Raw genomic sequence first — 116,881 nt, 5'->3', positions numbered from 1 at the left:
CAATGAAACTCTTTAACTTCTACATAGTAGAAAAAAGGCTTGTAAATGACTGGAATTATACATTTTTAATTGTTTACACTGTCCTAAATCAAACTTGGATACAAACACAGTGCAGCAACTTAAAATGCTGCGATAACAACAATAAGGAGATATTTTGACATTTGGCAGAATGATTTAACAGTGACACAATTCCAGTTATTATCAACATACTTCAGGAAAATGTCTTGTAATGACAATGTCTGGCTAAGTATGAGACTGTTTGTCAAGTGTTGCTGTAAAGTGTGAGGCTGCTGCGCTGCCAGAGAAAACCAAACCTCACACATGTCATTAAGACATACAGATTACACTGCTGGTGTCACTTGTTGTTATAAAGGAGCACTACACAAACATCACAGAATAAAAAATGCTCATCTGCATCCTATTAGTGATATCATGTGTAATGTAAAACAAACACTTAAGCGTCCGGTGGAGACAAATGTTTTTGGAGTAGCATCATTGTTTAGACGGTGGTAACAGAGGGCTCCTGAGTCATCCCAGGGGAAGTTAGCAGCTAGGGGGATTTTTGCTGCTATTTTAAAATGTCACGACAAACACATACACACATACACAAACACAGACATACATGGAAACATACACATTACTTTGTTTGGCCCACTTGCTGTAGTCAAAAATAAAAATCATGTTGTGTGACCCCTATGGTCGTGGCAGGTTGGAAAACTCACCTGTGAGCCACAGATGGCACACTGTTTGATACTCCTGTTATGGAAATTAGAACATTACTTCAGGTTGCTGAGGTTAGCAGCATTGCCAGTTTTTAATAAGAGGTGTTCTTACATGTCTCAAAGCAACAGTCTACAGCCATGCTAGACGTCCCATACGACTTTAATGCTCATTACACTGCAAAGAAATTGAATTGTTACCACTAAAGGGGCAAAATGTTTTAAATAATGTTGGGAAACTCATGTTTGTCCTCTATAACGAGTGTGGATGGGCATTTCAGACTCAGCTTCTAAGGCTTGGCTTTATGTTGTCAGACTTTCAATAACAGCCACCATGCCTGGATGAATCTGTGAAATTATCTGCCTCGTAATGGTTTGGCTCTGTCCCCTCGTTCCTTTGTGTCTCCATGTGTTTCCAGCACCTCTCTGTCTGTCTTTGTTTTTCTGTCTGTCAGATTGTTGTCTCTGCTACCTGTCAGCTCACCTGCATTTATCCTGGTTGCTTGTTGCCTGTTATCCCCTGCCTAACTGTCTCCTGCATTTCCGTCTGCCCTGGCTCCAGTCCATGTCTCCTGTCCATTGTTTCGTCAGCCCTAGCCCCGGCCTTTAAGCGTCCTTTGTTTGGGTCCAACCTCACTGCATCAAAACATGTTCTTAGATATCATATTATGCTTGGTTGAGCTGTGTAACACATCCAGTGTTAAGGTGGCTAGTTTGATATGCTAGATGTTTGTAGACAGCTCTGTGGTTCTGCCTTTATTTGCAGGTATTGCGGTATTGTTCTCATGTCATGGTTGTTTGCATGTAACTGTATCAGATTAAGTGTTTTATGAAGACAGGAAACCAAAGATTGGGATTATGAGCTGCTCTTCCAAGTTTGCAACGGAGCATTACGAAAGATGACAAAGTTGCCAGCGAGATACGTTTATTTGCAGCATAGCCTAATCGCCCAGGCAATTCATCATAACATCACAAAATAACCCAGCTGACACGCATACTCATATCATAAAGGTCACTGACATCACAAAGTCATACTCATATACCAGGAAGACAGGGACAGACCATCTTCTCCCTCCTCTCCCATCTGGTCCCTCATCATCCTGCATCATCCTTTCTGTGACACAACAGGAAGTGGCCACTGTACCTCATATCATTCATCGGCTTTGGCTGCATGACTGTGTTATTTATTGGTTTGTTGCCTTTATTTTCTTTTAAGATCCACTTTGCTGTATCTCAGGATAGATCCACACTTTGTTAACATCCAACCCAAAGCCTTTTAGGTTTTGTTATTGCTAATTCCAGTGCCTGGAATTGGTGTAAATGGACTAGCCCACTGCTTTTGCAACTTTGCCCTCATCGTGTCAGAGGAACTGACTGTGAATCATGGATTTATTCAATAAATTAACCACTTCCCTGCTGCGTCAGACGAAAGATGATGTATGAGCTCAAACGGACGGATGTGCCGTGATAAACATGGAACATGGAACTGGTTGCTTTCGCATAACACCCTGGTTTTGATTTCAATTGGGTGTTTCTATTAGTTTCATCATAGTTTCATTGTTGTGTTAAGATCTGATCCTTTTTTAAAAGTTGATTTTAAATTTGTTTTGCAGCATGTTACAGTTACACTTATCTTTTAGGGTGTACACCTGCTCTCTTTTCATATATATTCACACATTTTTATGCAGTTTTTTCAGTTTGTCCTTACCCATGCAAGGGTTAATGAATCACTTGCCTCACTCTAGACAGTGAGTCATGAAATGAAATTTGCATTTACATTTTGCTGATTCTACAGCCGACGGTGTACATTTCAAAGGAAGTAGAAGACAGCCTCATTTATGGAGCTGTAGTGGAACCTCTTCCCTTTGTTCCACATTCAACATCATCATTAATGTGCAAGTCTACATTTTAATAATGTTTTTGGTGTAAATATTCATTTGGTGACTAAACAACTGAGTGTTTGTTGTGTGCCTGTAGCTGCTTCAAACAAACTTCAAACACGCTCTGTCAGAGAAGCACCTCAGTGTTTTTTTAATTTTTTTTTTTGCTAATTTGTTTTGCTCATTTTGATTCAGATTTTAGGTTTCAATATGACGTACTACCCTTGCAAAAAAAAAGATTACCTAAGTAAGTGTGGAATACATCACCACAAACTCAATGACAATCAACTTTTTTGTTGTCTGAAACTGTATACTGCTTCTTTTGTAACATTATATCTGCATTTATCTTGAATGCGCATGTAATGTGGGTTAGATTATGGCAATGGGCTTGGTCTGTGAGCCACAATATGAATCAGCTACAGTTTACAGTAAAGAGAGGATTTAGATTACACAGATGCTAAAGATGTACCAGAAATGATATAGTACTCGGTTGAAACTGTAATTTCATCTTCGCACATTGCAAGTCCACAAATAAAACACCAAAAAGGCTTCAATTAAAATGCTGAGTAACTGCAATTTCTGAGCAGCCGCTGACATTCAAACCACAATGACGGCTGCAGTGTAAGGTCAGACCCACTCAGCAAAATTTATAAGCTACATACTGGAGAGGAACCTCAGGAGGGCAGCAGAGACTCTAGCAGGAGGCTGTGATGGAGTGGAAGCCCACAAACTCATGGCTCTTGTCCCTCTGGTCTCCTGCATGCCTCTCGTCATGCCCCGGCATTACCACAACCTCATGCTGAAGTGCTAAATTTGAATAAATAGAGCACAAACAACTTTGATGTCAGATTAGTTCTGTCATCCAAAAAAAGCCTGTAAAAATACATTTGTTTATGTTTTCTGGGAAGAAACCAAAAATATCCATGTCACTACAAAATGATTTGCTATCTAGTCTCGGTTGTTGCTTTTGGATCATTCCTTATGTTACTTTTGTGAAAGTGCATTACATCCAACATGTTTTTAAAGCCACTGTGAATAGAACATTTATGTGATTACAGATTACTTAATCTTCTCAAAGGTTTTCTTGTGGAAAAATGAGACAGTCAGAGTTATAATTAGTGCAGTCTAAAGGCCTTTGCACACCAAGTCTACATTTTTCACTGGTTATGTGTTTCATTAATCCATCATCCAATAAGAATTATTATGCACAGAAACTTGCACAGAGTCTGATGCTTTTTATTGTTCTATTTGTGTGAAGAAAAGTATTTGCACATCCAACTCCAACTTGTCTCAGATGCAGGTGCATTGAACACCATTATTTCCAACATGCTATAATGGTTTTGGGATCTCAAAAAGACCAATTTATGACACGTGGCATAAGAATATACAATGTTGGAAATTTTGAGTGGTTTATGAAAGCTGCAAGGCCGATGTGTTCATTCATTAGATCCGCATTTTTTGTGAATAATTTTGTAAATAGCCTTTATTGTGTACGTGCACAGGCTGTTGTCAGTTATTGAGAAACACACCCACAGCTGATGAGTTCCCTCACACCTGTGCATACCTGTGAAATGTGTGGGGCAGTTTTTTAAGCTCAGTGTTGGAAACAATAGTGTTGAACACTCAATGTGTAAAAGTTTTGACACAACCTTAAGTCGTATTTATTTTTGAACATATCAGACAAAAAATACAAACTTGGTGTGCAAATGCATTCAATGGTCTGTGTGTAAGATTTAGGGAGATTTAGTGGCATCTAGTGGTGAGGATTGGAGAGTGCAACCAGCTGAGATTTCACCTGGTGAGACTTCTTCAGTGTTCATTGTTCAGGTGTTTTTAACAGGAGGCCAAATTATCTGCAGGTCTCTTCTACAACAAACGGACTAGGTAGTTGAAAACACTAAAAACACTGATTAAAGTAGTTTCACGTAACAAATCAGCGCTTCCCTGACGTGTGGCATGTTAGAATTCGGTGGCTCATCCACAGCAGGTGAATTTTCACCCAAGCTTTTCTCTGTTAACTAAATTCATGCTCACCTTATTTGTGATACAGACGTTCAGTGGGTTTTACTGGGAGCTAAATAGTCTGTCTCTTCCACACATCCTGATTTTGCCAAGTGGTTGTAGTCCTGTGAACATTTTGTATGATAGTCCTGGGACAGAACTGTGTCCAGCCAATCAACGTTTGTGATGTCATCAAAGAGCGCCATGCTGCTGGTGGGTGCCCTGCTGTGCAAAGAGGCGCAAATTACAAGATGAGACCTTACCAGAGAGTTTTACTTTGGTTTACGCTAGTCTGCTGCTACAATCATTAAAATATATATATATATGTGTTTTTTAGATTAATTGTTAGTATTTTGCCACCATGGAAATAAGCTCACATTAGCTTGCAAAGGTGAGCTAACAGATAGCCAGCTAGGGCGCTAGCTGCTTAGAATTAACTACTACAGTAACACTAACTTTCATTCCTGCTCTTTTTAGAAAGGCCACTACAAAAAAAAAGTGTTATGGTTTGGGTCGACAAAGAGTCATTGAGTCATAGATATTATTTCTGGCTGCCAGAGTTAGTGGGCTAGCTGTAGCACGCTAACGCTAGCATGCTAATATATGCATGCTAGCGTTAGCGCGCTAGCCCGTTAACTGTGGCCTAAACTTTTTCCAGGATTGTGCCCGCTGATAGAAAGTATTGCATAATTAAAGGGAGGCTTATGAGGAACCAATCTTTCACGTGATAAACCAAGAGCATCTCTTTGTGGTGGCCTTTTTAAATTAGCAGTGGGGGGAGTTATTAACGTAAATTATCAAGCAGTTGGTACGTAGAAAGCATTAACTAGCTAGCTAGCATGCTGGCTATGTTAAATTGTTGACTTAAACTTTACCACTTTTCAAATTTAAAAGGCACATGCAAAAATATTGAGGGATACTCTAGGCAATTTTTTGGCAATATTGCAACGGTAGATATGTCAACACTCTAGCATTTTTATGTTACCACTGCTTGTTGCACATATACACTATATGGTGTATATATTCCCTACAACTCACTTTAATTTCTGCTAGCAGGTATGTTGCTATGCCATGTTGCCCTAAAAAGTAGCCCAACCTCATAAATGTTCTCAAGTCACCTTTGTGACCTTTGCAAGCTAATGTGAGCTTATTTCCATGGTGGCTAAACATTAACAATTAATCTACACATCACATATTTTAATGCCTGTAGCAGTAGACTAGTGTAAACTAAAGTGAAACTTTCATAAGGGTCTCATCTTGTAATTTGCGCCTCTTTGCACAGCAGGACACTAGGCTCCTTCGAGATGAACTGCGCCTCACCTGAAAAGTAGACGAGAGCAGGCGGCCACAGTCTGTTTTTGATCACACAAAAGCAACAATAGAGCCATTCGGGAACTTTTTATGAATGAAATCTCAACGAAACCTTATATCACCACCTACTGGGCTAAATTTAACATCAATATACCTTGGACCAAGGTTTGGTTGTTACCACACAAATATATGATCACTAACAAAGTCAAAGAAGTGTCTTATAAAATATTACATAAAATTTACCCAGTAAAGCATTTCATGCAGAAATTTAAGAATGATATTGATGTCAATTGTTCCTTTTGCTCGGTACAACCCAAAACAGTTAACCACATATTCTGGCATTGTAACTACACAAAAAGGTTATGGAAAGATATAGCAAAATGTATCTCTGACAAGTTGTATATGAACTTCTATCTGCATTTTGAACATGTTATCTTTGGCTTTCATTCTGATACTACAGAAGACCTGGATAAGGCTTTTGTTATTAACCTGGTACTACTTTATGCAAAGTTCCACATCCACAGAGCTAAATTTGCTGGAGATAAACCCATTTTCACTGTTTTCTACAAGTGTTTTGAATTATATTTACAGTCCCTCACCCCACTAGGAAATAAGAAAGCCATAAAAACAAAGAACATTTGTGAAAAGTTTAATATTGGTAGGTAATTAGCTGTTATTATGTTGGTATTATTTTCACAGTTACTATTTATTTATTTATTTATTCACTTATTCATTTATTTATTTATTTATTTCTCTCTCTCTCTCTTCTTTCTTTCTCTCTTTATTTTCTTCTTGTTTGATTGTTAATGTTTATTTACATTGGCTTTCTGTTCTTCCATGAAATGTATTGTCATTTTTTGTGAATGTAAGACTTTTCTATTTTCATTAAAAAAATAAAAATAAAAAAAAAATAAAAAAAATCTATGAAGTCGGGATGAAGTCGGACACAAAACTAACCGGCATGCATTGTGCGCCGATCGTCGGTAATCGAATCTGCACAGGACTGGCTCATCTCGAACGAACCTACTGGCAGCAGGTCGCTCTTTGATGACATCACAAATGTTGATTGAGTGAGGCAGTTGTTGTCCCAGGGCTCAGGACTACAACCACTTGGCAAAATCAGAATGTGTGTCTCCTCCTCTCTAAAACAAATCGTTGCTATGATTTAAACCAGTGAAAACAATGAATGAAGCAGTTTCACATTAGAAATCAGTATTTTTCTGAGGCCACTGGCGACAGGCAGCTCGCCCAGCACCTGCCAATGCGTGCTTACCTTTTTTCTTTGATAGCTTAAAATCCAGATGTTTCCGTAGGCTTAGTTTTCACCGAAAGCCAAATTATCTGCAGAGGTTTCCTCATCTCCAAAACGAACAGACCTGGTGAAAAAGTCAATACACTGAATATGAATAAAGCAAACACTTAAGCAATTTCAAGTTAAATAAATGGGTGTTTTTCTGATGCTTCTGATGTTTGTCCGTTCTGGTCTACTGTAGAAACATGGTGGTGCAACATTGCGATCTCTGTAAATGGGGACCTGCTCCCTGTTTGGATATAAACAGCTAACAAAAACAGTATGATTCTTATTTTCAGGTGATTATACACCAAAGAAAACATACTTATTTTATTATATTCAATTTCTGCCAATATATCCTCCCAAATCCCACAGTGGACCTGTAAATATTGCTTTCACCAGTTCATCTCAGTTTGGATGTGACGTTTCTTGATACTGCCACTAGGGGGAGCCAAAGTCAGATATTTTCAAATGCTACACAGAGGCACAGAGGCTTTAAAGACACCAGCATTTGTTTCAGTTTAGTTTAATTCATTGTTTGTTCGAGTGCCTATATCTCATGGTGGATATACCATTTTAAAACAACTACATTTGCATGCTTGCAAAATAAATATTGGAGTGATACGTTTTAAAAGACCACAGAAATCTGAAGCAGGGAAGAAAAATCTGGAGCGTGTTCACAGTTTGGCGTGGTTTTGAGGGACAAGGAGACATGAAAGAATACATTTTCAGTTTATGATGCTGATGTTGAATATTATTCATTGGTGTTTGCATTATTAATGCATTCATCTGTCATGTGAATCTGACTCTCAGTCACCCCTTCAGTACTTTTTGTACTTTGATGATAAATGGTGTCTTGAAGCACTGCATAAAGTATTACTTATAATTACAGACAGAAAAGAAGTCGCTTTCCAAGACAAATATTACTCATCTCAGCTATTTGTTCTGAAATGAACCATCTCTGGCACCAAGTCTGTGAGAAAGTGTTGGGGCAAAACAGAGATGTTTCCACTGGTTTCATTACCACTGCGGTCTCTCCCAGCTTGTAACCTTGCAGCTCCAAGCTACACTTTCAATCATCACTCCTCCTTAAAATGACTTCATTACCCCGTCTGTACTCAGACCATAAAACCAGAGTGACACAAATTTTTCAAGTCCTTCTGCGAAAGAGCGCGGCGTATTATGGAAAACTCAGCTCCTGTTGCCCCGCAGAGGAATGCTGTCGGTCGCATAAAGCTCCACAATGACCAATCAACCGTAATTGTAGCCTGAATGTACCACTCGGCACCACCCTTGCCAGTCAGGCGGCCTGGCTGGCGGCCATTTTTCTTTTTCGAAGGCCTTAAATCCACCCCTGCAATTTAGGCTCCCTCTCCGCGAACTCTCTGATTGGAAGGTCTTACATGCACTTGCTGCTAAAACGGGTCAAGAATAGGCTTTGACAGGGTTATTTCGAGAGAGCTTGCAGAATGCGTGGGATTGAGCGCTGCCACCCAGTCCATTGTGTTGCATCAGTCTGCAGGGAGTTTAGCTGAGGTTCCCTGCAGAGGAAATAATTTACTCAATATCAGAGCTGTTGATGGTGGAAATATCAACATGTTTATGCATAACATACTTACAGTTACAATTATAAGAACATGATTGCAGAAAGAATCATTGACTGTGCTGTGTGTTGCCTCATGTTGCAGTTTCACCATTTGTTTGGGATTATCAGTGAGTCAGGACACTGCACATTCTTAAAATCCCTGTGTAAATTTTGTATCTTAATCTTATTTACATTGCTTTGATCATTATGGAAACACAATCTTTCCTAAATTTGCATTGGATTGAAGATCTTGAAATTGAAGCCAGATGAGATCAGATCATCATTGGAGCAAAAATGTCACATGACCAAAACTGTTCAACTGTCATTTCTTTCTTTTCTCGTTTCACTGTCCTTGGCTCTCTGCAAACCCCTCCCAATTCCATCGTGAGGCTTCCCTTGGATTTGCAAGTGGCATGAGTCACAATAACCATTTAAAAGGCTTTCTCATTAACCAGAACTTCCATCTTCATGTGCTTAAACTAGGCCACTACAATTCATGTAGTAGTGTAAGTCTGTGAAATGCATGTCATGCTACTTTCCTGCTGTCTCTTGGTCTTACTCATGCCCGGTCCGTGTTTTACGGCACCCACATTTATGCCGGAGACAGAGAGCACTCCTTCCACAGAACCACAGATTGACCTGAAGCTGGCCACAGTAAGTGCATAATTGCATGAGCTGCATTACAAAAGTTTGAGATTGAACTGCATGTGACTTAATCTCTTGTACAATGCCAGAAACATGCCAATTTGGAGGTATTTCTATTGGGAAATTGTGAGGATCCATTCACAGCTGTGTGTGGGATACTGAGATTATGTATTTATTTCTTCTGTTTTTGTGTGGGTGGGGGGCGGAGGTAAGTAACTGCTCTGCCCTCGGAGTCCTCGTAGCTGTTATACTGCATGCATCCTTCAGTATCCTCATTTTATTCTCTCCTTAATTTGCTTTCATAATTGTACTCTTGTTTTTCTATGGAAGGAAATGTTGGGAAAGGCGATCTGCATGGGAAATGCTCACTAATCTTGCTTGCAAAGTCTTAATTCAATTTATTGTTGTGAAGGATTTAAGTTGTAAGATAGTGTGATTTACAGCTGATGCTGTAAATCCAGTCACCCAAGGGTGTGGATTTATATCTTTAAATAGATGTTGTGAATGAAAGCAATGTGCAGGATGCTACAAAGTATGACAAAAATGTGTAATCTACTAGAATGCATGCTGCAAAACAAAAGGATCCACAAAGGGAATACAACTTTCTACTTTTGCATTAATTGAGTTGCACGGGACAAGTTAATATGCCTGGCTCTTCAGTGCAACATGATGTCTGATTTGGACCTCGAATCTACTCACAGGAATACCTCCAGCAGTACTACAACCTGGAAAAAGAAACCATGGGGCGCATGAAGCGGAGCGGGCCCTCCTTCACTTCCAAGGTGAAAGACATGCAGATATTCTTTGGGCTCAATGCAACAGGCGTGCTGGACTCAGACACGCTGGAGTTAATGAGGAGCCCTCGGTGTGGCGTTCCAGATGTGGAGGATTACAGCCACATCCAGGGGACACGATGGAACAAGAATGTCATCACCTACAGGTATCTATGTGGTCTTTAATGATGTTTAATGGTCAACATGCTATCACTCTTTTTACTTGTAAAGTCCAGTAGAATTACTGTCTAAAAGATACATCTGTAGTGAAACATTTGCATGTTTGACCTAGACTGAACTTGCCAAAAATATAACAGTATGGTTGTCCCTAAAGCGCAAACACCGCCAATACGTGGGAAACATTTTACGGCAGCTGTCACAAATCATCATGGCTAAAAGATTTTTGGGTTTGGGACTCCTGCCTTTGGGAGCTATTATGGGCTTGTTAGTGTGCCAAGTTCGCCATACATGCCTGAACTTATGTAACACTGTCTGGAACATCCTCATCCATTCTTGTGCTCGTTCTGTTAGAGTCACGCCAGCTGGTTTTCATACAGAATACATCCATAATTAAAGAGAAGCTAAGATAAGCAGCTATTGTCGAAAGCCGTGTAACCTATAGTACATGTTATGTCATCTGTGGACTTTGGGTAGCTCTTATTCCTCAAAAAGTCTGAAGAATTTACGACCAATTTATGAGACTTATGTTCAAGGGATACTGTGTCTTGATCCTTGTGTTCATCAGCAACATGCCATGTACTCATTTGTGTTACAGCATTGGCAGGTACACCAGAGATTTGCCTCGCAACACTGTCGACTCGCTGATTGAGTCAGCTTTCAGTGTTTGGGCCAGAGCCAGCAGTCTGACGTTTGTCAGGTCGCACACCCGCAACGCTGACATCATGGTGGAGTTTGTGACCCACGGTGGGTTTGTCTTTTTGCTTCACATAGGACAAGTAGAGACGATATTTTGAAGTGCATTCAACATGTTAACTCATGCTTACAGAAATACGCCTTTCAGCGATAAATCATGTGTTGTATAAAACACAATCCCTTGGATATACTGTACACACAGGGATCTTCGGTTGTAATCTAATTGCTAACCAGCACAGCATCATCATGCTGTGGCTGCTGAACTTCACAGACTCATTTAGACGATGTGAACAGAAGCCTGTAATTTTCTTTTGGCATGAAAGAAAATTGTGTTCTCTGTGGTTTCGATTTCATGTTTGGCCCGGATTATATCATAAAGAACATGGTGACTTGTACCCATTCGACGGACCCAGAGGCACACTGGCTCATGCCTTTGGTCCAGGGCTGGGCGTTGGAGGGGACACACACTTTGATGACGATGAGCACTGGACAGCAGGACAGACAGGTGCTGAAATGAATTACACTGGCACTCAATGATGATACTGAAGGAATTTATTAGACAATATCATTCATTTGGATGTATTTGTTGTGCTGTTGCAGGTTTTAATCTGTTTGTTGTCGCTGCACATGAATTTGGCCACGCTTTGGGCCTGAAGCACTCCAGAAACCAACAGTCTCTGATGTACCCGACGTACAAATCCTCTCACTCAGCCAACTTATTATCCAACGAGGATATAGCAAATATCAACGCACTTTACAGTAAACAATTTTTATTTATTTTGTATTATGAATGTATTGCACTTGAAAACAGTAACATTGCAGTAATAGTTGTATTGAAGTAGAATCTGACCTTTGAGTGTGTTCTGATTAGGTCCAGTTAGAGGTCGTCCGAATTACTTTCCAAGGCACGGCTGGAGCTCTCAGAATAGCGCCTGGCTGTCGGGATCGCTGTTCCCTCAACTCATGGAGAACAAATGCGCCAAAGACCTGACCTTTGACGCCGTGTCCACTGTCGGGGATGCCACCTTCTTTTTCAGAGAAAAGCAAGTTGATGATTTTTCTTTCTTTCTTTAATTCACATCTTTTATTCATAAGAAGATATATTTACTCTTCGGAAAAGCAAAGAGGTCAAAGGTCATTTTTTTGTATCTGTAAATGAGTGAGTCTCATGTTCTTCAGATCTGATGGTTTAATATGTAAAAGTTATTATTTTACCACTTAATACAAACTGAATACCATCTTCTTCTTGTCATGTAAAAGTAGCAATACATTTATAAGGTTTTGCTTTGTTCCAAGTAGATGAATATGTGATTGTTTATGTCATAATCATGAATGTTTTGACCTAACCAACATGTTCTCCCACAAGGTATCTCTGGATTAAACACAACGAGCAATATGACATCAAAGAAGGTCCCATCACCAACTTTATGCCCAAAATTGAAACCAGCATCGACGCTGCCTTCTGGGTGCCTCGCAGATCCACTGCTTACCTCATTCATGGTACGTTTAGTCATCTTTAATAATTCAGTGTTTCAAATAAAGTGCAACATACAGTAGGTTTTCTTATGATTAAATCTAACCCTAGTTTCTATACACAATCAACCAATAATCACCCCAGAACTCTACACACACAAACATTCAGTGTAACAGATTCAAAGATATTATGATTCTGACAATCACCAAATTAGTGAAAGCCCTCTGATATACATGAATATCAAAACATAGATTTTTTTCCCCCACTTTGTTTTGATAGAATCCATGTTCTGGACAGTGAAAGGCTCTCTTGTGAAGGGAAAGCCCCGAGCACTCACACACTTTGGATTTCCAGCCTGGGTGCAGGATGTTGATGCAGCAGTGCATGTAGTGAAAACAGGACGCACCCTCTTTTTTATGCATGATATTTACTGGAGGTAAGACAACAAATGACCATGACAACTATTGCACTCATTTAAAGGACCATCCCTATGATTGTTTTAAGTTCATTTTAAGTCCCCCTCTACCAAAATAAGTGTTTCTCATATTTCTGTACCCTAAAATGTTTAACCTTGAGTATTATGATTAGTATCTGTGCAAAGTTTGTCACTAGATAGGTGTTTTCACATTCCCTCTATGGAGAGGGGTGATGTCTGTGCACTTCCCTAAAATCTGAGGTTCTGAGTCTGGGTTGAGGCTGAAACATTTATGGCTGTTACGTCCTCCATACAAACAGTAACAAAACCCGGCTCAATAGGGGCAGGAGGCTGCAACATATAAAAAGAGGACGCCACACCAAAGGTAACAGTTTACCCACCAGCTTTACTGTATACCCCAAAACATTAAGCAAGAGCACAAACAAACTAAAGGAAAACAAAAAGGGACTGAGACCTCGGCCAAAAGGAACAAAAGGAGGCAAGACGCTGGGCCAACCACGCAGTGGGCCGTCGCTCCCAGCGTCTCCCCCTAAACTAATTAAACCCAAAGAAACAAAAGAGACGAATAACGTGACTACCTGCAATCTCCAGCCCAAACTAACACAACAAACTAAAACAACAAAACCCCAGCACCTAAAAGAGCATGAGGGAAAAGAACCAGTTTGGGGAGAGGAAAAACAAGGGAGGAAGAAAAAGATTCCTCCCTACCTGATCGGCTGTCGGTGTGCCACGTGCCATGCCTCTCCTGTCTCTACACTCCCTGTCCCTCTTATCACCTCCTCCTCTCTCTACCTGAGTACATATCGCACCTGATTGCACTCAGGTGCGCAGCAGGCAGAGGGAGGAGGGAGACCAGGCTGACAGAGAGAGAGAGAGGGAACAGGCTGCTGCACATAACAATGGCTAATTCACGCCAATGTTTCCTCTAATGCTAACGCTGGCCACCTTGATGCTCAAAGCTCTTTCACCAGTTTAGCCCCTGTAGCACTGTGTCAGAGCTGGGGAAAGCCGGAAGTTGCTACACGCAGTGTTGGTGTGTGGGGCGTAAGCCAGATCCAGAATTTGTGAATGAGGGAGAGAGAGTAGATCTGCTCCAGCTCCCTTTCAGAGTATCTTTTTATGTGGGAAAACCATGTTAAACAAAGTACTAGTTTAAGTACTGGACGGGGACTTTAACCAATTTAAGCCGTGCACTGCAGGAATGAGAATACTCATGTCTGGCACTGTAAAACGTAATTTTTCCTCTATAAAGACAGGCATTAGCAAAAGCATCAAAACAAATCCATGTATGTGTGTACTACAGACTGAATTAAATTAAATGACACAGTACTTTTTTTTACCCTAAGCGCCTTTATTACATCATATTAAATGAAAATGTGGTGGCATAACCGAGGCAAATCACAAAGCACCGGTAGGTAGGGACTTGCACATTAAAAAAGTTGACTCAGATCTGACCTGCAGATTTTGTTTGTCATTCAGACCTCACACAGAGAACAGAGGGCTCAATTTGGACTTTGATGACATGACCGTAACAGTAACAGCCAGGAACGAATGTTTTGTCTTTGATGATCATGAGTCGTGCCTTCTCAATTTGTTTATATCGTGTCTCTTCGCAGTTACAATGAAAACCGAAGGGTTATGGATTTTGGTTACCCAAAGTACATCAGTGAGGACTTTCCTGGAGTCAACACAACGATAAATGCAGCTTTTTATAAAGAGGGTGAGACAGTGTTAATGTTGCTCGTTCATTTAAATCTTACTCAAATGTAAAAATGTTCCACAAGAAAAAAAATACATAATACACATTCAACAGTGTAAAGTTTGGAGGTGGTATACTTCTGTCTGTAGCTTGAGGGGGCAAGTTGCACTGTTATAAGTAGCACATATCAGCTCAGTGTAGAGGTGTTTTTACTGAGCATATGGTTCCCCTCTATGATTTAAACTGTATGATTTACCCACTTTACCACTTAAAGATGTACATTTGTGAGCAAAAGTGGATATTCAAGTTCAGATGCTCATCATAATCATCACCAACAGCACCAAACGGCAAAAACATTCCAGACAACACAGCACGATAAAGGCTAAATATGTGAATCACTTTGTTTGCTCCTTTAACATTTCATTTTTCTTCTCAGGTTTCATCTACTTCTTCATTGGACCACAAGTCCACAAATACGACTACACCCAAAAACAAGTTGTTGAAGTTGAGAAAGCAAATTCCTGGCTTGGATGTTGAAATACTGTAAATCCATAAACACGCAGCAAGGAAATTACCTGAATACATTGATTAAATTAAACGATGAAAAGCAAAAACACTGTAATTCCTCACTTTTGAGTGGAGATTTATTTATCAGTCACATTTTGTCGAAATAAAAGAATGACTGTTTAAACCTTATAATATATGTATGTGTGTGTTTTTGTGTGTGTCTCACAGTCAAATTCTCCTTGCATCAGCTTTTATGATCAAGACTGATACACAGATATGAGGGCAGATGAGTGTAATGGCTGCAGGTTTTGACTTGACTGACTACAATATACAGAATTCACAAACAACACTTTCAGCTTCTGGTTTCTACACTACAAAACACACTGCACACACGTCTTTCCCCATTACAGACAGAAAGCCCAGACGTGTTATACAGACATTTCATTGGGAGGTTTTAACCACAAAACCTCCAGAAAACTGGGGCAGGTAGACCCAGCTGTGATTGCCCAACAACCCTGACAACACTCCCATATAAAAAGTAAAGCCTGGTGGAAATATGCATTTAAGTCATGGAGTTGCTGTTGCTGTGGATACCAGTTTTGGGCTCTCTGATGTTAGTGGAAGTCTTGTGGACTCTACCCATTGATCAGGATCTGTTGCCGAAGCCTGAGGATGTGGAGCTGGCTGAGGTTTGTGGGTGGATGGCTATCTTTAAAGGTTATATTAGACACAGATATCCTAATGGTGGCGTTGCACACATTAACTTCCATGAATAAGAATGTGACCTTTGCTGTACAGAAACATGATAGGAAGAACTATTTCAAACTGTAACCAGGCAATGCTTTGTTACTTAGTTGCATTTATTTAAAAAATTGCACTTATTTGATTTGTTTTATAGCTGCAACATAATGCAGATAGTTAAACCCTATTACAAATATCCATCTATATTTATGCATTTCTTTTATCTAAACCAAATGAAGAAATATGTTTTTCACTTTACAAGCGCTTACTTTGAAAATATAGACGTTATTTTAAAAAAGAAAAGCCAAACTACTTTGCAGTGGCGGCACTAATGGGTGGCCGCTGGAGAGCCATGGCCACCCTGATAAAATCTCTGCCCTACCAATAATCAAAAGTAAATGGAGGTCTCTGTGTGTTTTTTAAAAAAATAAAAACAAAAAAAAAAACTTGGGTGTGTTTTTTTCCCAGGTAATGTTTTGTTCCTTACAACCAATGCACTTCTTGAAATTAAAGCTTGTGTAGTATGACTTTTCAAGAAGAAGAGAATCAGCTTATTTAAAAAACAAGGAATCACCTAAAATCAAAACAGGATTGTTGTGAGACTCAAAATATGAACTGTTCTACTATCAGTCTGTGCATATCAGATAATTAGAAACAACACATGCAAAATAAGAAACCAAAGTTTATTAAGATGCGATTCTGGCCCCCATCTTAGATATACTTTATAGATCCCTGAGGGGAAATTCAGTTTTTTCATATACTGAATTGATTTGTTGTCATATACACACAGGCCCGAATACACACACATGCACAAACAGGACTATACACATGTTAAATGCAGAGATATCAGACTGAGGGGGCTGCCCATGGACAGGCACCTTAGCAGTTGGGGGTTCAGTGCCTTACTCAAGGGCACCTCAGCAGTGAACTGGCACTTCTCCAGCCACCAGTCCACACTCCATATTTGGTCCAGACAGAGACCAGAGCTGGTGAGCCTCCGGTTCCCAACCCAAGTCCACTGCTACTTTCTGAAAGTCACAAAGAGGTAACTGACTGTCAATGAGTTTGCCCATTGTAGTTTTACCCACATGGAACCAGAACACATTTGGTGCCTTTTAAATTATGGATTAGTGATGGACAGAGAATAGTGAAATAAAAATAAAAATCATCTCTTTGGTTTTAAATTGCAGTGTCTCTCAAAATCCTGATCCAACTTCTTCGCTCCTTATCTCGCTCTATGCAAACGATGCAGCGTACATTTAATAAGTAGAATCAATATGAGATAATCCTGACAAACAAACAAACAAAAATTCTTTAATGGCAACACTTAAATTGTTTTAATTTAGAGTAAAAGGACAAAAAAAATCAGCTTTAACTTCATCAAATATAGACTACACCCTGAGGAAGGCGCAAGCCAACACGCGTTGGTGTTTTTAATGACTCTTGCCCATTAAATAAAGGCTTTTTAATTTTTCCAAACCGACCTGAGTGCCTGGACTTTGATTCTTTATGCCTTATAGACTACATCATATTTGAATACTGTAACATACCAGGGAAAAACACAGAACACCATCTGCAGATACATTTTACACATCTCGTCATGATAACCTATACCTAAACCTCCAGACCCAAATGTCTTTCATCAACAGGGCTACCTCAGGAGATTTTACAACCTGAACCCCAGAAGCAGAGGCAAAATGTCAGAGAGAAGGATCAGGTCCACGTCGGCCATGGAGGAGAAGATCAGAGAAATGCAAAACTTCTTTGGTCTGAGAGAAACAGGTCGTCTGGACCGTCACACCCTGGATGTGATGAAGGAGCCCAGGTGTGGCGTTCCAGATGTGGAAAGCTTCAGTTTTTACCCTGAAAAGCCTAAATGGAAGAACCACACCATCACATACATGTAAGACATTGTATTTATAATATAATTTTCTGGATGGAATGTTTTATTTTAGTGAACATGTTACTGTAGCTGCAGCTGTGGAGTTTGGTGGTCCCACACTCTGACGTCTGTGTGTCCATCTATGATATGCAGGATTGCCAAATACACTCCGGACATGAAAAGAGAGGATGTGGAAAAGTCCTTTCGTTCAGCCCTGAAGATGTGGAGTGATGCAGCACCACTGAGGTTCATCAAAGACAACCATGGCAAAGCTGATATACTCTTCTCCTTTGCCCGCAGAAGTAAATCTGCCAACCACTTCTGAAGAGTTGTTCAAGATAAACTGAAAACAGAGTTCCCAATTATGGTCAAGAATGCCTAGAAAGAAAAAGAAACATACAAAAACAGCATACTAGATTTTGAAGTCCCATCTGATTCAGAGTGTGAAGATGCTTGTCTTTTCTGTTGCAGCTCATGGAGATTTCTTCCCCTTTGATGGACCCGGGGGTGTGCTGGCTCATGCCTTTCAACCAGGAGAGGGGATGGGAGGAGATGTGCACTTTGATGAGGATGAAACATGGACGACGGGGTGGAAAGGTTTGTCAGAATGAAACAGTAAAGATTATCCTGGAATAGGAAACCTTTTGCAGATTGTCAAGAGTGCAATCGTTGTCCTTTAGGCTTGTTGTTCAGGTAAATCAATATTTTCTTGCAAAGTAGGAGAATAGCTAATATATGTTAAGGTACTAAGAGGTTTATTTGACAATATCCTCTTTATGCTACTTTATATCTCTGCTCCACTACATTTTAGAGGGAATCATTATACTTTATACTATTTATTTTACAGTTTTAGTAACATTATATATTAGGATTATACCTAAAAACTGGGGTTGGCATTGTTGCCTCACAGCAAGACAACTCCAGGTTCAAATCCAGGGTCGGGATTCGAAACTCTGTGATGGGGGAGCCCTCCTGTGCGAAGTTTGCATGTTCTTCCTGTGTCAGCCTGGGTTTTCTCTGGGTACCACAGTGCAAAGACATGCAGGTTAATTGGTGACTCTAAATTGCAGAATGAGAGTGTGAATGGTCTGTCTGTATGTGTCAGCCCTGTGATAGTCTGGTGACCTGTCCAGGCTGTACCCCGCCTCTCACCCAATGTCAGCTGGGATAGGCCCCAGCCCACCCGTGGCCCCCAACAGGATAAGCAGCTATGGAAAATGGATGAATGAATGAATTATATAATAATATAACTCTGAGTTGAAACATTAAGCACCAGCGACAGACTCCAGTCCTGCTGTGACATCATCATTGGGGTGTAGCCAGAATTGCAAAAAAACCCCTGAAAGTTTCAAACCCACAGACAGTTTTCAGTGCGACTTATAAGGCTTATCTGTTGCTGTATTTCAGGTTACAGCCTGTTCAGTGTTGCAGCTCATGAGCTCGGCCACTCGCTGGGTCTGAGTCACTCAAGAGACCCCTCTGCTATCATGTACCCCAATTACAGGTCTCAGAGCAGTACCCAGTACTCCCTGTCCAAAGATGATGTGCTTGGGATCCAAACACTGTATGGTAAGAAGCAAATTAAGAAACTGGAAATGATCAGGGGGTAGTGCATCATAATGAGCAATGTCATATTTAATGCATTCTGTTATAATGTGTCTTAGGAAAATCTACAATAAAAGTGGAAACAGCAGCCCCCAAAAAGTGTGACCCCAACTTCTCTTTCGATGCAGCAGTTCTGATTGGAAATGAGATTGTTTTCTTTAAAAACAGGTAAATGTAAAATATTCTTCATATTATGATTGCACAAGAGCTTCAGTGTGTTTGAGCTGCAGCTACGACTGCTCATTTGTTTCAACATAAGGTACATGTGGATGAGAACAACATGGACAACTTATTGGAATCGCCTACGAGAGAGCCACAGCAGCACATATTTACCGAGCATCAGTTCTCACGTGGACGCCGCTTATGACATCCCTGCCAAAGGCGTGGCGTACATATTCACTGGTAGAGTAATGGGCAGTCTGCAAAGCATCACTTAAGCCTTGTCAGCATGACATGGCTGGATTTCCAGTTGGTGGGGGGAAACACAAAGTCGCACCCAAATTACAGCCTTGTGCAACTTAAGTGTTGCAGTTCATGCAAGAGGCTCATTGAGTTTGGCAGTGCTTGTGGTATGTTGCTGTTTTTCATAGTGTCCCAAAATGCAGTGACACGGCTGTGTTTTTCCAGGTCATAAGTACTGGGTGGTTCAACAGCTTAAGACGAAAAGTCATGCTGGCTCCATCCATGAGTACGGCTTCTCCTCCAGCGTCAGGCAGGTTGACGCTGCCGTGCATGTCAGTGAATATGGGAAAACAGTCTTCTTCGTAGGGGAGTTTTATTACAGGTAATTTTTTCAAATGTTAATTTGCTTCACATTTTTTTCCATTTTGATTGTATATTTCTTGAAAAGTCAAAACTTACCCGTTAAAATGAGCTGATGAATACATTATCAGAGTCTACATTGAACCAAAATGCACATTCAAAGGCATCAGATCAGTTTGTATGACTGCTGACATACTAGCCATTTGACTAAAGGAAGTTTACACTGTAGCTGAACAGCTGAAATTGTAATCAGAAAGCACAATATTTACTGAGTTATGCAATTATTGATATTATTGAAGAGGGTGAACAACATTATACTTGAACGTACTGACATTCCCACACTGAAAAGGGCACTAAAAATTAATCTACTGAATGATCCAACCTCAGGTATGACGAGCGCAGGAGAAGGATGGACCCTGGCTTCCCCAGACTCATCCAAACAGACTGGCCCGGAATCCCAAGAAAGGTCGATGCTGCCTTTAAGTTAGATGGTAAACAAAACGAGAAAAACTGTCACACTTTATGGTCATGAACTTTGTATAACGTGGACGTAAACGGCAGGATACAAATAGGACATAACCGAAATAGAAGTTGTAATTTCATGTTTTTACCGTGTTTAGGTGGTAGACGGGTGGGGTTCACCGCACTGGGCACACTTTTATACGGAAAACTCCATTTGCCCCAGTTTTAGAACAACATGTTACCCAAGTAGAAGCCTTGTGTTTACAGCCAAACTTTGTCGTTTACATTTCACCTCATTTGTCTTGAAACACCACGAGGAGATAACACACTCTTTGTATGACATTCTGTTGACAGGAAGCATCTTCCTCTTCGGTGGGACAAAATCCTACCAGTACGACTTCAGACAGAACCGGATGGTGAAGATCATTTCAGCAAATTCTTGGCTAGGATGTTGATACAGTCGATATAGTGGTTACTGAGAATTCATCCTTTATATAGCTGAGAAGAACTAGATAGGTTGTAGTTGTTAAGCTGAGATGATGCGTACGTAACATTATTTATCTGACTGAATTGTTATACGGTTTAGATCTTGGTTGTCCCTTTTGATACAGTGGTATTAATGCTTCTTATGTGTAAGGATGTACAGCGCTGAGGACATGTAATGTGAATATCAAGTGCAAAGTGTCACTTTTTCAAATATTGTGGACTTTTTTCAGAATGTTTGTCCTGAAAAAAATGCATTTAAAACAGAATACTACTAAAAAAAATGTTGGTATTAACGTAGCTTTGACTACAATCTGAATATGTAAAAACAGGATGTGTCTTATTATACTGAACTCAATAAAATGTATTTTTTGTTCCTAAATGTCAGATGCATTGTGCACCACATTGTTTGCTCTTCATGGCAGTGGTGGAAGATTCAGTAAAACCAGAAATACAAGTAAAAGTCTTGCATTCAAAATTCACCTTACATAAAAGTACATGAACAGGTACACAGGGAAAAACTATGGGTCTATTTTAACCCATATTTGCGTCAACCATGGTATGCAGTACTGGGTAAATCTGGCACTGACCCAGTACTGGGTTAAGTTTACCCTGTATCCATGAGTACAAAAACCACTGGGTCACCAATCATGCCAAAAACCCTTGTTATTTGACCCGGTTCTAAAACAAACTAGCCACCTATGGGGTCAAAAATGTCATACAGTACTAATATTTGGTTCATTATTCCTTCTGCATCAGAAAAAAACCCAACAGAAAGCCAATACCCTGAACCTGGGTTAGTGACTTGATCCAGTATTTTTTAAGGTGCATTATAACAACATGTATTATAAGAATTAAAGTTAAAGAACTCATAATGCAGATGATGATATACAAGATATGATATGATATACAACAGTAGCTACAGCAAATAAATGTAGACCTAGTGGAATATAATGTACAATATTTCTGTCAAGATGAAGTACAAGTATAAAGTACCTCAGAATTGTATTACAGCAAGTACAATACTTAGATAAAACCCCCTTCCACCACTGCTCCAGAGTCCTATTTTTTTTATTTTATTAGACATAAAAATAAATAGACAGGTAGGTAAAAATAAGCAGCCTCTGTCCTCTCAGTCAGCTACAACACTCAGTGCCTCTGTTGATGACTTCTGTGGAAGGCAACTTAAGCAACACTGGCGTCCCCAGATGGCAGTAAGAGGTAGTTCCAGCCTCAGTCAGTGGACTTGAAAAAATGTCATGTGACCTAAGTTGACTGCACACATGTTTACCCGCCAAACTGGACTGTGGTCACTGTACATCAGAGGTTATCAGAGAGTACAAGAGAACACTGACAAAAACAAAATGTTGGCAATGTTTTTTTTTCTTGACAGAGTGTGTGTTTGTTAATGTTAGAGTGACACCAAAATTTATAGTGGATAAGTGACACAAATCAGTCTTATTCATTTGGGATTTTTATTTGTAGTGCAGTGTTTGATTTGGGATGATGAAACGCATGTGTCTGCAGTATATTTACTCAATGCTCTTACCTAGTTCACTGCACTTTGCACATGTGACAAATAACACATCAGAAGGTAAATGAAAACTGTGGGATGAAACGTTGGAAGAGGTGTATGAAGCATATCAATAAAAGAAAACACTAAGGTTCCAACAGAGCATAACAGATATAAGTACTTTCCAAACACACACATTTTCGCTAAAACCGTACTATTTAAAACACTTCCCCACAAACACTCTCAGGCGTGGACGAGTTGTGCATAGGGTGGTTTTAGCAAAAATGCATGTTTGGGAAGTACTGATCATACGACTGGATAAATGAGACTTGGATTTAGCTGCACGAGTTGTGTGAGAGTTTGCAAACAGATGTTTTGATATAGTTTTGCTGTTGTTTGTTTTTTACTTCAATTGATCAAGAATTGTCCCCGTTTTTGGATCCTTCGTTCATCGTGGAAGCATGCTAGAAAACCTAGGGTTTCTTCAAGAATTCAAGGTAGCACAGGGTGAGTGGGGCAGAAGTATTCCTTTAAACTGCTTCACAGATGTTTCATAAGTGAAGTTACACTGATCATATCATCTCCTCCCACTGTGTTATCAGAGGGGCCACTATTTACTCTCTACCCCCTCAGATACAGGGGTTTGTTTTAATATCAACTGGAATGCACAAAGGGTGACTGTGCACGATTACTCAGCCTATATCAGAACCAAACACGTCTCAGGACTGCCTTTATAAGAGCACAGTGGATGGAGAGAAGAAGACATTTTCACAAGATGTCTCTTGCTGGTTTTTGGATCGTGCTGCTGGGCTGTTTAGCCCTGTGTCATGCAGCACCTACCATCGCTCCGACAGTTTCACCAGAGGAGCAAGACCTGGCGGAGGTACTGCAGTTTATATTATGCATGAATATTAGCAACTAGGAACTTTCTGGACTAACCAGGTGATTACAGGGAAACTTCTTGCATTTAAAAATGTCAGAGGTGAGGCAGGTTGCAAACAGTCTTCAGATTTAGATGGTGTTGACAGGAAATAAGCGCTGCCATAGTCAGGTGAAATTAAAACATGAATCAGTTGCAATAAAACTGTCTTCCTTCTCCTGGAATCAGGCATACCTGTCCAACTTCTATGGAGATGTTGGCGTGACAAACTCTTCAGTGCGAAGACTTGCTAAGAGCTCCTTCAACCTGGATCTACAGGCCATGCAGGCTTTCTTTGGCCTGGAGGTAATTATAATGAATGAAAGGTTTGATTTAGGTTTGCCTTATTGCAACCAAAGCAACTGTGACTTCTAATAACTTCAGTGTTGAGTCCATTAAAAAAGATAAGCTTCAAACACATCATTTCCAGCATTTTTGTGAATTTTGATGCACCAATTTGTGCCAGTTCTGCATCGATTTACGGTGTAAATGTCTTAATTTTTTTTAAATAAAAAATATATGACAAACCTCACTTTAAAACTCTCTTTGATTTTGCTACCTCACATGATCACCTGACAATCAGGTAACTGGTGTGTTGAATAACGAGACTGTGGAGGTGATGAAGGCACCCAGGTGTGGTGTGTCAGACATCAGCCGATATGGACATTTTCATGGGAAACCCAGATGGCGCAAAACCCTGATTACATACAGGTAACAAGAAGTTACATACTGTAGGTGGAGATTATTATTAGTATTTTTTTTAGTATTAATTAATACTTGTATAACATGACTTTAACAGGATCACTAACTACACTCCAGATCTGACCCAGAGTCAGGTGGATACAGCCATTGGCCAGGCCTTCCAGCTCTACAGCGATGTCACCCCTCTGAACTTTAAACAGGTCTCCAGTGGTACCGCGGACATCATGATCCTCTTTAAGGGCGGATGTGAGTCTGAATTGAACAAGAGGGTCTTAAACAGCCAGCTGATCTTTATGAGAATCTTTTCTTAACATGCAAATATATTTAATTATCTTCTTTGTCCTGTTGCAGCTCATGGGGACTTTTACCCTTTTGATGGGCGTGGCGGAGTCTTGGCTCATGCTAACTCTCCTGGACAGGGGCAGGGAGGGGACACACACTTTGATGATGATGAAACCTGGACTCTTACCCAGAGAAGTAAATGCTCTCTGCATTTTAGTAAAACTGAAGCTGCCACATCCACCTGGGAGGAAGTGTAATCTGTGCAGTTCTCTGTATATCCAAAAAGTTAACTGTTTGGTGTGGGGGAAAAAATAAAACCTGTATGTTCAGCAGGATTTTCCCAACAATTCGATTTATATGTCCTTAAAAATAAGCACACCATTAAATATGAATCAGCACTGTATATCAGGTAAATGATGTCTGACTTGCTTCTCTGTAATTTGTTTTGTTGAGGTGTGAATCTGCTGCTGGTGGCGGCCCACGAGTTTGGCCATGCACTGGGCCTGGATCACTCCAGGGACAGACGCGCACTGATGTACCCTACTTATCAATATGTCAACACAAACGGATACAAGCTGCCAGATGATGACAGGCGTGGGGTACAAGCCCTTTACGGTGAGCAAAAACATCAGAATCAATATACTGATTGCAGAGGTGGGTAGTAACTAGTTACATTTACTCAGTTACATTTACTTGAGTAACTTTTTGGATAAATTGTACTTTTCAGAGTGGTTTTAATGCAAAATACATTTTACTTTTACTTGAGTTATATTGTTTTAAAGCAACAGTACTCTTACTTGAGTACAATATTTGGCTACTCTACCCACCTCTGAGTACATAATTACATATATACAGTACAGGCCAAAAGTTTGGACACACCTTCTCATTCAATGCGTTTTCTTTATTTTCATGACTATTTACATTGTAGATTCTCACTGAAGGCATCAAAACTATGAATGAACACATGTGGAGTTATGTGCTTAACAAAAAAAGGTGAAATAACTGAAAACATGTTTTATATTCTAGTTTCTTCAAAATAGCCACCCTTTGCTCTGATTACTGCTTTGCACACTCTTGGCATTCTCTCCATGAGCTTCAAGAGGTAGTCACCTGAAATGGTTTCCACTTCACAGGTGTGCCTTATCAGGGATAATTAGTGGAATTTCTTGCTTTATCAATGGGGTTGGGACCATCAGTTGTGTTGTGCAGAAGTCAGGTTAATACACAGCCGACAGCCCTATTGGACAACTGTTAAAATTCATATTATGGCAAGAACCAATCAGCTAACTAAAGAAAAACGAGTGGCCATCATTACTTTAAGAAATGAAGGTCAGTCAGTCCGGAAAATTGCAAAAACTTTAAATGTGTCCCCAAGTGGAGTCGCAAAAACCATCAAGCGCTACAACCAAACTGGCACACATGAGGACCGACCCAGGAAAGGAAGACCAAGAGTCACCTCTGCTTCTGAGGTTAAGTTCATCCGAGTCACCAGCCTCAGAAATGGCAAGTTAACAGCAGCTCAGATCAGAGACCAGATGAATGCCACACAGAGTTCTAGCAGCAGACCCATCTCTAGAACAACTGTTAAGAGGAGACTGCGCCAATCAGGCCTTCATGGTCAAATAGCTGCTAGGAAACCACTGCTAAGGAGAGGCAACAAGCAGAAGAGATTTGTTTGGGCCAAGAAACACAAGGAATGGACATTAGACCAGTGGAAATCTGTGCTTTGGTCTGATGAGTCCAAATTTGAGATCTTTGGTTCCAACCGCCGTGTCTTTGTGAGACGCAGAAAAGGTGAACGGATGGATTCCACATGCCTGGTTCCCACTGTGAAGCATGGAGGAGGAGGTGTGATGGTGTGGGGGTGTTTTGCTGGTGACACTGTTGGGGATTTATTCAAAATTGAAGGCACACTGAACCAGCATGGCTACCACAGCATCCTGCAGCGACATGCCATCCCATCCGGTTTGCGTTTAGTTGGACGATCATTTATTTTTCAACAGGACAATGACCCCAAACACACCTCCAGGCTGTGTAAGGGCTATTTGACCAAGAAGGAGAGTGATGGAGTGCTGCGGCAGATGACCTGGCCTCCACAGTCACCGGACCTGAACCCAATCCAGATGGTTTGGGGTGAGCTGGACCGCAGAGTGAAGGCAAAGGGGCCAACAAGTGCTAAACACCTCTGGGAACTCCTTCAAGACTGTTGGAAAACCATTTCAGGTGACTACCTCTTGAAGCTTATGGAGAGAATGCCAAGAGTGTGCAAAGCAGTAATCAGAGCAAAGGGTGGCTATTTTGAAGAAACTAGAATATAAAACATGTTTTCAGTTATTTCACCTTTTTTTGTTAAGTACATAACTCCACATGTGTTCATTCATAGTTTTGATGCCTTCAGTGAGAATCTACAATGTAAATAGTCATGAAAATAAAGAAAACGCATTGAATGAGAAGGTGTGTCCAAACTTTTGGCCTGTACTGTGGAGTTATGTACTTAACAAAAAAAGGTGAAATAACTGAAAACATGTTTTATATTCTAGTTTCTTCAAAATAGCCACCCTTTGCTCTGATTACTGCTTTGCACACTCTTGGCATTCTCTCCATGAGCTTCAAGAGGTAGTCACCTGAAATGGTTTTCCAACAGTCTTGAAGGAGTTCCCAGAGGTGTTTAGTACTTGTTGGCCCCTTTGCCTTCACTCCGCGGTCCAGCTCACCCCAAACCATCTGGATTGGGTTCAGGTCCGGTGACTGTGGAGGCCAGGTCATCTGCCGCAGCACTCCATCACTCTCCTTCTTGGTCAAATAGCCCTTACACAGCCTGGAGGTGCGTTTGGGGTCATTGTCCTGTTGAAAAATAAATGATCGTCCAACTAAACGCAAACCGGATGGGATGGCATGTCGCTGCAGGATGCTGTGGTAGCCATGCTGGTTCAGTGTGCCTTCAATTTTGAATAAATCCCTAACAGTGTCACCAGCAAAACACCCCCACACCATCACACCTCCTCCTCCATGCTTCACAGTGGGAACCAGGCATGTGGAATCCATCCGTTCACCTTTTCTGCGTCTCACAAAGACACGGCGGTTGGAACCAAAGATCTCAAATTTGGACTCATCAGACCAAAGCACAGATTTCCACTGGTCTAATGTCCATTCCTTGTGTTTCTTGGCCCAAACAAATCTCTTCTGCTTGTTGCCTCTCCTTAGCAGTGGTTTCCTAGCAGCTATTTGACCATGAAGGCCTGATTGGCGCAGTCTCCTCTTAACAGTTGTTCTAGAGATGGGTCTGCTGCTAGAACTCTGTGTGGCATTCATCTGGTCTCTGATCTGAGCTGCTGTTAACTTGCGATTTCTGAGGCTGGTGACTCGGATGAACTTATCCTCAGAAGCAGAGGTGACTCTTGGTCTTCCTTTCCTGGGTCGGTCCTCATGTGTGCCAGTTTGGTTGTAGCGCTTGATGGTTTTTGCGACTCCACTTGGGGACACATTTAAAGTTTTTGCAATTTTCCGGACTGACTGACCTTCATTTCTTAAAGTAATGATGGCCACTCGTTTTTCTTTAGTTAGCTGATTGGTTCTTGCCATAATATGAATTTTAACAATTGTCCAATAGGGCTGTCGGCTGTGTATTAACCTGACTTCTGCACAACACAACTGATGGTCCCAACCCCATTGATAAAGCAAGAAATTCCACTAATTAACCCTGATAAGGCACACCTGTGAAGTGGAAACCATTTCAGGTGACTACCTCTTGAAGCTCATGGAGAGAATGCCAAGAGTGTGCAAAGCAGTAATCAGAGCAAAGGGTGGCTATTTTGAAGAAACTAGAATATAAAACATGTTTTCAGTTATTTCACCTTTTTTTGTTAAGTACATAACTCCACATGTGTTCATTCATAGTTTTGATGCCTTCAGTGAGAATCTACAATGTAAATAGTCATGAAAATAAAGAAAACACATTGAATGAGAAGGTGTGTCCAAACTTTTGGCCTGTACTGTATATGTACAGTATATATAAGAATATATTTGTGTTTCTTGTGCCCTGATTTATGTTATGTTTGTAAAGATTTAATTTATTTTGTTTTAGTTAAAGGGGTATCGTTTAAAATACATGAATTTGCAGATTATTATTTTTGATTGATTGATTACATTCATGTTCTTATTTTACAAATAAATCAGACGTTACTCAACAGTTACTCAGTACTTGAGTAGTTTTTTCACCAAATACTCTTTTACTCTTACTCAAGTAATTATTTGGATGACTACTTTTTACTTTTACTTGAGTAATATTGTTCTAAAATATCGGTACTCTTACTTGAGTACAATATTTGGCTACTCTACCCACCTCTGACTGACTGACATTAAAATTACATTAAGTTGAGACAATCTTCTGTTAGAATGGTCAGTTTGCAGATTTCAAATTGAAAGCTATGCTGAGGTTTAGACCTTTGGCTCTAGCTGAGCTACATGACTTCTTCTATTCAACCAGTAAACAACTGACCTATGAATGAATTGTGCTGCAGTTTGCAATTTTCTGCAACTGGATGCATTTATTATTCATTGTGCTTTATATCCTTGACAGTCAGACTGATTTTAAACATAAGCTCAAGGCACAAGCATAAATGAAAGTTCCCTAAAAGTACATCTTCTTGTTATCTATGTAGATAGTCATTTGCTTTATGATGCCTGAAGGTCACAGATTTTGCTGATTCATCTCTCAGGCAGCCGTACACCAGTGCCCACAGCAGCACCAACTCCTACCCCGGATCCTGATCCAGAGGACCCAACAGATAAACCAGATCCTTTGCCCAACCCCAGAGATGAGCAGTGCAGCCGCGATCTGGTGTTTGACGCTGCTACCTCCATTAGGAGAGACCTGTACTTCTTCAAAAATGGGTGATGATGATTATGAGATGAATTTCTTGTTTATGTGGGGTAACACATCAGTGCATCTTTTTACTTTTCAATTTACAACCTTTACTAGATACTATTGGAGGAAGAATGCCAGGGGAATACGTTTAACTAAAGTGAGCACAATATGGCCACAAATCAACATTGTGGACGCTGCCTTGGAAGTCCCCAGGGAACGCACGGTGTATCTTTTTGAAGGTAATGTTAATAGGGTTTTCTCAGCTTTGAATACTGTGCACTGATTCCTGTGAAGCTGTACAGATACATGATATAACAACCTCCAACTGTTTCTCTGCAGGTCGTCAATACTGGGGCATAAGCTCTTACACAAAGAGAATGATGTCAGGTTATCCAAAGTCCATCACTAGTCTCGGCCTCCCCTCCTCTGTCAGTAAGGTGGATGCAGCAGTTTATGTTGCATTTACTGGAAAAACCCTTATTTTTGTCAACAACCAGTATTGGAGGTGAGTGTTGGTCATGACTGAGTCTTTACTTTGACATGTAGGTCTTTAGTAAATAAAAATAAATATAAAATCGGATCACTGAGATATTTATCGGATGTGGCTACATACTGACAAAGCCAAATTGTCTCTCTTATCTCTCATGCAGCTATGATGAGTCCAGAAGCCGAATGGACTCTGGATACCCACGATTCATCACTCAGGATTTCCCGGGCATAGGCTCCAAAGTAGATGCAGCTTTTGAGAATTATGGTGAGAAATGTCATTCGTTTTTCTTATTTAAACTATATCATACAAGTCAAGACCCACATTTGGTTAGAATGACTGAAAATGATTATCATAATCAGTATTCTTATATTAGAAAGTTAGCTTAGCATTAAGCTTTGAAGCAGGGGGAAACAGCTTCCTCTTCCTAATATGTGTGTTTACAACTTATTTTGTTGCCCCTAATTAGCCAGAAAATCTGTTAGGCTACAAATGGTGCAGTGTGTAGGCTTTGTGAAATCTAACTGAAATATAATGTGCATCATATTTTAATTAGAGTAACCTATAATCACCTGAAACTAAGAATCATTGTATTTTCATTAGCTTAGAATGAGCCCTTTATATCTATAGTGGGAGAAGGTCCTCTTCCACAGAGTCCACCATGTTGCACTACAATGTTTCTACAGTAGCCCAGAACAGACAAACCAAACACAGGCTCTACAAAGGGCCTTTTGCATTTTTTCATTACCAGAAAGTCATCGTAGGTTAAACTGAACTGCTCCTTTAAGTCCAATATTTGTATATGAACTAAATCTCCCCCCCCCCACAGGATATCTGTATTTCTCAGACGGCTCCAGACAGACTGAGTACTATCTGCAGTACAAGAGAGTGAATCGTGTACTGCTCAACTACGGCTGGCTCGACTGTTACTGAGAACCCACAGAGGCAACAACTCAGATGTCTGTGTTGAAGATGTAAATGCAATTAAAATAAGGAAAAAAATAAACACGTGAATAACAGTATTACATATCTTTATGGTGTGGGGAACAGTTCACAGAGAAAATCTATCTACTGCTTAGCTGTTCACGTGTAGCAAATAACAGGATCAAACTGAAGCAAAGATCAAGTCTACAAATGATCTTTGACCTACTTTAAAATAGTTGTTTATGTTTCTTCTTTTTTCTTGTATGGAATTTGCAAAGGAATGTACTGATGGTGAATGTATTTGCTCGAAGATGTTTACTTATTTCAGTGATGGTAAATTGCACAATTTTGGGTGTAAAATAAAGGGTTTTAAGTTACGTTCTGAACACATCTCTGGGTTACAAATAAAGAGCTCCCATGCAATTCAATTGCCCCCTCTGGCCATAACAGGGCCCAGCTTGCAGAGCATTCATGCTGAGATAGCCTACATCAACTTGGATTACACAGAAACAAAATTAACAAACAGTTTAAGCCATTAGTTGTTATGTCCAAATGGTTATACTGTGAAATACATCTGTCTTTTGCCTGGATGCTTTGATTTTAGAATTAGGACCACAAGGCTTGTTTTGTGCAACTTAAAGCCACATGAGAGGAGATCCAATATAGAAAGAGAGCTGAGTCACTGCTGTTTTCATGAACATGGATAAATTAAGGATTTTATAGTGTGAGGATCCTGGTGGAGGCACAAAACAAACCAAGGAGGTGATCAAATTCAGAATATAGGCTACAATCAGCAAGAATTTTAGGAGCTTTAAAGCAAGGGTTCATCAAAGTCACAACAAAATGCATTTTCTGTAATTGCCTCTGATGGTATCCAGACATGACTGTTTTACGTTTATTTTCTGAGGTACTGAGATATCTATCAGTGATCATTCTGCTTCCACTCCAGTATAATGGATATGAATGGAACCCTGTGACATCTTCACAGCACACATTCACACAATCTCTCTCCAGACACAATGGGTCCCCATGCTCCAGATAATTCCTATCTATATCGCCCCACAAGAAAGCTAAAAAATAGTTAAGTATTGGAGTCTGGCTTTGTGGAAAGCATAGGCCTAGATACATTTCACATTCAGTTCAATTTTAAATAGCCTACTATGTTGTTAGCAAAAGAAAGCTTGTCTTTAGAAATTGGATTATACTGCACAAGTTGTGTGTGAGATTGTAAACAGATGATTTGATATGAATTTGCTGTTGTTAAATGCAGTCCCCAATCAATCATTGTTATTTTCTGTGGAGGCATGGGAGAAAAACAAAGTTTTCCTCACAGATTCACCACACGACATAACTATATAAAAGGTAAATTTGTGGGTGAAGTATTCCTCTAAGAAAACACTGATATAAAGTAAAGTAGCTTAAATTAAATTTCAGGAAAGGCTAATGACCTGCTACCATGCCAGAAAGACAGAAAACATGCAATGTAAACATGCGGAGGGTTGCCTGTTCAAGTCCCCGTCCGGACCAAAATATGGCGCGTGGACTGGTAGCTGGAGAGGTGCCAGTTCACCTCCTGGGCACTGCCGAGGTGCCCCTGAGCAAGGCACCGAACCCCCCAACTGCTCAGAGCGCCTGTCATGGGCAGCCCACTCTGACATCTCTCCACTTAGTGCATGTATAGGTCCAGTTTGTGCATGTGTGTGTTCGGACCTGTGTAATTGACAACAGAGTGAAAAATTGGAAAAATTGAATTTCCCCTCAGGGATTAATAAAGTATATAAAATTAAATTAAATTAAAAATTAAATTAAATTTCTGACAGCCACCCATGAATTCAAATGACTTTAATCCTTCTTGGTTGAAGGTGTGGCATATTTGCTCTGTGAGATGACCCTGTAATCTGCTTTGTTCTCTGCATGTAAAACAACCAGCAACCAACAAGCATTTAGGACTGTGCCACATAGGCTACTGTAGGTCATTTCGCAATGATGACAGATATGGGATATATCATTTGAAAACAACAAGGTACCAGAAGAGGAAATCTGAGTATCAAATTAAAGAGAATTTGTTTTGGAGAGTCTTGGCCATAAAGTAAACTCTATTGATGTATAGTGTATGGAGGTCAGCTATGACAGGGCCCTGCATAGAACAAAAAACATTAAAGCCTGGATGGAGAAATGTGATCCATGCCAGGTATCTTAAGATGAGGAAAGATTATAGGCTACTGCCAATTGAACAATGACTGGGTTTAGTTAGGCAGGCTCCATTTTACTTCAATGAACACTTCAACCGTAATTACAGAGAAAATGTAGAATTTTTTTCCATTGTAATTTGATGTAACACAGACAACTGCTTCTCCAAATTGTAATTAAGCCTATAAATCCCTTCTTGTGCTAATTACATCATCTTGTGCCATTGTTTTCCTCACTGATGTGAATGGCTTTATTATCATGGTACACGTGCATTTGAATCAGAAAATGTCTAAAACTCCTGGAAAAATCATGCTCAGTTTCAATGTTCAAGTTTCCGCTCTCAAAGTTTCCATGTGGTGTGAGACAAAGAGAGATGCACTGACACACCAGGGTGAAGTGTTAGTCTGGCACAAATTAAAGTAATTTTTAACACCAACAAACTTAATTTTTTTTTTTTTTTGACAGGTTAAAAAATGTTATACATCCACAGGCTTAGAAATAATTTAATCTGAACATCATTTCACAAACTCTGCATATTATTGATCTTTATTTAAGCCATAATGTTTATTTCAATGTCAAAGGCGTCATTTACATTTACAACACGATTTACATCCTTAACGTCTCACTGTCGTCGTAATTGAACACGTAAAACTGCCATTTAATCACCTTTCAAACTTTGTTTTATGACCTTCTAAACCATAGACTGTAAGCAAACCGGATATCCGCTACAAATGCTCCCGTGAATAGTGTCCGGTGTCAGCCACGCACTTTAGTTCCTCTATCTACGTATATTTTTTTTTTTTCGTCAATACCACTCGCGTTTTCAACTAGATTAGTGGAGTATTTCTTCAGTACGCAGCTCCGTAATGTCATTTTATTTCGACGAAGGTTGTTATTTGCTGGTTAGCGTTAGCGTTTAGCTACTCCGTATGTAAACGATGCGATGACGACGACCGAAGGTTCCGGCAGACGCACGGAAACAAACAAACCGGAGCACAAATTAAAAGAAGTGGGTTTGCTGGTTTGCTGCAGTTTCACAGAGGTGTGTATGTGTTTGTCTCCAGCTAACCGCTTCTCCTGTATATCATGTTATCATCTGTTGTGGGCAGCTATTAAGTCTTAGCTACTCTAAAGCAGAATATGCAGATACCTGTGTGTTCTCTTGCTCACAGTCGCAACGTTGCTAATGTTATTTTGGATGAGTGTATGAGGTACGTTACGGATAAACAGACAAATACAGTAAATGTATTGTCTCTGTGTCTTCTCTGTGCAGTTTCCTGTCTCCTATGGAGTCACTCAACACTTTTGAATCAGAGATGGAGGCTGATGGACAGGGGAACTACTCTCTGTTTCCTGCCCTGGACAGCATTGCAAGTCTGTCTGGGACCACTGAGACCCTGGAGAGGTTGTTGTAAATAATATGATGTTAAAACATGTTGTTACAGTGTCATGCCTTTGTAACATCCACCGTAGACTCATTGCTTATAGATAAAGAATATATGCCCTGTATGATGTAATGCATCCATTTAGATTGGAAAGTGAGGTTGCTCCAGAGAGGAGTATCACATCTGTGTAGGTTTGTGCTCACAGGAAATCAAATCATAATACAAGTCAGAATCAGTGCTGTGATGCAATACCAAACTCCAGTGGGGAAGTGCTTTGTGATTCTGAACTCTTTCATTCAAGATATTTTCTCTTTTTTTCCACATCATTTGGTATCAATAGATCTCACATGTTGGGATCAAAATGTATCAACAGGACCTGTCTTGGGTTATTTGCAGTTGCTGGCATGTTCAGTTCAGTGGTGCAGTTTTATTATGTACCAAAATATGGATGAATATGTGCCTAAAAATATAATTAGTAATGGTGGCGGCATGGTAGTTCAGTGGTTAGCATTGTCCCCTCAGAGCAAGAGGGTTCCTGGTTCGTACCCTGGGGTGGGGGAGTCCTACTGTGCGGAGTTTGCGTGTTCTCCCCATGTCAGCGTGGGTTTTCTCAGTCCAAAGACATGCAAGCTAGGTTAATTAGTGACTCTAAATTGGCCGTAAGTTTTAAAGTGTGAATGGTTGTCTGTCTCTATGTGTCAGCCCTGTCATAGTCTGGTGACTTGTCCAGGGTGTACCTCGCCTCTGCCTACTATCAGCTGGGATAGGCTCCAGCCCCCCTGTGACCCCTACCAGAATAAGCGGTTATGGAAAATGAATGAATAAGTGATGATTTTGAAAATGCCAACAAATTAAATAATGGTACACTGGATAATTTTAACTTTTTCTATTTGCAGCGAACCACCAAGTGAAATTGCAGAGAAGCCAAACCTCACATGGCTTGATGCTGCACAGGTATTTTCCTTTTATTCATCATATTTTAGTTTGTTGTTATTGATAACAGTTTACCAAAAGTTAAAGGGATAGTGCACCCAAAAAATGAAAATTCAGCCATTATCTACTCACCCATATGCCGAGGGAGCCTCAGGTGAAGTTTCAGAGTCCTCACATCCCTTGCAGAGATACAAGGAGAGAGGGGGTAGCAACACAACTCCACCTAATGGAGGCTTACGGCGCCCCAGATTCAAACGTCTAAAAACACATGATTGAAACCACAAAATATCTCCATACTGCTCGTCCGTAGTGATCCAAGTGTCCTGAAGCCCCAACACAAAGAGTTGTTTGGAAGAACGTCATTTGAACTCTGTTTTTAGCCTCATTGTAGCCTGTAGCTGTAACTGCCTTTCTGTGCACTGCGCTCACGTGTGCGTGCTTGTGCGAGACCGTGGGACATGGGCACCGCCTTCATCTGTGTTCACCTGCTTTCGCTGGTCTCGTGCGCAAGCGAGCACACATGAGCACAGTGCACAGAGAGGCAGTTACAGCTACAGGCTACAATGAGGCTAAAAACAGAGTTCAAATGACATGATTTTCATTTTTGGGTGCACTATCCCTTTAAGTGTTTTTGTTTCTCCTTTTCCTTCATGTAGATTGTCTTGGAAGAAGCTGGACGTCCCATGCACATAAAGGAGATTAAACAGAGAATCATCGACAGGGGGCTTGTTCAATCCAAGTACAGCAGTCCTCTCAATTAACTGCACACCTTGTTGCCCTTGTTTTCACATGTTAAGCCAAATTATGAATGATAAGTTTCTTGAGTAGAATGTAAACTTGTTGCTGAGTCTACATTTAGACTCTGCTTATGTGTTTGTTCTCTCCTTGGCAGTGCAAAATCAAGCCTGGAGGCTGTCATGTACCGTGAGGTAAGGAGGATGTTTAAGATGCAGTCTGACAGCAACCTCTGCTGTTGAGTGTAATAACTTGCACCTCCATTTAACATTTGTGTCAATTCTGTTAACACACTACATGCATCATCTGTATTTCTGTTGCTGTTTTTTTCTTTCTCCATGTTTTTCCATCCTGCTTCTTTGGCCTTATTTCACAACTTTAAAAAGAGACAGACATTTCTTCACTGTTACCAGAACAAAGGATGTTCTGCGCTCAAACGCAGAGGCCTTGAACCTGCTGTATCTAATAATGGTGGAATGAGTCTATATTGACTCCCAGCTTTTGGCAATCAGATTTGGCTTTTCCAGCCCCGTGCATCGGCCTCAGTCTCACATTATGTTTCAGACACAAAAAGGCAGCAGGAGATTCAAGAGGATTGAGAACAGAAACGGAGTCTTTGCACTGCTGGTGAGTTATATGGGACACTAATGCCAATTTCACACAAAATTCAAATATGTAATGTACTGTAAGTGAATTTGACCTTTAATGTCATTGGCTATTGGTCATTGATAAATTCTGTGGCGTTGCTGCTCACAAAAGATCTTCGTCCTGAACTGCAGTTTGATACACGTCACTGCCTGATTTAATTCTATCACATGGCACCATGTATTTATGTTGAAAATTATATGGGTACACACAGTGTTTTCCAGTGGATATTTAATGCTATCGGGTAATCTGAATATCTGCTATGTATTTTCTTACTTAAACTGATGAGACGACATGATGGTAATGCTCATTCATCTGCACGCTACAGACAATTTTAAAGCAGAGATAGCGAGAAGTCCCACCTAATATCTAATTATAGATGCAGTACTCCACAGCACTCATAAGCTCTTAATAATCCTTAAACTGCTAAGGCCCAAAACAATAGAAGAGGGAAAATTTGCCTGGAGAAGTTCTGAAATAAATTACAGTAGAAATCTCCATTTTTATTTTAATTTGAAGATGTTGTGCACGGTTGATGTTCAGTAACTTCTGTTGTGTGTCAAACAGCGGTTTAAGTGTGAGCTCCATCAGTGTTATTTTATCCTTTACATTTATGTCTGTATTTTCATCCATCCTGAAGGCCACACAAGTATTATTCTCAGGTACTCCTGGTGCACATGAACAGATCTCCATCTCCCTCTCCCCCCTCTGTTTCCTCACAGACTGATGAGGAGAGGCAGCAGGCCCTGCAGGCCTTCACTGCACAGTCTTTCCTCGGCTCTCCGCAGCAGAATACCATCTCCAGTTCGGGCTCAGGAGCCTCGGTGCCCGTCTTTCCATCCCCCACCAGTTCCTCAGAGCATCAGACCAAGATGAAGAGAGGTCCACGAAAAAACCATAATGAAAAGTACAGACTCAAGTACCTTAGACTGCGTAAAGCTGCCCGTGCCATGATATTTGTGAGTAAGCTATTAAGTCAGACTTGCTCTGTTTTCTGCCACATTGTGCATATATGGTATGACAGTTTAGATACACAGCTTTGTAATTATGAGTGATGGAATACTGTTTTACCCACAGGAAAATGCGGCTCTCTGTGATGAAGTTGCCCACTTAGAGGAGAAGTTTCTGAGGGCAAAGGAGGAGCGGAGGTGAGAGGACGTGCTTTAGCTATCCCTATATTTCCCATGACCTTCCCGAGGGCCTTCGTCTTCCTCTCACTTTATCCTTTTTTTTTTTTTTTTTTACTTTTGTTCATAATGGATGTGGCTGTGCTGTTGTTAAAAAGTGAAGCTCCATGATAGTCAAGTGCCATTTTTTTGCTCATTTCACATCATTTCATCTTTAAAAAGAAACAATGATTCATTCACATTTGTACTTCTCATTTCCAGGTTTTTACTGAAGTCGTTGTTGCAGTATCAGTCTTTGTCAGAAGGAGAGCTACTGCCAACACCAAACTCAAGCTCTCATCCCCCTGTGCCGCCTGCAGCATTAACCTCAGGTCCTGCAGGGGCTTCAGGCCTGTCTGGGGGGCATAACCTGACATCAGTGGTGTCAACAGGGGAAGAGGTACCTCTTAAAAAACCCAAGAAGGAAAGGAAAGAGCGAGGCAGAGAAAATGGAAAGGAGGAATGTGAGTGCCAGGGTATTGCCAAGTATTAATGTAGATGCATATTGAAAATACATGTGATTTGATTTACATCCACCTTTAAAGACAGTTGGTCCATTATTTTACCCTCAAATGTTTCTTCAGTTCCGAAGAAGATGACCAAGAAGAGAAAGCTTGCAGACGGGTCTCGGAAACTGGTGCAGCCCATTCCTTTGGACTCATCTGGTCGTCCTGTCTTTCCCATTGTACTGGGAGGTTTAACAGTCTACAGCCTGGGAGAGGTCAGTGTCTGGCTTGAGTCACATGTCACAGCTTTATTATCACCATGGTATAATCATGGAAAGCCTGTGATATCCAGCCTCATGTTATATCCTATTTATAGTTCAGAATTAAAAAAAAGATAAGCTAGTCAGTCAATTATTAATCATACATGTTCTCTAATCCGTCCATCAGATGCTGGTTTAATAAATAAATATGAAGTCTGTAACACAACAAAATGTTGATCATGTGAAAGCCTTTCTAAAAGCTAACACTAACCACTGAATGCAATTTAACGAATACAAACTTTTGACTGCTCTCCAGATCATCACAGACAGAATGTTGTTCCATGATGAGTGTGCCATCTACCCAGTGGGCTTCTGCAGCACTCGAGTCTTTGCCAGTATGAAAAACCCTGACCAGCAGTGCCTCTACACCTGCCAAATCAAGGATGGGGGAGCAGGTCCACAGGTACACACACACACAGTTGTTACTGAAGTCAGTCAAAGGTACTGTATACTGCCTTGTTGATTAAGTTTTGTTCATTTGAAATGGAATGAATAAAATGGTTTTGATGAAACTTAACTGACACATGCAATCCAATATTTTCCCCCAAGTTTGAGATTGTGCCTGAAGAAGATCCTCAGAATGCCATTGTGGCCTCTTCGGCCCTGACATGCCACTCCAATCTTCTGAAGACCATCGCGTCTGTCAGGTACCAAAGTTCAACTCAAGGCTTGCATTGTGATTGCAATGACTTGTGTCAGTCAAGAAAAACTCCACCATATGTCTAAGGCAAATATTTTTAGAAAGCCATGTCTTAGAGCTTTATTTTAAAACTTACTGTTTCAATTATGAACTCTTTCAACATGTTTCTTAGTTCCAAGGCTGTGGCGCCCATCGTGCCATCAGGAGCTGACTTCTTTGGCTTCTCACACCCCACCATCCAGAATCTCATCCAGAGTTGTCCTGGAGCACGCAAATGTAGCAAGTAAGAAAGCAAGTCTTGTGTTTAATAATGTTCTCATTAGTAAAACAAGCACTTACTGTAGGTTGTGTGGTATCGTTGGGAAAACCATTAAATGTGGGGACTTGCCTCCCAGACAAGGACTATAAGTGGATTTTACAGATGGGTCATTTAATTAGTGTAATTAATATAAACTGAAACATATTTTCCAACCTGTTTTCCCAGATGTAAAACATTAAGATGATAATATATCTGGATGAGGTGTAAACCACAATATTAAATCATTCAAACCTTTACTTAATAGGAAAACACAACAGGAGTAACATTTCCAAGTCACAGAAACATGCTGAATTCATATTTATCTAACATTTTATGTCAATACACTCGCCATACATGGGTTCAGCCAGTTTACAGCCACTGTGACTATAGATTTCTTAATTAATAGATGTCTTATTGCACTTTGTTTATTAAGCTACCGCTGGATACGTTTTGAGGTGTGTCGCCCTGGTGATGGCCAGGTTCCTCACAGCCTGTCAGAGGACGATGCTTCAGTCAACTTTGAGGCCTACCAGAGACACCAGGGCTTTGATGAAAACATCAAGACAGAGCACATTACAGGTTAATTATCAGTTTTCTAAACTGGTGATGTTCATAGCTTGGCTGTAGTGTAGATGACCTCATGTTTTGTTGTGCATGTTACATTTAGAGGATGTTGATTATTGCATGCAGGCTACCCTGGTTCCAATGCGTCCATCAAACATACTAAATATGAACCAGGGTAGCCTTTAGGTATAACAGCTGGGCTTGTGGCTCAGGGGTCACAGGTAAGAGTCCCCTGGTGGGGTTACAAATAAAAACTGTCCTCTTTCTCGACAACTGCTGTCAGAATGTCTGAGCAAAGCAGTGAACGACTCAGTTTCACTTTGCTCTGCTAGAGTTTGTGTGAATAACTGTCCTCACCCCACCAACTGCTCCTTCCAGCCTCTGCTGTAAAAATCATACATGTAAGTGGCACGGGCAGCAGAAACATAAAAGTGTACTCCTATACAGGAGTTGCAGTATGTAAGTTTTAGGATTTCAAAGTAAAAGTATATCCAAAGGGCAAGTATTTTAAAGAAATTGTGGTTTTGTTTTCATTTGCTAATGCTGACATGATGATCACACAGCATTGACAGTAACTCTTTCTCTACTATTTATCTATCTGTCTTTACCCAGGACAGGCACCGCAGTCTCCTAGCTCCTCTCATCAGCACCACCTGACTTCCTCCAACATGAAGCCCTCTACCTCGTACTTCAGCTCCTGATTCTGAAAGCCTGACATCACACAATCCTCGTGACCTTTGATTCTTACTTGCAAACATCACTTATTGACAATGTTTTCTTTTATACTCCTTCCTGAGTTAGTGATTCAGTAAACAGAGGCATACAGTAACTCAAACGATGCTATTTATTGTATGTCATAATCTTGTAAGTCTCAATGTTGGGGATGTGTGCCAGCATGTTAATATACTGCTGGTGAGTTAGCTTTGTACTTAGGTGCCAATAGTAACCATAAACCCAACACCTCTGTACTGGCATATGAATTTTTGTGTGGATAAAAATGTGCTGAATTTTAGAAACTGAGCCGCAGTTGAAATAAAGTAGTTTACTAAAAAGGTTTATTCTTTCCCATACACCATCACTTTGGTACATGGCACACTGTTGCATTGGTATGAACTGTTAGAGCTGCAACTTAAAGTATGATACCAACACATTACAGATTGTTTCCCCCAATTCAAACAACAGACCATGTTTGATAAATCAATGATTTTATTGTGAATCCATCCATTTTACTCTTAAGCAAAAGCATCAGGTTTGAAAGTAACACAACACCCACCAAAAGTCGCTAAGTTGTCATTTATTTGTTCAAATTGTAAAATCATAAAGATTCATTTCTGTTGTAAACTTAAAAAATTCCAGAGTTTTGTTCAAATAAAATGTCATGCTTTTCTATTTTTACAGCAATTATTGGCAGTGGTTGTACCAGCATACACTTCAAACAGGATAAACGATGAAACCAAAATAATATATAACCATCTGCCACAAGCGTTTATAAGCTTCAATAAATCTATAAAAAATAAATCTATAAAATGGAAGGTGAGTCTCCAGCCAGACTAACTACTAAAACTGCCAGACATTACAACCTAAGACTAGTGGTATTCTCCGCTCTGATGAGACACACTGGATGCTGTACAAAACCTGACTACTGTGGTAAAAAAGAAAGTAAAATAAACGTTAAGATAAGTTTGGTATCCAGATGCCATGAATTGTAAGTGTAGCTTACTGCTTGACGATTCATAGGATCTGGCACTGCCCCACTCTACCTATAACTCACCCATACTGATTGTAAAGAGAAAAAAAACTTGACAGTCAAGTCTAAAAAAAACAAAAAAACATTCCCTTTAAGATTGTATGGCAAAGTTTTGACCTAAAGAAACAAAAAAGCACTTTATCACTACATCACTTTGTCATCTTACAGTTTCCTTCTCTCCTTTCCTTAGGGTGAACAGCGGTTGAAAATAAAAGGAGGCGCAGGCAAACTCTTATCAGCGCTGTAGATTGGACAGGCTTTGAAGTGGCAGGGCCAGGCTCTCCATGCGTAACGGACGGCACCCACTTCTTGAGAAGGCTTACAATGCCTCGACAACTTGACAGAGGTCTTATTACTCCACGCGATGGGAGCCGGAACCCAGTGAGACTTAGACCCACATGGAACTGGAGTCTCTGTGCAACAGATCTTGATAGAAGGAAAAAGAAAATGTTCTTATTTATTTATTTAGCAAGAATTAAGCTTGTTAAAAAATGATCAGAGCAAACATCAAGTATCTTAATACTCATTAAAATTGAGTTTGTGTTGGCATTGTCATAGCCAGCAGGTGAATGTGGGACTTGACTCACACCAGAGCCAGATGATACCAAGAAAACTGCTACATCCACATCGCTAATGTGGAGACTGTGACTAACTGGGTAAAAGGCAAATAATAGAACAGCTAGATCAGCCTGATAAGTTCATTAAATGAAATCACTTTACTGTAACACAGTCTCTAAAACCAGGAAACGGCAACACTTACAATATTACGGTACCCAGAATCTAGCCTTAACTCACACTGACTGGTCTTACCTCAAAGATGCGATCAGACTTTTTGACAGAGATCTTCTGGTCATAGTTAACGGTGACATGCGTTCCTTTATACAGAATTTGTTTGGGGAAAGGTCCTTGGAAGGCCACGCCCTTCTCATTATAAGCCACTGCCCTTGCTCCCAGTGTCAGTCTGTAGGCTACATCCTGCTTGTCTCTGGGATGGATCCTGAAACAAACCACACAAAAAAACACTAATCATTTTAACAAACATAGTGGGTGAGCCAGTTGGCAAGACCGGAGAGGGAGGTTGAAAGTCAATACAGTACTCATACTCATCACACGACATACAAAAGCAGGTCACATCATCATATGTATACTTTAGATGAAGACAAACACAGGTGAAAGCTGTCTCCCTGTTGGTTTTCCAGTCTTCAGTACATTACAAAAGTCTGTTGATGTGAGAATAATGCCAGGGACTTGCTGGGTTTTGGCAGCATATCAGGGACAAGTCCATGAAATGTTTTATAGATGTTTGCAAGGATCTTAAATCTATCCAAAGACTAACTGGAAGCCGGAGCAGAGACATTTCAATAGGTGTAATTTATGCCATTTGCTCTAATAAAAATCATTAAAATAAATATAGCCTAAGAAGTTAAACAATAGCACCACACAGTATCTCCCAAATTTAGAGTTGGTTTTACCTGGAATTCTAAAAAGGTAGAATTCCTAAAGATTTATTTTCCTGGAGAATATTGTTTTCAATAATGTGATTTGTTGTCATGTTTTGTAGGATAATGTGCAACCTGCATAGTGCAAAGTGCACAGTGCTACACATTTCAGCAGCATTTTAAAATATAATTTAGTTAATGGAAAATGTGATTAACGATTTCAAATGGCTCTTATACTCAATATTCTTTCCAACAATACTTAATTTTAAATTAAATGTCATGATTTACTTACTTTTTGACTCCTCCAACAGTCTAAATATAATCTGTTTAAATGTCAAAAAAATGAGCCATTAGGACATCTAGTGGTACAAGTTAAGAAATACCTCCATGAGCAAAGTGTAATGCTCCTCGGTGGTGCACAGATTTCATATGCTATAAGAACACGTAAACACAATCCTTACGGGCGAAGGGGTGAATCTGGATCTGGTAAATCCAAAGCTACGGCCATGAAGGTATTCGGCATCCGTTCATTTGGGACATAGCCGAAGTTTGCCGTTTGGTGCCAGCGGACATTCGGAAAGAATTTACTGGCGGAGTTTTTAACGTCTGTGGACAGCTGCAAATACAGATAGAAAGTGGAACAGTTTGACAGTATTGCAAAAGATGTTCACAAAAGCATTAATGGTTTATTTTACCCACTTAGTTTCAAATAGCAGCACACATTGTCTCCTCTTTTATACAACCACAAGGGGGCACCACCGTCAGAAATTTACTAAATATATGAAGTAGTTTTCAAAAACTTGACAATCATTTTCAAATGTGTTGTTTCTATAATGCAAATTAAACTAAAACACTAATACTAACATACCTGGACAAATCCAAAAGGGAAGTCTTTCGCCGTTTGTCCCCCTGAGCCCTTGTGAAACGACATCCTCCAGTCATCGATCATAGCAGGGAAGGTGCAGGCGTACTTGTCTTCATGATAGTACGTATTTGCCTCACCTGAAATCAACACAAATATTACAGATGCATGACATAATCAGGCTCGACCCTACATGAACCCACAGTTCAGACAGTCCAAGTCTGGCTCGAGCCTGAACCGCAACAGCAGGATTGGGCCTGAGCCAGATTAAAAACTCTAATTTTCCATTGTTAAAAAAAAGATTAAGTCAACTAACGTCTTTTCAGCGTGGTTACAGACATTTGTGAGAGGGGGTGCATTAGTAAATAGTCACTTCGAGCGCCAAAACACACTCTGGCACAAACTGGATTGATCGTAAATTCTGAGCGCTGTTGGAATATACTGTTCAGTTATTGAGAGCACCAAACTCTCAGGAGCAGCAGAGTGTAGGCTACTCAGAGGAGGTGGAGCAACAGAAAGCCAAGCGCACTTAAACCTAACAAATCGTCAGTTCCTAAAGAAATAGGCATAAACCCCACCTGATCTCTGCCTGGCCGAATGTTGAGAAATTACTGCCCAGCCCAAACCAAGCATTGGGGCCAGTCTAATTTGGGCAGAGAATGAAAGCCCCACTACACATGGCTATACTGACCGTCTGATACCTGTGCAGGTAGTCTTACCTTGGTACCAGATGGCTCCTTTGATGGTCATTTTGAGCAGCGGATGGATCATTGAATTCCACAAGACAGAATTCTTTTTAGGACTGAGAGATTTCAATGTGGGAAAAAGCAACAACAGTGTTGTTAGTGCAAGCTCACTTTTCTTGGTTCTTACAAAAGAACAATGTGTCACATGGTAAAATTCGATATCCTTCCTAATTCAGTTACCATACACATCAGGTGGTAGGTTAGCTGAATTATGTTTTGTTTTTTAATAACTTTACCCGGCGCTCTCTAGTCCACACTGCTGCAGTGCTCTTGCAGATGACCAGACTTCGACAGGTGTGCCTTCCCAGCACGACTCCACCAGTCCTATGGGGTACTGAAGCGTGTCGTACAAGTAACGTCCATAGAGCCAGCAGACTGCAGAGAAACCTTTCAGATCTGAAAATACACCTGCCTGTTAATGAGTCCATCACACCTGTCCCCTCCGGGACGTTTTTCGTCCTTGTTGAAAAACACCCATAAAAATACTAAATATTAATATTTTTTTCTACTTTTTTTGCTTAAATCTTTTAACCAACTCCTACTCAGATTATACATATCAAATATTCATTCATTTTGAGGATTTTTAACCCTTTATATGCCATTTTCTTTACATGAAGTCACTGTTACTTAAAATACTAATTATGATTTACCTTCTATATAATAAATGTTAAATGGATTTTTTTTTCTAATTATCACAGTCTGGGATATGTGACTGATTGATAACAACACCAATTTTGATGCATTATTATTTTTTTGTGCAGTTTCAATTTTTCAATAAACACCGACACCTTTCCCCTTCGGGGCGTTTTTTGTCCTTGTTGAAAAACAACCAGAAAAATATTAAATATTAAGAGAGAGAGAGAGAGAGAGAGAACAGTAATGTAACCTTGCAGCAACCTGCACCTCATAATTTGCAATTTTTAACTACAATTACACACATGCACACACCCACACACACACACACACACACACACACACACTATTTTTTTTTACACAGCCCCCAGACATCCATATCAACACTAATCTAGCATTTATTTTAATTTCTTTTTGCAACAATGGCTCGCAAACCTCAATGATGAAAAAATAGGAGAAAAATACAAGCAGTTGTACTGCTTATTATTTAGTGTGTGTTTGCTCTGCTGGGGAAGCAGGAGAAAATGTATGATTCAGCTGGATTTTAGTAAAAACTTCCATTTTGATTCCCTAACTCTGGAATGCATGATACCATCAAATTCATGTTTCTGAGTTGCCATGAGGATGTGATGAACAAATACGGAATTTATGGTTTTACATTGAGCTATATTTTCACATAGGGATTTGACATTGGGTATTTTGAGTCCATGTACACACACACACACACACACACACACACACAAACTAATATTGCAATATTTTTATGCAGACCACACTGTCACATCCTTATGAGCACAGCAAGACCATTTTTTGATCTACTCTGCATTTGCCCTCCCTGTTTGGGGCCTATAGTGCTTCAAGTGGCCAAACCAGGAATTGCATTGAAAAGACAGCAGGGCCCCAAAAATGGAAATTGGCCTCATCTGTTTTTTTGTTTGTTTGTTTGTTTGTTTGTTTGTTTTACCATTACTGGGTCTCTTGAACCAACCTGACTGCCAGAGATAGAAAAAAATCATGTTTTTTATGTGAATGGAAGGGGAATCAAAAAATGTCGTTTTAATGGGTTTCAATGGGGACGTTTTTCGTCCGAGGTGTCGTAAAAGGTTGCCATTTGTGTATATTAGGCCTGATTTAGGAGCGGCTTTAAAATTTCAAAATATTACCAAAAATAAGGTTTCTGACCAAATGTCATGCTATATGCATGAACACAGCCAAGGTTATCAAAAAATAAAAACTGAAAAATGACTGAAAAGGACATTTTCCGTCCGAGGGGAACCGGAGGGTTAATATATCAAATTTGATTTCAGTATACAGAACTATGGAGTCCTGTGCTGTCACCATAACAAAAGACTAGCTTGGATTTATGACCTTGTGCAATGGATGCATGTTTACATTACACAGCAAATAGAAATGGCTCAGTTCAAGTTCAATATCTCTAACCTTCATCTTTGGCTGCAAACACATCTTAACAACCCTATGAGTTAATAAATACATTTTTGACGTACTTCTTGGGGCCACAGACCAGGGAATTTCCACGGCAGTCAAATCAAGCTGCTCAGCTTTACTCTGCTTCAAAGCCGCCATAAAAAACCTCACTTTACGATACTTCGCTGAGAGTGTCAGCTCCTCTGATGCATTGAAAACCTATTGGAGAATGAATAATGAAGAGATCATTTAACAACAAAATATGAATACATACATACATACATATTAATTGAAAGTCCTTTATGACACCTATGTGAAATCTTTCTGACAATTACAGCTATCTGAAACCAAATCTGTTGCACCACTTTAATACTTACTCCTATGCTGTGCATGTAATATAAGTGAAAGTGTTTTCTTTTGAGATTTGACCCTATAGACAGACTTCTGTTGCACATTTTTGTTACAGTGAATGAGCTAATCAGAAGACAGATGTTCACCTGACTCGACCTACCATAGACATGTTAAACCACATGTTGCTCTGCCCCCCACACAGCCATATATCTCCAAACAGCACATCTTTCAGAGTGGCATTGCTGCACTTGGTGACTGCTGTCACACTGTAGGGACCACCAGCTTCAACAGGGTCGAGGGTGACTCGCCAGATTCCTGAAAAACAGCCATAGATACATGGACTGCAGTCAAAAAAAGTCTCCTTTCCAAACCACTTTTTCTTGAAAGATGTGGAGGAGAATTCATAAGGACTTCGAAAAAGACAACTGCAGTGATAAAAGAATCTATAAAAACATGGAGAACCTGATGAAATATATTACTTCTTTATCAAGGTTGGAATTAAAATGAAAAAAGGAATATAGACTGCCATGCACAGAAGTGAAACAAAATGGTTGTCATGTTGACAATGGTGCCTCACGCTCACCCTCCTGTCCACTCAGATTTATTGACATGAATCCCTGTTAGCATGACTGTATGAAAGTAATTGTTAAACTTATGCAAGATGAATATAACTTGTTTGGCCTATAAATCTACTACTGTACTTATCATTTAGTTTCAAAAATGTTAAATTAAAAACATCATCTGGCTGAAAACGTCCCTTATTCTTGAAAGACAGACTTCTGTGTTATGATTAATACCTTTATACTGATCAAGAGTTCAAAACCTTTATACTGATCTTGTACATTTGTTTGTTCTCACTCCAGTTACACAAGAACTGTGTGAAATTTTTTTAGCTGAGAGGCTCCAAACAAAGTAAATACTAAATATAAAAATACATGAAAAGCAATATAATAACAGAATAAGCATATAAAATCTACTGTGTTGAACAGAGTACATTTATAAGAAGCAACACAAATACATAAAACATACATTCAAGGCATAGATCTGACTATAAGACTATGCATATAATAACTTAAAGACCACCACACAACTCAGTGAACACCATTCATGTTGACTTGATTGTGCTTTAATGTTAAATTGTGGGACGTTATTAGCTCCTTCAGTCTTGTAAAGGCTCTTTCTAATGAGCCCTATGCTGAAGGAGATAAGGAAGGAGGCAGTGAAGCACCTCTGTTTAGCATTCAGAAAATTCTACCATCTTTGCTTTATTAGAACATTTTAACCAAGATACAACCAGCTTTCAATAATCATCTCAAACAAACAAAAACAGTGACATAATTCTTAACCTGTGAAGAAACATTTTCCTTTTTGCTCAAATATAACTTCAGGTACAGTATTAAAATAAATAAGTAAAAAAGGCATACATAAATAGAAACATGGATGAATAAAATAATAATTCTTGGTGTATACCATTTGTGGATAATTTCTTGAATAGACAAAAAAGTAAAAATATCTCCTGTGGAATAATCACACAGGTCTTCAGGACGCGCCCGCCAGTAAGTGCGCGGACACGCGCATCTTCGGCATGTGGGCACACGCGTTGTCAGTTTCAAGTGGCACAGTGCAGCAGTGAGAGCTCCGCAGTTCAGTTTAACACGGACATTTAACAACTTTCTTCTTCTCTCTGTTGATGTGTGTGTGTGAATGATTAATGTGAGAAGCCGCCCATGTTTCACTTCCTCACATCGCCAGTTGCACATGTGCGTGCGCTGCTGATGTTACACGATGCACAGGGAATTTGACCGATTGGCCCGATTCCGAGCACTGCCGATAAGACTCCGATAAGACTGCGATTTATGGGCAGTGCTCGGAATCAGGCCGGTTTTCACATGATTGGCCATGACCCGCGACCGGCCGGACAGTCTAAAATATGCCGATTTAAAACGCCGCATGATTGACATCGCGTAACATCAGCAGTGAACACACACGCACATGTGCAACTCACAGCTTGGGCGATGTGAGGAAGTGAAACATGGGCGGCTTCTCACCTTAATCATTCACGCACACACATCAAAAGAGAGAAGAAGAAAGTTGTTAACTGTCCATGTTAAACTGAACTGCGGAGCTCTCACTGCTGCACTCTGCCGCTTGAAACTGATAAGGCGCGTGTCCACGCACTTACTGGCGGGCGCGTCCTAAAGACCTGTGTGATTATTCCACAGGAGATATTTTTACTTTTTTGTCTATTTAAGAAATTACCCACAGATGCTATACACCAAGAATTATTATTTTATTTATCCATGTATTTATTTATGTATGCCTTTTTTACTTATTTATTTTAATACTGTACCTGAAGTTATATTTGAGCAAAAAGGAAAATGTTTCTTAACAGGTTAAGAATTATGTCACTGTTTTTGTTTGTTTGTTTGAGATGATTATTGAAAAGCTGGTTGTATCTTGGTTAAAATGTTCTAATAAAGCAAAGATAGAAAATATTGCAATATCTTGTGTGCTGTAAAGTGGTTTGAAAAAAATGAAATCGGAATCAGCCATCCAAACGCTCTGCAAATAAGAAATCGGTATCGACCCAAAAAATTGTAATCGGTGCAAGTCTAACAGTAACCAAATGAATAAGTGAAAGCTGTACACTTTGACCCTTTTTTCGAGGGTCCAAAGAAGAGACGTGTGCAACTGTGACACATCTTAATAAATAAATTTGACTGACTTGACTTCTAGCTCATATTCTCCAACATTAGGGGCTGTATGTTGAGACAGATTCAAAAAACATTTCTGTACTTTAGACACCTGACCTGAGACATGTACTTAGGATGTTAGATGGAAGTCAATATATAAAGAGCAATCCTGGTTACATGTTGTGGCTGTACTCACCATTTGTCACAGTGACTGGTGAGGTTTTCTGTTTTGTTGGTCCTGACAGGATGAGGGTCACCTGTGCCCCATCATAGCTATAGCCCCACAACACAGCTCTATCTGGAGACTTCTGCAGCACCATGTGGTCCCCATAGTAGGAGGCAAAGCTCAGGTCCCCCTCTGCACATATACACACAAACAATTCAGTGCTCAAAAACAATGCAAAGAGAACAATATTTAGAGAATGAAGACAGATTTAAAACACATTAAAGGAGATTAGTCAGAAATAAAAACACAAATAGAGCTGGCTTATGGTTTTGGCAAACTAAAATATTCAGCTAGCTTATATTTTAGTGAGCTGTGATGTTACCATTAAACCTCAGTGCACAGCAGTTAAACGCCGACAAACAGTTTGGCACCCGGTACTCACCACATCTGTGAATGGCAGCTACAAATATCAAAACAACACACAGAGTTATCGCCATGACAGGAAGAAGAAGACAACACACGTAAACGAAAAGGTGGAAACAACTCTGTCAGAAACTATTAAGTTAGTTGGTTGATATGTTAAGCGGTATATCGTGTAACAGACAGAAAACTCTGTCACTAACTGACACTTCAATGTTTGCGAGCCAGTCTTTTATTTGTTGTATTACGTCACAATCTGGCTGTGCATCTTCAAAATAAAAGCACAACGGCTCAAAATTGCAAACATGGTAGAAATCAACTTAACACAGACAATTAACAACTTTCTTCTTCTCTCTTTTGATGTATGTGCGTGTGCGAGAAGCCGCCCATGTTTCACTTTCTCACATCGCCCAAGCTGTGAGTTGCACATGTGCGTGTGTGTGCGCTGCTGATGTTACACGATGTCAATCATGCGGCGCGCCAGGCCGATCACGTGAAAACCGGCCCGATTCCGAGCACTGCCGATAAATCGGTGCAAGTCTATTTTAACGCGAAATATGTTCAACTGCTTCTGTGTTAGAAGCTGTTTCACAGGTGCTGTAAGAAGGCTGTGGTAGGATTTGACGGCTGTGTCAATGAGCAGTCAATCTGACGGGGGATAGGCAAGACTTTAGGAAACAAATTAAAAGTAAATCCATGGAAAAGAAAAGAACAAAGCATTCACTACAGAGTATTTGTCTCACATATATCTATTGTGTGAGATGTGAGTAGCAGCACACAGAGGCTGTGCGTACTACCCTGAGTCTTGGGCTTACATCAAGATAAATGTCCTATTTCAAATTTCAAATGTTATCACTGGCCTTTGAAGGGGTTTGTAATTAACACGGTAGGTGAACATGGAAAGCTGCAGGGTAAGGGGATATAATTTCATGTCTCACTCATGTAGGCCTATGTCGTTCCTCTACATCTTACTATAAATATACCCCATGAGCGCATTTCTGTACTCTTCCCTCACTGCTTCACGCCCCGACCAGCAGCTTTCCTGTTCTCCGGCCTATATCCATCACTTATATCTAAGTGTTGAGGTTTTGTGTTAAATATCATGCCAACAGAACACAGCCTGTTCATTTGTCTTTACTACAGGCAAACGCATAAAACGCTTGGGTAAATAAACACCTGGCTGGTAAACTGCTGGATAATGAATGTTACACCTGCTTTTCATTTTTCATGCTGTTATTTTAGTCTATGGATGTTAATTACTTTGGCCTTCATAGAGATTCACCTCACAGTAGTATGCTGTGTTGGGCATCTAAAGGGGAAGATGTGAAAAACTATGCAATTATGTTAGTTTTTAAAGTTTCACAAGTAGTTGCTGCACTGAGGGTGTAGGCTAGAGGATGTGGGTGTCATCTATAGATGTGATCTGTCATTTCCAGCTGTGTTTGTGTTTTTTTGTTTTGTTTATCTTGTTGTTGGTGTTACCCAAGTTTGAGTCATTATGCAACTGGCAGCATGATGCTGGCTGAGCAGTGATCTGGTGTCTACATTTGGAAAGTTTGTCCAATGTGAGTTTCATTTATTCAAAAACATTTCAGAAAGTGTGTAAACATCTCAAGTTGTCTATGTTTGAGAAGATGACTCACTCAAAAAAAAATAAAAGATAGGCACAAAAGACAAACAAGAAAACAGCACACTGGTTTACTACAATAGATTGATGTCAACTCTTGAATAGCCGTTGCCATAGCAACCACAAGACATTAATGTCTTGTGTACTTTTTAGGCCCATAGATGGCAACAGGCACGCTGATAATAAAGAGATTTAATTAAAAGGTGTGTTTAACTATCTGACTATACCATTTGTTGTTCTGTTGGTGGTGTATGAATTATTATATGATTTATAAGGTCCAGTGTGTCGTATTTAGCGGGACATATTGGCAGAAATGGAATCTAATGTTTTCTTCAATTTGTAATAACCTGAAAATAAGAATACTAGTGTTTTTGTTATCTTAGAATGACCAATTTATATCTACATAGGGAGCGGGCCCTCAACAGTGGAGTCCGCCATGTTGCACCGCCATGTTTCAACAGTAGCTCAAAATGGAAAAACCAAACATTTTCAGGTTTTTGGCCACCATAGTTATCAGCCCCTCGACTTCTAACAGCAGTGGAAAATCACTGACTTTTTTTTACTGTTATAAATCATCAGGGCCCGTATTCACAAAGAATCCTAAGACTAAAAGTAGCTCTTAGTGACGTCATTCTAAGAAAGGTAAGATAAAAGTTATTCACAAAGCATTTTGGGCCTTAAGAGAGCTCCTAAGGTGACAAACTGTAAAGAGGAGGAAGGAGGACTTTTAAGAAGCCTAAGAGTGTCTTAAACAGAGAAGATGGCGGAAAGACAGAGAGGAAGGAGAGATATTCTCCGTATATTGAACGACAGTGATTTAATAAGACGCTTGATCGTGCAGGGATAATGTTTGTGGTTGACCTGGGGATGAGCTTATTTTTCCCACCCAGCATAGCAACGCAATACCACCTGCTTTGGATTGCAGCACGTACCAGCGCTTCTCACACTCATCGCTTGCGTAAAAGGAGAGGGAACGATGCATTGATTTGTCGGGCAATGCGCTCCCAAGTCTGCCTCTTCCCTTGTGCCGTGATCCCGGGACCGAATTTCCCTCTTAAAACTCCCTTGTTCTCCTCCACGAGCTGTGCCAACAGCAGGCACTGCTCTTCCGTCCAGTTAGGCTTTCTCGTTCTGTTTTTCTCCATTTCATTCATTGTTTTGGTCATTCTGTCAAATCAAACCGCTTTTTACAAGGAGGCCAACAATCACAGTAATTGCTGACAGCTGAGTCTGCGTCCACCATTACTATCAAATAGATTGAGTAGTAAAATTACCAGCATGGCGAGTAAACATAACAATAAGCAAATCAATATAATAATCGGCATGTGAATGAGGTGCGTTCAAACATTCTGAAGCTGTGTAACAATTAATTTAATTTTGCTGAGTTTCATCATCATGACATAAAAATATTTTCATGATTACACATTTCTTAATACAGTCTAAGCTGTATGATCGGTTGATTTCACTGTCCATTCATTACTAGGAGCGCATTTGATTTTCTTTTTTTTTTCTTTTTTGTAACAACCAATCACAGCTTTTAGAAGACTCCGTCATACCTAGCAACGGGGTCAACCACACCTCCTCACTAAGACAAAAGTTTCTGTCTCCTCCTTGCCCAGAGTTGCTCTCAGAAACTTCCTGAATCACTTTTAAGCTAAGATTCCTTGCTAGGAATTTTTAGGCTAAGTTAGGAGCTCTCTGAGAGGACTCTGAGAATCTTTGTGAATACGGGCCCAGGTCTGTTTGTTTAGGCCAGAAAGACACCTCTGCAGATAATTTGGCTCAAAACACCTGAACATCTTGATATTAAGTTGTCTGAGAAAAAGGTGTGCACACATTAGCACATGCTAGGGCAGCGGCCCATCTGCGATGAGCCAAACAAGTGTCAGAGAAATAGCGATTTGTAACGTGAAACTGCCTTATTCAGTGTTTTTACTGGTTTTAATCACCGAGTCCGTTTGTTTTGGAGAGGAAGAGACTTGTGGATAATTTCGCTCCTGGTAAAGCTTCCTGACCATCTGGATAAAAAAAGGTTAGCACACATCAAGTTATCAGAGATAAAAAGTGAGCACACAATGGCAGGCGCTGGGCTAGTGGACTGTCTGCAACAAACTGAACAGCGGAGATGTCTACAGATATTTTGACTCCTGGTAAAAATCTCCTTAACAATGAACACTCAAGAAATCCTAAACTAACAGTTCATGCTTGGCACATGGATGAAATCTTAGCTGGTTGCAATGTGCAATCCTCATTGCTAGTCCACTGAATCCAACATACTCTTCCAGAGATCACTGTCTAGCCTCCTGGAGGTGTCGTGGGACCAACTAGACGAAACACTGGTGAAAAGAGGTTCCCACCTGATGACCTCAAAGACATGTTAGTTATCACTGCTCACTGGTCTGTATAGTTAAGCCTTGCCATAATAGCTTATCATAGGGCTTAGGAAGTTATTTACTGAGTGCTGATCCTTTCTCTAGAGCACAAACTTCTTGTGTTTATTTGAATTCATAACTAGCCCAGCTAGTGACTGCTGTTAATAGGGCAGCTGACAACAAGGGAAAGACCATGTGACCGCTTGGAAAGACAGCTGACAGGAGGGAAAAGACCCCAAAGGTGCTGGCACGGGCTAGCAACCCATGGTAGCAGTGGTGAGGCCTAGCAGCTTTACTACAACCAAAATTAGCTACAGCCAACATAGGGAAAATACCCCCAAGAGTCAGCGAAAGCTGGGGTGGAAAATGACTCACAGGTGGATTACACGGTAACAGACATTGGAACAAACAGGACTATGCATTGGATCTGTGACTCAGTGAAGGATAGGGGCACGGACCTATCCACCAGGGCTAGAATTAGCAGCACTCAGGGCAAGGCGAGCGCATCTGTAGCACAGTCGAGAACAAGATGCTTCAGGTTTGTCCTTGCGGCTGGCAGGAAGTAACATCAATAAAAGGCCTCAGAACTCATCAAGGAAAGAAGAAGTGTGTGGCAAAGAACGGGCGGAGTAGCCGCATTGATCAGTACTTCCTAAGAAGTCAGTCGGATGAAGTCCAGTGGCAGGTAGAAAACTACAGTTCGCAGGATATCAGTAACACTGCCACTGAGGAGGAGGAGGAGGGGGTAGTAAGAGAGGATGCAGGTGACACTGAGGTCAGTATACCAGTCAGAGAGAGACCCATGGAGCAAAAGGTTAGAGTTAGATGGCCTAGGGCAAATGACAGTAAAGAATGGGAGATGGTTAATAGAGATTTGTCAGTAATCTCAAGTAGGCTGAGAGGAAATGCAATCGAAAGGTTAGAAAAGATGGGAGATATAATTTACTCATATGGTGCAGAGAGGTTTGGGGTGCATGAGAGAAAGTGGGGTGAGAGGGCACAGTCAGGTAAGTCTAGGCGGCAAAGAGAAATAGAGAAGTTAGTTAAGGAAAGGAGGCAGTTAAGAAAGCAGTGGAAAAGGGCTACAGAAGAAGAAAGGGAGGGAATTAATGTGTTGCAACAGGAGTTGAGAAGCAGGCTAGCAGTTCTTAGAAGGGCAGAGCATCTCAGGAAAAAGAGGAGGAAGAAGGAGCATGTAAGGACAGGTTTTTTCAGGGACCCTTTTAAGTTTGTTAAAGGATTGTTCAGCCAGGAAAAGGGAGGGCAGCTCAAAGCAGAAAGGTTAGAGGTTGAAGAATATTTGAGAAATACATATTCAGATTTAGAGAAGAATAGGACAGTAGGTTTTCCACCCGATATTACTCCATTAGGAGGGATAGAGCATGAGATGGATGCCAAGTTCAGGAGGTGGTCAGGCGTGCAAAGGCTTCTTTGGCCCCAGGGCCTAATGGAGTCCCCTACCGCGTTTATAAAAGTGCACCTGATATCCTTAAATTTTTGTGGAAACAGCTAAGAATAGTTTGGGAGAAACAAATTATCCCAAGAGCATGGCATAGGGCAGGGGGTGTCCTCATTCCTGAGGAGAAGGAGTCTGTGGATCTTAGCCAGTTCCGGATGATTTCTCTCTTGAATGTAGAGAGGAAGAGTTTCTTTAGTGTAGTAGCGCATTAGCTAGCAACTTAGAAAGGAATAGCTTAATAGATACTATGGCGCAGAAGGCAGGAATACTAGGTTTTACAGGGTGTTTAGAGCATACTAGCATGATCTAGCACCAGATTCAGGCAGCGAAGACTAAAAAAAGGGACCTGCATGTAATATTTTAGATCTTGCAAATGCGTTTCAGGACCACATAGCCTCATTTGGAGTGCGTTTGACTACTTCAAAGTGCCACAGGTTGTTGTTAACTTAGTGAAAGCATTTCAGGATATTAGGTTGTGTCTAAGTACGGCAGGTTTCACAACAGGTTGGCAGAGGCTAGAAATGAGGCATCATGGCAGGATTGGTAGGTTGGCAGGTTGCATCTTCCACCAGTTAGAGCTTACATGGATGACATGACACTGGTGACCACAACAATGCCATGTACAAAGAGGCTACTAGAGAAGGTAAATAAGAACCTCAAGTGGGCCAGCATGAAGATCAAGCCTAGTAAGTCTAGAAGCATCTCGATACGTAGAGGGAAGTTAAGTGATAGGAAGTTTGTCATAGATGATGAGGAAATCCCAACAATTATGGAAAAGTCAGTAAAGAGCTTAGGTAGGTGGTACAATGTGGAGTTGAATGATGAGGAACAGGTGGTGAAATTTAGAAAGGATGTGGCTGAAGGATTGGATAGAATAGATGAATCAGAACTTCCAGGAAAGTTGAAGTTGTGGTGTTTGCAGTTTGGGCCATATCCTAGGTTAATGTGGCCATTGTCAATTTATGAAATTCCAATATCCGTAGTGGAGAGAATTGAAAGGTCGGTTAGCTCCTATATTAGGAAGTGGTTGGGCGCTCCTAGGTGCCTAAGTAGTGTTGCATTGTGTGGAAAAGGGATACTTCAGCTGCCAGTATCTAGTTTAACAGAGGAATTTAAATGTACCAAAGGTCAGGACAGAGCTCTTGTTATCTGGGAGTAAGGACGTGGTAGTTAGGAGTGTGGTTCCAAATTAGACTTGCACCGATTACAATTTTTGGGCTGATACCAATTTCCGATTTGCAGAGTGTTTGGATGGCGGATTCCGATTTTGGCTGATTCCGATTTCATTTTTTTCAAACCACTTTACAGCACACAAGATATTGCAATATTCTCTATCTTTGCTTTATTAGAACATTTTAACCAAGATACAACCAGCTTTTCAATAATCATCTCAAACAAACAAACAAAAACAGTGACATGTTTCTTAAACTGTTAAGAAACATTTTCCTTTTTGCTCAAATAGCCTATAACTTCAGGTACAGTATTAAAATAGGCCTAAATAAATAAAAAAAGGCATACATAAATAAATACATGGATAAATAAAATAATTCTTGGTGTATAGCATTTGTGGGTAATTTCTTGAATAGACAAAAAAGTAAAAATATCTCCAAATATCGCCCGCCAGTAAGCGCTCGGACACGCGCATCTTCGGCACGCGGGCACGCGCCTTGTCAGTTTCAAGCGGCACAGTGCAACATTGAGAGCTCCGCAGTTCAGTTTAACACGGACAATTAACAACTTTTTTTCTCTCTTTTGATGTGTGTGTGTGAATGATTAAGGTGAGAAGCCGCCCATGTTTCACTTCTTCACATCGCCCAAGCTGTGAGTTGCGCATGTGCGTGTGTGTGTGTGTGTGTGTGTGTGCGCTGCTGATGTTACACGATGTCAATGTGTGAATGGTTGTTTGTCTCTATGTGTCAGCCCTGTCATAGTCCGGTGACTTGTCCAGGGTGTACCTCGCCTCTGCCTAATATCAGCTGGGATAGGCTCCAGCCCCCCTGCGACCCCTACCAGAATAAGCGGTTATGGAAAATTAATGAATAAGTGATGATTTTGAAAATGCCAACAAATTAAATAATGGTCCAATGGATAATTTTAACTTTTTCTATTTACAGCAACCACCAAGTGAAATTGCAGAGAAGCCAAACCTCACATGGCTTGATGCTGCACAGGTATTTGCCTTTTATTCGTCATAACAGTTTACCAAAAGTTAAGTATTTTTTGTTTCTCCTTTTCCCTCATGTAGATTGTCTTGGAAGAAGCTGGACGTCCCATACACATAAAGGAGATTAAACAGAGAATCATCGACAGGGGGCTTGTTCAATCCAAGTACAGCAGTCCTCTCAATTAATTGCACACCTTGTTGCCCTTGTTTTCACATGTTAAGCCAAATTATGAATGATAAGTTTCTTGAGTAGAATGTAAACTTGTTGCTGAGTCTACATTTAGTCTCTGCTTATATGTTTGTTCTCTCCTTGGCAGTGCAAAGTCAAGCCTGGAGGCTGTCACATACGGTGAGGTAAGGAGGATGTTTAAGATGCAGTCTGACAGCAACCTCTGCTGTTGAGTGTAATAACTTGCACCTTCATTTAACATTTGTGTCAATTCTGTTAACACACTACATGCATCATCTGTATTTCTGTTGCTGCTTTTTTCTTTCTCCATGTTTTTCCATCCTGCTTCTTTGGCCTTATTTCACAACTTTAAAAAGAGACAGACATTTCTTCACTGTTAGCAGAACAAAGGATGTTCTGCGCTCAAACGCAGAGGCCTTGAACCTGCTGTATCTAATAATGGTGGAATGAGTCTATATTGACTCCCAGCTTTTGGCAGTCAGATTTGGCTTTTCCAGCCCCGTGCATCGGCCTCAGTCTCACATTATGTTTCAGACACAAAAAGGCAGCAGGAGATTCAAGAGGATTGAGAACAGAAACGGAGTCTTTGCATTGCTGGTGAGTTATATGGAACACTAATGCCAATTTCACACAAAATTCAAATATGTAATGTACTGTAAGTGAATTTGACCTTTAATGTCATTGGCTATTGGTCATTGATAAATTCTGAGGCGTTGCTGCTCACAAAAGATCTTCGTCCTGAACTGCAGTTTGATACACGTCACTGCCTGATTTAATTCTATCACATGGCACCATGTATTTATGTTGAAAATTATATGGGTACACACAGTGTTTTCCAGTGGATATTTAATGCTATCGGGTAATCTGAATATCTGCTATGTATTTTCTTACTTAAACTGATGAGACGACATGATGGTAATGCTCATTCATCTGCACGCTACAGACAATTTTAAAGCAGAGATAGCGAGAAGTCCCACCTAATATCTAATTATAGATGCAGTACTCCACAGTACTCATAAGCCCTTAATAATCCTTAAACTGCTAAGGCCCAAAACAATAGAAGAGGGAAAATTTGCCTGGAGAAGTTCTGAAATACATTACAGTAGAAATCTCCATTTTTATTTTAATTTGAAGATCTTGTGCACGGTCAATGTTCAGTAACTTCTGTTGTGTGTCAAACAGCGGTTTAAGTGTGAGCTCCATCAGTGTTATTTTATCCTTTACATTTATGTCTGTATTTTCATCCATCCTGAAGGCCATACAAGCGTTATTCTCAGGTACTCCTGGTGCACATGAACACATCTCCGTCTCCCTCTCCCCCCTCTGTTTCTTCACAGACTGATGAGGAGAGGCAGCAGGCCCTGCAGGCCTTCACTGCACAGTCTTTCCTCGGCTCTCCGCAGCAGAATACCATCTCCAGTTCGGGCTCAGGATATAAACTGAAACATATTTTCCAACCTGTTTTCCCAGATGTAAAACATTAAGATGATAATATGTCTGGATGAGGTGTAAACCACAATATTAAATCATTCAAACCTTTACTTAATAGGAAAACACAACAGGAGTAACATTTCCAAGTCACAGAAACATGCTGAATTTATATTTATCTAATATTTTATGTCAATACACTCTACATACATGGGTTCAGCCAGTTTACAGCCACTGTGACGATAGATTTCTTAATTAATAGATGTCTTATTTCACTTTGTTTATTAAGCTACCGCTGGATACGTTTTGAGGTGTGTCGCCCTGGTGATGGCCAGGTTCCTCACAGCCTGTCAGAGGACGATGCTTCAGTCAACTTTGAGGCCTACCAGAGACACCAGGGCTTTGATGAAAACATCAAGACAGAGCACATAACAGGTTAATTATCAGTTTTCTAAACTGGTGATGTTCATAGCTTGGCTGTAGTGTAGATGACCTCATGTTTTGTTGTGCATGTTACATTTAGAGGATGTTGATTATTGCATGCAGGCTACCCTGGTTCCAATGCGTCCATCAAACATACTAAATATGAACCAGGGTAGCCTTTAGGTATAACAGCTGGGCTTGTGGCTCAGGGGTCACAGGTAAGAGTCCCCTGGTGGGGTTACAAATAAAAACTGTCCACTTTCATGACAACTGCTGTCAGAATGTCTGAGCAAAGCAGTGAACAACTCAGTTTCACTTTGCTCTGCTAGAGTTTGTGTGAATAACTGTCCTCACCCCACCAACTGCTCCTTCCAGCCTCTGCTGTAAAAATCATACATGTAAGTGGCACGGGCAGCAGAAACATAAAAGTGTACTCCTATACAGGAGTTGCAGTATGTAAGTTTTAGGATTTCAAAGTAAAAGTATGTCCAAACGGCAAGTATTTTAAAGAAATTGTGGTTTTGTTTTCATTTGCTAATGCTGACATGATGATCACACAGCATTAACAGTAACTCTTTCTCTACTATTTATCTATCTGTCTTTACCCAGGACAGGCACCGCAGTCTCCTAGCTCCTCTCATCAGCACCACCTGACCTCCTCCAACATGAAGCCCTCTACCTCATACTTCAGCTCCTGATTCTGAAAGCCTGACATCACACAATCCTCATGACCTTTGATTCTTACTTGCAAACATCATTTATCGACAATGTTTTCTTTTATACTCCTTCCTGAGTTAGTGATTCAGTAAACAGAGGCATACAGTAACTGAAAACGATGCTCAAACGTTTGATAAATCAATGATTTTATTGTGAATCCATCCATTTTACTCTTAAGTAAAAGCATCAGGTTTGAAAGTAACACAACACCCAGCAAAAGTCGCTGAGTTGTCATTTATTTGTGCAAATTGTAAAATCATAAAGATTCATTTCTGTTGTAAACTTAAAAAAATCCAGAGTTTTGTTCAAATAAAATGTTTGTCATGCTTTTCTATTTACAGCAATTATTGGCAGTGGTTGTACCAGCATACACTTCAAACAGGATAAACGATGAAACCAAAATAATATATAACCATCTGCCACAAGCGTTCATAAGCTTCAATAAATCTATAAAAAATAAATCTATAAAATGGAAGGTGAGTCTCCAGCCAGACTAACTACTAAAACTGCCAGACATTACAATCTAAGACTAGTGGTATTCTCTGCTCTGATGAGACACACTGGATGCTGTACAAAACCTGACTACTGTGGTAAAAAAGAAGGTAAAATAAACATTAAGATAAGTTTGGTATCCAGATGCCATGAATTGTAAGTGTTGCTTGCTGCTTGACGATTGTAAAGAGAAAAAAACACTTGACAGCCAAGTCTAAAAAAAACAAAAAAAACAAAAACATTCCCTTTAAGATTGTATGGCAAAGTTTTGACATAAAGAAACAAAAAGGCACTTTATCACTACATCACTTTGTCATCTTACAGTTTCCTTCTCTCCTTTCCTTAGGGTGAACAGCGGTGGAAATAAAAGGAGGCGCAGGCAAACTCTTATCAGCGCTGTAGATTGGACAGGCTTTGAAGTCGCAGGGCCGGCTCTCCATGCGTAACGGACGGCACCCACTTCTTGAGAAGGCTTACAATGCCTCGACAACTTGACAGAGGTCTTATTACTCCACATGATGGGAGCCGGAACCCAGTGAGACTTAGACCCACGTGAAACTGGAGTCTCTGTGCAACAGATCTTGATAGAAGGAAAAAGAAAATGTTTTATTTATTTATTTATTTAGCAAGAATTAAGCTTGTTAAAAAATGATCAGAGCAAACATCAAGTATATTAATACTCATTAAAATTGAGTTTGTGTTGGCATTGTCATAGCCAGCAGGGGTCCGTTTCACAAAGCAGGTTTAGTGAAAACTCAGAGTCTGTTAACCCTGAAATGAGGGAAACTCTGAGTTTTCCGTTTCAAAAAGGGAGGTAACTCAAACCAGAGAAAGAGGGGTAACTCTAGCCTGTTTCAGAGAGAGAGGTAAGCTTAAGCTCTCGGTCAGTTACCGTAGTAACAGACTCTATGAACCTAACCTGGTCGGGACCAGGTTTTTCTCAATGAACCTCGAGTGTCTCTGTCTCCGCCCTCTTTCAGAGCCACACACTCCATTTGATTTCCTCATTCATTCAGTCAGCAAGCGAGTTTTGGCGTAGCCTAGTTCTGCCGTCTGTCATTTAAAAAAAATCATTTAAAAAAATCAGAGTAAGTATATTAGAAGTCCATTAGGCACAGTAGGTGGCGACTTTTTTCACTAACATGGCATGTCCTTTTGATAACGATCCCGTGGATGAAGGTGCAGCATTACTGCGCAGAGAATTAAATATTCGTCAGGAGATGGTTATCAGACCGCGCATAGATGTTTTAGCATTTCCACACAATTATCTTTTTGAGCGGTACCGTTTCACGTCACAGTCCATCATCTACACAACCTAATCCGTCCTTATTTGCAACATTACCAATCGTAGTCATGCTCTCACATCCCAGCAGATATTGTGTGTTGCGCTCATACTGTTTAAAAATGCGCTGTGTTTCTTTGCAAATGGAAGTTTTTTGTACAATGTCGGAGACGCTGAGCACTTGAGTAAGGCAACTGTATGCAGGGCGGTCAGAAAAGTGTGCTCGTTTTACGGGCATCTGCCTTCTTTCTGTTGGCTGAGTAGAAGTCTGTTAGTTTAAATGGGCTTAATTATTTAACAGAACATGACATAGATGAGAAGACATTTATGTGTGTGAAAACAGCATTATGTTGGGGATAAAACAACTGCACAGCCAAACAGCTACTTAATATTTACTTTACAATGTAAAATATTATCAAAATGAAGTACCCCCATGAGATTATGCCGAGGTCTTACCTGTTTGAACAATGTTTATATATTTCATCCTAAACTGCTGCCAAGTACGCTTCTCCTCCGCGGGATTGCACCTAAATGAAATAAATTAATAGGCTACCATTCAAGCAGTTTTCCCCTGTAATATTATTGTGATTGCAAAGGACTACATTTAAACTTATGCATTCTCCCACGCCGTCTCCCTCTCTTTTGCAGCTGCAGCGGTGTTGCACTTCTTTTTGAAAACGTGTTCAAACTCGCAGTATGAGCGCATTAAGATTTCTAATTCTAGTGGGGTGAAAAACGCCCTCCCCGTCCCCGCTGCCATGGTGACTCGTCGAATCGGGGCTCCATTGATGCTGGCTTTTTGTAGTTGTGGTGCACGCGCTTAACTCCAGGTGAAACTACTCTGAGTTGATTAAACTGATTCAAATCAGCTGTTCTGGAACCGGAAACTCAGAGTTTCCTATCTCAGAGTAGATCAACTCAGAGTTCAGAATTAGACTCAGAGTTTGTTGAACCTGCTTTGTGAAACGGACCCCAGGTGAATGTGGGACTTGACTCACACCAGAGCCAGATGATACCAAGAAAACTGCTACATCCACATCGCGAATGTGGAGACTGTGACTAAGTGGGTAAAGGCAAATAATAGAACAGCTAGATCAGCCTGATAAGTTCATTAAATGAAATCACTTTACTCTAACACAGTCTCTAAAACCAGGAAACGGCAACACTTACAATATTACGGTACCCAGAATCTAGCCTTAACTCACACTGACTGGTCTTACCTCAAAGATTTGATCAGACTTGTTGACAGAGATCTTCTGGTCATAGTTAACGGTGACATGCGTTCTGTTATCCAGAATTTGTTTGGGGAAAGGTCCTTGGAAGGCCACGCTCTCATTATAAGCCACTGCCCTTGCTCCCAGTGTCAGTCTGTAGGCTACATCCTGCTTGTCTCTGGGATGGATCCTGAAGAAACCACACAAAAAAACACTAACCATTTTAACAAACATAGTGGGTGAGCCAGTTGGCAAGACCGCATAGGGAGGTTGAAAGTCAATACAGTACTCATACTCATCACACGACATACAAAAGCAGGTCACATCATCATATGTATACTTTAGATGAAGACAAACAGGTGAAAGCTGTCTCCCTGTTGGTTTTCCAGTCTTCAGTACATTACAAAAGTCTGTTGATGTGAGAATAATGCCAGGGACTTGCTGGGTCTTGGCAGCATATCAGGGACAAGTCCATGAAATGTTTTATAGATGTTTGCAAGGATCTTAAATCTATCCAAAGACTAACTGGAAGCCGGAGCAGAGACATTTCAATAGGTGTGATTTATGCCATTTGCTCTAATAAAACTCATTAAAATAAATATAGCCTAAGAAGTTAAACAATAGCACCACACAGTATCTCCCAACTTTAGAGTTGGTTTTACCTGGAATTCTAAAAAGGTAGAATTCCTAAAGATTTATTTTCCTGGAGAATATTGTTTTCAATAATGTGATTTGTTGTCATGTTTTGTAGGATAATGTGCAACCTGCATCCAACAATGCTTAATTTTAAATTAAATGTCATGATTTTCTGAGGATTTCCTTACTTCTGGACTCATCTAACAGTCTAAATATAATCTGTCTAAATGTCAAAAAAATGAGTCGTTAGGACATCTAGTGGTACAAGTTAAGAAATACCTCCATGAGCAAAGTGTAATGCTCCTCGGTGGTGCACAGATTTCATATGCTATAAGAACATGGAAACACAATCCTTACGGGCGAAGGGGTGAATGTAGATCTGGTAAATCCAAAGCTACAGCCATGAAGGTATTCGGCATCCGATCATTCGGGACATAGCCGAAGTCTGCCGTTTGGTGCCAGCGGACATTCGGAATGAATTTACTGACGGAGTTTTTAACGTCTGTGGACAGCTGCAAATACAGATAGAAAGTGGAACAGATTGACAGTATTGCAAAAGATGTTCACAAAAGCATTAATGGTTTATTTTACCCACTTAGTTTCAAATGGCAGCACACACTGTCTCCTCTTTAATACAACCACAAAGGGGGCACCACCGTCAGAAATTTACTAATTCTATGAAGTAGTTTTCAAAAACTTGACTCTCATTTTTAAATGTGTTGTTTCTATTATGCAAATTAAACTAAAACACTAATACTAACATACCTGGACAAATCCAAAAGGGAAGTCTTTCGCCGTTTGTCCCCCTGAGCCATTGTTAAACGACATCCTCCAGTCATCAAACATAGCAGGGAAGGTGCAGGCGTACTTGTCTTCATGATAGTACGTATTTGCCTCACCTGAAATCAACACAAATATTACAGATGCATGACATAATCAGGCTCGACCCTACATGAACCCACAGTTTCTGTCCAAGTCTGGCTCGAGCCTGAACCGCAACAGCAGAATTGGGCCTGAGCCAGATTAAAACCCCTAATTTTCCAATGTTAAAAAAAGCTTAAGTCAACTAACGTCTTTTCAGCGTGGTTACAGACATTTGTGAGAGGGGATGCATTAATAAATAGTGACTTCGAGCACCAAAACACACTCTGGCACAAACTGGATTGATCGTAAATTCTGAGCGCTGTTGGAATATACTGTTCAGTTATTGAGAGCACCAAACTCTCAGGAGCAGCAGAGTGTAGGCTACTCAGAGGAGGTGGAGCAACAGAAAGCCAAGCGCACTTAAACCTAACAAATCGTCAGTTCCTAAAGAAATAGGCATAAACCCCACCTGATCTCTGCCTGGCGGAATGTTGAGAAATTACTGCCCAGCCCAAACCAAGCATTGGGGCCAGTCTAATTTGGGCAGAGAATGAAAGCCCCCACTACACATGGCTATACTGACCGTCTGATACCTGTGCAGGTAGTCTTACCTTGGTACCAGATGGCTCCTTTGATGGTCATGTTGAGCAGCGGGTGGATCATTGAATTCCACAAGACAGAATTATTTTTAGGACTGAGAGATTTCAATGTGGGAAAAAGCAACAACAGTGTTGTTAGTGCAAGCTCACTTTTCTTGGTTCTTACACAAGAACAATGTGTCACATGGTAAAATTCGATATCCTTCCTAATTCAGTTACCATACACATCAGGTGGTAGGTTAGCTGAATTGTTGTTTTTTTTTTTTTTTTTTTAATAACTTTACCCGGCGTTGTCTAGTCCACACTGCTGCAGTGCTCTTGCAGATGACCAGACTTCGACAGGTGTGCCTTCCCAGCACGACTCCACCAGTCCTATGGGGTACTGAAGCGTGTCGTACAAGTAACGTCCATAGAGCCAGCAGACTGCAGAGAAACCTTTCAGATCTGAAAATACACCTGCCTGTTAATGAGTCCATTAGCACAAAGCAAGTGGGTGGTTGTACGCCCACAAACAAACAGCAACATGGTTGATATCTGTTGTTTAATATATCAAATTTGATTACAATATACAGAACTATGGAGTCCTGTGCTGTCACCATTACAAAAAACTAGCTTGGATTTACGACCTTGTGCAATGGATGCATGTTTACATTACACAGCAAATAGAAGTGGCTCAATTCAAGTTCAATATCTCTAACCTACATCTTTAGCTGCAAACACGTCTCAACAACCCTATGAGTTAATAAATACATTTTTGACGTACTTGTTGGGGCCACAGACCAGGGAATTTCCACGCCAATCAAATCAAGCAGCTCAGTTTTACTCTGCTTCAAAGCCGCCATAAAAAACCTCACTTTAGGATACTTCTCTGAGAGTTTCAGCTCCTCTGATGCATTGAAAACCTATTGGAGAATGAATAATGAAGAGATCATTTAACAACAAAATATGAATACATACATACATACATACATATTACATTGAAAGTCCTTTATGCCACCTATGTGAAATCTTTGACAATTACAGCTATCTGAAACCAAATCTGTTGCACCACTTTAATACTTACTCCTATGCTGTGTATGTAATATAAGTGAAAGTGTTTTCTTTCGAGATTTGACCCTACAGACAGCCTTCTATTGCACGTTTTTGTTACAGTGAATGAGCTAATCAGAAGACAGATGTTCACCTGACTCGACCTACCATAGACATGTTAAACCACATGTTGCTCTGCCCCCCACACAGCCAAATATCTCCAAACAGCACATCTTTCAGAGTGGCACTGCTGTCGTTGGTGACTGCTGTCACACTGTAGGGACCACCAGCTTCAACAGGGTCGAGGGTGACTCGCCAGATTCCTGAAAAACAGCCATAGATACATGGGCTGCAGTCAAAAAAAAGTCTCCTTTCCAAACCACTTTTTCTTGACCTTGATTAAAACCATTGTGGAGTTAAGGAAAGATGTGGAGGAGAATTCAAAAGGACTTCGAAAAAGACAACTGCAGTGATAAAAGAATCTATAAAAACATGGAGAACCTGATGAAATATATTACTTCTTTATCAAGGTTGGAATTAAAATGAAAAAAGGAATATAGGCTGCCATGCACAGAAGTGAAACAAAATGGTTGTCATGTTGACAATGGTGCCTCACGCTCACCCTCCTGTCCACTCAGATTTATTGACATGAATCCTTGTTAGCATGACTGTATGGAAGTAATTGTTAAATTTATGCAAGATGAATATAACTTTGGCCTACAAATCTACTACTGTACTTATCATTTATTTTCAAACATGCTGAATTAAAAACATCATCTGCCTGAAAACGTCCCTTATTCTTGAAAGACAGACTTCTGTATTATGATTAATACCTTTATACTGATCTTGTACATTTGTTTGTTCTCACTCCAGTTACACAAGAACAATTGTGTGAAATATTTTTTGCTGAAAGGCTCCAAACACAGTAAATACTAAATATAAAAATACGTGAAAAGTAATATAATAACAGAGTAAGCATATAAAATCTACTGTGTTGAACAGTACGTTTATAAGAAGCAACACAAATACATTATGTGTAAAGACCACCACACAACTCAGTGAACACCATTCATGTTGACTTGATTGTGCTTTAATGTTAAATTATGTTATTTAACATTATTTTTGCATGATGAAGACCCGATAGGGTTGAAAGCTTGCAGCTTTGAGCTAAATAAAAGCGGGAGCATAAACTCAGTGTGCGGACACTTTACTTTTATCTTGATTTCACCTGTTTGTCCTGCACCTGGTACCTAAATCGGTTTTTGGATGTGCGCACAGCCCTTCTTCTTTGACGTTATTACCTCCTTCAGTCTTGTAAAGGCTCTTTCTAATGAACCCTATGCTGAAGGAGATAAGGAAGGAGGCAGTGAAGCACCTCTGTTTAGCATTCAGAAAATTCTACCAGCTCTTATCACGACTTCCGAATATTCCACAGGAGATAGTTTTACTTTTTTGTCTATTCAAGAAATTACCCACAAATGCTATACACCAAGAATTGTTATTTTATTTCTCCATGTTTTTATTTATGTATGCCATTTTTACTTATTTATTTTAATACTGTACCTGAAGTTATATTTGTGCAAAAAGGAAAATGTTTCTTAACAGGTTAAGAATTATGTCACTGTTTTTGTTTGTTTGAGATGATTATTGAAAGCTGGTTGTATCTTGGTTAAAATGTTCTAATAAAGCAAAGATGGAAAATATTGCAATATCATGTGTGCTGTAAAGTGGTTTGAAAAAAAATGAAATCGGCCATCCAAACACTCTGCAAATCGAAAATCGGTATCGACCCAAAAAACTGTAATCGGTACAAGTCTAACAGTAACCAAATGAATAAGTGAAAGCTGTACACTTTGGCCATTTTTTCAAGGGTCTAAGAACAGAGACGTGTGCAACTGTGACACATCTTAATAAATAAAATTGACCTGACTTGACTTCTAGCTCATATTCTCCAACATTAGGGGCTGTATGTTGAGACAGATTCAAAAAACATTTCTGTACTTTAGACACCTGACCTGAGACATGTACTTGGGATGTTGGATGAAAGTCAATATATAAAGAGCAATCTTGGTTGCATGTTGTACAAAAAATGTAACCTGAAGCAATTTCAGAAACCTCCTCTTCGACTTTTTATCAGGCCGCAGGTGAACTGGCCTGACAGTGGTTTAACGACAAAAATGCAGTCTCTGCCATATCTGTCAGGTCAGGTTCAATCAGCTTGCCCAAAAGACGATGTATAATTGACAGTCTTTGCTTTGACCTCTTCAATACTCTGTGGTTGTCACTGCAAGCCCCCCACCTGGCTGTACTCACCATTTGTCACATTGACCGAGATATTCTGTGTTGTTGGTCCTGACAGGATGAGGGTCACCTGTGCTCCATCAGAGCCATTGCCCCACAGCACAGCACTCTCTGGAGACTTCTGCAGCACCATGTGGTCCCCATAGTAGGAGGCAAAGCGCAGGTCCCCCTCTGCACATATACACACAAACAATTCAGTGCTCAAATAAAATACAAAGAGAACAATATTTAGAGAATGAAGACAGAATAAAAACACATTAAAGGAGATGGTTTTGGTTTTAAATATTTAAGGCAGTGCCACAGCAAGCTAAAATATTCAGCTAGCTTATATTTTAGCGAGCTGTGATGTTACCATTAAACCTCAGTGCACAGCAGTTAAATGCCGACAAACAGTTTGGCACCTGGTACTCACCACGTTTGTGAATAGCACATTTCCAAAGACATGACGCAATGACAAAAATAAGAACAAGAACAAGAACAAGAACACAAACAAGAACACAAACACGCATGCGATCAGGAAACCGCATATCTTGTAACAGACAGAAAACTTTGTAACTAACTGACACTTCAGTGTTTCCGAGCCAGCCTTTTAATATATGTGTGTTGTCACAATCTGGCTGCACACCTTCAAAATAAAAGCACGACAACTCAAAATTGCAAACATGGTAGAAATCGTCCTAACACAGACAATTAACAACTTTCTTCTTCTGTCTTTTGATGTGTGTGCGTGAATGATTAAGGCGAGAAGCCGCCCATGTTTCACTTCCTCACATCGCGCAAGCTGTGAGTTGCACATGTGTGCGTGTGTGCGCTGCTGATGTTACACGATGTCAATCATGCGGTGCGCCAGGAATTTGACCGGCGTTTTAAATCGGCATATTTTAGACTGACCGGCCGGTCGCAGGTCATGGCCGATCATGTGAAAACCGGTTCAACTGCCTTTGTGTTAGAAGCTGTTTCACAGATGCTGTAAGAAGGCTGTGGTAGGATTTGACGGCTGTGTCAATTAGCAGTCAATCTGACGGGGGATAGGCAAGACTTTAGGAAACAAATTAAAAGTAAATCCATGGAAAAGAAAAGAACAAAGCATTCACTACAGAGTATTTGTCTTATATATATATATATATCTATTGTGTGAGATGTGAGTAGCAGCACACAGAGGCTGTGCGTACTACCCTGAGTCTTGGGCTTACATCAAGATAAATGTGCTATTTCAAATTTCAAATGTTATCACTGGCCTTTGAAGGGGTTTGTAATTAACACGGTAGGTGAACACGGAAAGCTGCAGGGTAAGGGGATATAATTTTCATGTCTCACTCATGTATGTCGTTCCTCTACATCTTACTATAAATATACCCCATGAGCGCTATAGGAGCTAAATCTTATACTATATATACACAAGCTACTGAGATGCTTGACCCAGAGTAACCTGATTGACAAGCCTCGCTAACTTACTGGTTTACACTAACATTACCGTTCTTGATGCTCAGTAAAGGAGTCCGGACGCTGGTCTTCTGATGCAGTATAAAACGAACATTTATTCTGCTTTCATTGACAACTGATCAAACGAAGAAAAACGGCGGCAGTTAGCGCCACAGCAGTCAAAAACCTTTTGCCCTTCCGGGTCAATCCAAAGTGTTTCTGTATAAGTTCCTTTACCACTGTGTAGCCATGCTCAGGAGCCATACAGACAATAATAATACAGACAATCCGCCTTACCTGCCTTTTCCTCCACTCCTTGCTCAAAGGCTTTGATGAATGCCCTGTATTGGAGAGGGTCGCCTTCAAATGTGGGAATATCTTGTGGTGGCAGTGACCTCAGTTGCTGCTGCTGCACCAGAGCTGCTATTTCATTCTGCCTGTGCATGATGGTAAATATGTCTCCAGGCAGATTGAGACTGCTTTGATGATGGTAAGTAGGTTGAACAGTTGTTGATTGTTGTTGAAAATGCTGTGATGTTTCCAATGTGTTGCTTTCCTGTTGCTGTTCATTGGGGCTGCATTGATGCCTTGAAGCAGCTTTAACCCATTGCTCAGTTTCCTTGGGTCGCACATCCTTTGATATGGTTCTGTTGGGTGGTAATAACCATTTTGTCAAATCATCTTGTGTTGATACTTAAACTTAAGTTTAAGTATCTCGGGATCTTGTTCACAAGTGAGGGTAGGATGGAGCAGGAGATTGACAGGCGGATTGGGGCGGCGTCAGCAGTGATGCAGGCGCTTAACTGGTCCGTTGTGGTGAAGAGGGAGCTTAGCCAAAAAGCGAAGCTCTCAATTTACTGGTCGATCTACGTTCCAACCCTCACCTATGGTCACGAGCTCTGGGTAGTGACTGAAAGAATGAGATCGCGAGTACAAGCAGCCGAAATGAGTTTCCTCCGCAGGGTGGCTGGGCTCAGCCTTAGGGATAGGGTGAGGAGCTCGGACATCCGGGAGGGACTCGGGAGTAGAGCCGCTGCTTCTCCACATCGAGAGGAGCCAGTTGAGGTGGTTCGGGCATCTGGTAAGGATGCCCTTGGGAGGTGTTTCGGGCGTGTCCAACCGGGAGGAGACCTCGGGGCCGCCCCAGGACACGCTGGAGAGATTACATCACCCGGCTGGCCTGGGAACGCCTCGGGGTTCCCGAGGAAGAGCTGACGGAAGTGGCTGGGGAGAGGACTGTCTGGGCTTCTTTGCTGAGGCTGCTGCCCCCGCGACCCGGACCTGGATAAGCGGAGGACGACGAGTATGAGTACGAGTACGAGTACGAGATCTTGTGTTGATTTCCATGTTTCAGGCTTGTACTCCTCCGCCATAGGATTTAACACAGTGACAGTTTCCCTTTTTCCAGTCTTCTTTTCCAAATAGGAATTCATGCCATTGTTGGATCCACGTGAAGCACTTCTGCAATCTGAAGCCTGTAATACTGCCAACTTAGCAGTGGACGCAGCTATTTCAGCTTCCTAATCAAGCTGCTCTCTTTTCCTCATCAGATGCTCTTCCTGCTCCTCCAAAGCATGCCTTTGCTTTAAAGCTGCAGCACAAGCAACAATTGCGGCCTTTTCTGCCTCAGCCTTTATGGCTGCAGAAGATGTGGTAGGCTACTTGACCTACCACTGTTATGGCTCCTATGACTTGAGCGTTTATCAACATTTGAAACACTGTCATTAGGATCAGTGTCATCCACAACATTACCATTTTCATTTCCTTCATCACATGAAATCCACGTTTTTGCATCTGCAATACACTCATTATTAGGCAACATGTTTCATGTTTTTCCTTTTCATCACATGGCAGTAAACCCAACAATGTACCATGCACATTTTTTACTGCGCCGGTCACCTGGCTCATCATCAGCCTCACTTGGTAGTGAATAGCTAGGGTCTGTATCAGGCTGAAACAAGTCAAAATAAATATGAAATGATAACGTCATCTAGCATTAGCTCTGTATCAGGCTGTAACAACTCAAAATAAATGGGAAATGATAACGTCATCTAGCGTTAGCTTAATGTCAGCTTAGGAGCACTGTACTTCTGCTAAAACTACTGTGTTGTTCAGTATTGACTAGAGTTTACTTACAACTTACAGTGTAGGACTCTTCGCTCGCCATAGTCGCTCCTCGCTCCAGATCCGCCAACCTATCTGGCAACCTCGAGTCTGTAGGGGAGGGGGGGCACACATGACTCGCGGCAGTATTTTGATTTTGAGTGCAGTAACCGTTCTGGCCACATTCTTACATACGGCGCCTTTAACATTAAACCTTGTATTGATTTCCTTATGTTAGCTGCTTTGTTTAACTTAGTTTTTCTATCAGACTGCAACCAGTCCAATTCATTGGCAAGCGCTTTTGCAGTGAGCCCAACCACTCACCGCTAGTCATACTACTGGGCTTAGTAGCAGTTCGCACATTAGTCCCGCCAACGCTAATTAAGTCTGACACCGCATCGCACGTCTCCATGGTGACTAGCCTAATCAGTGAATGAGCAGTTCACAGCAACGAATAATCAACGCAAAGTCTATTGTCCCCCCGCTTCGGCAACCAGTGCATTGGGTTTATGCCCAGTTATGTGTGCACACAATTTAAATGGCCATTAAACAGTGTAGCGCTACACATCAGCGGTGATCCGGTGCTCCTGCGTCTCAACATCCAAACAAGGATGCAGACGTGGCTTCAAACAGCAAAAGTCCAAACAGCATACCAGCAGCTACACTCGTCCTGTCGAGTCGCCTCCATTACGTCCAAGACATGCAGAAGTGTCCAAACAAAGTTCCAACTGGTGCAGGGTTTTTGACTAATATTATAGGAGCTAGGCCTAAGTCTTACTTCAAGCTACTGAGATGCTTGACCCAGAGTAACCTGGTTGACAAGCCTCGCTAACTTACTGGTTTACACTAACGTTACCGTTCTTGATGCTCAGTAAAGGAGTTCGGACACTGGTCTTCTGATGCAGTATAAAACGAACATTTATTCCGCTTTCATTGACAACTGATCAAACAAAGAAAAACGGCGGCAGTTAGCGCCACAGCGGTCAATAACCTTTTGCCCTTCGGTCAAACACCTGACGACAACTGCTTGGCACTCAGCATCAAGGGTTGGAATTGGGGGGTTAGATCACCACATGATTCCCAGCGCGGCACCGCTGCTGCTCACCGCTCCCTCAGGGGATGGGTCAAATGCAGAGAACAAATTTCACACACTCAGGTGTGTGACAATCAGTGGAACTTTACCTTTACCTTTACTTTGACAACAGTGACGTAGCTACCTTCATACCTGAACCCACAGCGACACCCAACACACACAGAGCGAACAGTAATTTATTTTTCATGATCACAATAACATATTTGGCTCCGATAAGCGCTTTTCTTTACTATTCTCTCATTTCTTCACGCCCGACCAGCAGGTTTCCTGTTCTCCGGTCTATATCCATCACTTATATTGAAGTGTTGAGGTTTTGTGTTAAATATCATGCCAACAGAACACAGCCTGTTCATTTGTCTTTACTACAGGCAAACACATAAAATGCTTGGGTAAATGAACACCTGGCTGGTAAACTGCTGGATAATGAATGTTACACCTGCTTTTCATTTTTCATGGGTTAGGGTTAGGGTTTTTTAGTCTATAGATGTTAATTACTTTGGCCTTCATAGAGATTCACCTCACAGTAGTATGCTGTGTTGGGCATCTAAAGGGGAAGATGTGAAAAACTATGCAATTATGTTAGTTTTTAAAGTTTCACAAGTAGTTGCTGCACTGAGGGTGTAGGCTAGAGGATGTGGGTGTCATCTATAGATGTGATCTGTCATTTCCAGCTGTGTTTGTGTTTTTTTGTTTTGTTTATCTTGTTGTTGGTGTTACCCAAGTTTGAGTCATTATGCAACTGGCAGCATGACGCTGGCTGAGCAGTGATCTGGTGTCTACATTTGGAAAGTTTGTCCAATGTGAGTTCCATTTATTCAAAAGCATTTCAGAAAGTGTGTAAACATCTCAAGTTGTCTATGTTTGAGAAGATGACTCACTCAAAAAAAAAAAAAAAAAAAAAAGATAGGCACAAAAAACAAACAAGAAAACAGCACACTGGTTTACTACAATAGATGTCAACTCTTGAATAGCCGTTGCCATAGCAACCACAAGACATTAACGTCTTGTGTACTTTTTAGGCCCATAGATGGCAACAGGCACACTGATAAAGAGATTTAATTAAAAGGTATGTTTAATTATCTGACTATACCATTTGTTGTTCTGTTGGTGGTGTATGAATTATTATATGATTTATAAGGTCCAGTGTGTCGTATTTAGCGGGACATATTGGCAGAAATGGAATCTAATGTTTTCTTTAATTTGTAATAACCTGAAAATAAGAATACTAGTGTTTTTGTTATCTTAGAATGACCAATTTATGTCTACATAGGGAGCGGGCCCTCAACAGTGGAGTCCGCCATGTTGCACCGCCATGTTTCAACAGTAGCTCAAAATGGAAAAACCAAACATTTTCATGTTTTGGACCACCATAGTTATCAGTCCCTCGACTTCTAACAGCAGTGGAAAATCACTGACTTTTTTTTGCTGTTATAAATCATCAGGTCTGTTTGTTTAGGCCAGAAAGACACCTCTGCAGATAATTTGGCTCAAAACACCTGAACATCTGGATATTGAGTTGTCTGAGAAAAAAGGTGTGCACACATTAGCATGTGCTAGGCCAGCGGCCCATCTGCATTGAGCCAAACAAGTGTCAGAGAAACAGCGATTTGTAACGTGAAACATAGTTAGACTTGCACTGATTTATCGGCAGTGCTCATAATCAGGCCGGTTTTCACGTGATCGGCCATGACCTGCGACCAGCCGGTCAGTCTAAAATATGCCGATTCAAAACGCCGGTCAAATTCCTGGCGCACCGCATGATTGACATCGTGTAACATCAGCAGCGCACACACGCACACATGTGCAACTCACAGCTTGCGCGATGTGAGGAAGTGAAACATGGGCGGCTTCTCACCTTAATCATTCACACGCTCACGCACACACATCAAAATAGAGTTGTTAATTATCCGTGTTAAACTGAACTGCAGAGCTCTCACTGCTGCACTGTTCCGCTTGAAACGAGGCGCGTCAAGTCAAGTCAAAAAAGTCAAGTCAAAATTAATTATAGCCCAAAATCACAAAATGGCAAAAAATGCCTCAATGGGCTGTACATAAAAACACAAGCAAATTACAAATAACACAACAAATAAAATATATAAAAACAAGTGAAATGACAATAACAAACAAAACAAAATGAAAACAAAGCAAAAAACAAAAACAAAAATAACATTGGCACTTAAAACGTAAAACTAAACATAAATTGATGCGCACAATGACTGAGTGGTAGTAGATAACCATGATGTAGTATGTAAGGACAGAGACTATGTGATGTTAAAGACAGATGCAAAAAGGTATGTTTTGAGTTTACTTTTGAAGGAATCAACTGTGTTGGCTTCATGGATTTGAATGGGAAGGCAGTTACAGAGGAGAGGGGCTCGGTATGAGAAGGCTCTACCACCTGCTGATGATTTATTAATTTTGGGGATGGATAGGAGACCGACATCATGAGATTATGGAGGCCTGATTAAAAAACGTGGAGTAAGTAGAGATGATAAGTAGGATGGTGCAAGTCTGTGTAATATTTTATAAGTTAAAAGCAGAATCTTGAAGTCTGATCTATAGTGTGTACAGGGAGCCAGTGTAATGAAATGAGAACAGGGGTGATATGGTCAAATTTTCTGGTTCTGGTTAATATCCTGGCAGCAGTATTCTGAACAAGTTGTAGCTTCCTAATGGTTGAATTTGGTAAGCTGGAGAAAAGTGTATTGCAATAATTTAATCGGGATGAGACAAAAGCGTGAACCAGTGTTTCTGCATCAGTCATGGAGAGAATTGGACGAATCTTGACAATATGGCATAGGTGAAAATATGCTGTTTTTGTTATATTATTAATATGGTCTTCAAAGGAGAGATTAGATCGAATAAAATACCCAGATTTCTAACACAGGGGCTTTGTGAAATGATAGAACCAGCTAAGTTTAAGGTGAGATTGCAGAATTTGTTTCTGATGTGCTTTGGACCTAGGATTAACATTTCAGTTTTTTCAGTATTTAAGAGAAGGAAGTTTGACAACATCCATTGTATGATTTCTTGTGTGCACTGTTCTAGATGGATCAGTTGATGAGAGGTGTCAGGCTTGATGGATATGTAGAGCTGAGTATCATCTGCGTAAAAGTGGGAACCTAATTTGTATTTATTAATTAATGAACCGAGGAGTTGCATGTAAATAGTAAAGAGAATGGGACCAAGCACAGACCCTTGTGGTACACCATAATTGACCTTTTTGCGTTCTGATGAGCAGTTATTATGAAAAACAAAGTGAGATATGTCGGTATGGTAGGATTTGAACCAAGCGAGAGCAGAGTCGATGAGTCCTATGTAGTTTTCTAGACGGTGAAGTAGAATGTGGTGATCAAGTGTATCAAACTCTGCGCTGAGGTCTAGTAGCAGCAATCCTGAAGCTGAGTCGGAATCGGAGGCGAGTAGTAAATCATTGACCACTTTTGTCAGTGCGGTTTCCGTACTATGGAATTTTCTGAAACCGGATTAATGAGGGTCATATAGATTACTGAAGGAGAGGTGATCAGTGAGATGTTGGGCTACTGCTTCTTCTAGGATTTTTGAAAGAAAGGGGAGATTTGTAATTGGTCTGTAAGTGTAGTGGCTTGATTACGCCTGTTTTAAAAGATGCAGGTACTATTCCAGTGGTAAGAGAGCTATTAATTATATGTAGTAGTAGTGGGCTAAGAATTGGGAAGAGGTCCTTAATGTACTTAAATGGAATAGGATCCAGTAGGGAGGTAGTGGAATTGGAGGAGAAAACCAGTTTAGAAAGAGTTTCATCGGAAATTGTCTCAAAGTGGGTGAATTTGCAAGGTGAAGACAGGTTGTATGAAACCGCCATGTCCTGCTGAAGATGCACGTGTCCGTGCACTTACTGGCGGCCGCGTCCTGAAGATCTGTGTGAATATTCCACAGGAGATATTTTTACTTTTTTGTCTGTTCAAGAAATTACCCACAAATGCTATACACCAAGAATTCTTATTTTATTTATCCATGTTTTTATTTATGTATGCCTTTTTTACTTATTTTAATACTGTACCTGAAGTTATATTTGAGCAAAAAGGAAAATGTTTCTTAACAATTTAAGAAACATGTCACTGTTTTTGTTTGTTTGAGATGATTATTGAAAATCTGGTTGTATCTTGGTTAAATGTTCAAATAAAGCAAAGATAGAAAATACTGCAATATCTTGCAATATCAGTGGTTTAACGACAACAATGCCGTCTCTGCCATATCTGTCAGGTCAGGTTCAATCAGCTTGCCCAAAAGACGATGTATAATTGACAGTCTTTGCTTTGACGTCTTCAACAGCCTGTGGTTGTCAGCGCAAACTCCCCACCTGGCTGTACTCACCATTTGTCGCAGTGACCGGTGAGGTTTTCTGTTTTGTTGGTCCTGACAGGATGAGGGTCACCGGTGCTCCATCAGAGCCATAGCCCCACAGCACAGCACTCTCTGGAGACTTCTGCAGCACCATGTGGTCCCCATAGTAGGAGGCAAAGCTCAGGTCCCTGCACATATACACACAAACAATTCAGTGCTCAAATACAATGCAAAGAGAACAATATTTAGAGAATGAAGACAGATTAAAACCACATTAAAGGAGATTAGTAAGAAATAGAAACACAAATAGAGCTGGCTTTTGGTTTTAAATATTTAAGGCAGTGCCACAGCAAGCTAAAATATTCAGCTAGCTTATATTTTAGCGAGCTGTGACGTTACCATTAAACCTCAGTGCACAGCAGTTAAACGCCGACAAACATTTTGGCACCCAGTACTCACCACATCTGTGAATGACAGCTACAAATATCAAAACAACACACAGAGTTATCGCCATGACAGGAAGAAGAAGACAACACACACAAACGAAAAGCTGGAAACAACTCTGTCAGAAACTATTCGGTCAACTGGCTGATATGTTAAGCGGCATATCGTGTGACAGACAGAAACCTTTGTAACTAACTGACACTTCCGTGTTTCCGAGCCAACCTTTTCATTGTTGTGTGACGTCAGCAACTGGCTGCGCACCTTCAAAATAAAAGCACGACAGCTCAAAATTGCAAAAATAATAGAAATCATCTTAACACAGACAATTAACAACTTTCTTCTTCTCTCTTTTGATGTGTGTGTGTGAATGATTAAGGCGAGAAGCCGCCCATGTTTCACTTTCTCACATCGCCCAAGCCGTGAGTTGCACATGTGCGTGTGTGTGCGCTGCTGATGTTACATGATGTCAATCATGCGGCGCGCCAGGAATTTGACCACACGCACATGTGCAACTCACAGCTTGGGCGATGTGAGAAAGTGAAACATGGGCGGCTTCTCACCTTAATCATTCACACACACATCAGCAGAGAGAAGAATAAAGTTGTTAACTGTCCGTGTTAAACTGAACTGCGGAGCTCTCACTGCTGCACTGTGCCGCTTGAAACTGACGAGGCGCACTTACTGGCGGGCGCATCCTGAAGACCTGTGTGATTATTCCACAGGAGATATTTTTACTTTTTTGTGTATTCAAGAAATTACCCACAAATGCTATACACCAAGAATTCTTATTTTATTTCTCCATGTTTTTATTTATGTATGCCTTTTTTACTTATTTTAATACTGTACCTGAAGTTATATTTGAGCAAAAAGGAAAATGTTTCTTAACAGGTTTTTATGTCACTGTTTTTGTTTGTTTGTTTGAGATGATTATTAAAAAGTTGGTTGTATCTTGGTTAAAATGTTCTAATAAAGCAAAGATAGAAAATATTGCAATATCTTGTGTGCTGTAAAGTGGTTTGAAAAAAATGAAATCGGAATCGGCGAAAATTGGAATCGGCCCAAATATTGTAATCGGTGCAAGTCTAGTATGTTTTCTTTAATTTGTAATAACCTGAAAATAAGAACACTAGTGTTTTTGTTATCTTAGAATGACCAATTTATATCTACACAGGGAGTGGGCCCTCAACAGTGGAGTCCGCCATGTTGCACTGCCATGTTTCAACAGTAGCTCAAAATGGAAAAACCAAACATTTTCACGTTTTTGACCACCATAGTTATCAGCCCCTCGACTTCTAACAGCAGTGGAAAATCACTGACTTTTTTTTGCTGTTATAAATCATCAGGTCTGTTTGTTTAGGCCAGAAAGACACCTCTGCAGATAATTTGGCTCAAAACACCTGAACATCTTGATATTAACTTGTCTGAGAAAAAGGTGTGCATATTTTGTCTCTTTGTCTTAGCTGGTTGCAATGTGCAATCCTCATTGCTAGTCCACTGAATCCAACATACTCTTCCAGAGATCACTGTCTAGCCTCCTGGAGGTGTCGTGGGACCAACTGGACAAAACACTGGTGAAAGGAGGTTCCCACCTGATGACCTCAAAGACATGTTAGTTATCACTGCTCACTGGTCTGTATAGTTAAGCCTTGCCATAATAGCTTATCATAGGGCTTAGGAAGTTATTTACTGAGTGCTGATCCTTTCTCTAGAGCACAAACTTCTTGTGTTTATTTGAATTCATAACTAGCCCAGCTAGTGACTGCTGTTAATAGGGCAGCTGACAACAAGGGAAAGACCATGTGACCGCTTGGAAAGACAGCTGACAGGAGGGAAAAGACCCCAAAGGTGCTGGCACGGGCTAGCAACCCATGGTAGCAGTGGTGAGGCCTAGCAGCTTTACTACAACCAAAATTAGCTACAGCCAACATAGGGAAAATACCCCCAAGAGTCAGCGAAAGCTGGGGTGGAAAATGACTCACAGGTGGATTACACGGTAACAGACATTGGAACGGACAGGACTATGCATTGGATCTGTGACTCAGTGAAGGATAGGGGCACGGACCTATCCACCAGGGCTAGAATTAGCAGCACTCAGAGCAAGGCGAGCGCATCTGTAGCACAGTCGAGAACAAGATGCTTCAGGTTTGTCCTTGCGGCTGGCAGAAAGTAACATCAATAAAAGGCCTCAGAACTCATCAAGGAAAGAAGTGTGTGGCAAAGAAAGGGCAGAGTAGCCACATTGATCAGTACTTCCTAAGAAGTCAGTCGGATGAAGTCCAGTGGCAGGTAGAAAACCACAGTTCGCAGGATATCAGTAACACTGCCACTGAGGAGGAGGAGGAGGAGGAGGAGGGGGTAGTAAGAGAGGATGCAGGTGACACTGAGGTCAGTATACCAGTCAGAGAGAGACCCATGGAGCAAAAGGCTAGAGTTAGATGGCCTAGGGCAAATGACAGTAAAGAATGGGAGGTAGTTCATAGAGATTTGTCAGTAATCTCAAGTAGGCTGAGAGGAAATGCAATCGAAAGGTTAGAAAAGATGGGAGATATAATTTACTCATATGGTGCAGAGAGGTTTGGGGTGCATGAGAGAAAGAGGGGTGAGAGGGCACAGTCAGGTAAGTCTAGGCGGCAAAGAGAAATAGAGAAGTTAGTTAAGGAAAGGAGGCAGTTAAGAAAGCAGTGGAAAAGCGCTACAGAAGAAGAAAGGGAGGGAATTAATGTGTTGTAAGAGGAGTTGAGAAGCAGGCTAGCAGTTCTTAGAAGGGCAGAGCATCTCAGGAAAAAGAGGAGGAAGAAGGAACATGTAAGGACAGGTTTTTTCAGGGACCCTTTTAAGTTTGTTAAAGGATTGTTCAGCCAGGAAAATGGAGGGCAGCTCAAAGCAGAAAGGTTAGAGGTTGAAGAATATTTGAGAAATACATATTCAGATTTAGAGAAGAATAGGATAGTAGGTTTTCCACCCGATATTACTCCGTTAGGAGGGATAGAGCATGAGATGGATGCCAGGCCACCCAGGTGGAAGGAAGTTCAGGAGGTGGTCAGGCGTGCAAAGGCTTCTTTGGCCCCAGGGCCTAATGGAGTCCCCTACCGCGTTTATAAAAGTGCACCTGATATCCTTAAATTTTTGTGGAAACAGCTAAGAATAGTTTGGGAGAAACAAATTATCCCAAGAGCATGGCATAGGGCAGGGGGTGTCCTCATTCCTGAGGAGAAGGAGTCTGTGGATCTTAGCCAGTTCCGGATGATTTCTCTCTTGAATGTAGAGAGGAAGAGTTTCTTTAGTGTAGTAGCGCATTAGCTAGCAACTTAGAAAGGAATAGCTTAATAGATACTATGGCGCAGAAGGCAGGAATACTAGGTTTTACAGGGTGTTTAGAGCATACTAGCATGATCTAGCACCAGATTCAGGCAGCGAAGATTAAAAAAAGGGACCTGCATGTAATATTTTAGATCTTGCAAATCTGTTTCAGGACCACATAGCCTCATTTGGAGTGCGTTTGACTACTTCAAAGTGCCACAGGTTGTTGTTAACTTAGTGAAAGCATTTCAGGATATTAGGTTGTGTCTAAGTACGGCAGGTTTCACAACAGGTTGGCAGAGGCTAGAAATAGGCATCATGGCAGGGTTGGTAGGTTGGCAGGTTGCATCTTCCACCAGTTAGAGCTTACATGGATGACATGACACTGGTGACCACAACAATGCCATGTACAAAGAGGCTACTAGAGAAGGTAAATAAGAACCTCAAGTGGGCCAGCATGAAGATCAAGCCTAGTAAGTCTAGAAGCATCTCGATACGTAGAGGGAAGTTAAGTGATAGGAAGTTTGTCATAGATGATGAGGAAATCCCAACAATTATGGAAAAGTCAGTAAAGAGCTTAGGTAGGTGGTACAATGTGGAGTTGAATGATGAGGAACAGGTGGTGAAATTTAGAAAGGATGTGGCTGAAGGATTGGATAGAATAGATGAATCAGAACATCCAGGAAAGTTGAAGTTGTGGTGTTTGCAGTTTGGGCCATATCCTAGGTTAATGTGGCCATTGTCAATTTATGAAATTCCAATATCCGTAGTGGAGAGAATTGAAAGGTCGGTTAGCTCCTGTATTAGGAAGTGGTTGGGCGCTCCTAGGTGCCTAAGTAGTGTTGCATTGTGTGGAAAAGGGATACTTCAGCTGCCAGTATCTAGTTTAACAGAGGAATTTAAATGTACCAAAGGTCAGGACAGAGCTCTTGTTATCTGGGAGTAAGGACGTGGTAGTTAGGAGTGTGGTTCCAAATTAGACTTGCACCGATTACAATTTTTGGGCTGATACCAATTTCCGATTTGCAGAGTGTTTGGATGGCGGATTCTGATTTTGGCTGATTCCAATTTCATTTTTTTCAAACCACTTTACAGCACACAAGATATTGCAATATTCTCTATCTTTGCTTTATTAGAACATTTTAACCAAGATACAACCAGCTTTTCAATAATCATCTCAAACAAACAAACAAAAACAGTGACATGTTTCTTAAACTGTTAAGAAACATTTTCCTTTTTGCTCAAATAGCCTATAACGTCAGGTACAGTATTAAAATAGGCCTAAATAAATAAAAAAGGCATACATAAATAACAACATGGATAAATAAAATAATTCTTGGTGTATAGCATTTGTGGGTAATTTCTTGAATAGACAAAAAAGTAAAAATATCTCCAAATATCGCCCGCCAGTAAGCGCTCGGACACGCGCATCTTCGGCACGCGGGCACGCGCCTTGTCAGTTTCAAGCGGCACAGTGCAGCAGTGAGAGCTCCGCAGTTCAGTTTAACACGGACAATTAACTTTTTTTCTCTCTTTTGATGTGTGTGTGTGAATGATTAAGGTGAGAAGCCGCCCATGTTTCACTTCTTCACATCGCCCAAGCTGTGAGTTGCGCATGTGCGTGTTTGTGTGTGTGTGTGTGTGTGTGCGCTGCTGATGTTACACGATGTCAATGTGTGAATGGTTGTTTGTCTCTATGTGTCAGCCCTGTCATAGTCCGGTGACTTGTCCAGGGTGTACCTCGCCTCTGCCTAATATCAGCTGGGATAGGCTCCAGCCCCCCTGCGACCCCTACCAGAATAAGCGGTTATGGAAAATTAATGAATAAGTGATGATTTTGAAAATGCCAACAAATTAAATAATGGTCCAATGGATAATTTTAACTTTTTCTATTTACAGCAACCACCAAGTGAAATTGCAGAGAAGCCAAACCTCACATGGCTTGATGCTGCACAGGTATTTGCCTTTTATTCGTCATATTTTGGTTTGTTGTTATTGATAACAGTTTACCAAAAGTTAAGTATTTTTTGTTTCTCCTTTTCCCTCATGTAGATTGTCTTGGAAGAAGCTGGACGTCCCATGCACATAAAGGAGATTAAACAGAGAATCATCGACAGGGGGCTTGTTCAATCCAAGTACAGCAGTCCTCTCAATTAATTGCACACCTTGTTGCCCTTGTTTTCACATGTTAAGCCAAATTATGAATGATAAGTTTCTTGAGTAGAATGTAAACTTGTTGCTGAGTCTACATTTAGTCTCTGCTTATATGTTTGTTCTCTCCTTGGCAGTGCAAAGTCAAGCCTGGAGGCTGTCACATACGGTGAGGTAAGGAGGATATTTAAGATGCAGTCTGACAGCAACCTCTGCTGTTGAGTGTAATAACTTGCACCTCCATTTAACATTTGTGTCAATTCTGTTAACACACTACATGCATCATCTGTATTTCTGTTACTGTTTTTTTCTTTCTCCATGTTTTTCCATCCTGCTTCTTTGGCCTTATTTCACAACTTTAAAAAGAGACAGACATTTCTTCACTGTTAGCAGAACAAAGGATGCTCTGCGCTCAAACGCAGAGGCCTTGAACCTGCTGTATCTAATAATGGTGGAATGAGTCTAAATTGTCCCCCAGCTTTTGGCAATCAGATTTGGCTTTTCCAGCCCCGTGCATCGGCCTCAGTTTCACATTATGTTTCAGACACAAAAAGGCAGCAGGAGATTCAAGAGGACTGAGAACAGAAACGGAGTCTTTGCACTGCTGGTGAGTTATATGGGACACTAATGCCAATTTCACACAAAATTCAAATATGTAATGTACTGTAAGTGAATTTGACCTTTAATGTCATTGGCTATTGGTCATTGATAAATTCTGAGGCGTTGCTGCTCACAAAAGATCTTCGTCCTGAACTGCAGTTTGATACACGTCACTGCCTGATTTAATTCTATCACATGGCACCATGTATTTATGTTGAAAATTATATGGGTACACACAGTGTTTTCCAGTGGATATTTAATGCTATCGGGTAATCTGAATATCTGCTATGTATTTTCTTACTTAAACTGATGAGACGACATGATGGTAATGCTCATTCATCTGCACGCTACAGACAATTTTAAAGCAGAGATAGCGAGAAGTCCCACCTAATATCTAATTATAGATGCAGTACTCCACAGTACTCATAAGCCCTTAATAATCCTTAAACTGCTAAGGCCCAAAACAATAGAAGAGGGAAAATTTGCCTGGAGAAGTTCTGAAATAAATTACAGTAGAAATCTCCATTTTTATTTTAATTTGAAGATGTTGTGCACAGTTGATGTTCAGTAACTTCTGTTGTGTGTCATACAGCGGTTTAAGTGTGAGCTCCATCAGTGTTATTTTATCCTTTACATTTATGTCTGTATTTTCATCCATCCTGAAGGCCATACAAGCGTTATTCTCAGGTACTCTTGGTGCACATGAACACATCTCCGTCTCCCTCTCCCCCCTCTGTTTCCTCACAGACTGATGAGGAGAGGCAGCAGGCCCTGCAGGCCTTCACTGCACAGTCTTTCCTCGGCTCTCCGCAGCAGAATACCATCTCCAGTTCGGGCTCAGGATATAAACTGAAACATATTTTCCAACCTGTTTTCCCAGATGTAAAACATTAAGATGATAATATGTCTGGATGAGGTGTAAACCACAATATTAAATCATTCAAACCTTTACTTAATAGGAAAACACAACAGGAGTAACATTTCCAAGTCACAGAAACATGCTGAATTTATATTTATCTAATATTTTATGTCAATACACTCTACATACATGGGTTCAGCCAGTTTACAGCCACTGTGACGATAGATTTCTTAATTAATAGATGTCTTATTTCACTTTGTTTATTAAGCTACCGCTGGATACGTTTTGAGGTGTGTCGCCCTGGTGATGGCCAGGTTCCTCACAGCCTGTCAGAGGACGATGCTTCAGTCAACTTTGAGGCCTACCAGAGACACCAGGGCTTTGATGAAAACATCAAGACAGAGCACATAACAGGTTAATTATCAGTTTTCTAAACTGGTGATGTTCATAGCTTGGCTGTAGTGTAGATGACCTCATGTTTTGTTGTGCATGTTACATTTAGAGGATGTTGATTATTGCATGCAGGCTACCCTGGTTCCAATGCGTCCATCAAACATACTAAATATGAACCAGGGTAGCCTTTAGGTATAACAGCTGGGCTTGTGGCTCAGGGGTCACAGGTAAGAGTCCCCTGGTGGGGTTACAAATAAAAACTGTCCACTTTCATGACAACTGCTGTCAGAATGTCTGAGCAAAGCAGTGAACAACTCAGTTTCACTTTGCTCTGCTAGAGTTTGTGTGAATAACTGTCCTCACCCCACCAACTGCTCCTTCCAGCCTCTGCTGTAAAAATCATACATGTAAGTGGCACGGGCAGCAGAAACATAAAAGTGTACTCCTATACAGGAGTTGCAGTATGTAAGTTTTAGGATTTCAAAGTAAAAGTATGTCCAAACGGCAAGTATTTTAAAGAAATTGTGGTTTTGTTTTCATTTGCTAATGCTGACATGATGATCACACAGCATTAACAGTAACTCTTTCTCTACTATTTATCTATCTGTCTTTACCCAGGACAGGCACCGCAGTCTCCTAGCTCCTCTCATCAGCACCACCTGACCTCCTCCAACATGAAGCCCTCTACCTCATACTTCAGCTCCTGATTCTGAAAGCCTGACATCACACAATCCTCATGACCTTTGATTCTTACTTGCAAACATCATTTATCGACAATGTTTTCTTTTATACTCCTTCCTGAGTTAGTGATTCAGTAAACAGAGGCATACAGTAACTGAAAACGATGCTCAAACGTTTGATAAATCAATGATTTTATTGTGAATCCATCCATTTTACTCTTAAGTAAAAGCATCAGGTTTGAAAGTAACACAACACCCAGCAAAAGTCGCTAAGTTGTCATTTATTTGTGCAAATTGTAAAATCATAAAGATTCATTTCTGTTGTAAACTTAAAAAAATCCAGAGTTTTGTTCAAATAAAATGTTTGTCATGCTTTTCTATTTACAGCAATTATTGGCAGTGGTTGTACCAGCATACACTTCAAACAGGATAAACGATGAAACCAAAATAATATATAACCATCTGCCACAAGCGTTCATAAGCTTCAATAAATCTATAAAAAATAAATCTATAAAATGGAAGGTGAGTCTCCAGCCAGACTAACTACTAAAACTGCCAGACATTACAACCTAAGACATAGCAGCCTTAGTCTAATGGTATTCTCCATTCTGATGAGACACAGTGGATGCTGTACAAAACCTGACTACTGTGGTAAAAAAGAAAGTAAAATAAACGTTAAGATAAGTTTGGTATCCAGATGCCATGAATTGTAGGCGGTATTTACTGCTTGACGATTCATAGGATCTGGCACTGCCTCACTCTACCTATAACTCACCCATACTGATTGTAAAGAGAAAAAAAACTTGACAATCAAGTGAAAAAAACAAAACAAAACAAAAAACCATTCTCTTTAAGATTGTATACCAAAGTGCTTTGTATGTGCCTTAATTATCAGTAAAAAAACAACAACAAAAATTTGCTAAATTCAACTTCTCACAGTAACAATCCACTGTCTGCGTCATTTTGTTCTGAGCTTATCACTTTTCATCTCATCATTGATAATCTTGATCTGGTTTTTCAAATCTGGCCACAAATAAGCCAACTTTGACATAAAGAAACAAAAAGGCACTTTATCACTACATCACTTTGTCATCTTACAGTTTCCTTCTCTTCTTTCCTTAGGGTGAATAGCGGTTGAAAATAAAAGGAGGCGCAGGCAAAATCTTATCGCCGCTGTAGATTGGACAGGCTTTGAAGTCGCAGGGCCAGTCTCTCCATGCGTAACGGAGGGCACCCACTTCTTGAGAAGGCTCACAAAACTTGGTAGACAACTCGACAGAGGTCTTATTACTCCACACGATGGGAGCCGGAACCCAGTGAGACTTAGACCCACATGAAACTGGAGTCTCTGTGCAACAGATCTTGATGGAAGAAAAAAGAAAATGCTCTTATTTATTTATTTAGCAAGAATTAAGCTTGTTAAAAAATGATCAGAGCAAACATCAAGTATATTTGATGCTCATTAAAACTGAGTTTGTGTTGGCATTGTCATAGCCAGCAGGTGAATGTGGGACTTGACTCACACCAGAGCCAGATGATACCAAGAAAACTGCTACATCCACATCGCGAATGTGGAGACTGTGACTAAATGGGTAAAAGGCAAATAATAGAACAGCTAGATCAGCCTGATAAGTTCATTAAATGAAATCACTTTACTGTAACACAGTCTCTAAAACCAGGAAAGGGCAACACTTACAATATTACGGGACCCAGAATCTAGCCTTAACTCACACTGACTGGTCTTACCTCAAAGATTTGATCAGACTTGTTGACAGAGATCTTCTGGTCATAGTTAACGATGACATGCGTTCCGTTATCCAGAATTTGTTTGGGGAAAGGTCCTTGGAAGGCCACGCCCTTCTCATTATAAGCCACTGCCCTTGCTCCCAGTGTCAGTCTGTAGGCTACATCCTGCTTGTCTCTGGGATGGATCCTGAAACAAACCACACAAAAAAACACTATTCATTTTAACAAACATAGTGGGTGAGCCAGTTGGCAAGACCGCATAGGGAGGTTGAAAGTCAATACAGTACTCATACTCATCACACGACATACAAAAGCAGGTCACATCATCATATGTATACTTTAGATGAAGACAAACACAGGTGAAAGCTGTCTCCCTGTTGGTTTTCCAGTCTTCAGTACATTACAAAAGTCTGCTGATGTGAGAATAATGCCAGGGACTTGCTGGGTTTTGGCAGCATATCAGGGACAAGTCCATGAAAAGTTTTATAGATGTTTGCAAGGATCTTAAATCTATCCAAAGACTAACTGGAAGCCGGAGCAGAGACATTTCAATAGGTGTGATTTATGCCATTTGCTCTAATAAAAATCATTAAAATAAATATAGCCTAAGAAGTTAAACAATAGCACCACACAGTATCTCCCAAATTTAGAGTTGGTTTTACCTGGAATTCTAAAAAGGTAGAATTCCTAAAGATTTATTTTCCTGGAGAATATTGTTTTCAATAATGTGATTTGTTGTCATGTTTTGTAGGATAATGTGCAACCTGCATAGTACACAGTGCAAAATGCCACACATTTCAGCAGCATTTTAAAATATAATTTAGTTAATGGAAAATGTGATTAATGATTTCAAATGGCTCTTATACTCAATATTTTTTCCAACAGTGCTTAATTTTAAATTAAATGTCATGATTTTCTGAGGATTTCCTTACTTTTTGACTCCTCCAACAGTCTAAATATAATCTGTTTAAATGTCCAAAAAACAGTCGTTAGGACATGTAGTGGTACAAGTTAAGAAATACCTCCATGAGCAAAGTGTAATGCTCCTCGGTGGTGCACAGATTTCATATGCTATAAGAACATGTAAAAACAATCCTTACGGGCCAAGGGGTGAACCTGGATCTGGTAAATCCAAAGCTACGGCCATGAAGGTATTCAGCATCCGTTCATTTGGGACATAGCCGAAGTTTGCCGTTTGGTGCCAGCGGACATTCGGAAAGGATTCACTGGTGGAGTTTTTAACGTCTGTGGACAGCTGCAAATACAGATAGAAATTGGAACAGATTGACAATACTGCAAAAGATGTTTGCAAAAGCATTAATGGTTTATTTTACCCACTTAGTTTCAAATAGCAGCACGCATTGGGTCTCATTCATGAAAAGTGAGTAAATCTGCGTGTAGATTTGCACATAAAAGCCTACTCTACTAAAAACCTACTCCGGATTCATGAACGCCGCGGGAAACTCAGATTTGATCGTAAACACGTGTGTATGATCATGAATGCCAATCCATCGTAAAGTGACAGCGTGCTCCCGGTAATCAGCAATTAGCATAAATCCCTGCCCATGAATATCCAATGACCACCATATAAGGAGGTGTAGGTGCATCCTGTCGACCTGTCAGTCATGGCGCAAACAAAGAAAGAGAGTGAAAGAAAAAAGATTTTTTTCCGAAGCGGAGAACGAAATAATTTTGGGTGAAGTGGACTTCAGAAAAAACATTTTATTTTCTTTCTTCTTTTATTTTCTAACAGATGCTGTTAGTGTTGTCTCCGTGGTACAAAGAACCATGTCAGAGGTGAAGCGTAGGCCTAAATGGTTTGATATGAAACTGGAGGCAAAGAAACGCATAATAGGCCGTAAGGTGAATCAGAAAAAGTCTCACAGAAACTGATTTCCGCTCCGACATCTAAGAGTGGGCTACAATGAGTACCGGGCCATCAAATCACAGCATCCGCAGTGAGAGAACACGGAATTGTGTGCGCTTTTATGCACGCGGGTGTAGGTGATCACGGATATTTGATATGGGAAAGATGTAGCCAGATGTATTACCTGTTTAAGATACGTGGCTGGCTGTGTCCGTCCGTCCGTAGCACGAGTCATGTGCGCCACTTCACCACCGACCCAGCGAATAACGCTCAGGTGGAACAGATCATTACGCTCAGATGGAACAAGTGCCGAATTACGACCCCGATCACAGGACTCTTGCGGGGTTATGAGCTACGAACTCCCACTGATTAGCTGAACGTGTATCGATCTTTTTTATGAAGTAAAGATCGTGTAGTCCTCCGATGTCGGAACGAGATGAAACGATAACTGTGTTCACCTTATGGCCTATAAGCACACACAAACAATACAGCGGTCACCAAACAAACAGAAGGTTCATTTGTGGGGTTTTGAATGAAGTGGGAACAGCCGAAGGCCGAAGAGAATGTGATCCAGCTGTCCTTACGGATATTTTTATTATCATCATTCAACATGTAGAAAGAACGTGTAATCTATTGAGTCGATTTACATAGATAATTCACAATCATGAACCTAATCTGGATCTTAAACCTGCTAATTGCCAACTAATTTAACTAAATGTGTTATATTTTTAATATTTTGTCATGTTTAGATTACGTGTTTCAAAGGCATCTGTGTATTGTGTACATAACAGAGCATTTCCAATAGTGAAAAGTAATATTTATGTGCTTTACTAAATTTACACAAGCACTACGAGTGGTCAGGAGCAGGAGTAGATTTTGTTAGTAGCTATGAAAAGATCGGAGCTACTAAAATATTGATGAATGCGGACATGGACGTAAATTTCCGTCTGCGAACAGTTTACACACAAATTCCTTCTGCTCACGTTTCATGAATGAGACCCATTGTCTCCTCGTTAATACAACCACAAGGGGGCACCAATGTCAGAAATCTATATCTATGAAGTAGTTTTCAAAAACTTGACTCTCATTTTCAAATGTGTTGTTTCTATTATGCAAATTAAACTAAAACATTAATACTAACATACCTGGACAAATCCAAAAGGGAAGTCTTTCGCCGTTTGTCCCCCTGAGCCCTTGTGAAACGACATCCTCCAGTCATCGATCATAGCAGGGAAGGAGCAGGTGTACTTGTCTTCATGATAGTACGTATTTGCCTCACCTGAAATCAACACAAATATTACAGATGCATGACATAATCAGGCTCGACCCTACATGAACTACACATGGCTATACTGACCATCTGATACCTGTGCAGGTAGTCTTACCTTGGTACCAGATGGCTCCTTTGATGGTCATGTTGAGCAGCGGGTGGATCATTGAATTCCACAAGACAGAATTATTTTTAGGACTGAGAGATTTCAATGTGGGAAAAAGCAACAACAGTGTTGTTAGTGCAAGCTCACTTTTCTTGGTTCTTACACAAGAACAGTGTGTCACATGGTAAAATTCGATATCCTTCCTAGTTCAGTTACCATACACATCAGGTGGTAGGTTAGCTGAATTATGTTTGGTATTTTTTTTTTTAATAACTTTACCCGGCGTTGTCTAGTCCACACTGCTGCAGTGCTCTTGCAGATGACCAGACTTCGACAGGTGTGCCTCCCCAGCACGACTCCACCAGTCCTATGGGGTACTGAAGCGTCTTGTACAAGTAACGTCCATAGAGCCAGCAGACTGCAGAGAAACCTTCCAGATCTGAAAATACACCTGCCTGTTAATCAGTCCATCAGCACAAAGCAAGTGGGTGGTTGTACGCCCACAAACAAACAGCAACATGGTTGATATCTGTTGTTTAATATATCAAATTTGATATATACCATACCTTATATATCAATATACAGAACTAAGGAGTCTTGTGCTGTCACCTGAACAAGAAACTAGCTTGGATTTAGGACCTTGTGCAATGGATGCATGTTTACATTACACAGCAAACAGAAGTGGCTCAGTTCAAGTTCAATATCTCTAACCTACAGTACAGGCCAAAAGTTTGGACACACCTTCTCATTCAATGTGTTTTCTTTATTTTCATGACTATTTACATTGTAGATTCTCATTGAAGGCATCAAAACTATGAATGAACACATGTGGAGTTATGTACTTAACAAAAAAAGGTGAAATAACTGAAAACATGTTTTATATTCTAGTTTCTTCAAAATAGCCACCCTTTGCTCTGATTACTGCTTTGCACACTCTTGGCATTCTCTCCATGAGCTTCAAGAGGTAGTCACCTGAAATGGTTTCCACTTCACAGGTGTGCCTTATCAGAGTTAATTAGTGGAATTTCTTGCTTTATCAATGGGGTTGGGACCATCAGTTGTGTTGTGCAGAAGTCAGGTTAATACACAGCCGACAGCCCTATTGGACAATTGTTAAAATTCATATTATGGCAAGAACCAATCAGCTAACTAAAGAAAAACGAGTGGCCATCATTACTTTAAGAAATGAAGGTCAGTCAGTCTGGAAAATTGCAAAAACTTTAAATGTGTCCCCAAGTGGAGTCGCAAAAACCATCAAGCGCTACAACGAAACTGGCACACATGAGGACCGACCCAGGAAAGGAAGACCAAGAGTCACCTCTGCTTCTGAGGATAAGTTCATCCGAGTCACCAGCCTCAGAAATCGCAAGTTAACAGCAGCTCAGATCAGAGACCAGATGAATGCCACACAGAGTTCTAGCAGCAGACCCATCTCTAGAACAACTGTTAAGAGGAGACTGCGCCAATCAGGCCTTCATGGTCAAATAGCTGCTAGGAAACCACTGCTAAGGAGAGGCAACAAGCAGAAGAGATTTGTTTGGGCCAAGAAACACAAGGAATGGACATTAGACCAGTGGAAATCTGTGCTTTGGTCTGATGAGTCCAAATTTGAGATCTTTGGTTCCAACCGCCGTGTCTTTGTGAGATGCAGAAAAGGTGAACGGATAGATTCCACATGCCTGGTTCCCACTGTGAAGCATGGAGGAGGAGGTGTGATGGTGTGGGGGTGTTTTGCTGGTGACACTGTTGGGGATTTATTCAAAACTGAAGGCACACTGAACCAGCATGGCTACCACAGCATCCTGCAGCGACATGCCATCCCATCCGGTTTGCGTTTAGTTGGACTATCATTTATTTTTCAACAGGACAATGACCCCAAACACACCTCCAGGCTGTGTAAGGGCTATTTGACCAAGAAGGAGAGTGATGGAGTGCTGCGGCAGATGACCTGGCCTCCACAGTCACCGGACCTGAACCCAATCGAGATGGTTTGGGGTGAGCTGGACCGCAGAGTGAAGGCAAAGGGGCCAACAAGTGCTAAACACCTCTGGGAACTCCTTCAAGACTGTTGGAAAACCATTTCAGGTGACTACCTCTTGAAGCTCATCGAGAGAATACCAAGAGTGTGCAAAGCAGTAATCAGAGCAAAGGGTGGCTATTTTGAAGAAACTAGAATATAAAACATGTTTTCAGTTATTTCACCTTTTTTTGTTAAGTACATAACTCCGCATGTGTTCATCATAGTTTTGATGCCTTCAGTGAGAATCTACAATGTAAATAGTCATGAAAATAAAGAAAACGCATTGAATGAGAAGGTGTGTCCAAACTTTTGGCCTGTACTGTACATCTTTAGCTGCAAACACGTCTCAACAACCCTATGAGTTAATAAATACATTTTTGACGTACTTGTTGGGGCCACAGACCAGGGAATTTCCACGTCAGTCAAATCAAGCTGCTCAGTTTTACCCGTCCTCAAAGACGCCATAAAAAACCTCACATCACGATACTTCTCTGAGAGTGTCAGCTCCTCTGATGCATTGAAAACCTATTGGAGAATGAATAATTAAGAGATAATTTAACAACAAAATATGAATACATACATACATATTACATTGAAAGTCCTTTATGCCACCTATGTGAAATCTTTCTGACAATTACAGCTATCTGAAACCAAATCTGTTGCACCACTTTAATACTTACTCCTATGCTGTGTATGTAATATAAGTGAAAGTGTTTTCTTTCGAGATTTGACCCTATAGACAGACTTCTATTGTACGTTTTTGTTACAGTGAATGAGCTCATCACAAGACAGATGTTTACTTGACTCGACCTACCATAGACATGTGAAACCACATGTTGCTCTGCCCCCCACACAGCCATATATCTCCAAACAGCACATCTTTCAGAGTGGCATTGCTGTCCTTGGTGACTGCTGTCACATTGTAGGGACCACCAGCTTCAACAGGGTCGAGGGTGACTCGCCAGATTCCTGAAAAACAGCCATAGATACATGGGCTGCAGTCAAAAAAAGTCTCCTTTCCAAACCACTTTTTCTTGACCTTGATTAAAACCATTGTGGTGTTAAGGAAAGATGTGGAGGAGAATTCATAAGGACTTTGAAAAAGACAACTGCAGTGATAAAAGAATCTATAAAAACATGGAGAACCTGATGAAATATATTACTTCTTTATCAAGGTTGGAATTAAAATGAAAAAAAAAAAAAGGAATATACACTGCCATTCACAGAAGTGAAACTAAATGGTTGTCATGTTGACAATGATTGCTCACGCTCACCCTCCTGTCCACTCAAATTTATTGACTAAATTCCATCGCATGAGGTAATTGTTAAATTTATGCAAGATGAATATAACTTGTTTGGTCTAGAAATCTACTACTGGACTTATTATTTTTAAATTTCAAACATGATGAATTTGTTTTCACTCCAGTTAAACAACAACAATGGTGTGAACTATTTGTGCTGAGAGGCTCCAAACACAGTAAATACAAAATATAAAAAGACATGAAACACAATATAAGAACAGAATAAGCATTTTAAAAAAAAACAAAAACCCACATACATTCAAGGCATAAATCTGATTATAAGCATAGTATATAATAACTTAAAGACTACCACACAACTCAGTAAACACAGTTCATGTTGTCTTGCTTGTGCTTTTAAGTTATTATGGCTGAAACCAGCTGAGGAATTGTGGGACGTTATTACCTCCTTCAGTCTTGTAAAGGCTGTTTCTAATGAACCCTATGCTGAAGGAGATAAGGAAGCATTCATAAATTCTACCAGCTCTTATGACGACTTCCTCTGAGACACTTCCTGGTCATTTCAGTCAGTTAAGATCATTTGTCAGAAAAAAAAGACTGCTAAACTGCAACTGTGGGCTGTAAACAACATTCAGTGACTGTGACGCTCCTCCCACTGGTTTGGACAGATTTCTTGCCAACCTCAGCAGTCAAGTCAGCTGACATGAGAGGGTTGTCAGCTGACTTGACTAACCTGAGCCCTTGACCTGGACAGGCTGGAAAAGTTGGTATTTCTGCATTCTGTCCCTCCTCTCTTAGAGCTCACACACACCATGCTTTGCTTTTGCACTTTCAAAAACCTCAAAAGCACATGACACACATCCCTGTACTGCTTATATTGCTGAACTAGCAACTCCATTGTTGGTTTTGTCTTTAATATATTTAGTTTCTGTTAGGTAGATCCCTTCTTATCACTTTCCCTGAGCCAGTTTGTGACAGTGACCAAATGAATAAGTGAAAGCTGTACACTTTGACCCTTTTTTTGAGAGTCTAAGAACAGAAACGTGTGCAACTGTAACACATCTTAATAAATAAAATTGACCTGACTTGACTTCCAGCTCATATTCTCTAATGTTAGGGGCTGTACGTTGAGACAGATTCAAAAAACATTTCTGTACTTTAGACACCTGACCTGAGACATGTACTTGGGATGCTGGATGTAAGTCAATATATAAAGAACAATCTTGGCTACATATTGTACAATGCTTACTGAAAAATGTAACCGGAAGCGATTTCTGAAACCTCCTAACTTCCACTTTTTATCAGGCCGCAGATGAACTGGCCTGACAGTGGGTTAACGGCAAAAATGCAGTCTCTGCCATCTCTGTCAGGTCAGGTTCAATCAGCTTGCCCAGAAGACGATGTATAATTGACAGTCTTTGCTTTGACCTCTTCAATAGCCTGTGGTTGTCACTGCAAGCCCCCCACCTGGCTGTACTCACCATTTGTCACAGTGACTGGTGAGGTTTTCTGTTTTGTTGGTCCTGACAGGATGAGGGTCACCGGTGCTCCATCAGAGCCATAGCCCCACAGCACAGCACTCTCTGGAGACTTCTGCAGCACCATGTGGTCCCCATAGTAGGAGGCAAAGCGCAGGTCCCCCTCTGCACATATACACACAAACAATTCTGTGCTCAAATAAAATGCAAAGAGAACAATATTTAGAGAATGAAAACAGAATAAAACCACATAAAAGGAGGTTAACCAGAAATAAAAACACAAATAGAGCTGGCTTATGGGTTTGGCAAACTAAAATATTCAGCTAGCTTATATTTTAGCGAGCTGTGACGTTACCATTAAACCTCAGTGCACAGCAGTTAAACGCCGACAAACAGTTTGGCACCCGGTACTCACCACATCTGTGAATGGCAGCTACAAATATCAAAACAACACACAGAGTTATCGCCATGACAGGAAGATGAAGACAACACACGTAAACGAAAAGGTGGAAACAACTCTGTCAGAAACTATTAAGTCAACTGGCTGATATGTTAAGCGGCATATCATGTGACAGACAGAAAACTTTGTAACTAACTGACACTTCCGTGTTTCCGAGCCAGCCTTTTCATTGTTGTGTGACGTCAGCATCTGGCTGCGCACCTTCAAAATAAAAGCACGACAGCTCAAAAGAGAAGAAATCATCTTAAAAGAATATTTATCTAATCAAATAATGTTGTCGAAGTGTCTAACCCAAAAATTCAAACCTCTTTTTAATGATATTGAAAAAATAAAGTTTACTATTTTATTTAAAACATTTCACATTCAACAATATCCACAAGTCTATATGTACATTTCAAGACTTATTAGTTGCTGTAATTGTTTCTCTTGTCCAAACTAGAAATGAAGTGAGCCCTTCTTAAAGCAGTTCCTATAAAGAATAGATTGGGGACTAACTTTCACTGTCCTGACACTGCAAAGTGAAACTGAAGCTCTGGGCTTTGGCAGTCTGACAAGTCAGGTGAGTATCTTCCAGTGCTGCAGTCCTTTTGTGCAAAATTCCCTCTTTATTTTACTAATTCAGTGTTAATATAAAAATATTTATAATGCAGCTTAAAGGGGGAAGAAAAATATGTCATGTGTAGAACTAGGGTGACACAGTGATGTAGTGGTCAGCACTGTCACTCACAGCAAGAGGGTTCCTGGTTCAAACCCAGGAGGGAGCTCTTCTGTGCAGAGTTTGCATGTTCTCCCCATGTCAGCGTGGGTTTTCTCAGAGTACTCTGGCTTCCTCCCACAGTCCAAAGACATGCAGGTTGGGGATAGGTTAATTGATGACTCTTAAATGGCCGTAGGTGTGAATTGTTGACTGTCTCTCTGTGGCAGCCCTGTGATAGTCTGGTGACCTGTCCAGGGTGTACCCTGCTTCTTGCCCAGTGTCAGCTGGGATAGGCCGCTCCAGCCCCCCGACCCTCAAGAATATAGGCCGTTTTGGAAATGAATGAATGTTTAGGACTATAAGAGAGAGTTTTTCATTTTATTGACTACAAATGTTGTGTGACAGCTTCTCTGTGTTCTGTGAGCTGCAGTTGTTTTGAGCATATATTTCATATCGTAACTATCATAATGTGGAGCTCAGCTCAGCTCAGCCATAGCACTTTGCTAGTCTTTTCACCACTCAAAGCACTTTTACACTTCATGTCACATTCACCCATTCACACACTGGTGGCCGAGGCTATCATACATGGTGCCACCTGCTACTCAGTAACTATTCACATGCACTCACACAACGATGGGACAGCCACCGTGAGCAATTTGGGGTTCCATTTCTGCCAATATATCCCGCTAAATACGACACACTGGACCTTATAAATCATATAATAATTCATACACCACCAACAGAACAACAAATGGTATAGTCAGATAATTCAACACACCTTTTAATTAATTCTCTTTATTATCAGCGTGCCTGCTGCCATCTATGGGCCTAAAAAGTATACAAGACATTAAAATCAAAATGTAAAGCTGTGTGATGTCTTAGTTCTCTCCTGCTGGTTGCTGTGGCAACGGCTATTCAAGAGTTGACATCATTTATTGTAAACCAGTGTGGGCTGTTTTCTTGTTTGTCTTTTCTTTTGTGCCTATATCTTAATTTTTTTGAGTGGCATGCTATTTAACACAAAACCTCAACACTTAGATATAAGTGATGGATATAGGCCGGAGAACAGGAAAGCTGCTGGTCGGGGCGTGAAGCAGTGAGAGAACAGTAAAGAAAAGTGCTCATAGGGTATATTTATAGTAAGATGTAGAGGAACTACATACATGAGTGAGACATGAAAATTATATCCCCTTACCCTGCAGCTTTCCGTGTTCACCGTGTTAATTACAAACCCCTTCAAAGGCCAGTGATAAGATTTGAAATTTGAAATAGGACATTTATCTTGATGTAAGCCCAAGACTCAGGGTAGTACGCACAGCCTCTGTGTGCTGCTACTCACATCTCACACAATAGATATATGTGAGACAAATACTCTGTAGTGAATGCTTTGCTCTTTTCTTTTCCGTGGATTTACTTTTAATTTGTCTCCTAAAGTCTTGCCTATCTCCCGTCAGATTGATTGCTAATTGACACAGCCCTCAAAGCTACCACAGCCTTCTTACAGCATCTGTAAAACAACTTCTAACACAGAGGCAGTTGAACAATGTCGCTTTAAAACATGATGAAAAGGAAACAGAATGGGTGTTATCTCTCTGAACTGACTGTTTTGGGAGAGATATATCTGAAAGATACACGCTATGATGTAAAATATTGAATGTAATCTTCACATCTTGTCTGCTATAATTATTAATGCTCATATGGACATAGCGTCTTGTTACCACTTTCTTCTTTAGTTCATTTGGCTTCAGACTGCAAAACTGAGGTGCAAAGACAGAGGTTAAATGGATTTCTTAAACTAAATTTAATTCTTCTTAACAGCAGTTTGTGTTTTTGCTCAAAGTATTTAATAATGATAATATGCTACACATTTTAGACCTAAAATTATTCTTTTCCATTTGAAAATGAGAGCTTAAGTTCCCAAAAGCGAATCACTAACAATGAGTCAGGCAGGTCAAAAATATTTAGGCTACTATTCTCTCTCTGACATAGTTTGAGATAATTTGAAGTAAATGCACAAGACAATAAATAAGACAATAAAACTGTTGCTCCCATTGGCTACATCAACTCAACTCTACTGAACTGAAACCTGTCAGTTATGAAAGTGTTTTACACAAATTAACAACAATATTTGAGTTAACAGAGTAAAAGCTGTTCATTTAGGTTGAATGGTTTTAGAATAACCTTCCTGAGCTCATTTAAAAATGCTATTCATTTTGAAGCAATGTATAAAGGCACAAAAGCATCAGATTGAAATATTTTAGGAAATCATTGGGCTTTTCTTTTGGGTTATTAAACATGTTGGAGACTGTTTGTTTGTTTTGGGCATTATAAAACGTATTTTTTTTCACAGTTGTGTGTTTAATAGTCTTTCAGATAATTTATACAAGAGGTAAAAGTACACATAATTGAAAAGTACAACCAAATGAAGGGGACTGTAAAACAAAAGACCCATATATTTTCATCTTTGATTTATCTCAGGATGCTTTTCTTCTAACATATCTCTTGTAGAAACTCTGTAAATAGGCCATTAAAAAGCAAAAGTGATGTGGCCTTGGCTTCTTAAAGCTCCTGTGACTTGCCTCAAGATGTATCCATTACATATATTCAACCCCCTGGCGTGGGGATAAATATACAAACCTGAAATTAAGCTTTGACTGACAGTGGAGAAAACAGCCTGTTGTTTTGAGTCACTGTGAAGCCTTTTTCACTAAGAGAATCCTTGCGTTGCATAATTTTTCATACATATTTTCTGCTTTAAACAGTAAATGGTAACTTTTTATGTGCTCCTGATGTGCAGAATAATTGCTATAATCATTTCATTATTGATTTTACATAATATGTCAAATACAAAACACCTTTATTATACAATTAAGAAAGAAAAAAAGACGAGTAAAAGGAATATAGATGTTTTTGGCCACTTTCATATAAAAACAACGACAACAAAATCACGTCACAAAAATCAATAACGTGGAACAACACCAATACCACAACAATATGGTTGCTGAGCAATATCACACATCAAGAAGACAAATGCCATTAGGAATACAGAAAATGGTGTTTTCTCCATATACAGCTTCTACCTGTATTTATTGACAGAGAGAGAACAATACCTTGTGAAGCACTTCACCAATTACAGCAGCCTCCACACTTTTACCCGGCTTCCAATTATCTAATTGCAATCCCATCCCCCACCATACACACACACACACACACACACACAAAACACAACAAAGATCAATAGCGATACACGCATTCCTGAGTCTCTCTCTGAAATGAAAAAATGTGGCATCATCAGCACCTCCAGACCTGTAATTTACTTATCATGTTTCTGTACATGCAGACCAAGACAGCATCAGACTGATGTGACAGTGCATTTCCGTATGAGTAATGCTTCAATATTACCACTCCACTTCAGAGTCCAAGCCAGTGCTCAAATTAGATTGTAGAAATTGGGCTGAAAATGGCTATCCCTCCTCTAGTGATCCGTGGAATGGGCTCTGGTCTGTTCCATCACGTTTTACAGCTAATTTCATGTGGTGAAATGAGATATGCAAATATGTTTGTGGTTTCATGCATGAACCAAGATTTATGACTGCTGTCTAGGGCCCTCATAGGTCTCTTAACACATCAGCTCCCATCCATCATGTGATAAATCCTCCGAATTAGCGCCTCCCTTTAAGTCACTTGGCAGCTATTAGGTGCATGAGAGGAGCCCGAGCATCATCTCCTGTAGCCTACATTGCAGCATGCTTTTATACTTTCACACTCGTTGCCACCTAAATCAGTTTACACATGAGACTGCCCTGCCCCATTTGTGCTAAAACAAGCTGCTGTAGAAAAGATGCTCAGGCTACTGTAAACTCACTTCCAGTCAATTCAAGAATTCGGCAGGAACTCAAAAAACTCTTATATCTCACATACAAACAAGTAATTTGAAATTGTCATGGACTTTCCACGTCCAAATACGACGTGCAAGGTACCCTGGGTGTGTTGGTTGTTGACGTTCTGGGACGCCGTGTCAAGTTCTGCCTGTTACATGCATTGTCTTCTTTCAAAATACACTTCTGTTTTCACAGGAAATTTACAGTCTCTTTCAAAATAAACACACTGTGTCGGTACAACACCGTGAAATTATGTTTTTTTTTTTTTTTTTTACTTCAGCAACAAACACACTTAGCTGGGTTTAGGCAACAAAAACATGTGGTTAGGTCTCGTAAAAAAGAACAGGGTTTGGCTTTAGAATCTTACAGGACACGCCCGCCCACTCTGACTTTTGCCACCTTACCTTTTGTCCTTGTCCTTCCGCGTTTCCCCCTGACGCCACTGGGCGCTGTAAAACTGTAACGGCAACTGGCTCTGCATCATGTCGATGTTAAAGGATGCCTTGTTTTTTCTTGGTTTCTGACGCCGCAAGTCGCTGCCCAAGCATCGGACTTTGACAACTTCGGAGTGAGACCAGGCTCAAAATACGGAGAATTAGATTAGTAGACTGATAAAACTGTAAATATGAATCTACTTCTAGCAGCTGATTAGCTTAGCTTAGCACAAAGACTGGAAACAATGCCTGCCAGCACCTCTGAAGTTCAATAATTAACATGTTATATCTTGTTTGTTCAATCCATACAAAAGTGTAAAGACATGTTGTGGTTTTATGTGGCATTATTTCTTTGCCAGGTGCAGTAATTTCCTAGGGTGTGTTAGTAAATCCAATCTGACACAAATGAATGCACTGTTTTTCGAAGATACAGCTGCTCTATCTGCCCAGAAAGAGATTATGCTCTGCTGGTGCTCTGAATAACCGAACGGTACTTTCCACTCTGAATTTACTAACGGTTTAGTTTGTGCCAGAGTGTACCCTGGTAATCGGAGTGAGTATTTGAACACACCCCTGGAGTGTTGTCATCATTGTTAGGTTCTCACTATAGTAAATTTTTTTCATATAAAGAGCTTCTTATTCCAGCAGTCAAAACAGTGAGACTTCAGAGCAAAATTAGTTCATGAGGAGTGAGCAAAGCAAATTTGACCCACAAATTTGCGCTATTGACCAATAGCAGGGCTGTGTTGACCTCTTGACAGTACTGACTTTTGAGGGAATGGAGAATTGGGCAGCCCAAAGCTAGCTCATTAGGCTAATATTAGTCTCAGATGTCTCAGTCCTGCACTGCACCGTGTCTCAAAAACCAAATCTCATACAGATGTCACAGAAGTTAATTACTGGCATATGAGCCGTGCTCTTATGTGAAACAGAAAAGTAACAAAACAAATATCCCCAGTCACATCCAGCCTCGCATACTGCTTCAGCTCTCAGCCTCCTACACAGATCTAAATTGGTTCCTGGCATCATGATGGGTTAAGGCATTGCCACGTTACTTAATAATGCTGTTGTTGCAGGAGGAAATGTCTCTACTCACTCATCAGGAAATAAGTGCACAGGTACATTTGACATTATTTATGGCATTAGGTTTTAGACACAGTGAGTGTTAGTCACCTGAGCTGCTGTCATACATTCAATATGGCTTCATCTGAAACAGCTGGAAGTAGATGGTGAAGAAAATCCACTCCCTGCCGGCATACGATGTAACACAGCACCAGTGGAAGGATGGCTCTTCACCCTTGTCTTTCTAATATGTTGCCACTGAATAACCAGAGGGGCAAAAATGAAAATGACAGCAAAGCAAAATGCAAATACAACATTATTAATGACCTTTTCTATTTCAGTGGCAAGCCATTAGATCGTAAACCAAAGCCCACACTGATACAAGCCTGGAAGGAACAATCCTGGCCGAGTGTCACCTTAATAAATGGACTTATCTGGTTCATCAGCTATTGTGATTTTTGCTTTGATGCAAATACCACAAGTCAGTGTACCATACTCATTTTTCAAATAGCAGTGAAAGGTGCAGTTTGACAGCATTGTTATATTTACATGTTTGTTACTGTTATTTTGTGATGCATAAGAAATACAAAGATAGGAAAAATACTACAAGAATGATTAAAAAGTTTATTTTTATTACTGTCTTTATTGTTGTTATTTTTTTGTTTGTTAACCCTCAAAGTATGCTGTGTTGCCAAGCAACCAGCCTATGAAAATAAAAGACTATAGCTCTTTTATATTACCAGCAGGAGTAGACAATAGCATGCACAGGGACAGACAGTACACACAACTGCAATTATTTAATCATACCCCATGCAATTAGCTGCACATTGACATTCACTGTAAATCATTATTTTATCTTAAACACCTGCTGTCTCACGCTCCATGGTGGAGGATACGAGGATGGGTACAGAGCAATACATTTAAAGAGGCACATCATAAAAATGCACATAAAAGGAGGATACAGACATTAAGGAAGTTTATTATTTTATGAGTGCTGGGGTTTGTTTCTTTTCCCTGCCTGTAGTGTGAAATATGTCCAGTATCTTCACATAAACCTTGGAAAAAAAAGGGAGAAATCCATTATCGCTTCTTGGAAAGCAACACTTTAAGTGTGGAAGCTTGTACATGAAAGAAAGTGCTCTTCTTTTCAGGTTTTCCTGAGTGTCATGGCTGCTGCTAGCCCTACATTCATATCCTCCTGTTCCTCTTTTCCTTATAAAAATGGAACATTTCCTTCATCATTAACAGGCTGCATGAAAGACACTTGCAATTACACACTAGGTGGATTCAGTGCCTCTCGCCTCTTATATCACAGTTTCCCCTCCCCAGATGATTAAAGAGATTTAAAATAAAATCGCGAGTATTTGCATAATAAACTGTTTTAAAACCAGCTGAAACTGCTGTTTACCTATTTAAAGACTGGCTGTGTTTTCATCTTGACACACAGGGGCCATTTTAGTGGAGATGTCAGATGGATGCTGGACATGCTTCAGATCAGCAGGTGGCACTCTCACGTCAGTAAAATAGGCACCGCCTTGTGTGTTTTGACAGGATGTGAGATTAATTTAGCTGGAGGAAGTGTGCTACACTGAGGGAGCTGATGTGTTTGCCTTTTAGTTTATCTTAAGCCTTTCAGAGAGGACAACTTCAGTCATCTGGATTATAATAACTGGGTTTCAAAGATAAGCCACGTCAGAGCAACACACAGGGATTTTTTTTCCATTGTATGGACAAATGACACGTGAATATTGTTTGATACTTGAATATTATGAATAACAATGGTGCTTTTAATGTTATATCCCACTTTTAATGGCACGCATAAGCTCCAAGGCCTAACGAGGTGAAATCACTTTAATGTGATCGTTATGTATAACAGCAGGAGCTGAGATATTGATGCACTGTAAAATAAACACCTTCTTTTTCCTTTTCTTTCTGCTTGCCTTCTCATATGAATAAATTAATTTATAAAATAAAACATTTAAATGAGGAGTTTTGATATGTGATAAAGGAAGATGGATCATTCTTTTTCATTCATATATAGTATACATAGAAACATAGTGACCACTGTTACTAGTATTGAAACTGGTATCTTTAATTAACTTTGCCTGTAAACACTCAAGCTTCATTTTGTAGGTCGATGTGACACATTATCAAATGATGGAGTGACAACACATCCTGGTTTATGAGATTGCCTTGCAATTACCTTGATATTTATTACAAAATCATAACTGCAGTCTTGACAGTAACTTTTCTCTACCTTTCCATGAATATTAAGGATGACAGAATCAGCTTCAGCACACCTGCATGCATCACAAAACTGCGGCCAGCTCACAGCAGAATGACAATTACAAAATCTATTTCACAAATTCTCATCTCTCTGCGTAGCACAGGTGAAGTCAGGAAGCTGTTGCAGCTTATCAGCAGTAATCATGTGTCTATCCAGGCTTATTGACCTGTCAGGTGCGCAGAGTTTGCAGTTTACAGTGAAAATAAAATTATGGTACAATTCCCAACATGCTCCTGTACACTGGCAGAGAACTCAGATCAGCAGGAATAATGGCCTCCAATTCAAACCCTTGATGAATTAAAGGCAATAAAGTCCCAGAATGGCAGAGGTCATGCAGTGGATGAAATTAGCTGAGTATTTCCAATTTTACCTTGGACCTAAACTCCCTCTGTTAAGAGTTGGGGTCATATATACTCCTGCCCCCTTTGCAGTTTCCTTTTGGTTGAATGCTCAAGAGGCTAGTGCAGCAGTTTCCTTCATATTCAATCAGTCGTGACTGAGGTGTTAACAGCATGGCAGAAAAAGGAAAACACACTCCGACTGTCTCGCCCATACACCTCTCAAGATTAATAGTCTGTGAACATGTAGTTCTTTTATGAGCAAAATGCACTCCTTAAAATCTGGTCAAACTCTGTCAACCTCTGCATGCTATTAGTGTGACAAAGTGCAAAAACACATCTAGGAATAAATACTTTCCAAAGTCATTCAAATTTAATACTAGGCAGCGTGGAGAGATGCACATTTTTAAGGCACCGTAGTGAAAGCCTGTCTCCTTTAATTTACAAAGTGAAAGATTCGCTCCCTGCACGCACAAATTTCCTAGTGCATACCCATTTCTGGTGAGATGAGATGAGAGTATGATGCAGAGCAAGATAGGAAGCAGGGATGCTAATAGCTTTATCCAAGAGACTGACTTTGAACCGCATCTCCTGTGAAAAGGCATCTTACTGCTCACATACTGTAAGGTTTTTTTATTTTTTTTTATTTTAATCAGCTCCCAGCAAGCTTCAGTTAAAATGAAAGTGTCAGAGAAGAGAGGACACTAACATTCAAAGATAAAACTCGACATTTACGGATGGATAGCCACCATGGCTGTTTACGTTTGGGCTAATTATCTATTTGGCTGATGGAACGTGCAGCTTGAAGTAATTAGTTGATTAGTGTGTATTTAGATGTCCAGTAGAGCAGCTTAAATACCACATAGGAAAACATTTTTACATTCCATGCTAATGTGTGAACAGAGCCTCCATTTTAATATGCTTTAGAGTGCAGTAAATATTGAAGAAAAAAATAGCAGCAAAGTGGGTTACTGAAATTAAATTCTGACTCCTGTAGGTCTTTGCTGCACAGTTGCTCATTTAAACGTAGAAACAGCAGGTAAATCTGCTGCACCACTCACTATGTTTTAACCACATCTGCATTTTAACTCCCCTATCTAGCCTCAGTGTAAGGCAGCAGAAAATGGTCTCTGGTTCTGGTTTAACTGAGTTTGCTACTCTGATACCCCGCTGTGCACCTATGAGAAATCTGTCTTCCTGGTGTTTAACATTTTAATGCCTCATGTGACTTTAAAGCACAAAATGGAAGCGTAGTACAATTTTAAATGTGTATTTTGTGGTATTTCTGGCATGCATGCACACCTGCATTCCAGTTTCCTCTTAAGCCTGTCTCATTCCTCCAAAAAGTCCAAAAGGGGAAAACCTGAGCTTTCACTCACAGGACTGTAGCCTCTGAAAACCAAAGAGCAGCTGATGACAAACTGAAAGACAGGGACGCACCTCTGAAATACATTTTAATTTGATTACTGTGTCAAAATGATGACCTGAACAAGAAGGACACCTTTTTTTAGCCCAAACTTGCATAGAAGACAGTTTAAATTATTACCATGTGATATTAATATATATATGAAGTCGTAAATGACATTTGCCCTTTTGGGATCAGGTTACTGAAATGTACACATGAAACCATAAAGAAGAAAATAGCTGCTCATACAAGCTCAGGCATGCATACACACACACACACACACACACACACGCACATATCAGAATCCAAAATACCGATGTGACACTCCATTTAAGACAACCTCCTGTTACTCTAATGAAAGTGTCACTCTTGCTGTTAATACGGCTTGCCGGTAAGCACACAGCCTCCATCACTCCTGTCATTGCTTCAGTCTTCTTCAGGACTGGCGTCTTTTCCCAGTTGATACGATTCAATAAAATACAGATTACAGACTTTGTTCATGAAAAAAGAAAACATGTAATGAATGAATGACAGGTTAATAAACTCATATGAAAAATAATTAAAACAGATAACATGAGACTTTATTAGTCTAGACAATCCTGCAGTAAAGTTTATAATATTTAGTGCCGGAGGTGCTGTGATGTTGATATGATGCAGCAGGAAGAAAAGTTTTGGAGATCAGGGTGCTGAACAGGCATGGAACATTTTTCACTTCTGACATTTCAGGCTCAGATCATGCCAATACACAGCCAGTCAGCTCTTTTGAGTATATAATATATAAACATGACAACAATCTTGACAGTAATTAGTTTACAGTCCGCTGCTAATGTGTGAGCAGAAGGTCTATCTTGGACTTCAACAGTATAAATACTGAAAGCTAGTAACAGATGAGTGTGTTTTTTTTATATCAGGTTTATATTCCAGCAGGTATACACAGCGTCATTGCTCATTTTAACTCCTCACATAGTTTTAATTGCATACACTTAAAACTACCTTAACCTCTGTGTAATTTCTGCACACGGATATGGTAGAAATAATCACTTACAAATGTGAGTGATCAGAGATTTACAGTTTACATTTACATTACATTAGATGATACTAACGTAATGCAGGATTTTACAGAATTGTCCAGCATCAATGCTCCAGTGTAAACCATGCAGACATCCAGACACACAGACAGGGAGTAAATATGTTAGCCAAACACTGAATCCAAATCTGTAAAAACACTGATATCTACTGTTAGAGAACAGCCTATCTATTGGCTGGTCTTAGGAGCTGAGTGATGTTACTACAGATTTGTGTTTGCAAGGTTACAAGGTGCCCCAAAACAACACATGTTTATGGTCAAGTGACAAAAGCCTCTAGCAGCTATAAATGACACAGTCCAGAGAGGAAGGAGATGGATATATGGTTGGGTCAACAAAATGAAACGTTCACTCTGGCGACAGCCATTTGTTTCCTTTTTTCTACTTCTCGTTCCTTTCAGCTGTGGTCATGATTGTTCCCTACCCTTAACCACATGTTTATGAAGGTAACCATGGTCCCTTAACCTTTAAAATGAATCATTTAAAATCTAACCACAATGTTTACTTGGTGCTTATTCAAACCTTTTTGAGCCTAAACCTGGCCAAATCTCAATTCTTGCATTGTCACATAATAAAATGGATTTTTCCCTTAACAATTAAGTGTTAAACTTTGTGTTGTTGAAAAGGGCATCAACAAAAAAGGCAATGTGTCATTTAATTGATAGGACTTCAGGTACCTGAGCTCCCCTTACAATAAAAAAAACTTATTATGTTACTTTAAATTGATACTGTTTCTTAACTGAGGAGAAATACAATGCTTGGGATATTAAGAGATTATACCATAAATGTATCACAGTAGCAAACAATAAAAAAAAATGTTCACAGAGGAACTGACGTCACTATGGACTTGAATAAATGATTCATGTGTTCTGGCTTTTCTCATATCTCATATTAGTTCCTTATCCAATCTAAATTCTGTTATGTACCCAGAGAGAGGAGATACAGGGGGATAAAACCAGTGGCTGGGTATATAAGGAAACAAGATTTAGCCATAATGACACAGAGTGAATCCCTATAGATATGCCTGACACAGCACCAACACTTTATCTTGGTTATATCTGACAGCGCCATCATGTAGGCAAATTCCACAAACAGAGATAGGCCATCGTAAATCAAATGAGGGGGAATAAGCTGGTTGATCCCCGTCTAACGAATTTTATCCAACTCAGGAGCTAGACTGTGACACCTGAGGAATTTATAATATTGCTTTTACATGCAGAAAAAAAATAAGAGTAGCTCTGTGTTTTTATAGCTTACCTTGCATCCTTAAATGCATCATGGTGTCATATTGCACCAGACCCTACCCACGAAATAAAATAGTTTAACAATTTGTACATTATTCATTTTGTCTAATGCCTGAAAATATACAATATAAGCAGGTGGACAACAATATCTCAAAGGTTGTCACATTATCACATCAACCTTGCTATTATGTGTGAAGCTACTGCATACTGTATTCTCTATATGGCGAAACTTTCTCATGGTTAACATTCATCCACTTTCATTTATTTTGGATGCAAGGACAACTTCACTTATTGGATGATGCTCCAAATATTCCACATCTAGTTAATGTTATTGTCAAAATCCCATTAAAGATCAGAATCAGCAAAGTTCTGGTCAATCTCAGTAGTTTCTTCCCGTGCACCCATGCCTATTCCTTTCCACTAGACATACTGTACATGTTGAAAACTACTTATAGTTTTATTCCTGCAAAAGGCTCAATAATTTCCTGAAGAAACTAGGCACTGTAGTTTTGAGCAAACTTTATTCAAGCAGAAGTAAACAGTGTACTTTGTGGGGATTATTTTTAACAGCGGACTCATACACATCTGGTGCTCTATAGTGACTTTACAGCAGTAGCATGTTGTAGGCTTATGTGGGATTGAGCCAAAATAAGTTACAGTACTCATCATAATGTGCCACCCAGTGCAAAAGTGTGCCACATCAATGTGTTTTAAACAGTTATATCTCACACAGGCTCCTCCCTTTACTGGACTCTATGGATAATACACTCCTCCAATCACAAGCATGCATTCACTCACTGAAATTTGTCCAATTAGGACTTGCCAATCTGAATAAACATGCGGACCCCACAGTAGATAAGGGAGCACCACAACAATGTCAGTTATCCTGTTCTCTTCAGCAATGGCTTATCCATTTTTGGGGTCTGTGCTCGCTGAAATGCCACAGGACTGGTGAAAAGGGTTGACTGACTCCCTTTCGTGCATGATACACTCAGCATGTTTCTGTGCTTCTTGATGACCCAAGCAATGTGGTGTGCAGGGTTTGGATTGCTTGTCCTTTAACCCCTGCAAGGTTAGACCAAAAGCTCAACCCTGTGTGGTTGCTTGCCACCTGGATTGGCCTGGGCCCCAGCTGCCTCTGCTGCAGCGGCCTAGGTCACACAGAAGTAGATGAACTGCCCTTCTAACCTTTAGCTGGTCAGGATCATCATTATTTTGCAAAGGGGCGTTCATTTCTTCAGCTCCTCCCATTGTACCCAAGGGGTCCAGTGGGGAGTGGAGCTTGAGTGAGATAGAGCAAAGGTTATAATATTGAAACCCCAGTTCTATTAGCACAGGTAGAGTCCGCTACCTAGGTGCCATGATGCTTGTATGCCATTCACTAAAAAGAGGGGGGTGGGTTGTCGGACATTGTTGTGGTACTGCCTTATATTGTGTGAAGTCCACACGTATTCAGATGTTCACGTCCTGATTGACAGGTTATGTTTCAGTGGAGGGCTCTGCCTGTGTGAATATAACTAGAGTTACAATATATCAACCACCATTTTTGGACAACAATTGAGCTTTATGGTGCAGAGGAATAGTATATCAAATTTTGGATACACATAACATACTTTTTAGTAAAACAATTTTGTTGTAGATTTGGTGTTTTATTGATATATGGAAAATGCAGAATGTAACTGCACATCTTTGGCATTTACTGTGCCACCACAGACAATGTTGTCTCTGTAGTACTTTTATTTTGGGTATCTTTGATTAGGCATGACTATTTGTCTGTCATTAAAGCTTAACACTTTCTGGCTGTTGGCTCGTAGCTGGCTGCTTGGCCGTCATGCTTCCCATATGGTGTTTTTGGATAAGCATAAACATTTTATTGTTTGCTCAGTTACAATTAGAGACATGACGCTGGCAATTTACTACCAGACACAGAAAGATTTGTAGCCTCACTAAAAGGCATTTCATCTCAGGTAGGAAAGTCTCAAATATTATACTTACATGTACAAGATCATTTTTCTTAACTAGCCTTTAATTTGACACAACAACAATCCTTAGATCACCACGCTGTCACAGAACAATGCGTTCGCACTATAGTGTGTCTAATCTGATTATTCTAATAATCAGCACAGTGAGACAGGTCTTTTTTGGGCTGTGATGTTCAAGTAATATTCCTGGCTGCTGGTTCAGTATCTGTAAGGAGCAGACTGACACATGGAAGAATGACAACCCACATATTGATATTTGCCATTCTGTGCTCCTGCCTCCCACTGATCAAATAAAATTCACAGTGCCCCGAATAAAAAGGCAAGGTTTATTACACTGGCCCTCAACTGACAACACTGACTATTTCATTTCATGAAACATAAAGATGAAATCAATAAAAATTAATACAATATGAAATCTGAATCCATAAGGCAGATGCATATACAGCACATACATCATTTAATGCAACATATTTCTGAATGTCGCTGTTCAGAAAAGTCTATGATTTGAGTAGCTGGCATTAGTGGAGCCCATTCAAGCCCATGCTCTCAGAGGCTGATAAGCAGATTAGCGGATGGGTGCGGGAGACATTGAGAGTGGGTACTTGCTTAGATAATGTGCCAGCGTCTCTTAACAGTGTGAACCGCCAAGGCTGATAATCAAAAGCAGCTACTAACCAAAAGGTTCCAAATCAATTTACAGATTTGGGGCACACTTAGGAGAAGGCAGTGAAAAGGCAAATGGGACGATTGCCGTGGCTGTCTGAGCAGATGAGCACAGGAGGCAAGTACGCTCCTCCCGACAGTTTCCTGACATTCAGGAGGAAGAAATGTCTCCACTTAGCTGCTCTTTCATATGGAAACATTTTCACATTAACATGTTCTCAAACTAAAAAGTATCTCAGGTGTTCTTACGGGCAGAATGCTGCACTATTTCTCACATTTGAAAAGGTTTTGAGTTTGATGATATTGAGTTTAATTGACACACCCAGCTTTGCACATGCTTGACACTGATGAGAAATCTGGTGAAGGGAGCACTTCGGTTGGGTAGTCAGCAAAGACCACAGTTTTTCTTGACCTGATGTTTACCTGCTTAATATTTGCTGATCACGCACGCTGAGCTGTCCGTCAGACAGTAAATTAAGAGGCACAGTCAATCAAACAACCCCTGTGTCCTTTTCATTCACTTTGACATGCAGGGTTACTATTGTGCTGTCATTGGTAGAATCTATATATGCATATATTATGTTTGGTTCCCAGTTTTGTGTCCTTCTTCATACAACTCCCACAGAAACAATGGTCCAAACAACAACAGTCCCAACACAATGGCTCACAATACAGTGTGACAATACAATAATGAATGGCTATTGTAATGCGCTGCTGTTTTAATTGAGAGACCTGTCAGGCTGCTAAATCTCTCTAATGACCAAGTAGTGCAATAACAGACATACTGATTGGACATCACAGCAAAACACATAGAGGGGACAGGAAGAGCATTTGGTCCTTTTCCAGCCATCTGGGTTCACCTTGAACGGGGTAGATGACAAAAGCAACACACAAACACAGAGAGAGATTTATTAAGTCTTCCCACATACTCCCACTCACTTCATATATATTTATGATCTGTATGCATTTTTTTAATCACATGTGCTGTACTTTAGTTTAACAAAAAGTTAAAGACAGCTTTCACCTTCTATGCTCCATACCGCTGGAATAATCTACAGGAGTCACTGAAACGTAACAAACTCATTTCAATAGAGGCTTTCAAAGCTCTACTTAATGTCGCGGTCCCGAGCACTCAGTCATGTTCTTGTTATTCCTAGTCTGGCTGTCTATTTTATTCGGCATTTTATATTACTGTACTTGTTTACTGCATTATGTGTTGTGATATGTATTCTGAACTTTTTAACTTCTTAATCGTAGACTAATTCTTAGTCTGGTTTACTATTATATTTGGCACTTTACACTTATGTACTCTTGTATTGCACTGATGTGTTGTGACCTGTATTTTGAGTTGTGCTCAATGCAGGGCGTCCTTGAAAAAGAGAGCTTGCTCTCAGTGGACCTCCCTGTTAAAATAAAGGCATAAAAAAAACACAAAAAAAACCAAACAAAAAAAAACTGAATATCCAAAAAAGTATCTATTGCAACCTTTATCAGTGCTTGAGGTTTATCATTTATGGAAACTCTAAAATGGAAACTTGAAAGACATTTCTGACATTTTTAGAGAAATGAACAAAACTAAATAATCATTGCCATTTATATGAGTGATAGAAATAATTAGCCTAATTTCTGGATTTTATCTGGCAAAAGTCATTAAGATTTTAGTTCCCTTAAGCAGGTTAGGTCTAAGTATGTATTTACTGCAACGTGTGAATCATTTACAGACAACAATCTTCAAATGAGTCAGATTTAATAAAATTAAGTAAATAAATAAAAATCCACTTGGTACACATCCAAACAGAAATGATAGAAACATGGAAATACAAGCTACCCTCTGCATGATTTGCTGCACTGAATGTAATAATTAAATTAAATTTATTTTCCTCAGATATCTTTGGCTTAATTGCTCGAAACCAATTGAAAATAAAACTATAATTCTGCACTCTCCAGCCTCTTTTTTTCCAAATACTGCCCTTGAAATGTGTTATTGCCTTTAACTTGTTATGAAAAGTCGCCTTGGCCACAGTGCTTTTCACGAAATCTACAAAGTCTGACATTTAAAATGTTATGACACATGAATAAGAAGAACGATAAATAAAATTAACTAGGTTTTTTTCATAAGTCTGACAGGGGGAAATCTTCTTTGTGCATTTGCATTTCCTGCTGTGCCATCTGAATCTCTAAGAAATGCCTTTTCTCCAAGAGCTTAAAACAGCATCACAGACTGGCTCGTGTTAGGCAAGACTATTTTGTGAGCTGCAGTTTGTCTTTTAGCTTTTTGAACAGCCAGATTTCAGACAAAGATGAAGGACAAACATTCTTGTACTCCTTCTAAATCTCTGTCCTGCACTGGCAAAAGCTGCGGATCCTTCATGTAAGAAACTGTTCAGACTCGACAAAACTCTAGTGACAAATACCTGCTTTCACCTGTAACAGAAGGCCATTCAATCACTTCAGGCTGGTAAAATCAGTTATTACATTTCTGCTCCATACTGCCACTCACTTGCATAGTTTGCACAGTTAAGCACAACCTAGCGCTGCAACAAAACAAAAGTCATGATACTGTAACCCAGTGGTTCCCAACTGGTCCAGCCACTGGATCCAGATTTCTCAAGAAAACATCAGTTTGAGGTCCACGCCCTTTCACCCACAGTTATTTAAAAGGCATTTTCTTTATGTATGGGTTTTGATGCTTTAGTTGCATGTAAGCCACTACATTGCACCCCAGTGCGTCTTGCTATACACTGCCACCCACTGGCCAGGTTTTGTAAGTGCAACACAAATCTCTGAAAACCAAGATGGCTGACGGGTCGCAAGAAATGTTGTGCAGCACTGGAATTTATCGGCAATCCTACTAGAATAGGAGCTCCTTGCAGGTAAAATTTGTAAACATCAAGTAACATCCAAGAAGAAATACAGTTGTTAAAGGAGGTGGAGACAGAGAGAGGGGAGAGGAGGAGGAGAGCTTTTGAATGGCATCGAACAGAATTGGAGTATATCAAAATATGTGAACACTCTAGTTTAACAGGATTAGAAATATATTTTTCTAGTTTCACATAATACATTCATTTTTTTTTTCATTGGTTTATATTTCTAAAGTTAAAAACTTTGAAAACGCATGCTGTCCACCCGAATGGACATGTAAAAAGCTCCTTGAAAAATGCATGTTTAAAAAAAATGAGCTTCAAATTTTTGTTTTTCATGCCTGAAGAAGAATATAAACACTCATGCATGAAAAAGTTGCGCCATACTTGTGTTATGTAAAGCTAGTTTGCCATCTGTTAAAGGCGCTGTATGTAAGAATGTGGCCAAAACGGTTACTGCAATCAAATTAAAAATACTGCCGCGAGTCGTGTCCGCCCCCCCTTGCCTACAGATTCGAGGTTGCTGGACAGCGGCACGCTGGAGACTGATTTGTTTGCCCACGGATGGCTGCTGTGGCAGGGCTGCGTTGCCGCATCCGTGATCTTCAGTTTTCCAGCAGACCGTTTGAGCAAGTCCGGCTTCTCTGCTGCTAACGCTGCTGCCGGGATACAGCTGAGGAGACTGCTAATGCTATGTACCGGGACACTGCTAATGCTGCTTGCCGTGCTGCTGTAGCTCAGTCGTAACTGTAACTGATGCTGAGACTCTACTGACTGCGTGACTGGTAGACGGCGGTGGGTGGCGCAACAGGCCAAAACACAAATTCAAAACATAAATATGATTTGCGGACCGTAAAATATTTTTTTAAATGCGAATATTCTGGCTGTACTGTTGTTGTCGGTGAGATCAGTATGTTATATGAACATTATTCCTTAGTCTCTGTGACATATTAGGAGGATTTTATGACTATTTGCTTTAGATTTCTTACATATAGCTCCTTTAAGTAGCTGCCTGTTATTCACTCACTCTACAGCAGGAAACGGCACTTCAACATAAAAAATATGTGCCCGATTCACTGTACTTCAAAATAAAGTGTGTTTTTTTTTTTTTTACAAACTTGACACATTATCTAGTCACCTGTGGTCCATACAGAATGGACCCATGACCCACTTTTGGACCACGACTCACCAGTTGGGAACCACTGTTGTAGCCCTAGCTCTACCCGCACAGGCATAGCCCTTTATATAGGGGCCCTGCCATTCCCAGTTTGCTGTGGAGGATATAGAACAGTGGTTGCCAGCTAGACCGCAAGTGACTCACGAACGCGTCGAGTTTGTGAAAAAACACTTTATTTTGAAGTAAAGTACATTTCAGTATAACCTATAACGTAACTTCAACATACAAGCACAGAGCTTTAATGTTTAACTGCCATTTCCTGCTGTAGAGTTAGTGACTAACGGACAGCTAATTGACAGAGACAGAAAACTAGCTTGATGACATGGCCAAATGCAGGTATGATGAACCCTGAACCCTGTGGCTGGACCAGTTGGGAACCACTGGTGTAGACTGTAGGCTTTATATACTGTGGGCTTTGCATGTATTCGAGTAGGCAAATCCTTATTGTCCAGTATTACTCATAGAGTCCAGTAGAGGGCAGAGCCTGTGTAAGATAGAACACTAATACATGCTTTTTGTGATCGTCTCATGTTAATGACACAAAGAGTAATAGGAATCCCTTTATCTGCATCTGTGCAGATCTCTGTTGTATTGTCTGTATCAATGGGCTCCTGCACAGAGAGCATGACCAGGCAAAGGGTCATCTGGAGTGCTTTAATTAGCATCTTATCTGCCTAGCTTGTGCTGTTAACAGCAATTACGAGCTTCAGCAGTGACCTTTTTAAAGTTCACCCACCAGTGTGCGTAGGTTCTCATGCAGAATG

General features: G+C 40.3%; 7 protein-coding genes, 2 long non-coding RNA genes and 1 pseudogene across 11 annotated transcripts; 7 read left to right on the top strand and 3 right to left on the bottom strand.

The window, feature by feature from the left end:
- The first annotated feature begins 9,155 nt into the window (after window positions 1-9,155).
- Window positions 9,156-15,380, top strand: mmp20b (matrix metallopeptidase 20b (enamelysin)). Its single transcript, XM_033632215.2, has 10 exons — window positions 9,156-9,441; window positions 10,134-10,372; window positions 10,981-11,129; window positions 11,458-11,583; window positions 11,679-11,837; window positions 11,950-12,121; window positions 12,445-12,578; window positions 12,832-12,988; window positions 14,605-14,708; window positions 15,124-15,380. Exons 1-10 carry the CDS (start codon window positions 9,307-9,309, stop codon window positions 15,222-15,224), a joined length of 1,476 nt encoding a protein of 491 aa, XP_033488106.2. The 5' UTR covers window positions 9,156-9,306; the 3' UTR covers window positions 15,225-15,380.
- Window positions 15,381-15,763: 383 nt separating this feature from the next.
- Window positions 15,764-21,200, top strand: mmp20a (matrix metallopeptidase 20a (enamelysin)). Its single transcript, XM_078167246.1, has 11 exons — window positions 15,764-15,883; window positions 17,585-17,838; window positions 17,971-18,119; window positions 18,289-18,406; window positions 18,728-18,741; window positions 19,225-19,386; window positions 19,482-19,590; window positions 19,682-19,824; window positions 20,050-20,206; window positions 20,572-20,675; window positions 21,001-21,200. Exons 1-11 carry the CDS (start codon window positions 15,764-15,766, stop codon window positions 21,099-21,101), a joined length of 1,431 nt encoding a protein of 476 aa, XP_078023372.1. The 3' UTR covers window positions 21,102-21,200.
- A 2,041-nt stretch (window positions 21,201-23,241) lies between these two features.
- mmp30 (matrix metallopeptidase 30) lies at window positions 23,242-31,200 on the top strand. Its single transcript, XM_033630574.2, has 11 exons — window positions 23,242-23,525; window positions 23,751-23,867; window positions 24,145-24,272; window positions 24,361-24,509; window positions 24,615-24,740; window positions 24,999-25,160; window positions 29,264-29,438; window positions 29,527-29,651; window positions 29,752-29,917; window positions 30,063-30,166; window positions 30,729-31,200. The coding sequence occupies exons 1-11, from the start codon at window positions 23,391-23,393 to the stop codon at window positions 30,830-30,832; spliced, it is 1,491 nt and encodes a 496-aa protein (XP_033486465.1). The 5' UTR covers window positions 23,242-23,390; the 3' UTR covers window positions 30,833-31,200.
- A 2,570-nt stretch (window positions 31,201-33,770) lies between these two features.
- Window positions 33,771-41,197, top strand: tbrg1 (transforming growth factor beta regulator 1). Of its 2 annotated transcripts, XM_033630664.2 has the most exons (15): window positions 33,771-34,055; window positions 34,287-34,418; window positions 35,295-35,352; window positions 35,988-36,070; window positions 36,224-36,260; window positions 36,631-36,693; window positions 37,434-37,670; window positions 37,789-37,859; window positions 38,100-38,341; window positions 38,462-38,598; window positions 38,900-39,046; window positions 39,193-39,290; window positions 39,456-39,566; window positions 40,015-40,160; window positions 40,758-41,197. In XM_033630664.2, exons 2-15 carry the CDS (start codon window positions 34,300-34,302, stop codon window positions 40,844-40,846), a joined length of 1,638 nt encoding a protein of 545 aa, XP_033486555.2. In that variant the 5' UTR covers window positions 33,771-34,055; window positions 34,287-34,299; the 3' UTR covers window positions 40,847-41,197. The 2 variants fall into 2 exon arrangements, with proteins under 2 accessions (XP_033486555.2, XP_033486556.2); XM_033630665.2 differs by lacking the exon at window positions 36,631-36,693.
- On the bottom strand, window positions 41,022-50,813 carry LOC144458307 (sialate O-acetylesterase-like). The gene is made up of 10 exons (XM_078167245.1): window positions 50,650-50,813; window positions 50,238-50,399; window positions 47,509-47,663; window positions 47,078-47,216; window positions 45,176-45,335; window positions 44,913-44,995; window positions 44,200-44,333; window positions 43,793-43,947; window positions 42,703-42,889; window positions 41,022-42,318 (listed from the first exon to the last, which is right to left on the bottom strand). Exons 1-10 carry the CDS (start codon window positions 50,702-50,704, stop codon window positions 42,079-42,081), a joined length of 1,470 nt encoding a protein of 489 aa, XP_078023371.1. The 5' UTR covers window positions 50,705-50,813; the 3' UTR covers window positions 41,022-42,078.
- Window positions 50,814-58,200: 7,387 nt separating this feature from the next.
- LOC144462871 (uncharacterized) lies at window positions 58,201-58,592 on the top strand. The gene is made up of 3 exons (XR_013491040.1): window positions 58,201-58,256; window positions 58,331-58,413; window positions 58,567-58,592. It is a non-coding gene; the product is annotated as an uncharacterized LOC144462871 (long non-coding RNA).
- A 1,519-nt stretch (window positions 58,593-60,111) lies between these two features.
- On the top strand, window positions 60,112-61,682 carry LOC144462754 (uncharacterized). Its single transcript, XR_013490978.1, has 2 exons — window positions 60,112-60,302; window positions 60,900-61,682. It is a non-coding gene; the product is annotated as an uncharacterized LOC144462754 (long non-coding RNA).
- Window positions 61,137-79,045, bottom strand: LOC117259439 (sialate O-acetylesterase-like; annotated as a pseudogene). The gene is made up of 11 exons (XR_013490977.1): window positions 78,828-79,045; window positions 78,399-78,556; window positions 69,437-69,595; window positions 67,292-67,446; window positions 66,858-66,996; window positions 66,379-66,538; window positions 66,107-66,189; window positions 65,397-65,530; window positions 64,989-65,143; window positions 64,002-64,185; window positions 61,137-62,079 (listed from the first exon to the last, which is right to left on the bottom strand). The product of XR_013490977.1 is annotated as a sialate O-acetylesterase-like (transcript).
- Window positions 79,046-83,832: 4,787 nt separating this feature from the next.
- On the top strand, window positions 83,833-85,757 carry LOC144462685 (uncharacterized). Its single transcript, XM_078166803.1, has 5 exons — window positions 83,833-84,068; window positions 84,165-84,247; window positions 84,401-84,437; window positions 84,808-84,870; window positions 85,611-85,757. Exons 1-5 carry the CDS (start codon window positions 83,982-83,984, stop codon window positions 85,755-85,757), a joined length of 417 nt encoding a protein of 138 aa, XP_078022929.1. The 5' UTR covers window positions 83,833-83,981.
- Window positions 85,758-86,970: 1,213 nt separating this feature from the next.
- LOC117259440 (sialate O-acetylesterase) lies at window positions 86,971-97,158 on the bottom strand. Its single transcript, XM_078167244.1, has 10 exons — window positions 96,957-97,158; window positions 96,545-96,706; window positions 94,619-94,773; window positions 94,191-94,329; window positions 92,064-92,223; window positions 91,794-91,876; window positions 91,554-91,687; window positions 89,642-89,796; window positions 88,542-88,728; window positions 86,971-88,156 (listed from the first exon to the last, which is right to left on the bottom strand). Exons 1-10 carry the CDS (start codon window positions 97,009-97,011, stop codon window positions 87,914-87,916), a joined length of 1,473 nt encoding a protein of 490 aa, XP_078023370.1. The 5' UTR covers window positions 97,012-97,158; the 3' UTR covers window positions 86,971-87,913.
- Between the last annotated feature and the right edge of the window lie 19,723 nt (window positions 97,159-116,881).

Source organism: Epinephelus lanceolatus, chromosome 4 (assembly GCF_041903045.1).
Source record: "Epinephelus lanceolatus isolate andai-2023 chromosome 4, ASM4190304v1, whole genome shotgun sequence".
Lineage (NCBI taxonomy): Eukaryota > Metazoa > Chordata > Actinopteri > Perciformes > Serranidae > Epinephelus > Epinephelus lanceolatus.
Note: the sequence above shows the minus strand (reverse complement) of the source record. Positions and strands in the feature narration are given on the sequence as shown.

Coding starts and splice junctions, on each gene's coding strand:
- LOC117259440 (XM_078167244.1), bottom strand. CDS start 97,011: ATGGCGATAACTCTGTGTGTTGTTTTGATATTTGTAGCTGCCATTCAC. Junction 91,688..91,793: donor AGGAGCCATCTGGTACCAAG/GTAAGACTACCT, acceptor TGTTGATTTCAG/GTGAGGCAAATACGTACTAT. Junction 88,157..88,541: donor AGTCTGATCAAATCTTTGAG/GTAAGACCAGTC, acceptor TCTTCCATCAAG/ATCTGTTGCACAGAGACTCC.
- mmp20b (XM_033632215.2), top strand. CDS start 9,307: ATGCATGTCATGCTACTTTCCTGCTGTCTCTTGGTCTTACTCATGCCC. Junction 12,579..12,831: donor CACTGCTTACCTCATTCATG/GTACGTTTAGTC, acceptor TTGTTTTGATAG/AATCCATGTTCTGGACAGTG. Junction 14,709..15,123: donor TGCAGCTTTTTATAAAGAGG/GTGAGACAGTGT, acceptor TTTTCTTCTCAG/GTTTCATCTACTTCTTCATT.
- LOC144462685 (XM_078166803.1), top strand. CDS start 83,982: ATGGATAATTTTAACTTTTTCTATTTACAGCAACCACCAAGTGAAATT. Junction 84,069..84,164: donor CATGGCTTGATGCTGCACAG/GTATTTGCCTTT, acceptor TCCCTCATGTAG/ATTGTCTTGGAAGAAGCTGG. Junction 84,871..85,610: donor ACGGAGTCTTTGCACTGCTG/GTGAGTTATATG, acceptor GTTTCCTCACAG/ACTGATGAGGAGAGGCAGCA.
- mmp20a (XM_078167246.1), top strand. CDS start 15,764: ATGGAGTTGCTGTTGCTGTGGATACCAGTTTTGGGCTCTCTGATGTTA. Junction 19,387..19,481: donor TGGGATCCAAACACTGTATG/GTAAGAAGCAAA, acceptor AATGTGTCTTAG/GAAAATCTACAATAAAAGTG. Junction 20,207..20,571: donor GTAGGGGAGTTTTATTACAG/GTAATTTTTTCA, acceptor ATCCAACCTCAG/GTATGACGAGCGCAGGAGAA.
- tbrg1 (XM_033630664.2), top strand. CDS start 34,300: ATGGAGTCACTCAACACTTTTGAATCAGAGATGGAGGCTGATGGACAG. Junction 35,353..35,987: donor CATGGCTTGATGCTGCACAG/GTATTTTCCTTT, acceptor TCCTTCATGTAG/ATTGTCTTGGAAGAAGCTGG. Junction 36,694..37,433: donor ACGGAGTCTTTGCACTGCTG/GTGAGTTATATG, acceptor GTTTCCTCACAG/ACTGATGAGGAGAGGCAGCA.
- mmp30 (XM_033630574.2), top strand. CDS start 23,391: ATGGAGAGAAGAAGACATTTTCACAAGATGTCTCTTGCTGGTTTTTGG. Junction 24,510..24,614: donor GATCCTCTTTAAGGGCGGAT/GTGAGTCTGAAT, acceptor GTCCTGTTGCAG/CTCATGGGGACTTTTACCCT. Junction 25,161..29,263: donor TGGGGTACAAGCCCTTTACG/GTGAGCAAAAAC, acceptor TTCATCTCTCAG/GCAGCCGTACACCAGTGCCC.
- LOC144458307 (XM_078167245.1), bottom strand. CDS start 50,704: ATGGCGATAACTCTGTGTGTTGTTTTGATATTTGTAGCTGCCATTCAC. Junction 47,664..50,237: donor ACCAGTCACTGTGACAAATG/GTGAGTACAGCC, acceptor GCTGTTTTTCAG/GAATCTGGCGAGTCACCCTC. Junction 43,948..44,199: donor TCCCTTTTGGATTTGTCCAG/GTATGTTAGTAT, acceptor CTGTATTTGCAG/CTGTCCACAGACGTTAAAAA.